Source organism: Prionailurus bengalensis, chromosome E3 (genome assembly GCF_016509475.1).
Source record: "Prionailurus bengalensis isolate Pbe53 chromosome E3, Fcat_Pben_1.1_paternal_pri, whole genome shotgun sequence".
In the NCBI taxonomy this organism is placed as follows: Eukaryota; Metazoa; Chordata; class Mammalia; order Carnivora; family Felidae; genus Prionailurus; species Prionailurus bengalensis.
The window spans coordinates 7,658,048-7,800,143 of record NC_057357.1 but is presented as its reverse complement, the minus strand read 5'-3'; the positions used below and the strand labels follow the sequence as shown (position 1 = coordinate 7,800,143).

The window sequence follows — 142,096 nt, the reverse complement described above, 5'->3', positions numbered from 1 at the left end:
CCACACTGGAGAGAAACCTCATCAATGCAACAACTGTGGGGAAACCTATCAGAAAACGAAGTCTGATCACACACAGGGGGCGCACGCTGGGCAGAAAGCTCATACGTGCCTTCGTTGTGGGGAAACTTACTGTCAGCAATCAAACCTTCTCATACAACACAGGATCCACACTGGAGAGAAACCTTATAAATGCAGTGGTTGTGGAGTTCAAACCTTATCACACACCAAACCATTCACAGCAGAGAGAGGCCCTATGTGTCTGACTGGTGTGAGAAAACCTTCTGTTTGAGTAGGGATCCCACCAAACATCAGGGTGCTCACACTGCAGAGAAGCCTTATAAAAGCAGCGAGACAAGCTTCTGTCAAAAGTCCAATCTTCCCACCCATCAGTGTGTCCACACAGGAGAGGGACCTTATAATTGTGCCAGGTGTGACAAAGCATTATGCCTTGACAGGGGGGTCTCAGCAGACCAGGGGGACCATGCTGCAGAGAAACCTCACATATGCCATACATGTGAGACAGCTTTCAGCCAGAGCTTGAGTCTTATCATCAGTATCCACACGAGAGAGAGGCCCTTTACACAGGGAGTCAGTGCCAGAGAAACTTCTGTCTTAAGAGGGACCTTACCAAGCACCTGAGAGCTCACCTAAAGGGAATGCCTGAGGTGGTCTTCACAAGCAGAGTTAGGATTTCATCTCACATACAGTAAATCTGTTGGACGAGGTTATGATCACGTAGGACCTCCACACTAGTGGGGGGCCCTGCAATTGTCATGAAATGCCCAAACTCATACTTCAGGAAAACCTTGTGAATTTGCCGTATTGAAAAGACTCTAACATCACGAATGTACTTAATGGCATTTAATTGTACACACAAAAATGGTAAAATTTATGTTAAATATATATATATATATTTATTTATTTATTTATTTATTTAGGTTTATTTATTTACTTTTGACAGAGGGAGCTAGCACAGTCAGGGGAGGGGCAGAGAGAGAGAGAAAGAGAATCCCAAGCAGGCTCCACACTGTCAGTGCAGGGCCTAATGAGGGGCTTGAACCCACAAACTATGAGATCATGACCTGAGCTGAAATCAAGAGTCAGAAAGAGTCAGAGGCTTAACCAACTGAACCACCCAGGTGCCCCTATGTTAAATATATTTTACCACAATTAAAAAAAAAATTTTTTTAATGTTTATTTTTGAGACAGAGAGAGACAGAGCATGAACGGGGGAGGGTCAGAGAGAGGGAGACACAGAATCTGAAACAGGCTCCAGGTTCTGAGCTGTCCGCACAGAGCCCAACACGGGGCTCGAACCCATGAAACGTGAGATCGTGACCTGAGCCTAAGTCGGAAGCTTAACCGACTGAGCCACCCACGCGCCCCTACCACAATTTTTTTTAATTGCCAAAAAAAGTGGGGCACTTGGGTGGCTCAGTCGGTTAAGTGTCTGACCTCAGCTCAGGTCACGATCTCACAGTTCGAGAGTTTGAGCCCCACATTGGGCTCTGTGCTGACAGCTCAGAGCCTGGACCCTGCTTTGGATTCTGTGTCTCCCTCTCTCTGTCCTTCCCCTGTTCTCACTCTCTGTCTCCCTCAAAAATAAATAAATATTTAAAAAATTTAACAAAAAAGAAAAAAATTGCCAAAGAAGTTTAGTGTGCTTGGTGTATGCAATATATCCCATTTTTTACAAAAAAAAAAAAAAAAAAAAAAAAAAAAAAGACTAATGGGGTGCCTGGCTGGCTCAGTCAGTAGAGTATGCAACTTTTGATCTCAGGATCGTGAGTTCAAGCCCTACATTGGACATGGAGACTACTTAAAAAAAAAAAAAAAAAAAAAGGCTACCAGACTTCTGACTCATATTCTACAACTGTGGAGTCTACCTTTTGAGGAAATTTAGAGTATGTTAGAGACAGTAGATGTTTTATGGTAGCTCAAAAGTATATCAAAACTCAAAATTCCTGGGGCACCTAGGTGGCTCAGTTGTTAAGCGTCTGACTTCGGCTCAGGTCATGATCTCACGGTTCCTGAGTTTGAGTCCCACATCGGGCCCTGTGCTGACAGCTCAGAGCCTGGAGCCTGCTTCAGATTCTGTGTCTCCTTCTCTTTCTGCCCCTCTATCTCTTGCGCTCGTCTCCCTCTCAAAAATAAACATTAAAAAATAAAAATAAAATTACTTAAAAAGAAACAAACTCAAAATTCGTCTCACAACAGATGAGATCAATCTGAGTTTGTAAATGCTTTTTAAAAGTTGTTTGAGGTATATCCGTTCTGTCTGGAAAGAGACACTGCAGGACTGTCTGACGTCTCCCTAAGCCATGAATTGCTCCTGGCAGATACTCCTCCTGATATGAATGATTAGTAATGGGTTCTGAGCACATACTCCAAGCAGCCTCTAGGCAAATGCTTCACCAGCATGCTGGCATTTAAGCCAGTTACTTATCAAGTACCTACTGTTCACAGAAGTGAACACTGAGGCTTAGAGAAGGTGCGTCATTTGCCAAAGGGTCACTCACAGCAAGTCAAGGGACAAAGCTAAGAACATCTGACTGTAGAACCCACTGTGTTGGCTCCATACAGATACGGACCGACTGAGCAAGTCTCAGGGGCAGTTAAGCAGACCATCACAACATCTGTTTAGGTTTGTGGCAAGATCACATACTGAAAACAGACTGAATTCAAAACAAGTACAAAATGGCTTGATAGGTGATGCCCGTGACCTCAAAGATCTGATGGGATTAAAGTCTGTCTCAGTTCCAGGGCACCTGGCTGGCTTAGTCAGTAGAGCATACAACTCTTGATCTCAAGGTTGTGGGTTTGAGCCCCAGGTTGGGTGTTGAGCTTACTTAAAGAAAAAGTTTGTCTCAGTTCCACCAGGACTTGACCACATTTTGAGTTCATTATGCTAGTCACGGATTCAAAATAAATAACTAAATAAATACAGTGAGTCCCCACTGCCTTTCCAATTACAGCTAAGTAACAAGGTAACACCCCATCGTTAGGACACATCAATTTCATTCCTAATCTGACTTTTCTTTGCTGCTCTCCAACAGGACTCCTTGGCCCAGAGTGAGCCCTTGTCAATGGGAGTCAGACCGTGGTCACTCTGCCGAAGCCCTCCTGTGGTTCCAGATGGCTCAGGAATCAGGCCAAACCCCCAATCACGGCTACCATTGCCATACATGACACGCCCCCTCCATCAGTCAGAGGAAAGATACAGACCGACTGAGAGCTTTCCTGCAATGGAGTGGCTTAGCTGATTGTGGGGGCTGGCTAGGCAGGTCTGAAATCCACAGGGCAGGCCATCGGAACGGCAGGCTGAACTCCAGCTCAAGCTGAAACTGCTGCCCACAGGCGAATTTTCTTCTGGGAAAGGAGCTCTGCTCTGGGCCTTTCAACTGAATCTATCCCACCCAGATTATTATGGATGATCACACCAATTACATGGACAGATCACATCATGGCTACACCTACATTACTGTTTGATTGAAAGTCTGGGGGCGCCTGGGTGGCGCAGTCGGTTAAGCGTCCGACTTCAGCCAGGTCACGATCTCGCGGTCTGTGAGTTCGAGCCCCGCGTCAGGCTCTGGGTTGATGGCTCAGAGCCTGGAGCCTGTTTCTGATTCTGTGTCTCCCTCTCTCTCTGCCCCTCCCCCGCTCATGCTCTGTCTCTCTCTGTCCCAAAAAAAATAAATAAACGTTGAAAAAAAAAATTAAAAAAAAAAAAAAAAAAGAAAGTCTGGGGACTGTCGCCTGGGCAGGTTGACACAGGAAAGCATCCCATCTCCTTGCCTCCCTGACCTTACTTTCTGCTACTTAACCCCCTGCCCTCCCTTTGCTTCCTATTATTTCTGTTGCCACTTGAACAGAGGCTCCAGGGACTGCCTTGTTCCCTCCTGCACCCGCAGGCTTGCCACAGTCCCTGGGAAGCTGCTTAATAAACATTAATTGAATAACGCGTGTGCGACCTTTCATGTGATGCTTGACCCTCTGCTGTAACACACCCAGCCCCTTTCCAAACATTCCTGCCCCCGTGACTGGCACCCTCCTCTCTGTTCATGCCTTTACCTCCATACACTGGACCAAACCTCTCTCTTGGCAGCTTCCCCTCCTGGCCCCAGACCCTGTCCAGCCTCCGTCTCCTCTCCCTGGCAGAGCCCTTCCCAACTTTCCACAAGCACCTGCACGCCTCTGCTGTCTCTCAGCCTCCATGTCCTCTGCATGGTGGCCAAAGCAAGTGTGTTCTCCCCACACATCCCTCAGGTAAAGAAAAGGGCTCTCACCTCCCACATTCTATCCACACAGACTCAGACCCCAGTGGCCTATTGTCAGGCCCATCGTATTGTGGGACTCAGTTACAGCTGAGCACCCTCATGTTTCTCCCAGAATCACCTTGCTTGTAAACCTCCATTCTCCTGGGGGAACCCCCTCCCAGGCCACCTGCCCTCCTTCTCCCTACACAGCTGGTCTGGAGAACTTCTCCAAACAGGGATCAGTGCACCCCTGGGCTTCTCCACAATGGAAGATTCCCCTCTCTCCACCCTGCAGGCTCATCTCCTCCGAGGGGACTCCAAGTTGGCCAGCAGAGCCATCCTTTCTGCTTTGGTGAATTCGGTGGTTAGAGGTCCCAGAAGTCCTGCTGTTCCGGACACTGCTCTTCTCAGCCTAGGCTGGCCTCTCTTCTCTGGGGCTACGACCCCTCACCTGGCCCAGTGCCAGCATTTAGACCAGCTTGTCTGGCCATGAGGTGACGGTTTAGAGAGGGAGCTCCCAGTTGCTGGCCACTGGGATTCAGGGGGTCTGGAAATGTCTGTAAAGGGGGTGCATGTTCTTACGTGCAAGTGTCAGGGAAAGGAGTGGATTTACAGACCAGGAAAGGGCACACTGTTTCTTTCCCACTTCCATCAGAGCACCCACCTTGTGGATTGCCTAGTGGCTGAAAGAGGATTTAAGTCAGGGTTCCCAAACTTGGTTTTGCATGGAGATCACCCTCCGGTGGGGGGTGGGGATGGGGTGTGTGTAAGGAACCCAAGCAGTGCAGGCCCCGCCCTTAATCGCATAATCCTTCCTGGGCAGTGTCGAGGGTGGGGTGTCCTCCGCCCAGAAACCGGGCTTCACACCACAGTCGGCAGCACCGCGCAGTTGAAAGTGGCAGGGGCGGAGTTGGGGGGGAAGGGGTCCAAGGGCAGACAGGGCCTGGGGTAGGTGAGGGTGTGGGGAGGGATGTTCCCTTCTGGGGGCTGTGGGACCTCCCAGACTGACCATCTCTGCGCAGGGCTCAGATGGCCCTCTCGGGGACAGGCGGGACGCGCTTGCCCTTGTGATCAGCCCCTCCCAGGGCTTCCCAAACCATCTTTCCTGTGGATTCTCTCGTGGTGTCCAGACTGCCTGCCGGGCCTTTCACATACAACGTGCTTCCTGTCTCACCGAATCAACCTGCCAGCGAACATCAGGTGCACATCAAGTGCCCGTTTCCCTGCACTGGACATAGATTATTTTGTTTACTCCACAATCCGTGAGGTAGTTATTTTTAATTTTCTAATGGTTTAAAATGAGAGTGCAAAGTGAGTTTTTCTCCTCTTTTCCAGTTCTGTGAATTTTAGCCCATATATAGATTCGTGGAACCCCTATGGAAAGGTTCCATCAAAGACTCCCTGGGGTGCCTGGGTGGCTCAGTCAGTTTTAGCATCTGACTGGCTCAGGTCATGATCTCATAGTTTGTGGGTTGGAGCCCTGCCTCAGCTCTGCACTGACAGTGGGGATCCTGCTTGGGATTCTCTTTCTCTTCCTCTCTCTCTGCCCCTCCCCACTCACACTCTTTGTCTCAAAATAAATAATGAAATCAACTTAAAAAAAAAAAAAAAAGACTCCCTCTTGCTAGCCCTTTAGGACCCAACCTCCCTACACTCCTAACCCCTGGCAACCACTGACCTGTTCTCTATCATTATAGTTTTCTCTTTTCAAAAATGTCATATAAATGGGGTAACGCAGTATGCAACTTTTTGAGATTGACTTCTTTCACTCAGCATAATGTTTTGTAGATTCATCCAAGACGTTGATGAGTGTCCATAGCTCATTCCAACTGACTATATTCCATTTTACAGTATTCCACTGTGCGATGTACTGCGACTTGGTAATAACTCAGTGATCCATTCTTTATTCCCACATTTGACTTGGGTCCAGTTTGGGAGTTGATGAATAAGGCTGTTATAACATCAGTGTACAAATTTTTGTGTGAATATAACTCATTTCTCTATGGTAGATCCCTAGGATTGGGACTGTGGGTCATATTGTATGTGTGTGTTTAACTTAAAAAAATTTTTCTAGGGGCGCCTGGGTGGCTCAGTTAGTTGAGCGTCCGACTTCGGCTCAGGTCATGATCTCACAGTCTGTGAGTTCGAGCCCCGCGTCGGGCTCTGTGCTGACAGCTCAGAGCCTGGAGCCTGCTTTGGATTCTGTGTCTCCCCCCCGCCCCCCACCTCCCCACTCATGCTCTGTCTCTGTCAAAAATAAATAAAACATTAAAAAAATTTAAAAAAATTTGTTTAACGTTTTATTTTTGAGACTGCAAAATATGCAGAGAATGGGTAAATTCTCACTCCCTCCCGCCCTTCCTCCCTCCTTCTCATCCATCCTCTGCCCTCCAACATTGGGGCTGTCTTTGCTTCTTAGGTCTTCAGACTCTGGGGATTACACCGGAGGCCAACCAGGGTTCTCAGCCCTTTGAGACTGAATTATGCCACCAGCTTTCCTGGTTCTCCAGCTTCTAGGGGAGAATATCATGGCACAGCTGGGCCTCCACGATCACATGAGCCAATCTCCATCATAAACATCCTCTTCTGTCTCTCTCTATATATCCTATTATTTCTGTCTTTCTGGAGAGCTCTGACTACTACAGACACCAAAAGCATAAGGAACCAAAAGAAAGATGGATAAATGAGGCATCACCAAAATTAAAAACGTTTGTGCTTCAAAGGCCACCATCAAGAAAGTGAAAGGAGGGGGTGCCTGGGTGGCTCAGTCGGTTAGGCGTCCGACTTCGGCTCAGGTCATGATCTCACGGTCCGTGAGTTCGAGCCCCATGTCGGGCTCTGTGCTGACAGCTCAGAGCCTGGAGCCTGTTTCAGATTCTGTGTCTCCCTCTCTCTCTGACCCTCCCCCATTCATGCTCTGTCTCTCTCTGTCTCAAAAATAAATAAATGTTAAAAAAAAAAATTTAAGGGGCGCCTGGGTGGCGCAGTCGGTTAAGCGTCCGACTTCAGCCAGGTCACGATCTCGCGGTCCGTGAGTTCAAGCCCCGCGTCGGGCTCTGGGCTGATGGCTCAGAGCCTGGAGCCTGTTTCCGATTCTGTGTCTCCCTCTCTCTCTGCCCCTCCCCCGTTCATGCTCTGTCTCTCTCTGTCCCCAAAATAAATAAAAAACATTGAAAAAAAATTAAAAAAAAAAAAAAAAAAAAATTTAAAAAAAAAAGTGAAAGGAGAGGGGAGCCTGGGTGGCTCAGTGGGTGAGCATCCAACTTCAGCTTAGGTCATGATCTCACGGTTGGTGGGTTCAGGCCCCACATCCAGCTCTGCATCAGGCTCTGTGCTGACAGCTTGGAGCCTGGAGCCTGGAGCCTACTTTGGATTCTGTGTCTCCCTCTCTTTCTCTTCCCCTCACCCACTTGTGCTCTCTCTCTCTTGCTCTTAAAAATAAATAAACATTAAAAATAAAGTGAAAGGAGAGCCTACATAATGGTAGAAAATTTTTATAAATCAGGCATAGATGATCAGTTTTACATCTAGAATATATCATACAACTCAATAATAAGAAGACAACAAATTAAAAGATGGACAAAGGGTCTGAACAAACATTTCTCCAAAAAAGATCTAAACATGGACCACAAGGACATGGAAAAATGCTTGCCATCACTGGCTGTCAGAGAAATGCAAATCACAACCACAGTGAGGCCGCTTCACACCCAGTAGAACAGCCATAATAAAAAGGATAGTAACAAGTGTGTTGAGGATAGAGAAATCAAAAGCCTATACACAGCTGGTGAGAATGCAAAGTGGGGCAACCACTTAGGAAGACAGTCTGGCACTCCCTCAAAAGATTAAATAAAGCATTTGACCCAGAAATTCCCATCCTAAGTATATACCCAAGAGAAACAAAAACATATGTCCACACAAAAATGTGCACACGATGTTCACAGCAATGTTATTCCTAATAGCCCCAAAGTGGAAACAACCCAAATGGCCACCAGTGGAGGAAAGAATAAACACACTGTGGTCCATGCGTACAGTGGAAGGCTGCTCAGCTATTAAAAAGGATGAAGTACAGATTCGCGCTGCAACATACGTGAATGAAACCTGACATCGCCATGCTCAGCGAAAGAAGCCAGACACAAAAGGCCATACATTGTGTGATGACAGTTCCATTTACGTGATGTGTCCAAAAGAGGCAAATCCAGAGAGACACACAGACTGGAAGTTGCCAGGGACTGAGGGACTGAGGGGTATGGGGGTGACTGCCAAAGGGTATGGGGTCTCTTTTTGGGATGATGAAAATGTTCTCAAATGGATTACGGTAATGCTGCACAGCTCTGAATACTAAAAGTCACTGAATTGTGTATTTCACATGGGTGAACTGTATGGTGTATGAATGATAATACAGTTGTTATTTTAAAAACACACACACAAAGAAACCCAAGCAAGCAAGCAGTTAACCTCGGGAACATAAGGCATGCAGAGCCTTTGCCAAAAGGCCAGAGTTGGTGGAGCAGGCGAGGACTCACGCTAAGGAACACCCTGGGTGTCTACACGAGCCGCTTCTTAGTAGAGGCTGCACGTGGGGGTCAGGTGTGGCTTGACGTGAAAAGATCCACACCAACAGTTATCCTTGTAACTATAATTAAGGGTAGCGAAATTTTCTATCAGAATTTCAACTGGACTAGGGATTAAGGATTCTGTACGAAAAAAAAACCCTTCACATCTGATGATCTGGCTTTTAGAATGCAACCCTTCCTAGACTGCAATGCCCTTGCTGTTCCTGGAATGGGACAAGAACATTCCTCTCCAAGGAGCCAGTGCAATAGCTGTTCCTCCCACTGAGAATGCTTTCGCTCCATATTAACATACTAGGATTTTAGCAGTCAGGGAAGGAAGGAAGGACATTGCAAACAGAGGGAACAGCACCAGCAAAGGCAGGATGCTGGAGAGTAAGTGGCACACTTGAGAGAGAAGATGCTGTGTGGGTCCTGGGAAGAATGGAAGGATGGGAAGGTCACTGGCTTTGAATGCCAGGTCATGGAGTAGGTGATGGAAATCCATGACGGGACACGAGGACAGTTCCTGAACAGGCGTGAGACATGAAGAATCACGTGCAGCTGCCGTGGTAAGGTCTTTCTGTGGTGTAATTAGAGCAGATAAGTATTATTAAGAAATTATATTTTCAGGGGCATGTGGGGGTAGCTTAATCGGTTAACAGTCCAACTTCGGCTCAGGTCGTGATCTCACAGTTGGTGAGTTTCAAGCCCTGCGTCAGGCTCTGTGCTGACACCTCGGAGCCTGGAGCCTGCTTTGAATTCTGGGTCTCCCTCTCTCTCTGCCCCTCCCCCCACCTCAAAAATAAATTTAAAAAACTTTTTTAAATTATATTTTCAAGACAGGTGATGTAACTAGCTTGAAAAGTGTTTTATTTTGGTTCGGTTTGGTTCGGCTTGGGTCATTTGTTACTATTTATCTGTTTTGATTCTGATGGTATCATCAGCTTCTTCCCACAGAAGAGACAACCTAAACTTTCTTTTCACTGGCACTTTTCATCCCGGCGTCTGCCCTGTGATGAAGCAGACAGGAGTGCAGGGAGGGGTGACGGTGGTATTTCCTGTTTCTGGCTAAATAGTTCTGTCCTAACGATTCCTACCTGCCCACAGTGTTAAGTCTTGCACCACGCAGAGGAACTCTAGAGGAATATGATGGAGTCTTGAGGGAAAGAGAAATGGTTCTCTGTTTCACCTATCCACGTTCCTAATTTAGCTTTAATGCCATTTCCTTGATGAAGCCTTTTGTGACGGCTCTGTGCCTCGCATCTCCCCAAGCAGAACACAAGCCATCGTTCTTTGAATGCCTCCATTTCATTTGTAGAGATAGTACAGCAGTGTAATTAAGAGCCCAAGCTCTGGAGCCAGACTGCTCCAAATCCCTGCTCCACTGTTTATTAGCTCCGTAGCATCGGGCAAATTACTTAACTGCTCTGGACCTTGGTTTTGTCATCTGCAAAATAGGGGTAGTAATAGCCTAGCAGCGTCTATGATTGCTGTGAAGACCACAAACACAGGCATGAAGGTCAGAGGTCAGTAAAGATGAGGTACACAGTCACTGTACCTCTCCTGGCGTCTGATTCTGTTTTGTTTTATCCATGCAGGCTTCCTGTCTCCCAGGCGACCCGAGCCCCGTTCAGTGTGGGAACCACGCTTCTTTCACCATCGTGTCCCCTTCAGTAATGACAGAACTGCTGCTGAAGAGCTCCAGGGACTGGTGGGAGGAGAGGGGCCTTGCAAGAGGGCTGGGGGTTCCCTCCGGCGGTCTGGGGGGAGTGATAAGGAGATGAAGCCCCGGCTGTGGGCTCCAGACGCCTTCGTACCTCGCTGTGCCTGAGGGGCTCCCCTCCCTTCCTCCTTCCTTCTTTCTTTCCTGAAGAAAGGGAACAGAAATGGGGGCAATAATAGTACCTACCTCATGGAACTGTGATGAGGGTTAGATTAGGCAACATAGAAAGTGTTTAGAACAATATGCCTGACGCAGCGTAAGTGCTCAGTGATGTTCCTTCTTACTACTTTCTTTTTCTTCATGCTTATTTTTTTCTGATTAAGAAAGCAATGCTTGGGGCGCCTGGGTGGCGCAGTCGGTTAAGCGTCCGACTTCAGCCAGGTCACGATCTCACGGTCCGTGGGTTCGAGCCCCGCGTCGGGCTCTGGGCTGATGGCTCGGAGCCTGGAGCCTGTTTCCGATTCTGTGTCTCCCTCTCTCTCTGCCCCTCCCCCGTTCATGCTCTGTCTCTCTCTGTCCCAAAAATAAATAAACGTTGAAAAAAAAAAAAAAAGCCCTTAAAAAAAAAAAAAGAAAGAAAGCAATGCTTATCTGTGGTAAAGTGTGAAAAGGTAGGGAAAAACTCACCACAGTGAGGGAGTCAGATATATGAGCAAATAATAAGAGACGAGGAATAAGTGCAATAAGGAAAGTGAGCGCGAGATGATGCAGAGGCAGCTCAGAGGGAATGAACTCGGTGGGGGCAGAAGGGGACAAGCATAATTTCTGGAAGAGCTCCACAGAAAAGGTAAGCTTACGAGGAGGCTTTCAAAGATGAACAAGAGTTTGTTAGGTGGACAAGGAGGGGAGGGCGTTCAGGAGGAAGGAACAGCATGTGCAAAGGCACGGAGGCATGAAACAGCATGTGTGCTCCTGTAACTGTGGTTTCGCATGGCTCCAGTGTACAGTATGTGGGGGGTGGGAGAGTAAGAGGTGTGCTACGAGGCAGGGTGGGGAAGTAGGCAGGGCTAGGAAATGAAAAGTCCTGCCCCTCAATAGAGTTTGGACGTCGACCTAAGGAATGAGAAGGGGCCGCTGAAAGGTTCAGAGGGGGCGTCATATACACACTTAGCATTTTAGAGAGCTCATGTAGAGGTGCCAAGAATGGATCGGAGAGCAAGGCTTTGGAAGCAAAGACACTTCTGTAATGCTAGGGCCAGAGTCCCAGAACGAGTTAAGGACAGCCCAGGCCAACACAGGAGTCAAGGGTGAGCAACACAGGATGGGCTAGATATTGCCTGACAACTGTAGGGGTGAGGAGTTGCAGAGAAACACTGCATCCAGAACAATTCCCAGGTTTCTGGCTTAGCTGACTAGGAAGTGGATGATGGCAGCAACCAAAGTAGGAAATACACAAAGAAAAATTTGCTTGTGGAGAGAAACCACTCTGGTGACCAGCTTTATCTTTGTATGTAAAAAAAATCGTCCATGTAGTTTTCTTAAGTAAGCGCTACACCCAAGGTGGGGTCGAACCTATGACCTGAGATCAAGAGTCACATGCTCTAACTACTGAGCTGGCTCTAACACTGCCCCTAGTCCGGATAATTTTTTATTCATTTGAAAATCTTCAGTTCTTCATTACTGGCATATTTAAAACAATGCAGCTGACTGGGCTCTATTTTTCTTTTTCTGAAGTACAAAACATTTTTCTTCTCCACCACTGCTTTGTGATTCATACTTCTGTCAGCCGGCATGTTCAGGTAAAACCAGGGTTTTCCCTTACTTGGAAACTTACCACATAATATGCTTTCTCGGAACTATTTGAGTTGGATCTCAAGAACGGATATGACTTGGGATGGGTGAGAGGCATTAGGAATGAAAATGCTTTTGCTATGGCAGATAACGTCCTTGGAAATCTTGCCCATCCCTCTCATTTCACAGATGAGAGGCAAAACCAGAAGCTAACCATGGAAGGCAGAAACGTACAAGGAGGCAGAATTCAGCTCAAATTAACTTCCAGCAAGTAGAATGTTCAACAGGAGAACTTGCCTGCTTTTGCTGGGTATTACAGTGAGTCCTCATCCTGAAGACAGTAGAGAATGGATGGTCGTCAGTCAGGCACTAAGGCAGGAGGTTGAAAATGGTTTCTTCTTTTTAAAGTTTATTTATTTTGAGAGGCAGACAGAGTGAGCAGGGAAAAGGCAGAGGGAAAGGGAGAGTCCCAAGCTCCGTACTGTCAGTGCAGAGCCCTGTGTGGGTCTCCATCCCACCAACCACGAGATCATGACCAGAGCCGGAATCAACAGTCGGACGCTTAACTGACTAAGCCACCCAGGCCCCCCTGAAGATGGTTTCTAAGGCCCCTTGGACTGATTTTTATTGATTGTGAGAAGCCAGAGCAGAACAGGGGGAACACTGTGTGAGCAAACCCATGGGCATAAATGTAAGGTGTGGAGGGGGCCCTGTTATATTACCACTATTTGATGTGACAATTCTTTGCTTCACCAAAGCAAACTCAGGGTCCTGAACCTTCTCCTGGGCCCATCTGCGCATTTCCTTGTAAAATCTAGTTCCAGCAAGAACCCTGTGAAGTCAGGATGAGTCCCTCATCCTCCACCGTCACCCCAGGGTGGGGGACCTACTCACCCGGACCCATCTTCAGCAAGAATCCAGTTAGGGGTCAGTTTATCCAAAACCCCTCTTGCTCCCCCTTATGTATATTTTTTTCTCTTAGGAATTTTCTATTCACTGACTACCCTCCTTCCCCACCATCCTTTGGTTGGTTATGAATTCCCACCTGACCAGTATTCAGACATTAGCCCAGTTCTATGGAGAGGCCTCTGTTTCCCTATTGCAAGAGTACTGAATAATTAAAAATATTTTTATTGCCCTACTGACCAGCACTTTTTCACAAATCTGGTTTTTAGATGTGTGAAGAGAAGACATGCAGAGACCAGCTCAAGGAAAGCCTGGGCTACGCGGCTAAGGATTTCACATTTTATTCTCTAAGAAGGGAGAAGATACTGAAACTTTTTGATAAAGGAGTGACAAGATAGGTGTAGTGTTTTAGGGAAACTGAGAGCAAATAAAGATAATAATCCCTTTAGGAGACCATATACTCCAAGGGAGGAGTAATAAGGACCTGAACCCTGAGCTTAGCAGCAATGGAAACAAAGACGACTATGAAAGAGATGAGGAACTGTACGGGACAAGACAAGGCCATCACTTGGGTGAGGGAGGCTTCCTCTTCACACGCCTCCCCACTCACCACACAGCCGTCCGGGACACGTGGTCCAGCTTCTCACTAAGTAGAGCAACCCAGGGTCTTCCATTCTTGGGTCTCCTTGTCCTACCTCACCCGGCAAGTTCACTGGTTTCCTCATCTGTACAATGGGGTTACTATGAACATCTGCTTCACACACAGGCTGTGACGATGACCTGGCTTAATCATCTGAAAACCACTGGAAAAGGGCCAGGCGGAGTATATGCCATATGCCAGCTACTATTACTACCATCACTTGGAAATCCCACCTCTCCCACGACCTCAGTTCTGAAGCCTTCCCCAGTCCATGCTTACTGAACCTGCCCAGGACTTGATACAATTCAGATGTAGGAAGATGAGAAGAACCAAAGAAACCTCTGATCTAACCCTGAGTTTACAGAAATCTTAAGAGGGGGCAGTTTATGGGAAAGATGTATCTGGTTGAAAACTCATAACATGAAACTTTTAGAGGTCCAAATATAAATGCCCTGCAGTCTACTGGAGACCCAAGACTGGAACTTGGGAGGGACTAGAATCACAGGTGCAAACTTAAAACTTATTCACATAGAGGGAATAGTTGAGACCACAAGAGTAAGTGGGTTCCAAGGGTAATGGTGTAGAAGAGACAAAATGGCACGATGACCAAACATTCCTTTGAGTACTCAGGGAGTGAGAAAAGAGGAATCATTATGGGAAATAGGGATAATCAGGAGAATCAGATGAATAAAATGTTATGGCAACTTCAAAGATATTTAAAAAGGGGCGTCCGGGTGGCTCAGTTGGTTTTAAGCATCCAACTTCAGCTCAGGTTATCGTCTCACAGTTCGTGAGTTCCAGCCCCACATCAGGCTCTGTGCTGACAGCTCAGAGCCTGGAGCCTGCTTCAGACTGTCTCCCTCTCTCCATGCCCCTTCCCTGCTCATGTTCTGTCTCTCTCTCTCAAAAATGAACATTAAAAAAAAAAAAAAGATACTTAAAAAATATGGACACCTGAGTGGCTCAGTCAGTTGAGCATCTGACTTTGATTCAGGTCATGATTTCACGGTTTGTGGGTTCAGGCCCCACTGGGCTTTGTGCTAACAGCATGGGGCATGCTTCAAATTGTCTCCCACTTTCCCTGCTCCTGCTCTCAAACATTAAGAAAAATAGTAATTTTTAAAAAGATATTTAAAAAATAAACCCAATTTCATGCAGTGGTCCAGATCAGTCCCAGGTCTGAGATGCCCTGAAGGAGGGAGTCATGAGGTCTTTGCGTGGCGGGGGAGTTCAGCGTGTGGGCAGAGCAGTGGTCGATCATGTGTAGGGACTATTCATCAGCTAGCAGCTCTGCCTGTTCAGGGGTCTTTTCCAGAGCTCCGCAACAGGAATCTCCACGTAAGTGAACATGCTCGGCCCACCCCAAACCGTCCAGCCTGGAACCTCTTCTCTAAAACATACAATGTTTTACAAGATCTTGCTCAACTTTATCTCTTCCCAGAAATTTTCTCTTTTCCATTACTGGTTCATCCTCTTCAGTGTATATGTTTAGGCTCCATCCTCAGAAATTATTTTATAGGTCTGACTTGGGGGGCTCGGAAACCTACATTACTAATAAGCAGCCTAATGATTCTAATATGGATAGTTCATGGTCTACACTTTGAGGAACAAAATCAACCTGCAAGTACGTGGTGACTGTCAAAGAAGAGCCAAAAGAATGAGTTTCATTATAGCTTTAAGAAATTAAAAATATATTAGGTGATCACAATATATGCTCCCAAGTTTTTTAGAGGCCAGTTCCAGACACTTCCTCATCTTTTGCATAAGACTTTCATTTCAACCTTCCTTCTCGTGACTGGAACACCCTCCCACCAAGCGCCCAAACAAGAAGTCTACATATGCCCATTGCTACCCAACAATGTACACACTTGTCAGAGGCCCCACACCCGGTAACACCTTTCCAGTTTTGGTTGCTGGTCTTAAGAGCACACGGCACACAAAATCCGACGTGTGGGTATGAGATGGGAGCAGCTGTGTAAATGGGAGTCTGTGGCAGTACCTGGAGTCTTGAGAGAAAGAGGTCATGTGTTTGTGACTGAAAGAAAAATAGTTGTCTGTAAAAAATTTTAAAGATTCATCTTTAAAGATTCCAGTTATAGTCACTGTTTCCTATTTTAACTGAAATAAATTTGTGCTCCTGCACAAAAACACACTCAATCTCTCCTTCTAAGAAACTATTCTGTTTAATAGTGCACTTCATTTATGCTACAGGATGAGCAGGATTGGGAAGACAGAACCAAAGATCATCCCTTCAGCTGGGAAACTCGGGAGCTCCATCCTAACCCAGCAACGCGGCCCAGTCAGGCCAGAGACTCCCTTCTCTGGGCTTTGCTTTTTCTTTGCATTCATACTTGGCTGCTGAAGTCAGAAGTGGGGTCAGGAGGGATCCGGCTGCTGGGGCCAGGTGTCATAGGTCACAGGGGACAGAGGGCAGGGCAAGCTGGCTGAGTGAGCTCCATAAAAGCATTCCTAGTAACTGGGGGTTTGGATTAAATCGCTTTCCAACACAGGAGTGGGGAGAGGAACAGGGAGAGAGCAGGAGGGAAACCAGGCCAATGCCAAACGCTTCTGCTCCTCTCCGTTAGACTTACTGGTATTCAGATGGATTTCGCAGCCATATCTATCACAGGAGGGAAGTACAAGGAGTTCTCCAACAAAACTGCCTGCCTTGCTGCTCTTGGAAACCTGGGCTTGCTGCTCCAAGAGCCCTGCAAAATAGTTACCACAGAAAACCTCTTGGGGTTCCCCCCCCCCAATAAAATAACACATCCCTCAGCACCAAGTTTTTCCATAATTAATATAGTCATGAGACAACAAAAAAATAGCACATTCCTTATCAAAACTTAAAGCTGGATTAGGAACAGTGGCTTTGAAATACAGCCTCCATTTCCCCTTCTTATCAAATAGGACTCCGAACATTCTTTCCACTGCCTTCTGTGCTGACTATACTGACTCCGACTACAGGAATCCTTGGAATTTTATTCCTACTGTGCTTCCATTCCCCACCTTGGAAAGAAAGGCTCCTCTGGTGTGAAAGAAATGGTCTAGTGCAAACTCCCTTCCAGAATGGAAGGTGATAAGTCCCAGAGCCTCCCTCTCATTCGCAGCACTTAACCTGCCGCTCGCCACCTGGTGTCATTCTTGGGGAAACAGACTAGGTAGCTTCATCACTGTGCCAGGAGGATTTGCCCAATTTGCCCCATTCTCTAAAGTGAAAGGGTTGAGTCGGAAGGGATACATTCTAAGTTATTCATACTCATATAGTAAGGCAGGAGCTCTTTAGACTCAGAGGAAGTGAGGAAAACAGGTGTGTGGCTGTCTTTCATGTAGACTCTCGGATATTTAATTCAGCAGTAACTCTGAGAGAACTTTTGCTCATTCCCATCACATTCAAAGGCTTCTCTCCAGTGTGAATTCTCTGATGGCGAACAAGGGCTGAGCTATACCTAAAGGCTTTCCCACACTCACTACATTCATAGGGATTCTCCCCTGTGTGGATTCTTTGATGCTGAATAAGGCCTGAACTATAGGTAAACTTTCCTCCACATTCCATACATTCATAGGGCTTCTCTCCAGTGTGGATTCTCTGGTGCTGATAGAGGTGTGAGCTCTGGCTGAAGGCCTTCCCACACTCGTTACATTCATAGGGCTTCTCTCCAGTGTGGATTCTCTGGTGATGGATGAGGGTGGAGCTCCTACTAAAAGCCTTCCCGCATTCATTGCAAGCATACGGTTTCTCTCCAGTGTGGATTCTCTGATGATGAGTGAGGGTAGAGCTCCAGCTAAAGGTTTTCCCACATTCGTTACATTCATAGGGCTTCTCCCCGGTATGGATCCTCCGATGCAGAATGAGGGCAGAGCTACAACTAAAGGTCTTCCCACAATCATTACATTCGTAAGGTTTCTCTCCGGTGTGGATTCTCTGATGCTGAATAAGGTGTGAGCTCTGGCTGAAGGCCTTCCCACACTCACTACATTCGTAGGGTTTCTCCCCCGTGTGGATTCTCTGATGTTGAATAAGGTCTGAAGTTCTATTAAAGCTCTTGCTACATTCATCACACTTATGGGGTCTGTCTCCCATAGGAAGTCTCTGATGCGAAATGAGGTTAGGACTCACAGTGAAGCTGTTCCCAAAATCATTATATTTCTCACTTCTCTCTCCTGCAGGGCTTAGCTTTTCCTCAACTGTCACTTGACCAAAATCTTCTATCTTCCTATTCAATCTTTCTCCAGAGGAGTTCCCCATTTGCCTCTTTAGACTGACTTTTTGTTCATAGGCTTCTTCAAACTTAAGACCCTGAGAAATATCCTTTTGGAATCTTCCCAACAGCACCCCACGTGATCCTGTATCTTCAGAAATTTCTTGATCGTGCTCAGTTCTGGTCTCACCATCTGGCACAATACAAAATACAAACATCACTTGTCCCTTGTGGAAGAAAGAATCAAAACCAGAGGGCAGGATAATTACGAGAAGAATGTTCATAGGGCTAAAAGCACATGCCTCTTACCTGCGTGCAGACCTGCCCAGGCTGGGGGCAGCCGAGGCATGCTAAGATAATTGCCTTGAGGAAACAGTGAAGGAGAAAGGCAGGAAGCAAAATCAAAGCAAAAAGAGTTAGAAGTAAGGAGAAGGCTGGAGATGGGAAGAGAGGGAGACAGACCAGGCAGAGGCAGGGAACCAAAAACAGAAGAGAAAGGACATGCTGTTCAATGAAGTGACAAAGTCCCCACAGAGGTCAGAGACTGCAAACACAAGTGGGGAGATGGTGGCTTTCAGAAGATAGGGGAGAACAAATACAAGCAAGCAAGCACAGAAGGCTGATGGGAAACAGCAGCAGAGCAGGAAGAAGCGACAAGGGGGAGGCCACACATGCCAAACCCATGGGAACAGGCAAGATAGAGTTCAGTCCATCTCTGGGCCCTAGGCCTAGGAGGCTGTGCTAGGATGTAAGGATTTGACTCATTTGACTTCTCAGTTTTCACTACTTTGGGGTTTTCAAAGGGAGTTTCAGGGACAGAGGATGAATGAGAAGGATTTAGATAGTCAGCATTTTTACTCTGTCAATGTTTTAAAAAGTAAAGACAGCACAATGAACGTCAGCGACAGAAACAGCTGTTTCTCCCTCATCTGAATAGGCACCTCTCAGGACCTCCTTGTTCTCAGCTCCCTTCAAACCCAGGACTCTCGACTCTTCCTCTCAATGCAGCCCAAAGATTGTGTCAAAATCCAGAAATGGAAATCCCGCCGTGGGGGAAAACATGGGATAAGGTCATGTCAAGCAGTCCCAGGGCTCAATTCCAGACCCAAGGCTTGCAGGGGCCTGAAAGGAAATGTACAGGGGTCTCCAGCGGGAGTCAGGGAGACCCCCTGGCACCGCCCAGAGAATGTTCTCACTGGAAGCGAATGACAGACAAGGAATTCAGTCCACAGACTAAAGGTTAAAGAAGCCAGCTGCTCCCCGAAACAAGCGGAGATCTCTACCAGAGCTGCTGCACTTGGCCCTGAACAAAGCAACAGATCCCCCAAGGTAGTACAACAGAGAAGAGAAGGAGAGTTCCAGATGTGCCCTTGGGCACAGAGCAGGGCCTCCACGTTTAGGGATCCCAACAGGCTAATCTTTTGGAAAAGGCTCTCAAATATACATTAAGAATCACAGGGAGAAAAGCACCAGATTTAGAGCCGAAAGACTAGGTTCAAGTCCTGCTACTTGCCAGCTACACATAAAGCACACGTAAAGCACTGAAGACCTCTGACTCCTCTTTCCTCGCCTGTAACATGAGGAGAGTACCAGCGGTCTCCATCACTGTGTTACTGAGAGGTAGAGAGAATGTATACAAAACCTCTTTACAAACTCCAACTTACTACACAAACAGGAGTTACTATCATGATTGTTGTTAGAACTTTCTAAGATTAAGTCAATCCTTAGCTGATCATTTTATGATTCGACTATTACTACCAAACAAGGAAACAGAAAAATGCCACAGGACTTTTACTGAGAAAGCAAACTCCTTACCCAGCGAGAACACATTTCCATAATTCTCCAGCATCACATCCCTATAGAGGTCCCTCTGAGCAGGCTCCAAACGCTTCCACTCCTTTCGGATGAAGTACACAGCTACATCCTCAAATGTCACCAGCTCCTGAAACAACACGGTCTTGCATGCAATTTCAGGGTGAGGGATGGGACTGGCAGCACCAAATAAATAAATAAGTAAGTAAGTAAGTAAGTAAGTAAGTAAGTAAGTAACGGGATGAGGCCGAATGATGTGTATCTACGAGGTGGGGGGGAGGAGGTTATGGTGCAGGAAGAGAGGACTCCGTTATTCAGCAGGAAAGGACCATGTCCCTGATACAGCGAATCACGGTTTAGGGCACCAAATGGATGTCACTGCACAAACGTTTCCACAAAATGGGAAGGAAAAAAAAGAAGGATAAAGGAAACCACAGCTCACCTGGGACTTGGCCTTTAGCAGTGCAGCTGCCAACATCTCATCCCCCAGGCTGTCCTTGTCAGAATACGCAGGAACTTTTGAGGAAGGAAGAGCTGAAAGACAATAAAAGGGTTCGTGAGTGAAGTCATCTGCTCTCTGGCCTCCGAACCCATAGTAAACTCATGGGGTCCTGGAACAATCTAGGGCCCACTCCCTCTTACACATCTAAGTTTCATTCCCCAGTGGCTGTGAAAGGTGCTTACACAGGCACATTCAGTGTGCGTCCCTCCTCCAGAGGAGGGATGTCCAAAGCCCTGTTGATGCTGCTCTCCATCTGCCCCAGGTCCCTTCGTTTCTGTCCAGTCGCTGCTTCTCAGGGAAGCAGGCCCAGTCCTCCCATTAGTGATCAGCACCTTCTTGTCCTTTCTCCCAAGCTTGGATAGAAACGTAGACATTCCTGCTCACGTCCCTTCCACCCCTCTCCGCATTTCTCAACTCAAACTCATGCATGAAGGTCTCTTAGACCAGAGGAAACCAGTAGCCTGACTGAACAGATAATGCCCATTATTCTTTCTCTTCATCCCCAAGATCAAATCTAAATATTACATGTTTCCTGTTTCTGCGCTTGATCACGTATCTTCTTCTGTAATTCTATTTTTTTTTTTTATAAGTAGGCTTCATGCTCAGTGCAGAGCCCAATACGGAGCTTGAACTCACGACCCTGAAATCAAGACCTGAGCTGAGATCAAGAGTCGGATGCTTAACTGACCGAGCTAGCCAGGTGCCTCTTCTTTAATCCTTAAGTTAACATATTTGCCCCTTAGAGACTCTAAACCTCTAGAGACACTGGATTGTGTACAATAACCTACAGAGTTCCTTACGTGCTTCTTCCTGATAAGCATACCCTTTAGGACTGTAATTGGCTCTAAGTCAGTGGCACAGTTGATGGAAGCAAAATACAAATACTTTAATGGCTTCTACTCATTTTATCCTTTTGCCTGTGACCTACAAAGCCAAGAGCCCCTCAAGTGCAAGCTCCTAAAGTACACAAACGAGGACTACGAAGTTGGCAGCTGCCAAGCACCTGGAAGTCTGTGATTATAACGGTTTTCTTAATTCCGCATGAGGTACCAACAGCACTTCAAAAATGCCTGAGCTATAAAACCTGATAAGCTGTACATCATTATCGTCTTTAGTCAGCTTTCCCTCCAGACTATTAGCTACTGACTATCAGCTACCGACTATCAGCTACCGACTATCAGCTACCGACTATCAGCTACCGAAAGGGAAGGACTGTGTCTCCGCCACATGTGGATTCCAGTAGCTGGCCCAGAGCCTGGTGAATAAGAGATTCAGCGTGACTGGGGAATGTCTGAATGCAAGAATAAATGAATCCCTGTTGCTTACCACTCTCAAGCAGGGGCTGAGGTTCCTGAGATACGCAATCAGCCTGAGTTTCCATCGGTAGGGCCAGAAGCTCTGGGTCTCTGGTCTACTATCTGCAGACTCAGCAGGAAGAAGGTTTTGAATGAGAATGCGGAAGCACTGCAGAAGCAAAGTTCAAGGTGCAATGGTTAAAAAAAAACAAAACAGATGAACAACAACAAAAAAAAAACCTCCTGGGAGCTAGTATTTCAGGTAGTCCCTAAGACTAGCAAGAGAAAAACACAGAAACTGGGACCAGCCTTCCAGATCCTGGTAAATACATACACCTGCTCCCTGTGATGAACCTGCACGGGCACCACAGAAAGGGCCCCATTCCTAGACAACATCCCACCTCTGTCTCCCACAATGTACTGAGTGATATTTGTAACGACAAAAGATGTGGAATACTGGTGTCAAATAATGACACTGACAGAATGAAACACTAAGCAACGACTGAAATAAAAAACAGAAGAAAATGAAAAAGTGTGCACACATATATTTACAAAATGTGTATGTATTGTATCAACTTTTAAGGATGTTTAGGATAGTGCATAAAGCTAAACATTTACAGATTCTTTTTCTTTCTTTCTATCTATCTATCAAGGGAGAGAGGGAGAGGGAGGGAGGGAGGGAGGAGGGGAGAGGGGGAGAGAGAGGGAGGGAGGGAGGGAAGGAGAGAGGGAGAGAGGGAGGGAGGGAGAGAGAGAGGGAGAGAGGGAGGAGGGGAGAGGGGAAGAGAGCGAAGGAGAGGGAGGGGGAGGGAGGGGGGAGAGAGAGAGGGAGGGAGGAAGAGAGGGAGAGGAAGGGAGGGAGAGAGAGAGAGAGAGAGAGGAGGGGACAGGGGGAGAGAGAGAGCAAGAGAGAGGGAGAGAGAGGGAGGGAGAGGGAGGGAGAGGGAGAGAGAGAGACAGGGAGGGAGGAGGAGAGAGGGAGAGGGGGAGAGAGAGAGAGGGAGGGAGAGGGAGAGAGAGGGAGGGGGGAGAGAGAGGGAGAGGGGGAGGGAGAGACAGGGAGAGGGAGAGGGGGAGGGACTGGGAGAGGGGGAGGGAGAGGGAGGGAGGGAGGGAGGGAGGGAGAGAGAGAGAGAGCACGAGCAGGGGAGGGGCAGAGAGAGGGAGACACAGAATCCAAAGCAGGTTCTGAGCTGTTAGCACAGAGCCTGATGCAGGGCTCGAACTTAGGAGCCGTGAGATCATGACCTGAGCAGAAATCAGATGCTTAACTGACTGAGCCACCCAGGCACCCCTTTGCAGATTAAAAAAAAAAAAAAAACCCTCACAGACAGTAGAACTAGGAAAAAAAATTTTTACTTTATTAGGCTTCTGGCTATTGTACCAAATTTTGAGGATAAGGGGCCACGAAACAGCACCTAAATAGCAGAGATTGGAAAAACTTTTCATGAGTTTTCTGGCTCCCATTTAAAAAACCCTGGGGAAATAACACCTGATGCCCAGAACTAGGGCAAACAGCTCAGATTAATTAAACAAGATAAATCCTTCCTCTCCTAAGATGGTTGTCTGCTTCCAGTCTCAGCCAAAGGCAGGATGCCACTGAGGGACAGGGGCTCCTTCTGTGGTCCTCGTGCAGTGTCATCACAGGGAGCAGGTGTATGTACACACCAGATCTGGAGGCCTGGTCCCCATCACCAAGAAGGCAGCAGCCAGCCTTCTTTCTATCTCCCCTTTCTCCTAATATATCTCCTTGAAGAATCTAAATCCCTGACGCAGGGACCAATACTTTGTTAAGAAACATAAGCTTACTTATTACTCCCTGCTGATGTCCCACTGCTTGCTATGACCAGCAAAAGAGATCTGTTCTTTGTGGCTCGAGTGAATAAAATGAAACATCAGTATCTAGACCGAGGTTTGGATCTCAAGTGGAAGTTTCTACTGCCCTCTTGAATGCTGTGACAAGAACCAACAGACCCAGGAAAGGCGCAGCAGCTACCAGAGCTTCCTTGCACTTAGGCAAGAGAAAAAAAAAAAAAAAACACCTGGATTTCATCTACCTCCCTCTTTACATATTTGTTTGTATAACAAACAACTGTTGAGTGTACTACGCTGCAAGGCACTACTGAAAGGAGTAAAAACACAGGAACGTAAGCGGTATCTGCTTCCTCATTATAGACTGCTGCATTCACAGAAGGCATAAAAAGGGGCGGGGCCCAGAGAGTCACTCAGAGCTCACAGAACTCTTGTCTTTGGGCACCAAGGAGGTACAGAATGCCCACCACCAAAGTCTTTACACAGAGAAAGGCACTGAATGAGGCACGGGCCAGGCCCAAGGGCAATCAAGGTGACACACCCTACTGCCACCAGAGCTCTCCTCGCTGGGTCCCTTCAACTCTGTCTCAGAGCCAGCCATCTTTTGTTCCTATCAACCAACTTTACAATTTCCAGGACTGTTTATAAGCAGACCCCTGCAACAAATCAGCTCTTAGTCCAAACTCTCTTTAAAGGAAAATCAGAGGCTCTGACTCCAGAGGAAAAAAAGTAAGCCTCCCTCCTCACAGCTGGGTTAACCAAAGCTGGAACTCAAAGGCATATTGTTGAGAACAAGTCCCCAGTGTCTGGATCAGTACACAGTGTTTCTCATGGGAAGAAAAATCTCCATTGTGCCCCCACAGCGTCAGGTCCAGGCCGGGCCCTTCCTTGCTCTGCTGCCAACACCTCTCCCTGAAGCTGCTCCTGGGGACCGAGAAAGATGACCTGGCAGTGAGAACGAGTCATGAAAAGCTTTACCTGCTGGAATCTTTCCTTCCTTCTTTGGAGTTAGTTGCTAGAGTGGCAATTACTGGGAATTTGGAAGCCTCTGTTCAAGTTCCTGGGAATTCTAACTTTAGTTGATGCCAATGCTGCTGTGTGACGAAGGAAAAAAAATTTTTTTAAATATTCATAAACTTCATTTCTACTCAAAGAAAAAAAAAAAAAGACAGAGAGAGAACATATACTAATCAATACAATTAAGACTACAACTGGTACTTGGGTTGCACCCCTAGAGAGGTGAAAGGCAACTGAAATTTCTCCAGGTCAACCTTCCACCCAGTGTAAGAAATGGCTGCCTGGCTGGTTCATTCAGTAAAGCATGCAACTCTTGATCTCAGGGTTGTGAGTTCAAACTCCATGAAAGAAAGGAAATAAAGAAAAGACCTTCTCAAGTTCCCAATATTCTGACAGCTAACATGCAAGAAACTCTCAAATTCAGCAGGGAGTCTGTTTCATGGCTGCACAGCTCAGCCATCAGAGGTCTTCGGCTAGAGCTGAAAATCTATCCCCTTGGACCTTCACCTCACAGAGGCCTAGTACCCTATGGAGCTTCAAGAATAGAATCTTTTCTTTCCAGGCAACTGTTGATCAAACACTTGTAAACCACACTGATGCCCACTCTCTACAAACTTCTCTTCTTGGGGATAAATACCTTTAGCTCCTCTCATTATTCCATAGATTTCAGGTTCATCACCCTGCTTATCCTCCCCTGGAGTCTACAAATGCCATTCAGAACGTAAACATCCTTCTGCGTTCAATCCCACTTCAAAAGCCGATCAAATCAGGGATCTAACACAACTGAAAATGGGAGCCAGACACAGCTGTACCATTCCCCGTAAGAGACTCGATTTATTGAACGCCCGTAGGATTATTCCCGGGATCTGAGTTTGCACACTCTCCGCTCCTTCGCCCCATTCCAGACCAAGTTCTAACTGCGAATACTTCGTTGAACTCCTCAGATCCTCAGACCCGTCTAAGTAAAAATAGACTTCCCCTGCCGCTGGCGCGAACAACCGCGTCAACAACAAATAAAAGCGTCTAGGAGAGTTACCAAGTTAGGGGCGCTGTCATCAGCTGTTCTAAAGAGAGGGACCCGTTTACAGCCATACTGGAACTTTTAAGTGCTCGAACTGGGCAAAGTCACAAAACCAGAACCGGAGCCCCTTTCCTCCCGTCCTGGCAGGGCCCCGTTTGGAGGAAGGAAGCCCCGGGGGAAGCGGAGTCCAGGACCGGCTGCGGGGGACGGAGCGGCGCGTCCCGGCGCCCTGCTCCGGGCGGGCCTGGGGGCCCCGCGGGCCGCAGCGGCGCGGACACCACCCCCTTCCCCGGCGACCACAGTCTCCGTCTCACCGCGAGCCCCGCGGGCGGCCGGACTCACCCTGGGGGCAAGGACGGGAGATCTGGGGAGCCGGACACGGACCAGGCCGTGTCGGACCCTGTCACAGACCCACACACCGGGACAGAACAAAGAACGGAAGTTCTCTCTGTTTCGCTTCCGGGTCGGCGCTTTTCACCGCCCACGCTATCCCCCGTGGCCCCTCCGCGCCCGCTTGTTCTCTCTAGGAACATGGGAGGTGTTCTCCTCTCGGTGGTTTGGCGCCCTCGCCCATACCGGCCCTGGCTTTCCGGCCCGCCGCCGCGCCCCCTGTTGGCTGGGCCAGGCGAAGAGCCGCGTACCTCGGCCTCTGAGCGCGTGCTCGGGTGCCGCTGACCCCGAGCAGGCGGCGGGGGCGGCGGGGGTCCCCCACGAGCTGCCGAAGGCAGGGGAGAGCGCACCTTGCCCCAGCGACCGGGGTCCCGAGCCGACCCGCTGCAAAAAGCAAGACTTTCGAAGGATTCATCAATAGGAAAAAAAAAAAAAAAATCACCTTTATTTGAAATTCCCAAATCAAGTTTATGCTTCAAAAACCAAGTTTTGTGTTTGTTTCATGTAAAAATGCCCCCTTTAAATTACTAAAATCTGAAGAAGCCATTGCAGCCTGTCAGAGAGTTACGTAAAGACAAAACCTGCCCAAGTTGATGGGAGAGAAAAGTCGGGGAAGTTACCGATGGATGCATCCGAAGGAAACAAAGCAGGCGAAGCCCCCCTGCAGGCACCAAATGTGTGAAATGCTTGAAGGAATGAGGGGGAGGCTTCCCGTTTCCCTCACTTTTATGCCCTCACTGGAGGATCCCTGTAAGTGTCCGGAATCAAATCCTTACAAAAACGAGACCTTGTGATATCCTGCTCAACGAGGGCCCTCCTGACTCCCCTTGTAGCCCTGCCTCCCATTTGATCCCAGCTTTCACTACATCCAGTATTTATGGTGCCCATGGTCAGCTCTGCGATTGCAACAGAACTTACTCTCCACTGACTTGCAGTCTAAGAGCCATAATTTAAATAACCAATTCCAGGAAAACATGATAAGTGCTAGGGAAAGGAGACTTTCCAGAAGTGTTGCAGGCTCTGGAGGGGAAGGGAGGTGCAACAGACAGCGGGAACAGCCAGGGCAAAAGGCCTGGAGGCAGGACAGAACAATGCACTAGTAACGCATATAACTTGTGCGTGGCCTGAGAAGGGTGGGGCCCATACCCAGTCCTTCTAGACCACAGTGAGATTTTGAGCAAATACTTGGCATATCCAAGCCACTCAGTAAACTCAATACCCACCCACACCCCCTACCAAAACAAAACAAACACACACAACCCCTGTTGTTGTTGTTGTTTTTTAATCTCTTCATTCTGTTTTCTTCCACTCCTAACCTCAGGGACAAGAAGTTCAAGAGCTATGGGAGGAGGCAGTGGCAAGCAGAACAGGGAAGGGTGGAAATAGAGGGAGTCTCTTCAAAATGGGATTGTTCTGTAAAAGGTCTCCTAATGCCAATCCAAGGGGAACAGCTCTTAGACTCCCAGCACCTTCAATGCAATCAACTCTATTACTCTGGGGCTCAGAAGTCAATTTGTAATTTACGTGGGCATTTGCCCCAGAGCCCAGCCACTTGGGTAATTCTCAGCTAGTTCTCAAATGCCACACTCTTTTTTTTTTTTTTAATTTTTTTTTTCTCAACGTTTTTTTATTTATTTTTGGGACAGAGAGAGACAGAGCATGAATGGGGGAGGGGCAGAGAGAGAGGGAGACACAGAATCGGAAACAGGCTCCAGGCTCCAAGCCATCAGCCCAGATCCTGACGCGGGGCTCGAACTCACGGACCGCGAGATCGTGACCTGGCTGAAGTAGGACGCTTAACCGACTGCGCCACCCAGGCGCCCCTCAAATGCCACACTCTTAATGATTATTCTTCTGAGTCCATGATCTCTATAGTGCCATGAATCACCTAAGGGACTCTCAAAGCAGTCCACCAAGGTGGGAAAGAAAGTAGTTGAATTTTGTAAAGCTTTTACCTAAAACAAAGAGAAAAAATGGAGTAAAAAGGCAAGCCTTCCCAAAAGTCAATAGGAGGGCATGCACTAGTGGCCTCACTGGGGGGTTTCGTGTCAGACTATACCAGTCTTCAGACAAGGATATGAGCAACCTGGCAGGTAGGGATGGGGGATGGAGAACACAAATATTCTCAGAGAGTGTGTGTAGACAGCTAGTTTTGAGAGATTCAATTTCCAGAGTCTGACATTTTTTTTTTAACGTTTATTTATTTATTTATTTTTTAAATTTTTTTTTCAACGTTTTTATTTTTGGGACAGAGAGAGACAGAGCATGAATGGGGGAGGGGCAGAGAGAGAGGGAGACACAGAATTGGAAACAGGCTCCAGGCTCCGAGCCATCAGCCCAGAGCCTGACGCGGGGCTCGAACTCACGGACCACAAGATCGTGACCTGGCTGAAGTCGGACGCTTAACCGACTGTGCCACCCAGGCGCCCCATAACGTTTATTTATTTTTGAGACAGAGAGAGACAGAGCATGAACGGGGGAGGGTCAGAGAGAGAGGGAGACACAGAATCTGAAACAGGCTCCTGGCTCCGAGCCATCAGCACAGAGCCTGACGCAGGGCTTGAACTCACGAACCGCAAGATCATGACCTGAGCCGAAGTCGGACGCTTAACTGACTGAGCCACCCAGGTGCCCCCAGAGTCTTACATTTTCTATCTGTACATCTTTAAAATTGCTCCCTTGGAAAACATCCCTACGGCCAGGGGCCCTCCTTCACAGTCATCTTCCCTCCTGGTAGAAGATAGCTAGGCTTCTTTACCCCCAAATCTTACAGTGATGTATTGATCTGGGGTGTCAAACCTTTTGGGGTGCCAAGCAAAAGGATTCACTTGAAATACTGCTGCCAGTAAGGATTAGGTGAACAAATCCTTTGTGATTCAAGTGGTTTCCTATTATTTCCTGTCTCAGACTATGAGTCTGGAGTTCTCTTGTCCAGCAAGAAAGCGGGCGCAGAATTAAAGAAGCTAATGTCTATGGGGAGACAAGAGCCCTGAGTAAGGGTCCTTTCTCCATATTTATTAGGATCTTGAAAGCTTAGATATGTGATGGACGTGCAGAAAGTAAAACAGTAATCATTAACTTGTGTGTGAGAGATAAAGGGTCTCAGGGACACACGTTGTTAAGAGGTTAGGGTCAAAACATAACCTCTCGGTGCTACACAGATGGCCATTTCCTGCAGGCCCTGCATCTGGTTATCTGTCTTTTCTAAGGACTAAGATAAATGGAGCATGCTATCCTGAGAACCCTAAGTTACTCAAGATTCCATTATGGCCTGTATATCATTAGCTGTTCTCAGATGTTTTGGTCCTGTTAAGGCAGCTTTCCACCCTATGCCTTTTTAACCCATTTGTGCAAGCATAGAGAATTTTTAAACCTATTTCCCATAACTTCCCTCCAGTAAAAGGAGAGGACAAAACCATTTCTGTTGTAAATCACAGTGTGATTTTGCCATGTAAAATCAACACTGCTATAACTATATTCCTTTTGCCACTCATCTCCTCTATGTGGGCAGGATTTCCCAATATTTACGTCTATAAAAGCAAAAGTAGGGGGTGGTGCCTGGCTGGCTCAGTGTCTAGAGTATGCAACTCTTGATCTCTGGTTGTGCGGTTGTGCGTTCAAGCCCCATGCTGGTCTTTAAAAAAAAAAAAAAAAGCTTTAAAAAGGAAGAAAATTTTAAAAAGCAAAAGCAAAAGTGGGAATAGATTTAATACTTTATTCTAGTAGTAGGTAATGCCCATCTATTGAGAAAAGCAAGACAGTTCCCTCAATCTCAGTGAGGTAAATTCTAATAAACATAACTTTTTGTTTATTAATCATAGATCAGATTTGTTATATGTTTATATTTTTCTCAATTGTGAAGTAATAGTTATAATGATAACCCAAACCAGGAGAAAATTTTAAAGCCTTGCATTCATACAAAATCCAGTATTAATTAAATTTGTTTATATTTAATTTTTTGCAGCAAATTATGTTAATCAGTTATCAATAAAATACTGACCTTATTTCATCTACAATCCCACACATGCTCCTCCTGATTATTTTGAAGCAACCCCCAGACATGTTTATCTGTAAATATTTCGTTATAATTGCCTTTATAAGGACTCTTGGAAAAATAACTGATACCATTACCACATCTAAAATATTTAATAACTTTTAAAATATTATATATGGAGCCAGTGATCAAGTTTCCCTCATTGCCTCAAAATTTTTAATTTGTTGGGGCGCCTGGGTGGCGGAGTCGGTTAAGCGTCCGACTTCAGCCAGGTCACGATCTCGCGGTCTGTGAGTTCGAGCCCCGCGTCGGGCTCTGGGCTGATGGCTCAGAGCCTGGAGCCTGTTTCCGATTCTGTGTCTCCCTCTCTCTCTGCCCCTCCCCGTTCATGCTCTGTCTCTCTCTGTCCCAAAAATAAATAAAAACGTTTAAAAATAAAAAAATAAAATATAAAAAAAAAATTTTTAATTTGTTATAATTCTGTTTGAATTGTGATCCAAATAAGGTCAATATTGAGATCAGATGATATGGATCTTAAGTTTCTTTTAATCTATGAATTCTCTTTTCATCTTATTTTTCTTCCTTGTGATTTAATAAAAAGGATGATTTATCCTGCAGTTTCCCACTGTCTGAAGTCACCTGTCTCCCTGCATTGTCCTATTACATGTTCTTCAGGCCCTTATATTTCCTATAAATTGGTGATTAGATCTATACCAGAGGCTAAGAGTTTAAATTTCTATACTTTAGTTTTATGGATTTTGAATACAATTTTAATTTTTTGTTTCAGTCAACTTTTGCATCTGCAATCAGAGGCATGAATATACATAAAAGACTTTATCTCACTATATATGGGGTGTATAGTTCAGGTTTGTGCACTTGCTATTTGTATACTTCAATCAACAATAACAAAATAACTGTCCCCCATAAAGCCTCTTAAATATGCACCCAGGAAACACTTGAAAATACAATTTCTAATCTATTTAAAAATATTCCACTATTAGTGGCTGGAATTATTTTGTGGATCTGTCTACTTCTCATTATCAGTATTCCCTCTCCTCCAGCCCTCACCAGAGTCTCTGAGAGCAGGGACACTGACCGTCTCATCTGGCACGGTAATCCTCCAAAATCTAGAACTGCCTGACACTTAGCAGGTGTTCAACAACAACTGTGCAATAACTAACAAATAAGGAAGTAAATATTTATGGAATTCTTTGTTTCCTTCCAATATGCCCTCAAATATATATAAACTATGCCCCAGATATTGCATGAGACATTATTATTATTATTATTATATTAAAAATTATTTGTTGCTCACCTGAAACTCAAATTTAACAGGTCACCCTGCATTTAATCTGGCAACCCTATCTCCACTGAAACTGTACTTGTTGAAATCAAGGGGAGTGATATTTAGCTCACTTCCCTGAATTCGTTATACATGTGTTCACATTCTTCTTTGAGTTAATAGAATTCTGCAGCTCCTGCGGGAATAAGTAGGTACACTTCTTCCCCCTAATTCTTTAATTTGACAGGATCCTAAGAAATGTAACTTTAGTGACTTTGGGACTTTATGGGATCTTCCATTCTTTCATGTTAGTAAAACCATGAAGTTCTTAAGGAGACTTAAATTTGTATTTGCCTATTTTGCATGGCTTTGCCTAACTCAAGATTGAAACTTACAGTCTTTTTGCTGTTTCCTTTGAGTCAGAAAATACTTCCTCATCGATTATTTTAAATTATTAATTTCTATCCTCATCAATATTGTAAAGTAGTCCATAATACCAATGTGTTTGAATAACAAGAATCAACAGAACTACTTCTCATTCTGGAAGAGATTCCAATGGCCACTCTTTTATTATTATTAGTTTTACTGTTTATTTTTGAGAGACACAGACAGACAGACAGACAGACAGACAGACAGACAGACAGAAGGTGAGTCAGGGAGGGGCAGAGAAGACGCACAGAATCCGAAGCAGGCTCCAGGCTGTCAGCACAGAGCCTGACGTGGGGCTTGAACTTATGACCTTGAGTTCATGACCTGAGGTGAAGTCAGACACATAACCAACTGACTGAGCCACCCAGGTGCCCCTCCAATGGCCATTCTTTTAGAATACTTGATACCAACTTTTTTATTTTTGTTAATCATTGTAGACTCTGGCTTTTTAGACTAAATATATGACAATCAACCTCAGCCAATATTCTCTTTGATGCTCAAATTGTCACTATTTTGGCCAATGTGAACTCATTTTAGGTTGATCCTTATGTCATTTCAATATAACCTCATTAAATATGAAAGCTTTTGGTACAACAAAATTGGCAGGCTCACCTTATTTTTCTCTTTGTAAAACTAGCTATTTCTCCAAGGAACACTGGTGCAGGGTTAAGGGAAAAGAAAAATATTCATCTCGGGGTTCCCGTTATTTCCGGGCAGTTGCTCATGGACAGAAATTTAAAAAGATAGGTATTAAATTTTTCTTATTGTGAAGAAATGAGTTAATATTCATACTGCCAATCCAGTTTTACTTAAATTCTTAATTCCACAACTATACTCCTTCCTTTACCTTTTACTGGAATACCATCTTCATTCTTTAAAAATGTTTGAGAGGGCAGGCATCTGTACACACACGCACGGTGAGCAGGGGAGGGGCAGAGAGAGAGGGACAAAGAGAGAAACTCAAGCAGGCTCCCCCCTATCAGCGCAGAGCCCCTGGGGCTCGATCCCGCTCATCTCGAGATCACGACCTGAGTGGAAATCAAGAGTTGGATGCTTAACCGACTGAGCCACTCAGGAGCCCCTAATTTGTTATTATTTAAGTAAATTCCATTAAAAATAAAGTACTGGGAAAATACTATGAAAAGTATATATAAGGGGCGCCTGGGTGGCGCAGTCGGTTAAGCGTCCGACTTCAGCCAGGTCACGATCTCGCGGTCCGTGAGTTCGAGCCCCGCGTCGGGCTCTGGGCTGATGGCTCAGAGCCTGGAGCCTGTTTCCGATTCTGTGTCTCCCTCTCTCTCTGCCCCTCCCCCGTTCATGCTCTGTCTCTCTCTGTCCCAAAAATAAACGTTGAAAAAAAAAAATTAAAAAAAAAAAATTTGAGGGGCACGTGGGTGGCTCAGTCGATTAAGCTTCTGACTCAGGTCATGATCTCATGGTCATGGGACCAAGCCCTGTGTCAGGCTCTGTGCTGGGTGTGGAGCCTGATTGAGATTCTCTCTCTCCCTTTCTCTCTGCCCCTCCCCTGCTCACACTTGCTATCAAAAAAAATTTTTAGAAATATTCTAACACATGACAGAAAAGGTCCTAAGGTTTTTAACATATAAAGAGCTTTCATAAATCAAGAAGACAAAGACGAACAACTCAACAGAAACAAGACAAAGAATACCAGGAGACATTTCACAAAAAGAAAAGCAACTGGCCAATAAAGATAAGAAAAACACATGTTCACTATCACACATTTTAAAAATTAATGAGATATTTTCTATTAGCTTGGTATAAATTTAAAGTTTATATATATATATATATGTATATATATATATATATACCTTTACTAAGTTATATATTTAAGGTATATAACATGGTAAATTTTGTGTATTTTCCAACTTTAAAAAGTTGGAAAAAATGATTGAAATGTGTGTATTGGCTGATATCACAAATGTAGTATTAGAGTCAAAATTGGCTTATTCATCTAAAATCATGTTTTTGTATCATACACTTTATTAATTTTTTTTAATGTTTATTTTTAAGAGAGCAATAGAGCATGAGTGGGGGAGGGGCAGACAGGGGGAGACACAGAATCTGAAGCAGGCTCCAGGCTCTGAGCTGTCAGCACAGAGACCGATGCAGGGCTTGAATTAATGAACCGTAAGATCATGACCTGACGTTTAACCAACTGCGCCAGCCACCCAGGTGCCCTTTGTATCATATACTTGAACTGTATTTTAAGCCACTATAGGTAGGGGCGCCTGGGTGGCTCAGTCTGTTGAGCGTCCAACTTCGGCTCAGGTCATGATCTCACGGTTCGTGAGTTCGAGCCCCGCATCAGGCTCTGTGCTGACAGCTCAGAACCTGGAGCCTGCTTCAGATCTGTGTCCCTCTCTCTTTCTCTCTGCTCCTCCCCTGCTCACGTTCTGTCTCTCTCTCTCTCAAAACTAAATAAATGTTTGGGGCGCCTGGGTGGCTCAGTCGGTTGGGTGTCCGACTTCAGCTCAGGTCATGATCTCACGGTCCGTGAGTTCGAGCCCCGCATCGGGCTCTGCGCTGACAGCTCAGAGCCTGGAGCCTGCTTGGGATTCTGTGTCTCCCTCTCTCTCTGCCCCTCCCCCATTCATGCTCTGTCTCTCTCTGTCTCAAAAATAAATAAATGTTAAGAAAAAATTAAAAAAAAAAAACTAAATAAATGTTTAAAAAAAAATTTTTTTTTAAGTCACTGTAGGTAGACTAGCTGGGGTGAAATTAAACCGTTACATAGAAATGTGGAGACCACTGTGTTACTTCCTATCTCAAGATAGGTATCACCCTTCTCTCTCCTAGTAGTGGACAGTCTCCACCAAAGAGGAGGGCTGCAAGACCTGCTGCCCTGATTCCAGGCTAGCCCTTAAGAGATTATTCTAGAAGAATGGATAAAGTCACAACGTGTTTCCTGGGATGCACAAAGCTGTCACCTCATCAGCATATATACATTCTATTGGTGTAACTGAGTCCCCTCGATTCATCAGATCACCGTGTTTGGGGAGACAAAGGGTTGGAAGGACTGCTGCCCACAAATGCCAGGGGCAAGACTGCCAGGTGAGATGCAGAATGCCCGGGGAGATTTGAATTTCAGATACACACTGAATAAATTTTTTAGTAGAAGTATGCCCCAAATGTTATTTATCTAGAATCCAAATGTAAGTCCTTTAAGTTTATCTGTGTGATATGGGGGGCAGCATGCTCACAAGCATCTTCAGACCAAGACAGTCTGAAAGCCCCCTGGGGGCAGTGTTCTTCCTGGCCCACCAGGATTCAACCACTCTCCTAGAGCCAAGCAGGCACTCCACCTAACCACAGGTGGGCACTGAGACTCGAGCAGAGCTCCCGTATTCCCAGTTTCTCCCATTTGTTAGCTTGTTCTGTTCAGTAGATTTGAGCTGTAGTTCCCTACAGAAGCCCATTATTAGCTTTTCTCCCCCCTTCCCTTCCTGCTCCCTCACACCTGGCTTTCTTGAATCACCTCCCTAAATAAACTCTAGGCCTTCAAGTCCTTGTATCAGACTGTTTTAGGGAAATCCAAACTGTTAACAGTCAGTGCTGGAAGTGGCCCTAGAAACCGAGCCATCAGGATGAGACTTTGGGACAGGTCACTCACTGGTCAGATGGTTAGTAAGAGGAGCCTGGTAACGAGTGCAGTAGTGATAACCCTGGCGTGCTATACCATGGAATTACCGAGATTCTCACTAGTTCTAGCAAGAGATGAGGTACAGGTAGAAGGGGAAGCATTAGCTTCTGGAATAGTCCCAGAACTTGAACATTACTGGGATAGTGGTAATTATTAGGACCGCGGAGTTTCTCAAGCTTTGAAGAAAGAAAATTATAGGCTTAGTTCAGCCAACTACCACTTCAGGGCATGTTGTGGAAGCCAAAGTCACCCATGGGAGGGATCAGTGATCCCATCTGCAGCGAGAGCAGACTGGCCTGAAAACCAGGCACACGGTTTATGGCGAGGGGGTCAGAACTGCAAAGAGGTCAGAACTGCAAAGAAAGCTAAATGCAAAACCATGCCAAGTCATTTATGCCAAAATTCTGGGCCCTGATTGGGAAAGATTCAGATCCTGATGCATGGGACATCTGGGTAGGTGTGTCTGAGGACCTCAAACCCCAAATTCCCCAGAACCCTCCAGCCTAACAGACACATCTCCCTTCCCCCCTGCTGTAAGAGAGTAGCTTCTTTGTGCTTGGAGACTGTGCAAAAATCTCACCTGACGACAGTCAGGGAACAGACAGTATGGGCTAGAAGGAATCCTGTTGTATATTATTGACTTGCAGAGTTTAGAAGGAAGTTTCAGAGTCAGATTTTGAGACTTCGGTAGAGGCAGAATATATATACACAATCAAAATGCACACGAGGCTGATGAATGTTTCCAGTGATGAAAAAATGTGTCCAGTGTGCAGAAAAAAAAATTAAGCGCGACACAGCCCAAGAGGCAGGTACTCTAGCTGCTCTACCCTGACTTCCCAATACGCACCTTCACAAGCACTGAAAGTTCTAATGACCTCAAATCCAAATTTTCCAAGAGCTACAACCAGGCAGGAACAGTTTCCTCTCTCTAGAATAGTGTTCAATAACCGACATACCATTTATTTGAACAGTCCTCAGGCATTACAAGATGTTACAAGTTTATTCCAAATCAGATTAAATTGTGCTCAGGTGGCTCAATTCTTTACAAATCATACTTCTTGAATATACGTTAAAACAGTTAAACAGTTTCAGTGTTTCTTCCTTAATTATATTGGATATACTCAGTTTAACTATACAAAAGGCAATGCCGGCCTGGTTCAGGAGACCCAAAGTGTGGTGGGGGACCCCGTCCCAGCGAGCTGGCCAGTGGGCAGTGAGTACCCTGATGCCCTCCAGGACCTCCTTCCCACTGTGCCAACACCCAAGCACTCATTCCTCAGGCACCCTTGACGTTGAGTGAAACAAAATCTACCACTAGAGTTTATAGCGCGATTACTAGGCTTCTCCCTAGGATCCGTATGCTAAAACTTGAAAAATCAAAAACCACTCAGAGAGCATGCTCAACACTTAAAGCACTTCTCCCTCTCCAGTGTGGACCCTCTGATGTTTGGAAAGATTGGACTTACTACAGAAGGTTTTTCCACAATGATTACACCAATAGGGCTTCTCCCCAGTATGGATTCTATGATGTTTATTAAAATTTGAGCTGTGGTTGAAGGCCTTCCCACACTCCTTACATTTATATGGCTTCTCTCCAGTGTGGAGTCTCTGGTGTGAACTAAGACCCGCGTGCTGACTAAAGCTCTTCCCGCACTCGTTACACTGGTAAGGTTTCTCCCCAGTGTGTATCCGGTAGTGTCGAATGAGGCTGCCTTTACCACTGAAAGCTTTCCCACAATCTTTACACTGATATGGTGCCTCTTCAGTGTGCATTCGCTGATGTTTAAGGAGGTCTGAGCTCTGACCAAAGGCTTTCCCACACTTACAGTCATAGGGCCGGTCCACCAAGTGTGTTCTGTAATGAAGGGTGAGGTTTGAACTGTGGCTGAAAGCTTTCCCACATTTGGTGCACACATATGGTTTCTCCCCAGTGTGTGTTCTCCGGTGTTTAGTAAGATTTGAGCTATTACTAAAGGCCTTTCCACACTCGGCACAAATGTAACGCCTCTCTCCTGGGGTAGGTTTAGCGGGAATCAATTCTCTGCCTTTCTTAGAACCTTTGTCTAGGAGAGGAGTTTTTGTTCCTCTTTCCTTTTCAAGGTTTACCCACTGCCTTTCTAACCTGGACTCACATTTACTGGTAATAATCACAGGAATAATATCCCTTTTGAATTCTTGAGATTCTTCAGAACTTTTCTGCTTCTCTGTTGATTCCTCATTCTGGGTGTTTGATTTATGATCTGAAACAATAAGCAGAAAAAGAACATGTCAGTTGTGTTGTGTTCTGAGAAGCAACTGTTAAAGGAGAAATTGAAATGTCAGATGATGTGGATGGGTTTTAAAGGGTGACCAAGTATCGCTCTGTGAGAGGTCACAGTATCACAGATACACAAAGTCACCATCAGATCTAGTATACAGTACCAGGCTTTCACACAAGGCCACGACTAGTAGTTGTTAGGATATAATGAGTACACAGCCTTCTCTGCCAGGAGAAGATCTTCACATAAAGAGGGCAGTAAGGCAAAACCAGGCTGCTGGGACAGCAACAAAGGAGACGGTGATGCCCAGGCAGAAAGAAACAAGTAAGAAGTATTACTGAATGGTTGAAGTTGACTAAGGAAAATAAAAAGGGTAATAAAGGAGACCAGGCTAGTGGCAAACTCACCTTCTCACAGAAGTGGAAAAGCAACAAAAGAGGACATTCGGTCCATATTCGATCATTCTAGTCCCAGATCATTATTCATTTAAATGAAAGTGCTAACCTCCCATTAGAGTTTGACTCTCATCATGTAACCTACAGTGGCTATGTCTTACAATTCTTTTAGTTCTAAAGTTAATACTCCTGAAATTATATTGAAGCAATATATCTTCTTTAGAGCACTGCACTAGGCAGCAACACTTACAAGTCCATCTAATCTGTCCACATACATGGAAAAGGGGACTAAGAGAAATCCACACTGAACCACGGGCTCCCTCTGAGAACTGTCAGCCCTCCGTGAGTACAAGAGCCTCAATCAACAAGGTACTTTCCTCTCAGCCCCTTCCCTGGTCCCTGGCTCTCTCTCTCCACTCAACCCACCTATTTCCTTCCACGTTCACCCCCTACTTCCTGTCTGCTGGGGACCCCAGCAGCAGTAGATAAAAGTCCCTTTCATTCTCTGTGATGAGCAGTCACACTTGGCTACATGTACAGATTTTCCCTAAAGTTGCCATGTACTATGTGTGGGAAATAAGTAACTAATACATAAGCTAAAAACAATTTTTTTAAGTTTATTTACTTATTTTGAGAGAGAGGCAGAGAGAGAGAGGGAAAGAATCCCAAGCAAGCTCCATGCTGTTAGCACAGAGCCTGATGCAGAGCTCGATCTCATGAAGTGTGAGACCATGACCTGAGCTGAAATCAAGAGTCAGATGCTTCACCAAATGAGGCACCCACGTGCCTCTAAGCTAAAAATTAAAAAAAAATTTTTTTTTTCAACGTTTATTTATTTTTGGGACAGAGAGAGACAGAGCATGAACGGGGGAGGGGCAGAGAGAGAGGGAGACACAGCATCGGAAACAGCTCCAGGCTCTGAGCCATCAGCCCAGAGCCCGATGTGGGGCTCGAACTCACGGACCGCGAGATCGTGACCTGGCTGAAGTTGGACGCCCAACCGACTGCGCCACCCAGGCGCCCCTAAGCTAAAAATTTTAAATAGCCTTATGAACTGGAAGCTGAAAAGAATTTACCAGGGACCATTTCTGCATAATACAATGTTCATGTTAACAGGTTCACCCAATTATTGACAATATTAACAAATAAACAAGCATCATCTCTTAACTGATCATTCAACCTGTCACACCTCTGTGAACAGTCTCCTTTTTTACATTTTTAAAATGTTTATTTATTTTGAAAGAGAGAAAGAGAGAGGGAGGGAGAGAGGGAGAGAAAGCACTACTGGGGAGAGGCAGAGAGAGAGAATCCCAAGCAGGCTCCTCACTGCCACCACAGAGTCCAACGTGGGGCCTGATCCCATGAATCATGAAATCATGACCTGAGCTAAAATCAAGAGTGGGGGACGGACTGAGCCACCCAGGGGCCCTGAACAGTCCCTTTTTTAAACTCACTTCAACACACCCTTTTAAGAGAAGAGGATGTCATGTTCCCTTGCTAGGACTCTGGCTGAGATGCACCTAGGGATGAAAGGCACTCAGGCACTCATTCTGCCTCCGCAGCCAGACCAGGCAAGTCAGTCTAGGGCACTGCCTTGCAACCGGGAATTAGAATTATTCTGTTTCTTTCACCACAAAGGCCCGGGGCACCAAGCAGGTGGCATGACAGACAGCCCCTACCTTGACTCTGTTTCAGCTCTGGAGTGAAATCCTGCTCTTCCCCAGTCTCCTGAATGTACAAGGGCTCCCAAGCTTCGCATCTGTGACTGTTCTCCACAGACTGGGGCTGCACACTGCTTGGAAACTTTGCCATTCCTGAAGAGGACCTCTTCTCCCACATCTGTTTCTGCTCATTTGGAGGCGGTGAGGCCTAGAGACAATGAGGAATGATGGAGTTTATGCACAGCTCACCTTGGAACTACAATGGGTCTGAACTACCCAGGTCCACTTAAACACGCATCTCTTTTTTGAGACATATGATATAGTAAATGTGTCTCTTATGATTTTAAGGCTTTCCTTTCTCTAGCTTACTTTATTACAAGAATGTAGTATAGAATACATATAACATACAAAGTAAGTGTTAACTGACTATTTATGTTATTGGTAAGGCTTCTGGTCAACAGTAGACTATTTAGAAGTTTCAGGGGAATCCAAAGTTATATTGGGATCCTCAAATGCACATGTCCTGGGGAGGCGGGGCTGACACCCCTAACCTCTGTGTGGTTCAAGGGTCAACTGCAGAATGAAAGAACACCAGGAGAGCTAACGTACAACCTCTAAGGGGAGAAAAAAAAAGGAAACCCATCCATCTCATTCAACTCCCATAGCTAAAGATCAATACTGGACGGTAGAAGAAATACAGGAGGAAACACAGTGAAGTCAGCAGAAACTTCCATTCAGCTACTCTCATTGGATGGACAAACCCAGCCTGCCCCGAATGCTATGCTCTCAATCTCATAGCAGAAAAGGTCTCCCCAGCCTACCTGCTGCCCCGGCTCATCCAGTTCTTGCTCCAGATCTTCTAGGAGAGTGACGGCCTCTTCAGCGCTCTCCGGGCAGTGCTCCTGCACCCAGGCCTGGAGCTCCTGGGGCAGGATGCTCAGGAACTGCTCCAGCACCAGCAGCTCCAGGATCTGCTCCTTGGTGTGGATCTCGGGCCTCAGCCACTCACAGCAGAGCACCCGGAGCTGGCTCAGGGCCTCCCGGGGGCCAGGTGTGTCATGGTACCCAAACTGCCGGAAGCGCTGGCGGAACACCTCCAGGCTAGGAAGGCACTTCCCTTCCTCTTCCTCATCTTTAACCACCACAGGCCCCCTCTCCCGTGGAGGCCGAGGAACCCGAACTGCAGCCATGCCTAAAACCTTGGTCATCACACAGATTCCAGAAACAGCCTCACTACGGATGGGACTATGTGGAGCAGGAATAGTGGTTCCTTTGGGTTTCTGGATCTTTAGGGCTACACGTTAAACCTGAGAAAATACGGTTACCATAAATTACAAAAAGAAAAAAAGGATGCTTTTTAGGTCTTTACAGCCACACTGTCAGCACAACAAATTGTGGAAATTATGGCCACCACAGAACTATTACATAAAAATAATTGTCCAAAATCATTCAAGAGTCAGCTCAGGATATCCTACTTCAATTTTACTGTCTCCACTCTGATAAAAAGTACACTACGGCATAATTTTAAAATTAAATTTATTATTTTTTAAAATTTTAATTTTTACATAATTTTTTTTTAATTTGAGAGAGAGAGAGAGAGAGAGAGACACTGAACACAGTGGGGAGAGGAACAGAGGGAGAGAGAATCTCAAGCAGGCTCCATGCTCAGTGGGGAGCCCAATGTGGGGCTGGATCCCACAACACTGGGATCATGTGTTAGCTCAGCTGAGATCAACAGTGGGATGCTCAACCAACTGAGCCACCCAGGGACCCCTAAAATTAAATTTAAATTAACTTTGCTCTAAAACCTGTTTCAGAATCTTACAACTCCTGAGATTTCAACAAGATACCTACAAGCCAACTGCAGCCTGTCTAAATCCAAGACTTTGAGATTCAACATTAAAAATTTGTTAGTCAAGGGCACCTAGCTGGCTCAGCCGGTGGAACATGTGACTCTTGGTCTCAGGGTCATGACTTCGGGCCCCATGTTGGGCGTAGAGCCTACTTAAAAAAGACAAGTGAATGACAAATTAAACTAAAAGTAACCTATATTCTTACAGAGGTATTTATTTTGATGAGATACGTATTGTTGAGAATAGGTAAAAATTAAGTCATAGCAAATGATACAAAAAAATGCTTAAAGTATTTTTCTTTTAAATACTAAATATTCTAATTATCTGTCAGTCGATACATCAGAACACCAAAAACATCTGTAGTAAATATAATTACTTCTTTTTCCCTCACTTGCCCAAAAAATGAAGTCCCTTCACTCAACATTGACTTGAATACCTGCCACAGGCTTTGAGCTGGGACTGCAGTGATGAGTAAGACAGATGTGCTCTCACCCCCACAGGGCTTTCAAGTCTGTGGGGGAGATGGAAAGTATAGGAGTAAACAGACAACAGAATCAGACTATACAATTAGTGGCATTCATGAAGTATACTCTGAAAGAAACCTGCATGAATTAACCTTACATGCTTGTGACTGGCTTTCCTAAGCATGTTTCCAAACTTTAGGCAGCATCTGTCAGGTCATGTAGACGTCCCATTCTGGGTTTGAACAACTGAGAGCAGGACAACTGCAGCAGTCTCAGTGAAGAGCCAAACGGATAAAAATCTACACAGGTTTTCGTTACATGAAATGATAATGGTAACAAGGATAGAGACCATAAAAAGGATGTACAAATAGCTTGCAGAAGATGAGAAAATAGAGGTGTCAAAGATAACCTAAATCTAAGGCATTTGAAAACTTCGGTATGAAAAAAATAAAAACGAAAATAACAACTTGAGTATGCTGATGGCTGACATGCACATCCACCTCTGGCCTGATGTCACTCTAAGTGGCAAGTCTCACATACATCCCCATAATCACAACAAAGGAAAAAGGATAAAACACAAACAGTGATATTGCTGGGTTATAGATGAATTCAATTTTTTAAATTCTTTTTTTCATTTTCTAAATTTTCTACAATGGGTATTATTACTTTTATATCAGAAAATCTTTAAGGACAAACCAAATTGGTTTTATTACTAATCCAACAACTTCATGGACTTCCAAACAAACAAACAAACAAACAAACAAACAAACAAACAAACAAAAAAGCAATCACAGACCATGCAGAACGCCCCCAACAAATGCACATCTATGTTAACAGCTTTTGTTTTTTTAAGTTTTTTATTTTACTAATCCCTACCCCCAACGTGGGGCTCGAACTCATAACCCTGAGATCAAGTTGCACGCTCCAGCTAAGTCAGCCAGGTGTCCCTAATATGTTACTTAAGTATTACTTTCACACATTTAATAAACACACATTAAAAACATACATTTTCTATGACTGCTCTCCACTGATTTTTGTGACCAATTCTGATAATTTTATTTTTTATTTATTTTTAATTCTAGTAATTCTAAAAAATATAAAATGGGATCCTACGACTAGAACCTCAATATATAACTTTTTATGAAAATTTCAATAATTATCAGCTACTAATTAGTTGAGACTTCTAGGGATGCCGGTACTTGGGATTCCTCTCCACTGTACCCCAAATCTGAAGCATCCTAGGAGATATCAACAGGTGTCTTGACAGGGTGGACCCAAATCAGCAGCACGTACTCCCTCACGCTGCTCTGCACATCCAATACACTTCTGGAGCTCCCAAGTTCAGAATAACTTGAAAACAGCCAGGAGAGAAGCACACCATCTAGTTTCCTAAATAAAGGCACTAGCACAAAAGGCTAAAATGACCTTAAAATAACAGATGGAATAGTGCTGGGAGCACTCATTTGAAATGCTTAAAAGTAGATCTCTGCAGTGCTGAAATACCTTCTCATAACTGGTTACAAAATTTCACACTCCACTCACAGAAATGCATACCTAGAATAGGAAAGACACTGGAATCTGTTTGGGTTGCTCAGCTTCTGGGATCAAGCCTGGGAAACTCAGCAAGGCACAAGGGAGGAATTACTTAGCACAGGTGGCATTCAACAGGAAGTGACCTGTATCAGATTCATGTGGATCTGTTCCCAGAATGGCATATCCAATCTCACAGATCACATAACTACCTCTGCAAAGCATGTACATAGTCACATTTAAAGAAAAAAAAGGTGGAGTGCCTAGTTGGCTCAGCCGGTAGAGCATGCGACTCTTGACCTCGGGGTTGTGAGCTCGAGACCCACATTGTATGTGGAGATTATGTTAAAAACAAAAAAAAATTCTTAAGAAGAAAAAGTTTCCCTTGGATGCTGCCCACAACTCAAATCCGTGTCTTTGCAAGACCTCAAATGAGTGGAGGGATAGGCGCTTGGACCACTTCATCCCTGCTGCATTCATTCTCCCCAGAGATTTCATCCAGTCACATGGCTCTAATTACCATCCACGTACTCCCAACCACCAATTAATCTCCAGCCCAGAGCTCTCTTTTGAACTCTAGACTCATGTGACCAACTACCTACTTGACGGTTAATGGCGACTCCATCATTCTGTTTTCTTGGAACAAAAAACCTGGTTATCCCAGACTCCTTCTCATTCTACATATAATTCATAAGCGAATCCTGTGAGCTCTACGTCCAAAAGATCCAATGTTCAACCAATTCGCACTACCTCCAGTACTGCATCCCAGCCCCTCCCCTACTTGCCTGGAGTATTGCAAGAGCCTCCTAAGTGCTTCCACCCCTGCCCCCGGGTCTAGTGCCAACAAGCAGCCAGAGCAACCCTGTTAACATACAAGTCAGGTCATACCATTCTTCTGCTCACGCCTTTCGAGGCAGTGTCTCCTAGAGTAAAGGGCAAGGTCATCACAATGGCCAGCAAGGCCTCATGAGGTCTCAGCTCTGTTGCCCGTCTGACTTCATCTTCTACTTCTCTCTTGTTCACTGACCCCAACCACACTGTCCCTTGAACACGTGAGGCAAGCTTCCCCTCTCAGAGCATGGCGTTCCCTCTGCTGAATGCTTCCTCCAGATTATATATGGCTGGCTCCTTCAGGTCTGTACTATGTTCTCGCCAAGGCATCCCTGACCCCATATTTTAAACTGCACACAACTCTTGCTCATCCCAGAACTCCTTATGCTAATTTACTCTCTTCCACATCACTTACCTCCATACGTATACTATATATTTTACCTTTTTTTTTTTTTTAAACCGCCTGTTTCCTTCTTGAATACCAATTCCTGAGGGCAGAGACTTTCATCCGTTTTCTTCACTGCTATATTCCAAACATCTACAATACACCTGGTATTTTGCAGGTACTCAAATATCTGTGGGAAGAATGAATGTGATATATGGATCTTTGGGTGTACTCATGGAATAAAAGCTGTAAAATCAGGCTTAAAAAAAATATCAGTACAGGGGTGCCTGGGTGGCTTAGTCAGTTAAGTGTCTCACTTCGGCTTAGGTCATAATCTCACCATTCATGAGTTCGAGCCCTGTGTCGGGCTCTGTGCTGACAGCTCAGAGCCTGGAGCCTGCTTCAGATTCTTTATCTCCCCCCCCTGCCCCCCTCCCCCGCCGTCCCTCCCCTGCTCGCACTGTCTCTCTCTCTCTCAAAAATAAATAAACAGGGGTGCCTGGGTGGCTCAGTCAGTTGAGTGACCAACTTCGGCTCAGATCATGATCTCACGGTACATGAGTTCAAGCCCCGCGTTGGGCTCTGTGCTGACAGCTCAGAGCCTGGAGCCTGCTCCTGATTCTGTGTCTCCCTCTCTCTCTGCCCCTCCCCCACTCATGGTCTGTTTCCCTCTGTCTGAGAAATAAACATTAAAAGTAAATTAAAAATAAATAAACATTAAAAAAAATTTTTTTAATTATCAGTACAAATTTAAGCTAAAAAAATATGGCAGCATCAACTCATACTTAGTTTACAGATACAGGTGAATACAGAATTAGTAAGTGTGTGTACACGAGTTAGTATGCAGACATTGATTTCCTAGTTCTGTCTGCTGTGAAGGTTTAGAAGCAATGACATCCTGCAATTAGCATACCCAGAGCCCAGATCTTGGTTTCTCCAATAAAAAGAACTAGAAAATGGAAAAATGGCTGATTCTAGGTTGGGGAGCATACAAAATGAACCTGGAGCATCCTATAGTGACACAAAGTTAAAAAACAAAACAATGGGGCATGTTAAAGGGACACAGGAGCCAACTTGGGGGGGGGGGAGCTCTCAATAGCTACAACTAAAACAATCTGAGCAACAAAATACAGTAGTGGATTATAACCTGAAATGTGAAATAAGTATCTGTGAATCCATACAATGTTAAAAAAAAAAAGGTGACTGAATAAACAGAGAAGAGACAAACCTCCCACCCAGAATTATGCCAATTTATGTATGTAGATACTCCTGTCAAGAAGGGAGACTTAACTCTTCACCCCCTGAGTGTGGGCTGCACTTAGGGACTTGCTTCCACGAGAAAAATACGGAAAGGGGCTGAAGGGAAGTACTACCATGCAGAAACCAGGCAAACACTAGCTCAGTCAGATCACCAAGGTTAACATCACCAGTGGTTAAGTGCACCTGAAAATGATGACAAGGGCACATCACCTCTGTGGCCTTCCTCCTCCAAATCTGGATTGAGGGATTTTCTATAAAACACCTGACCTGTACTTCTCAAAACTGTCAAGATCATTAAAAATGAGGAAAGCCTGAGAAATTGTCACTGACCAGAGGACATTAAGTAGACTTGAAGGCTAATATAATGCGGTACCCTAGATGGGATCCTGGAACAGAAAAAGGACATTAGGGAAAAACTAGTGACCTTCAAATAAAGTGTGGAGCTTAATTAATAGTAATATATCAGTGTTGGTTCCTTAGTTGTGACAAATGTACCCAGTAATGCAAGGGGTTAACAATAACTGGAGAAAAGGTATATGGGAATTCTGTACTATTTTTGAGCTTTTCTATAGATCTAAAACTATTCTAAAAACATTTAAGGGACACCTGGCTGGCTCAGTCATTGCAGCATGTGACTCTTGATCTTGGTGTTGTGAGTTCAAGCCCCTGATGGGTATAGAGATTACTTAAAAATAAAATAAAACATTTAAATTAAAAATATAGGGGGGGGGGGGAGAAGCACAGCTGTTAACTTTAATACTTATGATGTTGAAGCAGACCATTCTTACTTTCAAAAAGTTATGAAGCCTTTTTATGATTTCTTTTTAAAAGGTACCTGCTTTGTCTTTAGGAACAATAATTAATTTCTGACTCTCATTCAACAATTATTAGAATATTGGCTTAATGAAATAAAGTTTCTAGCAGATCTATTTTTTTTTAATTTTTTTTTCAACGTTTATTTATTTTTGGGACAGAGAGAGACAGAGCATGAATGGGGGAGGGGCAGAGAGAGAGGGAGACACAGAATCGTAAACAGGCTCCAGGCTCTGAGCCATCAGCCCAGAGCCTGACGCGGGGCTCGAACTCACGGACCGCGAGATCGTGACCTGGCTGAAGTCGGACGCTTAACCGACTGCGCCACCCAGGCGCCCCCAGATCTATTTTAAACATATCACAAAGCTTACTTTTACTTTTATCAAACTGTTACAGACTTTTGAGTCTGGAGCTCTCTCTTGTCCAGCAAGAGAGCAGACACCGAAATGAATATGAGAGGCTAATGTCAGGGAGGAGACAAGAGCCCAGAACAGGGGCTTCACCTCTGTATTTATTGAGCTCTCAAGATTTTACATATGTGGTAAACGCGCGGAAGGAAATGATCAGATAGTGACCATTAACTTGTGTAAGAAGCAAAGGGTTTGGGGGGCAAGCTGCGTTTTGAAGTTGAGATCAAAGCACAATGATATACTGGCGCCAGATGGAAAATGTTTTTCTGTAGGTGATTTAGCCAATTAGCTGTTATCTCCAAAGTTTAAGATTGCTTGAGCTTGCAACCTCAGGGTTAACAAGGCACTCTTCAGCCCAGCTAACTTTAGACTCTTTCACCCAGGGCTTTCTGCCTCTATGCTTTGTCTTACTTAATGACTGGCTTTGGGCACTTTCCCCCTCTGGTGGCTTTCCACCCTAAGCCTTGCTAACCCATTGGTGCAAGCATAGAGAATTCTTAAACTTATTCCCCACATCAAACACTTTTGACTAGTTGATGTTACAACAGTCTTTTCCTCCTTTGAAATTGCACAGGCCATTTTCCAGTTTGGCAACTCCAATTCCACAGGCTCAAAGGCTACCAGCAGAGGCGTGTTTGTGTGTTTGTTTAAAGAAAAATCGAGGGGCACTTGTCTGGCTCAGTAGGAAGAGGGTCTCGGGGATGTGAGTTTGAGCCCCATGATGGGTGTAGAGCTTACCTTAAAAAAATTTTTTTTAACAGGAGAACATCAAATTTAGTGGTTTTTTTTTTTTTTTTTTTTTTAACATTTATTTATTTTTGAGACAGAGAGAGAGAGACAGAGCATGAACGGGGGAGGGTCAGAGAGAGGGAGACACAGAATCTAAAACAGGCTCCAGGCTCTGAGCTGTCGGCACAGAGCCCAATGCGGGGCTCGAACTCACGGACCGTGAGATCATGACCTGAGCCGAAGTTGGCCGCTTAACTGACTGAGCCACCCAGGTGCCCCCATCAAATTTAGTTTTGTGTGTACAGGGAATCCACATAGATATGAAATCCCAAAGGCAGTGAGGCAACATGGAGCCTTAAATAACAACCTGAGCTAAGGAAAGGGGTCTGAGGATACAAAGATGAGGAAGACCAAAAGAGAGGTGAGAGGAGATGTTAGGAAAACAAACGGTGCCCTATTATGCAGGTTTCTTAGGTAAAAAGCAATCTCATTAATAGCTCTCTTCCTGGTGTAGGCAGGCACTTGAGGGGAAAGGTAAAGAGCTTTTCCTGAATCTGCTGGGTTTCAATTGCTTTTAACTCAAAATAATGTTTGTGCTAAAGTTAAAGTGCCCCATCTTGCAGCAGCCTGCCCTTGACCCCTGACGATGCCTCCTCTAAAAATCAAGTTTCACACATTAAAAGTCTAGTACCAGCAGAGGTTTAGAATACAGATCTGCACATATGACCCTGCTCTTAACAACCATTTTATTAACTTCTCTGTATGGCAGACAAAAGTCACAACCTGGCCTCTGCCTCTTCATTCTGTCTCATTGCTTCCCTGCTCATTCCCAATGCACTGATAATGCCCAATTCTCAGACAAACTTCTTTTTGTCTTTCAAATCTCAGCTTAGTAATAAATCCATGAAAAGATGCTTAACCTTATTTACAACAGAATAAATGGAAATTAAAGCTGCAATGAAATGCTTCCATCTATTGGACTGGCAAAGACTTTTTAAAAACCTGGTAATGCTCTGTTGTAATTTTTTTTTTTTTTCCCTTGAGCAAAGCCAGTTATTTCACATTTGGTCATGCTGAGTTTGCCTAAAGTTTCATCTCGGGATGCCCTCCAGGTCATGGCTTCTGAATTTTTCTTTTTAATTAATTAATTTATTTATTATAAACTCTATGCCTGAGTATCTATCTATCTATCTATCTATCTATCTATCTATCTATGTATCATAAGCTCTATGCCCAACGTGGGGATTGAACTCACAACCCTGAGATCAAGAGTCCTGTGCTACAGTGGCTGAGCCAGCCAGGTGCCCTGGCTTCTGAGTTTTTCTTAATACAGTATTTATAAAATAAAAAAAGCATGTGGGTAGAAAAGAGGAGGTTTCATTACTAATTCAGATTGTCTTCAACCACAGTGAACTACTTTCTTTAGACTATCTAGAATGTGTAGCCAAGAGGCTCATCAAGCAAAAGTTTATGGTCTACTATAACCAGAAGGGAACTGTTCTTGTTCCCAGGTGGTTTTTTCCCCCTCTTTTATGCCAATTTCCCAAAACTTCTACTCTCTTATAGAAGTGCCCCAAACCCATTCCGGAACAAGATGAGGCATAAATAAACCAAATTAAAATAGACGATAACAATTTAATGGTACTTACCAACTATTGCTAGAATGCTTTTAACACACACATTGTGTACCTGAAAACTCGCAGGCAGGCAAATATGGTTAATTCTTGAGGCATGGAATTCTACTGTACAGTACTTAACTTTCTGCATAGCAGCTCCCCAATCCCTGAAAACAATTGCTTTGCCTCTTGACTCTTTCCTTCACAGTTCTTTCAACTCTTCCTTTATATAACATAGGTTTCCAAGGACCTCACCCACCAGATCGCCTTCCTCTCGAGAAACTATTTATAAATGGTAACCTAGAAATGTGTTTCCAAACTCGAGCAGATCCTTATTGTGTATGTGCTTTCTAATCTGAACAAAGCCCAACGGAACTATTCCCTCTCTTGGATCAATAGCTACCCGGGACTTCTAATGAGGCTCGGTTTCCCACCGCAGGTCCCCAAACCCCTCAGACATGTTCTCATCAATTAGCCCCGAGTTCGGACTTCCTGTTAAGAGCAAGGAAAAAAGAGAAGGCAGCCCGGGTCCGACGGACTAAGGGCCCGTCTCAGGGAGAGCACAGAAAATCTGCTCTGGAACGCGAAAGAAGCAGTTTATCTGAGAAACCGCCGGGGAGGGCAGGAAAAGGCGAGGACGAGCCTCCACCAGCTTAGCTGGGTAGGAGCACGGAGCTCCTCCCCACAGCCCTCCCAGGACCGGTCTGGGGGGGTTCTCCAGAGGCCACAGCTGCTCAACCCCTCTTCCCTCTCCGAACCCTTTCACCCAAGGTTTCCTCTCCCGCAGCTACGCGAACCAGGGATCCAAAGACTCACCGGATTTGGGGCCGCTCGAAGCGCTGGTGCCTCGACGCACCCCGCGGCCGGCGCAGCCGGAAGTTCGTCAGAACCCCGCCCCCCGCGGGAGTTGTCCGGGGCCGTAGCGGTCCCTCTAGGACCGGGGGAGGTCGTCTCTGCCTCTCTGTGTCTTGGTTAGTCGGGGTTTTGGCGTCTTGGGGAGGGGCGAGGTCGCTCCACTACGTGAACTAGCAGGAACCTCGTTCCCCAGCCGCCACTACCCCCCCCCCCCACCTTTTAAACCAAGGAAGTGCCTGCCAGGTGAAGGCTTCGCGGGTTCTCGCACCCAATCTCCGTAGTCCCGGTCCAGGGAGAGGCGCGGGCTCGGCGCAGCGACCTCGGTCCCTTCGTGGACTTCAAAACCCGTTCGCCCGAGACCTGAGCCCGTCGTCTCGTGAGAACGCGGCCCACGTTTATGGACACAGAGCCGCACGCTTGGCCCACGAAGTCAGAGATTCAGTGATCAATCTCGGACCTGGGTCACGGTGGCATCAATCCAAGTCGCCGTGCCTTTGGGGCTTTTGCGGATTCTAAGTTTCCTGGGCAGAAATCTCGGAGGTTGCCCTCTAAGTGCTCCTGATGCTGCAGGACTGTTTAAAGAAGTTTCTGCCTACCTTTTTCTCCCGCTGCTCCTGCAGATTTCAGGCTTGATTCTCAATGTTTCTTTCGGCACCCCCTTCCCAGCCCCCATTGATTTTGCTTTTGCCCGATTCCTCAAAAGGTACACATACTGAAGGACAGCAACATCCCTGAACACGAAATCCCTGGTTAAATGCACCATAACTTCACAGAAACATGACAGCGTTTCCCCCTATTTTTCTAGGATCATTAAAAAGTTTTAATTTTCAAAGATAAAAGTAGAGAGGATGACAGTGGGCCTTCATGTACCAACTGGCCAGTGTCAACAGTTATCCCATGGTCAGTCTTGTTTCATTTATTCCTTCCCACATGCATTGGTCAGACATCTAAGATGGGTGGGTTCTCGACACTACCTGTTACAGGCACCAAAAGCCAATGGTCATCCAGAAATGAACAAATCGGAGGGTGTGAGGTCTGAAGACCATACCTAATTTGACCAGAGAGAATCTGAAGAATTTTTCCTTCCTTTACTTTAGGTAGGAGAAGAGGAGGGGAGAATGAGGGACAAAGTAGTCGTAGTTTTCAAATACAAAGAGTTGTCATTTCCGAAAGAAATTTGTCTTAGGGGACCCCGGAATTCAGAACTAAGATCAATGAATGGAAATGATAGAAAAGTTCAATGTAAAGATGGCCACTTCCTGTATCATCTTGTGCTGTTTTGAAGAGGTGGGGGAGCCCCTAGGAATGTGGAGAACACCTTTAATATCTTCATACAGCTTGCTCCATACTCCTGTTAGTTTTTCCCTTAATGTCAAACCCTTTCACAACATTTACCATTACCATCCCCTCCATACACCTCCTTAGAGTACTTACTATGGGCAAGGTACTGTTAAGCACTTGGTTTCACTTCTTTATTGCTGCATTAAAAACTACTTCAAAACTTAGTGACTTAACACAACAGTTATCATTTCTCATTTGATCTCACAAATCTGTGAATTGGCTGGGTTCTTCTGCTTCCTGTGGTGTCCTAAGGGACTGGGATGGCTGGTGGTTGGGGCTGGCCCACAGACTGGAAGCTCAGCTGGGATGTTGGCCTGGGGGTTCCGTGCTCCTCCATGTGAGTGTCTCCGCATGGCTGCTCGGGCTTCCTCATGACATGACTGCTGGCTTCCCCAAGAGGAGCATTTTAAGAAGTCAGGGCGGAACTTGCAGGTGTTTAGAGCCCAGCCTTGGAAGTTACACAGCATCATTTCTACCATATTAGATTGTTTAAACAGGCCACTGTGTGCAGGGGCACCTGGGTGGCTCAGTCGGTTGTGTCTGACTTTGGCTCAGGCCATAATCTTGCAGTTTGTGAGTTCAAGCCCCACATCAGTCTCTGTGATGACAGCTCAGAGCTTGGAGCCTGCTTCAGATTTTGTGTCTCCCTCTCTCTCTGCCCCTCCTCTGTTTTCTCTCTCTCTCTCTCTCAAAAATAAATAAGTCATTTAAAAAAATTAAACAGGCCACTGGGCCAGATTCAAGGGGAAGAAGACAGACTTTATTCCTTGGTGAAAGAAATTTCTCTATTTCATTGTGAAAGAGTATGTGGGATTGGATATAATGTGACTATTTTGGGGAACAATCTACTATACACATTTATCTTCATTATATCAATCCTATGAAATATTATAGACCTGAGAATACTTATCCCTGTGAAATATTGAAATCTCTGTTTTACAGATCAGGAAACTGGGGCTCAGAAAAGTAAGTACCTTGACCAGTGTCATACAAGTGATCTGCTGGAAAGTCAAGATTCACACTTGGCTCTTTTCTCCAAAGCCTGTGCTTTTAAACACTCTACTGCCTCTGAATTAGACTGGAGGAATAAGAGATGGTTGAAGGGAACAGAATCACTAGAGGAAAACCAGGAAACCTGCGCAATTCCATGAGCCACATGCATGTTGATGTCTTGGTCGTGCTCAATCCAGTCTCTTAGTCAAAAGGATCTTTGCCTAGCCATGCAACCAGTGAGCTGTGATGTTGGGGCCTGAAGGAAATCCTTCCAATTCCAAGCCTGTTGCTCTGTCTAAAGCAAAGGGGCCCAGAGTTGGAAAATATTAATGCCAAAATAGACCTTAAGGATAATCTGGTTATGCTCTTGTGACTCAGTCAGCTAAGTGTCTGACTTTGGCTCAGGTCATGATCTCACAGTTTATGACTTTGAGCCCCGCATCAGGCTCTGCACTGACAGCTTGGAGCCTGGAGCCTGCTTTGGATTCTTTATCTCCCTCTATAAATGTTTAAAAACACACACACACACACACCAAAAATAAAACAAAACACCAATGCCTGGAGAAATCATATCCAAGCCACACTAGTGAGCTAGTTGGTAGTGGAGCTGAGAGTAGAATACAGATTCTCTAATTCAATCCTGTGTCCTTACTATATCTCAAAAGTTTTTTTTTAATGTTTATTATTAATCTCTCTCTCTCCTTTTTGAGAGAGAGGGTGAGTGGGGGAGTGGCAGAGAGAGAGATCCAAAGCAGGCTCTGGGCTGACAGAGGTGCGCCCAATGCAGGGCTCGAACTCATGAACGATGAGATCATGACCCAAGCAGAAGTCGGATGCTCAACCAACTGAGCCACCCAGGTGCCTCTATCTCAACAGGTTTTAAAAAACAGCATTAGGATGATAGAGCTGCCTGGGTGGCTCAGTAGGTTAAGTGTCTGACTCTTGATCTTGGCTCAGGTCATGATCTCATGGTTCATGAGAGTAAGCCCGAGTTGGGCTTTGGACTGACTTAAGCCTGCTTGGGATTCTCTCTCTTTCCTTCTTTATGTCCCTCTCTGACACACACGTACTCTATCTCTCTCAAACTAAATAAACTTAAAAAAAAATTTTTTTAAAAAGCATTAGGAAGATCAACAGGCTATCCATGCAAATCATACTTTATTAAAGCAAATTAACTTAGGGTGAGTCATTATTTTCTTCCATTAAAATAACTATAGCACAACCACAAGAGAGCAAAGGAAAAGTTAGCCAACTTGACTGGTGGCTCACTGTGGTGTGTCACCTGCATTTCCTCTTCAGAACAGTTTTGATTTCCAAGAACCTCATACTTTTCCAGTGAATTCATTTGACAAATACCAAGAATGTGTCAGCCATTGTATTAAAGCACAAGGAAAAAATGAAAAATACAGTTCTTGGCAGATATGTAAGCAAATAATTGCAGATGTGGTCAATGAAAATAGAGATGAGACCAATAAACGGTGCCTGAATAAGGCATCGTAGGCAACCACAGACTAGCCTCTTGTTAACGTGCAAACACTCTTTCTGTGAACAGCCCTCTGCTTCTAACCCTTTACATGGCAGGGAGCTTACTCATTTAGAGAACAGTTCCCTCCTTTTGGGACGTTCTAATTGCTGAAATTTCTTTACATTAAAGCAAAAATCTGTTTTCCTACAATTTCAACCCTGGTTTTGATTGGTCCTTTTATCTCACAAAATGTAGTTGTTCTTCTTGCCAGCCCTTCAAAATATTTAAAATCTATCATGTCCCAGCGATCACTTACAACAGTTCCATGATCTGAAAGTTGCTTCTGAATCTTGGAATGTAAAATGTCTGAACTGGCCGAGGGCCCTCTGAAGGTCCATGGTTCCTAAATGACCTCCATACTCTCCCATTTTCTCTACATTATCCAGTTCTTTTTTGCTTGAAAGATTATTTGGCCTGAAAAAGAAAAAGCATTCCCTCTCCTTGTAGCAGAAATCCAGAAGGGGAAAAGCTACCACTGGTTACTGTAGGCTCTAGCTTCCTCCCTTCCCTACCAGCAGCATGGTGGTCAAGTTTGTCCCTAAAATGGTGACTCTCTGGATCTTCCTTGCTCATTCTCACCACGGCTTCTTTTTGCTGCCATCACTATGCTTAGCCAGTAGAGGGTGATCAAATCTTGATTTCTCCTAAAACAGGGCTCGGCGAACTTCTGTCCCATTCCAACTGTGAAAACTTCTTTTTTTCCTTCCTGGAAGGGGTCCACACGTACAGCATGTTGGGGAGCTGCAAAAACATTCATTCAGCTAAAGAAAATGGAAGGATGGGCGCCTGGGTAGCTCAGTCAGTAGAGCTTGTGACTTGATCTTGGGGTCCTGAGTTTGAGCTCCACATTGGGTGTAGAGATAACTTTAAATATGTATATTTTAAAAAAGAAAGAAAAAACAAAATGAAAGGAAAAGAGAATAAAAGCAGAGTGATGTAGTTAGACAACCTCACAGCTTGAAGCTGGAGCCCCGTTGCCAATGAGCCTTGGGAGATTTAGATCTGCAATTTGATTATCAGGAAAATGGGCATAATAGTACCTTCTCTGGCAACTTTAAGTAGTCTCTACACCCAGTGTGGGGCTCAAACTCACAACCCTGAGATCAAGAGTCCTACACTCTACTGACTGAGCCAGCCAGGTGCCCCGCCTTCTCTGACAACTTCAAGTGTTTGGATCACACAAAAAAGTGCACTGGCTTTGTAACTGACTATACCAACAGTGAGACTTCTAGTCTTCATCACTTTTGGCTACAATATATTTTTTTATTCATTTAAAATGTTTATTTGGGCGGTGCCTGGGTGGCTCAGTAGGTTTAGCATCTGACTCTTGATTCGGCTCAGGTCAAGATCTCATGGTTCATGAGATCAAGTCCTGTGCTGGGTTTTGTGGTGACAGCACAGAGCCTGCTTGGGATTCTCTCTCTCCTCTTTCTGCCTCTCCCTGATGCTCATTGGAGCTCTTGTTCTCTCTCAAAAAAAATAAACTTTAAGAAAATATTTTAAAAAGTAAAATGTTTATTTGGTAACAGTATTATTTTTTTTAACCTGATCATTTTATTTATTTTTAAAATTTTAGTTAGTTAACAGACAGTGCTATATTGGTGCCAGGAGTAGAATTCAGTGATTCTGAATTCACTTACATACAACACCCAGTGATCATCATAACAAGTGGCCTCCTTAGTACCCATCACCCATCCAGCCCATCTCCCACCCACCTCCTCCATCAACCTATAGTTTGTTCTCTATCACTAAGTGTTCTTGGCTACAATATTATTTCTGATCCCCTCTCTGGTTTAATGTTAGCCTCCATGCCCCCTTCCCCAGGGACAGATGTGGTTCTACCCATCACAGGCACTTTTTTCAACTCTGCCCTCTCTGGAAGGAGCCACCTGCCTTCTCCCTAATAAGAGAAGGTGAAGTTTCCTGCCAAGACTTTTACAAGAGTAGGTTGCAAGTTGTTCCCCTAGTTTCTGGAAGAACCCAGAAAAAAATGTGCATCATGTCAGAATAGAAGGAGATCACAAAGGGCATCTGGCCCAGCCTTCCCCAATGCAAAATCCCTTTCTGCCTGCCCCCTGCCTCTGAGAGTCCCCCAGCCATACCTGAGTGCCTGAATTCTTACAGCTCTGGCTGGCCCTGCAACAAGGTTCTTTCTTCTCCCAGTGGCTTCCACAAGGGCTATTCCAGTTATGCAACTTGTACCCCACAAGGCAGAAGGCAGTCAACTAAGTGTCTTGAGGAAGGGGTGCCTTTTTCTCATTTGTCCTGGGAGCAGCCAGGCACAGCCCCTTCACTCATCTGCCTTACTCACTGCTGTCGCTCTTTCCTTTTCTTATTCCTAGCACATGGCCTGTCAGTGTTTGTCGCAAAGGCTTTTGGGTTCTATGCCTTGAGAGTCACGCAGAACAAATTAAATCCCTCTTTTATCATGACAGGCCTTTAGGTATTTGAGGGAAGAGACCAAGTTCCCCATGAGTTTTCTCTTCACCAAGAAAAAAAAAACACAAAAACCCTTTATTGTACACACGAGGTGGTGTTGCTTTTATTATCCAGCACTTGGACTGTTTCTCTTTTAAAATGTGCAATCCAGGGGCGCCTGGGTGGCGCAGTCGGTTAAGCGTCCGACTTCAGCCAGGTCACGATCTCGCGGTCCGTGAGTTCGAGCCCCGCATCGGGCTCTGGGCTGATGGCTCAGAGCCTGGAGCCTGTTTCCGATTCTGTGTCTCCCTCTCTCTCTCTGCCCCTCCCCCGTTCATGCTCTGTCTCTCTCTATCCCAAAAATAAAATAAACGTTGAAAAAAAAATTTAAAAAAAAATAATAAAATGTGCAATCCAGGGGCGCCTGGGTGGCGCAGTCGGTTAAGCGTCCGACTTCAGCCAGGTCACGATCTCGCGGTCCGTGAGTTCGAGCCCCGCGTCAGGCTCTGGGCTGATGGCTCAGAGCCTGGAGCCTGTTTCCGATTCTGTGTTTCCCTTTCTCTCTGCCCCTCCCCCGTTCATGCTCTGTCTCTCTCTGTCCCAAAAATAAATAAACGTTGAATAATATGTGCAATCCAGAACTAAATGTAGGGCACGCGACAAACTTAACCCAGGTAGGGTAGAGTCAGACTACCACCTCCTGTGTTCAAGCATCTGGAGTAGAGGCCACGCTGAAGACTTGGAGGCAGTAAGTCCACTGGCAAAGGGACATGGGTAGTTTGGGACAAGCAAGGAAGGGCTCCTTTAAGCCTGGGCAGCAATTTTCACTCCTCCAGGGGAAATTCTGGTTCATTGGAGGATTTGGGATTGCAAAGGGACTTGCATCAGCTGAAGGAGTGAGGCAACTTTAATCACAGAGGCCTTGTGAAATTTTTGCACATAACATTTGGGACTGAAATGGGCCCAGAGCCAGGGTCCCCAGTTTCACAAGGAGCTGATTTCAGGGTTATGTGTTTTAGGGACTCATGGAATGGAGGACATGCCAGGATGTTTCACTTAAAAAAAAGTGACTTTTGTGAGGGCTAAATAAATATTCAGGAGAGATCGAGAGGCCCATGGAGGAAATAACAGGTGACGTATTTTTGGAACACTTATGTCAGGCACTGTTGCACATGACTTACATGTAATGGCTCATTTAATGCTTATAGGAACTCTCTGCCCATTTTGCACATGAGGTAACTAAGACACAGCAAGTAAGTGGTGGATGAAGGCTTTGATCCTAGGCAAACTGGCTCCCTCCAAGGCCTGTGTACGTTTAACCATTGTGCGAGGCTGTTCCATAAACATAGTTGTGGGATCATGTAAGTGATTTATGAAGGAGGGAGAATTGAGCTCATAACAGAACGGTTGCTAGAGTCACACACCTGGTTTTGAAATCTAGTTCTGGGGACACCTGGCTGGCTCAATCAGAAGAGCATGCGACTCGGAGTTGAGTGCAAGCCCCATGTTGGGTGGAGAGGTTACTTAAAAATAAGGAAGTAAATAGGGGCGCCTGGGTGGCTCAGTCACTTGAGTGTCCAACTTCAACTCAGGTCATGATCTCACAGTTCGTGAGTTCGAGCCCTGCATCAGGTTCTGTGCTGACAGCTCAAAGCCTGCTTTGAATTCTGTTTCCCTCTCTCTGCTCCTCCCCTGCTCACACGCTCTCTCTCAAAAATAAATAAAAATTAAAAAAAAAAGGAAGTAAATAAATTAAAAAAAAATAATAAAGTGGGGGCACCTGGGTGGCTCAGTCAGTTAAGCTTAGGGCTCTTGATTGCAGCCCAGGTCATGATCTTGCTGTTCATGAGATTGAGCCCCAAGTCGGGCTCTGCATTGACAGTGCAGAGCTTGCTTGGGATTCTCTCTCTCCCTCCCCTGCTCATGCTGTCTCTCAAAATAAAAATTTAGAAATAAAATCCTGCTCTCCCATTTACTGGGTAAGTCACTTCATTTTCTAGGCCTGTTTCTGCACTTTTGAGTCAACTGTTTTTTTTTTTTTTTTGGAAAATTGATGTGTGGATTAGAAAAAATTGATGTTTATTATTCATGAGTGAAGAGAGAGCCGCCAAAGGATAGCATAATACAAGCCACTGACGGAGTTTCAAGGAAATGGCCAAGTGCTCTAGATAAGGGAGAATGAAGACAAGGGAAAATGCTCTGTCAAGAACACCTGTGATCTTCCATTTAAACGGCTGGGAAAGAGCTGAGGTACAGGAGGGAGATCAGCACCTAAGAGATGAGAAGAGTGGTCATGGTCCACTTGAGAGAGGAATTTGGTAGCCCAAAAGGAAAGGACAAAGCCCAAAGATTTTCAGAATTTGCTTTTGCTCCTTATAACTATAGGTGTGTTTATTTAAACATAGAACAGGTGTTGACGGGTGAGGGGCATGGAAGCACCAGAGAGCAAGGCCAGGGGCTCCAGGGGGCAGGAAGGACCAGGCAGTGAGGCATGTCCTGGTGGACTTGGGCCCTTGGGAAAGAATACTGAGGGACATCTGCTGAGAAAGGGTGAAGTGAAGCTGTGACTAGCACAGGGGACTGGAGAGCAGAAGACACCTGCACTGGGAACCCAAGACTCTGGCAACGAATAGGGTTGTCCACCAAGGTAAGGGTGGAAGGAAGGTGGCCTCACCCACCTTTCCCTCCTGCAGCTGTGAAGAGAGGAAGGCAAGGCAGCCACCAGGGTTTGAACTGGACTGCAGAGTAAAAAGTTGAGAAGCTTCCGGAAGAAACCCTGACCCTTGGCTCTTGGAGCTCCAGTTTGCCCTGGGGGTGGGGGGGTGCGGTAAGGTTCCCGTCCTCTGCTTACCCAAGGCCGATTTTATTAGCTCAGGGCCAGAATTTGCCACAGGGTTCATCCTCCACGGCAGTGACCAAGTTCAATAACGGATTGGATTTCTTCCCATTTCGGCCTACCCCGTCCCTCACTTCAGTTCTTTGGAATCACTTCCCCAAATAAATCATCACATAAGCCCTCAGCTCAGGTTCTGCTCTCTGGGCAGTGGGGGGAGCGGGGTGCTAAGACCCTTGAACAGGGCAAAATTCCCCTGAATGGGGGGATTTTATTGTGAAGATCAATGCATAAAAAACTTTTTTTTTTTTTTCACATGTGCCACCTTTTCCTTCTTTTATTTACTTTAAAAAGAGTTTGCATGTTCCACTAGAGCAGGCAGGGCAGGAGTTAGTAGTCTTTAAGAACCCTGAAACGGAAGCAGATAGAATGTTTCACGCCTCGATTCTGGTTTCCAAATAGGGTGTATAAAGCATTTAAATGAGACAAAGTAAGAAAAAAAATCAAATGGAGTCTGTTTCACTACATTGCACAGTAACAGAACCAGGTTATCAGGGGAGAAGTCACAGTGTGAAGATCTGAACAGATCACCTGCTGCACCAACCGTTAGGATGTTCAGTTTTTTTTTGAGTGTCATAAATTGGTCAAAGGTTGTTTTAATAGTTCCGTCTTCTGAGAAAATCGTGTTTTGGAGTATCGGGAAGAGCTATTTCACACCACAGGTTTTCATTGGTTGCCTTCGAAAGGCCGCCTGGAACGTGCTCCTGTGATGTTACTTACAGCATGTTCATGGCTGCGAAGATGGTCTGCAGGGGTGCAGTTGTTTTTAACTTTGAAATTATACTTTTTCCTTCACCCAAAATGTGTATTTATGCAACGAAGGAGGACAAAAAGCAAACGCCACCAACACTGCCACCTAGAGGTGAGAATTTATTGTTTTACCATGACCCAGAAGAGAAACAACATAGAGATATTTATTACAATTCCCCACAATCTCCTTCCCCAACCTCACTGCTCTAACATTCATCAGACACCACCGGCCGCCTACAATGGACCATTGACTATAAATGCATGTAAGTGTCATTTTGTTGCCATTTCTCATAATGGAAACTTTAGTCCTCAATCAAGTTTTCAAATGATTTTCAATAGAGGAGTTCCCTAGCTTTTAAAAAAACAAACCACTTTTCCTCTAAGATCCCATTATTTATTCAAAGAAGCCTTCCTAGAAAGGTTAATGAGGATTTTAAAGGAACAAATGCAATTTAAAAATCACTTCTTGAACATCTACCAAGCGTCTGGACTCTCCTAAGACTAGTGAAATGAGAAGCCAGGTTTCAACAGCAAGAACTTAATTCTGCGGGTATTACAAAGACACATTTTCTTCTTTCGATCTAACTTATTCTAAACTAAGAAACTAGGGACTGACAGAACAGGAAAGGTTTGTCTTATCCAGTCTACAGATAAACAAGACAATGCCTGAGTTAGCTCTCTATATAGATTTAGGCTTATCATGTTGACCTGGTTGTAATAACCTATATTTAACTACAAGTTAATAAAAATACAATATGTTCATTTTAAAATAATCGCTGATTTTGCTTGTAACCCTCCCCACCCTTACCCTCACACTCGTATTGTTTTAGAACAAGATTTTTCTGCACAATCACCATCCACCATCTCCCCCCCCCCCCCTCCCCGCAATTATTCGTTTTCATGTAACCCCTGCTACTGGCAGAAGCTGGTCTGAGCCTAACATGCTTTGTCCTTGCTAGGGCAGAAAGAAACCTTACTTACACTGGTCAGTGGTTGAGGTGAGGAGGAAGGCGAGCAAGCAGTAACACACACACCTGAGTCGGGGCGACTGCGCTTGCCTAGTCCCTTCCCTGGACTCAAGAAACTTAAAACCCAAATCTGAAACTGGAATGAAATCTGAGTTTTATTACCACCTTTCAATCACTTGCAGGTCTCATTTTTTTTATGTCTTAAGACACTCACTCGGCCTCACTGCTTCATGAGTGCTTGCTGAAGGGAGAAAGTTGAACTTGAAGACCAATTAGCTTTGCTAATTACCATGTAATTCTAAGTGGGCCATAATTCTTTAAGTAAACGGAGGGGAGAAATCTCAAAACATTAAAAAAAAAAAAAAAAGCTGTTAAAATAACAGTGTTTAGAAGCCAAACCTCATGCCTCTCCTTATCTTCCACTGTTTCAGGATAAGAGGAAAACATGAGGTTTGTGCCATCCACCGTCAAACAGAACAATATGAAACTAAGTTCTCACATTGACACATTCTGTTGTATGATATGTCCAAAGTTATTTCTCCAACTTTTATTTGACCTGCAGAATTGGAGATGGCTTAGCCTCCCTATAACTTCAAGTTTGTTTTACAAAGCTTTGAAAAGTAAAACAGATAATTTCATCTTCAGATATAATAAAAAATTAATTTGAATAGCAAAATAAGTAACTGCTTTTAAATGTACAGTAGTGTGTCCATTCTAAAAACAAAATCTAAACCTAGGTTAGGAAAACTCTGCAAATAATGCTTTTTATTAAACTCTCCAGTAGTAGTTGAAATAAAAATCTACTCTAACTTCTATGAAAAGATCTATTTATACCACTTAGTTTCTTCTTCTGACTCTACATTTCATTTCACAACCTGCAGACCTTCATTTGGTTTCCCAGATGGGGAACCCAGCCCCCTCATAAATATTTCTGAGAAGTTGCTCAGAGTTGGACACACAAAAATATGGCTCCTCTGGCAAGTATTGCTGTCACCGTTTGACTACATTTTAATACTGTTACTCCAATTCACATAACGAATCTTCCATGAGGATGGTAGGATGAACCTGGTTAGCTAGCTTCAGATGAGGACATCAGGGTGACCAGACCCTGGAATAAAAGGTGATCAACTCTAGGATAAAAAGGAAGAAAAAAATTCCTTCACAGCTATGAATCTTCACAAGCCTTCTAATAATCACGGGAAGTAAGTGGGAGCAGGGAAGCTACACAGGAGCACAGCCAAAGCAAATACTGCAAAACGCTTCTCAAGCCTTATCAGAAAAACTTCCTGCCATGCCAGGAACTGGATGCCGGTTTTCCAGGAAAGGGCCCATCCTGGCGTTCTGCTAACCCAAATTGCCTAAGCATAAAGAACAGAGTTAGTGGGGGAAGCAGGGCCATAGTTTATATGACCTGGTCAGGTTAATGGGTCCCAATGGGCCTTTCCAGTGCACTCCCTACTCTTGATTCCTGGAGAAGCCCCTCTTCCCCCACCTCGCAAGCTCAGAGAACCCATTTTCTTTGCCTGAAATGGTGAGCTGGCAGCTAAGAGGTCCACTTCCTGGCTTTGAAGAGAAAATGCGCAGGAAGCTGCAGATGTTTATAGGAACTGTTCTATTTTAGAGGCCTATTGACCTGTCTCTCCTAAGGAATCTACTAATCTCTTCTGATTTGGTGAGCACCAAACTCTAAAGGTTTTCTCTCCTCTTCCCCCTCCTCTGTTCTGTAAACCGACTTTTTGTCTATACCCACATCAACTCCTTCACTACTCACTCCAGAAGTTTTGCTCTTTTGGAGTGATGTGTTCTGTCAAATAGATTAAAATAAAATACATTATCTGTTTATAGGGAATACACAGAATCACAACTGGGGTTGAAGGTACAAAACACAGACATTGACATTGTGGGTCATACAAAATATATAGAAGTACCCAACATGAACAATTTTTTAACAATTTTTGCCTTCTTTTTAGCATTTCCCCACATTTTTTTTCTTCTGTGGATCCTCTGGAGTGGATCAAGCTTCCTCTGCAGTGTTTCTGAAATTCATTACATGATTGGAACATACTGACGGAATTCATTTTCTGTCCAAAGCAACGAGTGGTATACGTGAAAGTTTTCCTCACATACAATATTAATAAAGTTTATTTACAGTGTAAGCTTTTGGATGCCAAGGGCTGAGATGTGATGAAAGGCTTTGCCATATTTATCGCATTCTCGAGGTTCTTTCCTGGAATGAGTTTTCTGATGTATGTAAGATGTCAATGGTCTCACGTATCAAATGCAGCGAGCTGTCTGTACACATTTAGCACAGTTTCACTTGTATGCCTTTGATCAAACACGAAGTGTCTTACATATCAAGATGCCTCAGAGATCTGTCTTTTCAGGCTGGAGCCTTGCCTGCCAGGCTGGAATACAGACAAATCCCCCCCCCCACAATCTGAAGAATTTTACTTATCTTCCTGGCAGGTGTATTTAAGGTATATCCTTTAAAACCCCTTCAAAAACTTCCATCAGGTCAACTAGCATGCTAATGGTTAACTATGGAGTACTTAAACTGTTTCTTAATAGACTTCGGCCAGTCAAGAACTTCTGAGTGTCCTGACACACTAATGAGATGTGGTGAGCCTTTCTGACCGTGACCCAATTACACTCTACACTGAGCAGCTGATAAATGGACCAATGTGAAAGGTTTTCGTGAACAGCCATAGCCTGTCCCCCCCGGCCCCCAGAAAACGCATTTTCAAATGGCTGCTTTCAGAAGTGCATCTGCTGAAGATCTGAGGCAACCGCTGTGGCTCCCCCGTGGTCGGCAAGGAAGAGAAATAGGAGGGCACAGGCTGGACTGAACTTTCCTTTTCAAAACAAAAAAACAAAAACAAAACAAAACAAAAAACCCCAAAACGATGGCTGAATTAATGTCAGCATGGAGTTATGGCTAAAAACAACAACAACAACAAAAAAGGACCAATGTGGAACCAACCCAAGTTCGTTCCCTCTCCAGAACAGTCAGTGCTTTGATCAGTGCCTGGGGTTAAGCGGCCTGCTGCTCCTGGTGCTCCCCAGTGGCAAGTCTTTGCTGACGAGCACCAGCCGTGAAGCCTCCACCGTGGCGTCCTCTCTGAAAAAAACCTTAAAAGCACTTCTTCCACCTCCACGGACTATAAAAAGCTATGTAGGCATATTCTTCTGGACTATCTCTTCTGTTGGTCTGAAACTGGACGGACAGAAATAGTCTGGTCACCTGCAGACTTCCTTGAAGTTTCCTCAGCCAACACTGACAGGACCGTTTAGAAGCTACAGGGGAGCTGTGGTCGTCCCAGCTCTAAAGAGAGGCCAAAGAATTACTGCTGTGAATTTCTAGTTTGGTCTGAAACTGAGGCCACAGTTGTCCCCACCTTACTGGTTCCCCATACAGCCATGCTGTCTCCCAGGCTTGAGCTGCTGGGTCACTGAACAACTGGTCAATGATAGTTTTGTTTCTTGACGGAAAACCTCAAACTCTATGTGGGGTTCCCCCAGGAAGGGGAGTCTTCGGGTCTGCTCTTAGTCTGTTTCTAAGTTCATGCAGGGCTGTCCACCATCATTTGCACACTCTCAGGAGCAGAGTCATCTCTACCCAAGTCCCTGAGGACTGCCTATGTAGCCCATGCTACCTGAGTCTCCCGTATGTGTATCTGAAAAACGTCTGCCATTAGTTTCTAGGCAGCCAATTGCTTCCTCCTGCACAGACGATGGAAAAGATGAGTTTCAGAACCTCCCCTCAGTCTTCAGGGGTGAGAAACAGAAGAGATGCTGTGCAGTTCAACTATGATACACCCAACCACGTCTCAGCTTGTTGGTGAACTCCTCAGAGCAACAAACTTGTTTGGTTAATTGCCAGCTAACGATATCAAATGCTTTTGCAAAGCTTCTGGAAAAGTGTGTGTGTGTGGGGGGGGGGGGGGATGCACTCTACAGGTTTCCTTTTTCTGAAAAGCAACACAAATTATAGCTTCTGAACTATATTTAGTTACAAATGACTCAGAAAGTGCCTAAATGATCACGTTCAACAGCTGACTGAAGAGAATTCCAAGATCTTTTGGAACAGAAAGATGTTAAAAACTGGCCTTAGTAAATGTTCCTATTTTTCTTAAGATGATGACAATAAAGTCACTTCTGACATTCCATGGTACTTACTCACAGATCTGTGTTTAGGAAGAGTCTATGCAGGCAGCTGGCCAGCACCTTTCTTTTATATTCAGGATAAAAACAGCATCAGACCCCAGAGCTTTAGCATGCCTCGGATTCCGAAGGTCCTCTTCAAAAGTTGGGCCAGGCTACCATACTTCAGGTACTCATGATTCACACAGGACTTTATCATAAGCATAGAAAGTCCTGTTAGAAGTCAGGTATAATGAGTGCGTCTTAGGTGTTCAGCACTGTGTCCAGTGCTGACGGGGATGTAAATATATCCCCTGACGATCAAAGCATCTCTTTGCTGGGGTGTGGCAGGGGGCAGGACGAAAACTTTCATACACGAAACAATGGTGGATTAAAAGACAGTATACAATCAAGTGCTAGCTTGTGGAGAAATGCATTTAGGAGTGCCATAGTGCTTTAGGGATTTCGAGAAGGGAGAGAAGGGTTTTGAATCATTGTTGCCATTTCAGTAGGATTTATCTCAGTGATGAGGATAGAGCCATCTACATTTGTTGCAGTCCTTTGGAACTGTAGACTGGTGCACGTACCCTCGTTCAGGAAGAGCCAGAAATCTTTGGTTTGATACTGATCAGCACAGTCCTAGATTTCTATAGCTTTGGCAGGCTACCAGTGATCACATATATAACTTATCATCTCTAGAACTAGTTTGAGCAGCATGTCCCAATGCAGTTTTTGTTTCAACTGTTCCTCTTTTTGAGAAATACGGGATAGCAAGATGCTGGCCAAGTGGGGTTTGTTTGCAGCAAGCAGCTTTAAACCTCAGTATCGTTTTCACGGGGCCAATCTTAATCTTTCAATTTTGTACTGTGGTTTTTTGGGCCAAGAGCACCTTAAAAGGTATCCTCATTACTGAAAAGCTTGACGTTTTGCCGTGATGTGTGCTTTCGTCTTGTACGGAAGTATCGTGAGGATTCTCCATGTGACTAGCTTTCCCCTGCAGGGGCTGTGTGGAGGGATTACATGCCCACAGACTATGCAAAGGCAGAACACTGCTGATGTAGCTACAAGGATCCTTAAGTGTGACTTTTATAATCTGTTGAGGCTGCCTTTTTTCCCCTCCGTGGGCACACGTCTCTAAGGTAATTTTGGAAACAGAAGGGGGAAATGGCTTGTGGACAACTCCTTGCCTTACACACAGCTTTTCAGGAAGGCTCCAAAGGCATCAAGGGAGGCGGGGCTGTACTCGGGGGCTCGCTCTCTCGTGTGGATTCTGTGGTGCAGAGTGAGGGTCGAGCTCCGGGTGAAGGCCTTGCCGCACTTGGTGCATTTGTACGGCTTTTCTCGTGTGTGAATTCTCCGGTGCAAGATAAGGTATGAGTTTCGGTTGAAAGCTTTTCCGCACTCACTACATTCATAGGGTTTCTCCCCCGTGTGGATCCGCTGATGTTTAGTAAGGTCTGAGCTCTGGCTGAAGGCCTTCCCACACTCATTACATTCATAAGGTTTCTCTCCAGAGTGGATCCGCTGATGGAGAATGAGATTTGAACTGTGACTGAAGGCTTTGCCACACTCGTTACATTCATGAGGCTTCTCTCCGGTGTGGATTCTCTGATGCAGGACAAGGTTTGAGTTAAGACTGAAGGCTTTCCCACACTCACTACATTCATAGGGCTTTTCTCCAGTGTGGATTATTTTATGGCGAATAAGGCTTGAACTCCTCGTGAAGCATTTTCCACATTCATCACATCTGTGGGACTTTGTTCCCGTCGGCACCTCTTCGGGGGTGTTAAAGTTTGAACTCAGACTAAAGCTTCTTCCCAATCCTTTACCCTTCTCCCTTGGACCTCTCTCTCCCGTGGTGGGTTTTTTTTCCTTGACTGTAGCTGGCCCCGAATCTCTTTTTTCTCTTCCGGTTTTTTCCTCAGGGTTTCTTTGCTGCCTTTCTACTATTCTGCCCTGCTGTTCACGTTTCTCTGCAAAATCTTTCTGGAATCTTCCTGTTGTCTCCCCACGGGATGCTGAGTCTTCTGCGTTTTCAGCCTTTGAGGCTGACTCCTCATTCTCATTCCTGTTTTCACAACCTGACACAACAGAAAGTACAGATAGCAACATTTTCTTTTCAACCTGTGGGGTAATTAATCAAGTGACACTGTTCTCCAGGAAGCTTCTACATGCCTGTAAAGTGGCATCACAGTATCCACAGGGATGAAATATGAGAAAAACAGGGGAAGAGAATGGGGATAACAGGGAGCAGAGTTTGGGGAGGAGAGTTTGGGGAGGAGAGGGCAGACAGAGTAGGAGGACAGCAGGGGCAGTGTGCTGACAGCACGGGAGCATGCACCTGGGAAGAGCGGAGGGAGCAGGACGAGTTAGGGAAGGAAGGAAGGAATGAGGAATGCAGGAGGTCATCATTCACAGTTGTATGACTGGTCACCCCCTAATTAATTTGAAGGAATATATGTTTAAAAAAATCACGTTCCAGGGGTGCCTGGGTGGCTCAGTCAGTTGAGCGTCCGACTTCGGCTCAGGTCATGATCTCACGGTTTGTGAGTTTGAGCCCAGCGTCAGGCTCTGTGCTGACAGCTCAGAGCCTGGACGGAGCCTGCTTTGGATTCTGTGTCTCCCTGTCTCTCTTGTCCCTCCCCAGCTCACACTCTGTCTCTCTCTCAAAAATAAATAAACATAAAAAAAAAATCACTTTCCATTTCTAATAAAGTATGAGTTTGAAACAAGAATGAACAGGTCTCTCCTAGAAAACAGTAAGTGGTATTAGCACAAAGAAAGGCATATACATAGTTAATAAAGGAAAAGTGAATACTCCTCCAATTCTGTGAGCTTTTTACAAGTCCACGGTTAATGGACAAAACAAGGAGCTCTGGACTTGGCAGGTTACATAGGCCTTTGGGACACAGGAGATTATCTCCTCCAGTGAGAGCACCTCAGAGCTGACAGTGCTCAGGTATCAGAGACAAGGGGGAAGCAGCTGGTTGGGGCATTAATAAACGTAACTAGAACCTTCACTGACAGACCACTGAGAATAACGGAGAACAGAAAAGAAACTGAAAACAATTCTGTATATAGCCCATGACAGAGAGAATGTAAAAATCCCAAATTTTACAAACACAAAGCTGACACTCTCATGTAGCAACCAGCGCACTGGTGAAACACTGGAATACACCTTTATTGTAGACTGCTAAATTCTGCATGTCGTTATTTTTAAATAGAGATTGAAAATTGTTCAAAAACCATGCAGTATTATTTATATCTACATATATATATCTATATCTATAATGTGTGTATGCAGAGATTATCTATCTATCTATCTATCTATCTATCTATCTATCTATCTCTACAATCATCTAGGGAGAGACCCAAGATATCTCAACCCTATTCTTTATTTACTTGGGCTTTAAGAACCCTTTCCAAGTGGGTCTGCACTATCCCAAACAGACCTCCGAAAGAAATTAGAGAGTTGAACGGTATCTAACCTCTGATTTTAGTGATGAAATCACCATAAATACTGAGGACATCAGTCCACTTCTTTTGAATTCCAAGCCAAAGTCCTTGGTTATCTGGATAGTTCCCAGACTGTACTGTTTTTGTTTGTTTGCTTTTTGAAGTTATCATGGGATAGGTAATACCCAGCTCATAAACACAGATCAGTTCCTTGGCTTAACCAGGAAACTATCACCCGGTTATATCTATGGTTCGAGACAAAACCTGAGGTTCCTTCTTCGGTCGCCATCAGTGACCCTCCTCCCTACCCCACCCCACCCCCCCGGCAGAAGTCTCATGGTGAACCCCCCATGATACTATTTATTTGGGAGCTGCTGTCCAGTATTGTCTTCCAAGGCTTGAGGTCTTGCAGGGACAAATGGGAATGTTTGTCAATTGTGTCACCTTGTCTTATCTGGATGATGTCTCTTAAAACTTTTTGTTCCTACTACTCATTCAGGAACAGACCTCTCCACAGAAGACCAGCACTGGGTTTGGAAACTGGGAATCCTAATCACAAGGGAGGTAACAGGCGCAAGTTCATGAATTAAATAAAGCCGTTGTGGAGCTGTGCTCTCAGGATGGAAAAAGACAGAAAGCCCAGGGGAGGATGCTTGGTAACTCCAGGAATGTGGTCCTAGGTTAGGACTAGACCAATGATCAGGTCTCACACGGACCTAATAGGAAATACAGATTCTACCCCCTCGACAGAGGCACCTCCACTGCAACCCAAGGGGACCAGAGAAGAATCCTAGGATCAGACTGGTTGAAGAGGTGAGGACTCAGAACACAAGAGTATTTCTGATTTCTAACAGCAAAACTACTGAAAGGTAAAAAATCCACTTGGAATCAGGGAATCACAGTATCAGGCTTTGGGGGCTAAGTAAATGTAATTGTGCTCCTTCTCTAATTGGTCTGAAAAAAAAAAGGGGGGGGGGCTCAGTCGTCTCTCAATCCTTGTCAACTCTCAGCTGACCACATCAGAAATTCCACAACTAACAAAAAAAGATGCAAAACAATCTCAGACAACAATCCTGCATTAGTCTTACCCTGGGAAAACACGTTCCCATAATTCTCCTGCCTGTTGTCCCTATTGAGATTCCTCCGAGCCAGGTTCTGACATCCCCATTCCTCCAGGATGAGGGACACGGCCATGTCCTCGATCTTCACCATTGCCTGAAATAATATGAGAGCCCCACACTCAGTTCTCCCAAAGCTCAGGGACAACCCCATCACCCAAACCTGGAGTCAGGGACAGAATTGACTGCAAACCTACAGGATGCCGGGAAAGAAAAGGTGACCATAAGGCTCTGGTGAATGGGATCAGGAGGAGTGGGGCTACTCTGTGGGTTGGGGCATCAAGATTGTGTCCTGGGTGGAGAGAGCTAAAAGAGCTCCAGGAAGAGAGGCAGACACGAGGGTCTCAGGAGGGCAGAGGGGCCCACAGCTCACCTGGGAATCTGCTGTGAATAGTGCAGATGCCATCGCCTGGTCTCTGGGACTCCCCTCGTGATGAGGGGCAGGAACGTGGGTGGCAGGGAGAGCTGAGGGAGGAGAAAGGAGCTGTGAGTGAAACCAGCTCTGTGCTGGGCCTCCCCTCCAAGAAGGGCCTGGGGCACTCTCTTTCCTGCACCAGCATGTTCGATGTTCAGTGCTTAACTACAGAATAGTTAACTGCGGAGAATTTAACAAAGACAAGACTTTTAGGTGGGAGTCACAAGGTGTCATAAAAGGGTCCTTAAAATCACCTGGTCTAATCCTTTTAGTTTAATGAGGGGAATCCAAGCCCTGAGAGGGTAAATGACTTGTCTAATGTCACACAGTTAAGAATGGCAGAGCCAGCTTCCTATTCTCAGCTACAGATATGGGTTAATTCAGTCCATGATTCAAGTTTGGCTCACAATTTAATTTTCCGCAATCCAAAGAGCCAGAGCATCAGAATTTCATTGAGTTATGAACAATAAAACATGAGTGCTAACAATCTTCCGTAGTAATGTCTCAGAACAGAGACATTACTCAGAGTAACAAGGGAATCTATTCTGGCCATTTTTTGTGCTTCTACTTTTCTTCCTCACTTAGCCACAGTTTTCTGATAAAATGCATACATGCTTCAAATGTCGACAAGACATTCACAAGTATATAAAAGCATGGGTTGACACGGATCTAATACAAGACATCGATCAGATGATCACACTAACTGCAATGTGTAAGAACAACTGCACAAATTTCCAAACCGCAAAATTAAAATCTTCCCTTGCCAAGTAATGTGAGATTTGGAAGTATTACTGGATAAACAGATGATGTTACTGAGCTGCAAAGACAGAAGAGAAACGAACTTGAGACTGAATTACTAAACCCTGTAACTATTTCAGACCAGGTGGTTAAAAGAGAAGCTAAAGCAAAATGTGCAAAAAAGACCCAAGTATCTAGCATTTTAACCTTCTGAGAATTAGGAAAGACTCTGGAAGAGGGGTAGTGCCAAGAGGGAATTGAGGAGAAACGCAAATGGCTGAATTCCCTGGAGATCTATTTAGTAAGCATCAAGGGTAGGTGTCAGGGTCTCTAAAACTGCTAACTCTGGGGACAAAAAGCTCTTAATCTGGCACTTAAAACTAAAAATACCCTCTTCAATTTTCTGGCTTCCCCCACGTGAAGGGTAGAGAGACCTCGCAAGTCCTAGATAGGACATGGCTGGGACTGCATGGACAGTGGTGAATCAAACATCACAATGCACTGATTTACATGGATTTCTCCAACACGCAGAGAACGTTTCCTGCAGCTCTAATATTCACGCCTTAAATACCATCACAAATAAACACATTGGATAAGGAACATTCCTTTATCAACTCCTCTCGAACAACTAGACTTTTAGTATGTTATTGTTTTTAGAGATGTCTACATACCTACTTTGATTTTTAAATTGGATAAAGACATTAATATTTCCCTCAAAGGAAAAAAAACTTAAACTGATTTTCATTTACATGACCCTGAAATGATTTTTTTCCTCACGTTCCTCACAAAAAACCAAAATATTTTTCCCATCCTTTCCACACTGTTTGAAATTTTTGGAAGCTAGAAAAAGACGTTCTACAACATTCTGACACATCTGAAATAAAATGCATTTTAAAAACTGATCCTTTTCAAGGCAACTTAGGACATTAACAAGAGTGTCTTAAAACCCAGACCGGAAATATATTACCACTTCCTAGCACTTTCCTGTAAAAAAAAATCTGGACATCCAAAATGCTAATCATTCCAAGAATAATGTAATGTCCACCCCAGTTCATGATGCACATTTTATTTACCATCTCAGTAACGTTAACTCCTGAGGTTGAGCTGTAAGTGTCATTTCCCCCAATATTTATTTATTAATAATGACAATAAAGTGTAATGATTAAAAAAAAAAAGCATGCTTAAAAATTTTTTTATTACAGGCCCTCAGCAACACAGAGAGGGCACTCCCACCCCGGACAGTTTGCTTTCCCCCACGTGAAATCTTGCCTCTTTCTTACCCCGTGACTGCAAGAGGCGAGGCTTCCGAGATGAATGCTTGAAATGGGACTGGGTGGCCTCATGATGAAGGTCAAAGCTTGAGGACTCCTGCATTGGATCCAGAGGCACCATCCCCCTGGCAAGCATCTCAGGCCCATGAACTTGACCTGGGACCTGAGGACAAATGGTGGGTTTATGGGTAAATCATTTTTTACACCGGAGTTTAAATGAACAGAAAGAGGGTACGTATAAAGAGTGGATGCAGGCGAAGGAGGCCAGAGCACCTCTCAGCATCTGAGCGGAGAAGAATAACCGCCACAAAGACTACCAGTGCCAGCTTCAAACTGCAACTCTCTCTTTGCTCCAGGCTTACAGCCCAAGTGCTGCTTATACAGAATAGGTTTCACCTTCTTCTTACCTGCTGTCCTGACAAATCAAGCTCTAAATCTTCCAGAAGGGTCACGGCCTCCTCCCCACTATCAGGACGGTATTCCTGCAGCCAGACTTGGAGCTCCTTGGGCAGGATGGAGAGGAACTGCTCCAGTACCAGCAGCTCCAGGATCTGCTCCTTAGTGTTTATCTCTGGTCGGAGCCACTGGTGACAAAGTTCCTTCAGTCGACTCAGAGCCTCTCGAGGCCCAAAAGTGTTCTGGTAACAGAAGTGCCTGAAACGTTGGCGGAAAATCTCTGGGTCGGGAGGCGGCGTCTCCTGCAGGCTGGAATCCTGCCCCCACATGTGGTCTTCTTCATCTTCCTCTTCTACCTTCACTATTACGATACCATCCTTCTCCTGGGCAGCCTGGGGGGACAGACCTGTGGCTTCCCTGGATTCTGCAGTCATCATTCAGGCTCAGGGAGCTGACTTGATCCAAACAGGGTCTGTGCTCTCCTTTCTGTTCTAGATGTTTTCTGATATGTTTCGGTATTGTTCCTGACATAGTAAACATAACTATTAGTACCTTTATGAAAAGTGACCTGTGTCAACACTTCACACAAGGCTGCACATCAAGGCACTGAAAATGCCTCTGAAAAGCAAAAGAAAAAACAAAACCTCCAGAGTCACACTGTTTTCACCGTCATTTTATATGTTAAGGCTTACAGAGAGGGGGTGCCTGGCTGGCTCAGTTGGTAGAGCATGTGGCACACTCTCGATCTCGGGGTTGTGAGTTTGAGCCCCATGTTGAGTGTAGAGATTACTTAAAAATAAATTCTTTTTAAGGTTTTTTGTTTGTTTGTTTATTGAGAGAGAGAGAGAGAGAGAGAGAGAGAGAGGAGAGAGAAGAGAGAGAATCCCAAGCAGGCTCCACATTGTCAATGCAGAACCCAAGGTGAGGCTTGAACAAATGAACTGAGAGATCAGACCTGCACGAGTTAGGCACTTAACCAACTGAGTTAAGAGTTAACTCTGAAATCAAGAGTTAGGCACTTAACCGACTGAGCCACCCAGGTGCCCCTTAAAAAAAAAAAAAAAGTGTGCAGAGAGAAACATCCAACAGGCCAATAACACCCTTAGGGTGTGTGCCTGAGTCTGAACACCTAACCTCCAGGACAGCAGGTTACGACGCCATGCTTCTAAGTGCTCGTCCCAGAGAGAGCTGAGTGTCAGCAGGGCGCCAGGTACCAGGCTTCAAGCAGTACACATGTCATCTTATTTCCGGACACGACAGCACTAGCAGGGAGGCACGACCGCCAGTGCCATTCTACAGACGGCATGTTACAAACTGACATTAACACCTGCCCTTGGTTAAATGTCGAACCGGCACATGTCACAGGGTACGTCCCAAGGAAAAAGCGAGAACCTCCCTCCCCCACACAGAGGGCTGCCAAAATTTCCTCATTTCACTTGTTCACTTTTAGGTACTGTGATATCTCCCAGTTTACCTGAGACCAGTTATGTGGAATAATGGATTATTTTATCCAGCTTGAACTAATCTTGTCTTCATAAAAGAGACAAGTACAGGGGCAGGCAAACTGGGTGACAGGGCTCAAATGATAGACTTCCAGGTCTTAAAGAAGTCATAGGAACATAATGTACAACAAGGGGACTACAGTGAATAACACTGTATTGCATACTTGAAAGTTGCTAAGTGCCCTTAAAAACCCTTATCACAAGAAAAAAAAATTGTAATTGTGGTGACAGATGTTAACTAGATTTATTGCGATCGTTTTGCCCAAATATCAAACCATTACGTTGTACACCTGGAATATGATGTTATATGTCAATTACATCTGGAAAAAAGAAAAGAAGAAAAAAGACCAGCAGCTTAAAGACTCCAACAGAAAAAGCACAATTCGAAGAAATGCAAACAGTGGAAACACACGTTAAGAAAGTGGCACAGATGGGGGCGCCTGGGTGGCGCAGTCGGTTAAGCGTCCGACTTCAGCCAGGTCCCGATCTTGCAGTCCGTGAGTTCGAGCCCCGCGTCGGGCTCTGGGCTGATGGCTCGGCGCCTGGAGCCTGTTTCCGATTCTGTGTCTCCCTCTCTCTCTGCCCCTCCCCCGTTCATGCTCTCTCTCTCTGTCCCAAAAATAAATAAAAAACGTTGAAAAAAAAAATTAAAAAAAAAAAAAAAAAGAAAGTGGCACAGATGAAGCTTCTACCTACAGCGAGGTTTCACTCACGCAGATTAGTGGGTAAGAACGAATGTCAAACTAATTCAACAAGAAATCAACCAGTAAGTGACACGGCAGCTGCTTAAAAAAAAAAAAGTGGCTTAAAAAAAAAAAAGTGTATGGGGGGGCGGACATTGTTATGTAATTGTAACTTCCAGAGATGATACTAAGTATCCTGGACAAACCTAATCATCTGTTAATATTTATACTTTCTACACTGTATAAAATCTTCCAAATGAAGAATTTTAAGATCTTAAAAGTCTGTTTTTGTGTTTTAAAGAAGATTTTTCTTTTTTTAATGTTCATTTACTTTGAGGAGAGCAAACAAGTGAGTGCACAAGAGGGAGAGGAGCAGAGAGACAGGGAGAGAATCTGAAGCAGGCTCCATGCTGTGAGTGCGGGGCTCAATCCCATCATGATATCATGACCTGAGCCGAAATCAAGAGTCCGATGCTTAATGGACTGAGCCACCCCGGTGCCCCCAAAAGTCTGTTTTTTAAAAACTTAAAACAGGGGTGCCTGCGTGGCTCAGTCCGTTAAGCATCGGACTCTTGATTTCGGCTCAGGTCATGATCTTACGGTTCGTGGGATGGAGCCTCAAGTCGATGCCTACAACACCGTCAGCGTGGAGCCTGCTTGGGATAATCCACCCCCCCACCCCCCGCCATTGTCTCCCTGCTTGCATACGTGCATGCGCTTGCTCTCAAAATAAATTAAAAAAAAAAAAACTTAAAAAAAAAAAACCACTTAAAACACCTTTGATTCTTTTTAAAAATTTATTTATTTTGAGAAAGACAGAGGCAGTGTGGGAGAGACAGAATCCCAAGGAGCCTCCACGCTAACAGTGGCACCAAGCCCGACATGGGCTCAATCCCATCAACTGTGAGATCATGACCTAAGCCGAAATTGAGTCCAATGCTTAACCGAATGAGGTACCCAGGCACCCCTTGATTTTTTTTAAAAGTAGATTCTATGCACAACATGGGGCTTGAACTCACAACCCCCGAGATCATGCTCTGCTGACTGAACCAGCTAGGCATGCCACCTTTTGATTAGTTTTTAAGAACAGATGATTTAAGGGTCTGAAAAACGGAAATGTACTAGCTGAATTTCAACAACAAAAATTTTGCGTGGTGGATAGGACCAACAGTTACTAAGCAGAGCTGACAATGTGTTTCTTCCATCTGAACTGGCAAATCTTTGTGAGGTATCTTTTTCGTCTCAACAGCATCAACTTCAAGTTTTAGAGACAGAGCATTCAACTGCTCTATCATCCAAAGCCAAGAACTTTAAGCTAGAAAGCATTTTTAATTACATGGCTCTCATTAAAAATTTTTTTGGTAATTTTGGTAGAAAAGGGATCATGTACAATTAAAACACAAAAGTATTTTCTGAATAGCACAATTAAATGTATCCTTGTTTTGTTATATAAAATACTGGTATAATACTACATGTATACAATTTTTATAAATAATTTTTACAGATAGGAATGTGTCCAAAAAAAAAAGCTGGGAGGTGATTTTTTTTTTAATCGAACGTTTCAGCATCTTGCGTTGTCCCTGTGCAGGGGCCATGCTGATCTCTGCATCGTGCCAATTTGACCACACGTGCTGCCAAAGCGAGCACTGGCGATGGCTGTTTTAATCTGAGATTTCTCACAGGGTTGGTTTTTCTATCTTAACTTTTTTTGTCCTTAGTAAAATCAAAATCCTTATTAAAGTAGCGGACTCTAGGAACAACAAAGAACGTTATATTCAAAAAGGCTTTCTACATAGAAATAAACAGAAATGTGGGAATTCAGTCATTTTTTTCTGCGATTTTAAGCTGGTCAAGTCCAGTGCAAACCACCCCCCAGCCCTTCCCGCTGATCTCCTTCAGAACGGTTTTGCACCCCACCCTCCCTGCTGCAGTAAATACGTTTTACAACTTCAGAGCAGCCTTGGTAAAGTCCTTACGACTAAATTCTTAAACATCTCCCTCTCCAAGGCTACAATATGCCAAGTGCCTTCCTAGACGGAGGGGGATACAAAGATGTGAAGCAGGATTCCCATTTTCACACAAATAATTTCAGTACAAAGCAGAAGGTGCCAACTGTTCTAAGGAAGTTTCAACATCAGCGCTAGAGGAGCCAGGGAAGTAACTGGTGTGTCAACAAGGCCGTGTCTGGGAAGAGACAGCCCTGAAGTCTGGGCATCAGAACAGCCAAGACCTCGTTAGGAAAAGCTGCCCCGACAGGAAGAGGCAGTGGGACAGGCAGTCCAACAGATCGCTCCTTTGGCTAAATAATTCCTAAAAGCCTTAGTTTTTTTCAATTTCATTCTGAAAAGCCAGAAGAAAGACTACCTTGTCCTGCCGTGCCCCCCACAATTATTTCCCACCACCCTGAGGCCGGCTCCCCATCTGTGCCACAGTGCCACAGTCTCTCTACCTTCCATCTCTCCCAGGTCCAGTAGGAACCAAGCGAGGTCACTGCCGTATTGCCAAAGTACGCTTCCGGGCATCTCTTTCTCCTCAATTAGCGCCCGTGAATTTTTGCGATCTGCCAATTTAGTGTTCAAAGAACACACCCTACTTTACTTTTCCAGTCTTCTCCACCCCCCCCACCCCCCCACCCCCCCCCGCTCTTCTTCGTCGTGATGCCCTGTGTTTCAGCCGCTCTGGCCATTCATGTTCCCCAAGCACAGGGTGTGATATCCCATCGTCACACTTTCGCCGTGAACAGTTTCGACCACGTCAACCTCGGTGGTCAAATTTTTACGTACTCTTCCAGATGTAAAACGTCTGCCGTTCCAGATTGGCTGAGATACCTTCCTCTTCTGAACACCCTCCATACCTTCTCTGTTCCCGTTTATGCCACATATATTCTCCTCGCATTATCGTTATTTCGGTTGCAGCTCCCATCACCTCCCAACTAAAATTTAAGCCCCTGAAAGACAAAGACTCTTGGCTTCTTTGTACTTATCTGCTAGAGAACCTGGCAGTTCATTTCTGCTAAACTGAGGAGAAAGAGGAGCTACTCAAAATATTGCCGTTTCCCCTGCCACTTCTTGCTTCCCTTTAGTGGCAATTAGCGATCAGATATTCTACTGATACCTCATTCACTAAAGCTCAGAGTCTCCCCTTTCTGGATTCCTCTCCTCACACGCATTCAGTCTGCAAGCACCAGGAAGAAGTAATTACCTAGTTCTGTCAGGTCTGGCTTCCGCTCTTTGGTTTCCTGCCTTTATTCCCCTTCCCCCTACTTCATAGACCTCTGTAGCTTTCTTTCTTTCTTCTCTCTTTAAAAAATGTTTGTTTGTTTTTGAGAGAGAGACAGTGAGAGTGTGAGAGGAGGAGGCAGAGAGAGAGGGAGACAGAAGTTCCAAAGTGGGCTCTCCACTGTCAGCACAGAGCCCAATGAGGGGCAAGCGGGGGAGGGGCAGAGAGAGAGAGAGACAGAGGAAGACACAGAATCCCAAGCGGGCTCCAGGCTCCGAGTTATCAGCACAGAGCCCAACATGGGGCTCGAACCCACAGACTGTGAGATCATGACCTGAGCTGAAGTCGGACGCTTAGCCACTGAGCCACCGAAGGAACCCCTAAACCTCTATAGCTTTCCAGTCACCAGTCCCCAGTACCTGGTCCCAGTTTCCTCTCAAGTTCACCATCGGCATCAATTTCTTTCCCTCTCCGGCATGAACCTTTTCCATCCACAAAAGGAGTAGCTCCTAAATATGCCTTGGATTCTGATCACCATCCTATTCTCACATCACAGTCGATGTCTGGGATTTCCTCTCCCAGTCTTCTGGCCTTTTCAAATCCTACCTATCCTTTAGAGCTTAGCTAAAATGCCACTTGCCCCTCATCATTGTTCAAGAACATTCATTCAGGGGCATAAGAACTCATATTCGTTGAGTGCTTTCCATGGACCAGATATTAAGTATTTCACAGAACAATCTCAGCAGGGAGCTATGATGATCGTATCACTTTACAATGACAAAACTAAGGCTTACTGACGTTAAATAACACACCCAAGGTCATACAGCAATTAAAGGGCAGAGGTAGGATTTGGTATCAGGAACCCTCAGTTGAAGCTCTAGCCATCATGCCAAACTCCTTCTGTCCCAACACGTGGGGTTAGGAAGAGCTTCTGTGTGTGCACAGGTTCTTTCCCAGAGGAAAGGCTTCTGAAGGTGCCTGTGAAGGATCACCACCCAGGAATGGGCCTCATTTGCCATCTGTTTTCACCAGGGAGCTGTGTGGCTAAGGAGACACAGCAGGAGACACAAGTAGGAATCACCTCAAACCTAACCAGGGGCAACTGAGCAGGACTGGTGTAGAAATTAGTCTAGCATCAGAAAAATGTTCATATTTTCATGAAAATTTTATCCTGTCTCAGCTATACGAAGGAGACTAAAGGAAAGGAATCTTGATTTGTGCCCACACCTAGGCCAGAGTTTTAAAGACTGGGATACTTCCTGGGGTGCCTGACTGGCTCAGTTGGTGGAGCATGTGACTCCTGACGTCGGCGTTGTTGAGTTTAAAGGCCCACGTTGGGCACAGAGCTTGCTTGGGGGGTGGGGGGAAGGTGGGATATTTATTGGGTCAGTGGGACTCAAGAGGAAGAGACTCTGAGGAGGAAGTGAGACCCAAAGGGGCAGAGATGAGGGCCTAGGCACATTCCCTCTTCCCCCAGTTATGAGGCCCTCTCCCCCATCCCTCAACATTTCTGCTCCTACTTAGGCAAAGAGAAAAGTCACAACAGCAGTGGGAAGGGCTGGGTTTATTTTGGGTTTCTCGAATGATCTGAGCAAACAACCTCTTCTCCTCTCTCTAAACTTCTGGCCCAAATGCTCTCTGCCAAGCATCTGCCATGGAAGTTGTACTTCTTTCTCTGTAATGTAATTGTTCACGCCTTCCTCCTCAACTGGACTAATTGCTAAAGTAGGTTTCTTCATTTTTTTTTAATTGTTATTTTTTAAAGTAAGCTCTATGCCCAACGTGGAGCTCGAACCCACCACCTAGAGATCAAGAGTTGCAGACTCCACCAACTGAGCCAGCCAGCCACCCAAGGGAATGTTTCTTTGTACCTCTTAGACCACTTGGTATGATTCCTTGCAAACACCTAGTTTTAAAGAAATACTTGCTGAATTTACAGTGTGGTATTTTTCTGCCCACTCATACAGCACTCAGTACTGCCCTCAAATTAGCCCCAGGGGCTATTTGGAGAAGCTTCAATAAGCTACCCGACCACTTACCAGCTGATCATTTTCAGTAAGTTAATATCTCTCTGCATTTGTGCAATGGGAATAAAAAAAATTTTCCTCACAGAGTTGTCGTGATGATTACGTGAGTTAACACATATGAAGCTCTTTAAACAGCGTCTGGCATTCAGTAAGCGGTAGAGGAGTACCTTGTTTTCCACAAACTTAAGAGCTGTGACTGTACTTTCCAACTTTCAGCCTGCTTAAAACATTAAGCAACAGAATTCCTGTAACAGTGAAAGCAGCACAGGTTGGAATACCTAAACTCTAGTCTCCCACAAATAAGTTACACATCCCTGAGTGAATTATTCAACCTCTCTGGCACTCGGTATCCTTATCTGTCAAATGGGGGAGGGGAGTAGAAAACTACCTCTGGGGTCCCTCTGAGCTGAAAAACATTCTGACACCCTATCCGATTTAGATAAGATTACCCCCAGCCACCGGTTGTCACCAAGGACAAATACCAACGATTTTCTTACAAAAAGGGCTTGGAGTTACAAGCTCGGTTTATTCCAAAGGCTATTTTCTAAGCAGGTCAGTATCTTTGTTCCAGAGCATAGTCTTGAAAGTTTAAACAAATGGCACCCTCTCTTCCCTTTTTTGAACAGAGCTTTAAATTTTTTTTAAGTTTTGTTAAGCTTTTTAAAAAACTATTTTACTTTATTATTATTTTAATTTTTTTTAATGTTTATTTTTGAGAGAGAGAGCACACACGCAGAGGAGGGACAGATAGAGAGGGAGACAGAGGATCTGAAGTGGGCTCTGTGCTGACATCAAAGAGCCCAATGCGGGGCTTGAACTCAGGAAGCTCAAGATCATGACCTGAGCCGAAATCAGATGCTTAACCGACCGAGCCACACAGGCACTCCATATATTTTTTTTATTTTTTAGAGACACAGGGTAAGAAAATGCGCCTGCACGGTGGGGGGGGGGGGGGGGGGGGGGGGCGGAATCTTAAGCAGGCTCCACGCTCAGCCTGGAGCCTGATATGGGGCACGATGAAGGGCTCGATCGCGCGACCCTGGGGTCATGACCTGAGCTAAAATCAAGAGTCAGCTGTTCAACCGAGCCACCCAGGCGCCCTAAATTTTTTAATTGTTTTTTTTAACATTTATTTATTTTTGAGAGACAGAGCACGAGCAGGAGAGGGGCAGAAAGAGAGACACAGAATCCAAAGCGGGCTCCAGGCTCTGAGCTGTCAGCACAGAGCCCGACATGGGACTCGAACTCACAAATGCAAGATCATGACCTGAGCCGAAGTCAGATGCTTAACCGACTGAGCTACCCAGGTGCCCCTAACTTTTTTTTAACATGAAAAAGCTCCCTTTAAAAGACAGCCAGCTACCCAAAGAATACCAATACTACTCCAGAATGAAAAGGTAAAATTTAACATAGCACTCACCTGTATTTAGATGCAATATAAAGTTAGAAAAAAAATTAATGTTTAGATCAAGTAGAGAACCAGCAAAAGACTATGTGTATTAAGTAGCTAGCTTCCTTGTTGGTACTTTAAGACTGGGGAAAACTGCCTGAAATAATGAATGGGTATCTTGCACAGTGATTCAGAGACAATATAAACTTGGAAATATGTTCTGGGGCAAATTGTCCTTATGGTTCCCTTTGTAATAAAGCTATTTCTCCACATATGGCCAGCATATATACTAACAGTACTTTGTTGATCTGGTTACAATGAATTCTCCACAATTCAATTCAACAAGTATTTACTGACCACCTCCAATCCGCCTAGCACTGGCCTGTACAATAAATGCTTTCTTTGGTCCCAGGCCATGTAACAGCCACTCTCTAAAATGAAAGTATCTTATTGTGTCCTGGAGGCACAGCAGGAAAGAGAAGGGAGGGGCACAGCTTCAGGCTAAACTGTAGCTCAATTTTTTTCGATTGCACTGGCCAAATCAAGTAATTTCAAAGTGGGAAGGCCTTTCGAGAAAATCGAGTTAATTTTACTGATGACAAAACTGAGAGCTGGAGAAGAGTCCTGTATTAGGTCACTAATACAAGGTCACTCGGGCAACCAGTCTCCCCGATGGCCTGGTGCAATTTCCACAAATTCCCTTCACTCTTCACCCACTCGAAGACAAGCAAGAGTTAACTACCCAGAACCGAGGGGGTTGGGGGAACCACGTAATCTTCCGGACAGATCATTTTTAAAAGTCTTCAAAATATTCCATAAGGCAGAAAGAGAAAGTGGGATGTACAAAATCTCTACTAGATCCGAACCACGTCTTTATCCACTCTAAGCTTCCAATATCCTTCAATCACCGCTAGCGGGTGGAGGTGGGATGAGAAGCAGGTGATCTGGAAACACGTAAGCGGCACCTCAAAACGTGTCCATTACTCGGCCTTCCTCATTTTTCACCTCGAGGTCCTGAAGGACCCCGAAAAAAAAGTCTCTCACGGGAATCAAAGCAAATGGCGACGAAGGACGGGCAGTAAAATCAGACAGGGGTCGGCTCACTCGCGACCCGGTTCTCAGAAACGTCAAAGGACGATGACGACACTGCGGACTAGGGGCCCGGAAGGGGCCCGCAGACGGCTTCTCCCCAGGGCTCCGGGTACCCCCGGCCACTAGACCCTCACCCCCTCCCCGCCTGGACCCGGGGGCGGGGCGGGACGTCTCCCGAGGGACGGCGCTTCCAACCGTCGGGCCAGGGGCTTGGACTTTCTCCACACTCCCCCGGGCCGCCTGGAGGGACCCCGGGGCCGCAGCTGCAGAGCCCACCCTCACGCACACACCCTGCGGCGCCGCCCGCCCTCCCCAGAGGCCGGCCCCAAGTCTCACCGTGAGCCCCGGGAGCAGCCTGGGGGCGCTGGGCGAGAAAGGGGAGCTGACTCTGGGGCTCAGGCCGGCAGAACGGCGCTGCACACGGACCTAGGCCCTCCCGACGCCTCGACACAGACACAATGAGTCACAAAGACAGGAAGTGTGTCAGCATCTCGCCTTCCGGGACTGCGCTGTGCTTCCGGGTCCTCTCTAGGAGCGCAGGAGGAATTTGCATCTCGATTCCCGAATCGCTGGATTCCGCTCCTGCCTTCGATGCTCAAGCCTCCAGTCTTAAGGTTACCGCGCTCGGCGGGTGCGCCGGGAGTTAATTCGGGGAATGGACCGGAGGCGGGGTTCAGGCTTACGAGACACAAACGGCCCAGCTCAGACACCAGTCCATATGATAATTCGATTTCTCTCCTGCCCTTTCCATTTCGGGCAGTCATTGTAGTAATTATAGTTCTTATCAAGCAATAATAATTCTTAGTAATTGTATGTCTGTGGCCAAGGAACTGAAACAGGGGTATGTAAACAGAGGAAGATCAAAGTGAAGCCAGGGGTGGCTGGTTTCATAAAACTGCCATGGTAGCTTCTCTGGAGCTGGAGATGACAGTCAATGAAGTGCGTGGGGTTTTCCAATATTTGGCCTGTGCACAAAGGACGTATTTCCATAACTGAAGTAGTTACAAGATTCTGTGTTCTGCTCATGTGGCATATGGTATTACAGCAGTTTAAGAGGAGTTTTCAGAGTAATAACAGACACTTTTGCCTTCAGGGTACTTTCACAACCTACAATAATTCTCACTTCAGCTTTAGCTGGGAAAGTCAACCTTGCTCTGCCTTCTGTGTAAGGGTGACCACAGGCTTTAATGGTTGTGACTTTGCTCTATATTCCAAGTCAGGTTCATGAGAGAGACTGGACTTAGTAGTGGTTGCACGGCTCCTATTGCTTGGGAGAGATTACTTAAAAGAAAAACAAACAAAAAACAAAAACAAAAAAACTTGATCAGGCGCCTGGGTGGCTGAGTGGATTAAGCATCTAATTCTTGATTTTGGCTCAGGTCGTGATTTCATGGTGGTGAGGTGAGATCCAGCCCAGTCTCCAGCTCCCACCTCAGCATGGAGCCTGCTTAGGATTCTCTCTCTCTCCTCTCTCTGCCCCTCCTCCACTCATTCTCTCTCTGTCTCAACAAAACAAAACAAAACAAAACAAAACCCGTGAAAACTAAGAGGCAATTACAGTATCATTAAATGAAAATTGCAAAGTGGAGGAAAAAAAAATCACTTGTAATCCCTCTACCCTAACAAGAATGTGATGGCTTTAATTTATCCCTTTCCTCTCTGCTTTCATACATATCATATCTTTTTTATTTATTATTATTTTTAAAGTTTATTGATTTATTTTGAGAGAGAGAGAGAGTGAGCTCGTGCATGGGGAAGTGACAGAGAGAGAGAGAGAGAGAGAGAGAGAGCTCGTGCATGGGGGAGTGTCAGGGAGAGAGAGAGAGAGAGAGAGAGAGAGAGAGAGAATCCTAAGCAGGCCTTGTGCTGTCAGCACAGATCCTGACTTGGGACTCCATCTCATGACTCTGGGATCATGACCTGAACCGAAATCAAGAGCTGGATGTTTAATCGACTAAACCACCCAGGTACACCTTTTTCATTTATTATTTTAAACATGGTTCAAAACTACAGTTGTATTGGATAGGTGGCTGGGAAGCCTGAAGTACCTGCCACATTAATGCTGTGTAACCACTTTTTGCACCGGAGTTGAATGGATCAGGTCTGGGCATGTGATGGAAGCTGAGCTTGGATATACTCTGACCACTGGAACTATGGAGGCAGCCCGGCCTCAGAGTTCTAATGGAACAGTAGGGAAGTAAAGCATTGGATTCCCTTTCTCGGGGGAGTTTAAATGGGAGATACATATTGAAACAATCAGAAAGCAGGGCAAGGGGTACCTGACTGGCTCAGTCGAAACAGCATGTGACTCTTGATCTCAGGGTCATATGTTCGAGTCCTATGTTGGATGTAGAGATTACTAAAGAAAATAAACTTAAAAAAATGCTGTGAGTGTAGCACAGTGTTCACTTAAAAAAAAAAAAAAGTCAGCACAAGAAGAAATCAGTAAGCCGAAGCCATTAGGTGATAGAAGCATAGAAGACATGAGTAAACAGAGGTTTGAATAGAGAGAAAAACTGAGTCATGGAAACAAAGACAATGAGGGGCTGGTTCACCACATGGCAGAGCTCACAGAGGAGGGCCATCTGGTGCTGAGGGCCCACAGCAGAATGAGGTGACAATCTGAGTAACTTTCAGGCCCCAAACAACATTTTGTCTTTGAGATTGCTCGACTTTGCTGCAGAGGTCAGTGCACCCGGTGGCCCTATGTCTCCATGTGTCCTTACAATAAATTCTTTGCCAACAAAAGAACCCAACTTTGTTTCTTGCCACCTGGAATAGCCCAGTCTGATTGATGTGAAATCATGTGTACCATTTACTTTTTTAAAATCTTTTTTATTAAGTAATCTCTATGCCCAACATGGGGCTCAAACTCACAACCCCGAGATCAAGAGTTGCCATGTTCTACCAACTGAGCCAGCTAGGCGCCCCTCATGTGTACTATTTAAAAACACTTAATATCATATCATTAACATTTCACATTTTGCCTCACAGAATGGATAATTATCATTTAATAGCTATATAGTATTCCATTGAGCAACTGTACCATTAATTATTTAGAATTCCTCTATTTCTAGGGGCATCTGACTGGCTTAGTCAGTAGAACCTATAACTCTTGATCTTGGGTGTAGGGCTTACTTTAAAAAAAAAATGGGACACCTGGGTGGCTCGGTCTGTTAAGTGTCCAACTCTTGAGTTCGGCTCAGGTCATGCTCTCATGGTTTGCGAGTTTGAGCCCTGTGTCGTGCTCTGCGCTGAGGGTGTGAAGCCTGCTTGGGATTCTGTCTCCCTCTCTCTCTGCCCCTCCCTGGCTTGCTCTCTATCTCTCTCTCTCTCAAAATAAACTTTAAAGAAATAATAAAAAATTAAAAAAATTTTTTCTCTATTTCTAGACACATAGAATACTTCTAATGTCTTGCTAGTCGAAGAAACATTTGAATGAAGATTTTTATGCAAATGTATTTTGAATTATTTAATTACGACGGGCTCTTACAAGTGGGTTTACTGAGTTAATAGGTATGAACTTTAAAAATATATCTATTACCATATTTTTTCCCCAAAGAGATTTAATTCTTATCTTCGTTCTGCAGCTAAGTTACTTACACTGGAAGGATGACGAATGCCCTTCTATGGACCATACTTAATTTATTGGGCCGCACCACAGACTTATGGCAGACTTTTTTATAGCCATTTATCACCTATTATGTATCAAGTATTATGCTTGATTTTGGAGGATATAAAAGTGACATTGAGCTGGTCTTCAAGAATTTTTCAAGAAGTCCGGTAGGAGACACTAGACTAAGGTGTGGGTCACCAAAATACAAAGTGAAAAGGTGCATAAATCCAGAGGCACATAAACACATTTTTCTGGCCTGATTGCAGGTTTCTCAGGGAAGCAGGAAGGGTTGTGTGGGGTCCCTCTTCTGCAGAGAGGTCCCTCTCTGCTAGTAGAAGAGGGAGTTGTCTCAAACCTGCTCTGAGGTCAGCTCTGTTGCCACCCCCCCCCCCCACCTCTTCCTGCCCCTAAGTGCCACTGCCTGCTGGGTCCTCTGGCCTGGAACAGCCTCTTCTTCAGTTTCCAGACCTACGAAAGGTCCATGACACATAAAATCGTTGTGCACAATAGATTTAACCTTCAGTTTCTGAATAAATGAAGGAGATTATAACAGTGCAGACTGGAATCAACTCAAGGTGAATATTTAACATTTTCAGTCATCTCAGCCATTAGGGATTATTCCCCAGCCAGCTCTCTAATGCTTATCCCCACTTGAAGTTCTCTGCTTTGTCCAGAATCTTCTTTTCATCCCCTTTCTTCTAGGATCCTAACAATCTCTCAGAGTTTTTATTCCGTTGAGCATCAACTTCTCTTTATGTATGTCAATCCTCCCCACCTCAACCCCACCCCTAGTGCCCACAAGTACTCCTGATAAATATTTGCTATTCAAATAATGGATTGCACTGTGAGAATGCAGGTTTCACTGAGAGAAACCTTCCAGAAGAACCTGTCAGATGTGTGTGATTATGGGAGTGATGCAAACAGGTTTGTGGATGAGAGAAAAACCTTTCTCCTTCCCAAAGATATGGAAAACATTTCCCAGAAGCCACACAGAATTGAGATGTCAGAGATGCAAAAGAGACTGGGCTGCCTTCTCTCTTGTGTTATAAAATCTCATAATTCTGCCCCCACCCCCATTCCTAGCAGACTTTCACATCTCTTCAGCTAGAAAGAGAATCACATAGCCACGCCAAGAACCATCAGAGCTTAGAGGATGGAACTAGCCAACCATGATTGGCTAAGATGTATGAAGATTCACTACCTGGGGCATGGTATCTGTGAGCTGTATGGAAGGTAAGAACCTGAGCAAAAGTAGCCAACAGGGAGAAAAATAGGACAGCTGAGCTCCTTAGGGCAGAACGGGCAGAAATTTGAGTACTGACCAACAGGTTCTGCCCCACTGGACATGAAGCTTAAATATCTAGGACACTCTTCTCTGAGACATTGTTTAATCCATGGGATGACTGAAGAATCTGGTGAACTCCAGGGCACCTGGGTGGCTCAGTGGGTTAAGTGTCTGACTTCGGCTCAGGTCATGATCTCGTGGTTCGTGGGTTTGAGTCCCACGTCGGGCTCTGTGCTGACAGCTCAGAGCCTGGAGCCTGGTTTGGATTCTGTCTCTCTCTCTGTCTGCCTCTCCCCTGTTCATTCTCTCTCTCTCGCTCTCTCTCAGAAATAAACATTAAAAAAAAAAAGAATCTGCTGAATTCCTCTTAAGCTTCACCAGATACCAGGCATAGTGTACTTATTCCAAGTGTACAAATTAGAGTCAAATGGAGCTGAGTTCAAGTCTCAACTCCACCATTAACTAGTTATGTGTTTGGGGCTGCTTAATAACCTATCTTTAAGCTTTCAGTTTCTTCATCTGTAAAATGATGATAGTTAATAACTGATAATTATTGATTGATAATAACTGGTAGCTGATAATGGTGATACTGACCTCACAACGTCTCTGTGGGAGGTAAGTGTCTGATAGCAAAGCATTTGGCACACAGTGAACACTCAATGCATGTTGCTTATCCTGGTTACTGTTATTTTTATCTTTTTTTATTTTTATTTTTGAGAGAGAGACAGACAGAGCATGAGTGGGGGAAGGCAGAGGGAGAGAGAGAGACACAGAATCTGAAGCAGGCTCCAGGCTCTGAGCTATCAGAGCCCAATGCGGGGTTCAAACCCACAAACCATGAGATCATGACCTGAGCCAAGGTCGGACCCTTAACCGACTAAGCCACCCAAGCACCCCATATTGTTCTTTTAATCATAATCTTAACTGGAAGAGGGAATAATGGCACTCACATCAGTATGGGGGAAAAGAGACAAGTAAATAATCCAAGAAGACCCTTTCCCAGTGGCACTATGGGAAAGGCAAAACATCTTTGTTCATGATCATTGAAGACCTCTCTGATTATTTCCTAAAGACAGATTCCAAGAAATGAGGATTGCCGGGCCCACAAATAGTCAGAGGGTCTACATGAAATAGTGCTGGTGACCCTAAGTTTGCTGTTGGCAAGTGAGCTCAGCTCATGAGATCAGATGACATCCGTACAAGGGTTTTGAAAGAACTCCAAGTACCACTAAATGTAATGATTTACTATTACAAAGCAATACCGTACCTAAGGCCTGGCAGGCTGCCCTGAACAAATAAAAGTTTCTGAAGAGCATTCCAGAAACTGTGGGCTCCCAAGGTTGACTTCTGTGATGTGAAAGCTGGTGGGGTTAAGACTAATGGGGGGCATCCCTAACAGGCCGCTGACACTAGGCACTAGGGCCCTTGGGGGTGTTTCCTCAAATGAAAGTCTAGTGACATCCTGTCGTGAGCTCCTCAGGGTTGTCCCTGTGGGGGCCAGGTGTGCCCTGGGTTTATAGTGAGAATCTGTTTGATTCAGTTTTATACCCAGGAATATTAATACATTGGGGTCACTATAAACTAGATTTAGCTAGTGGGATGCCTGGCTGGCTCAGTTGGTGGAGCACCCAACTCTTGATCTTGGGGTTGTAAGTTTGAGCCCCACACTGGGTGTGGAGATTACTTAAAAATAAAATCTTAAAAAAAAAAAGATTAAAACATTTTTAGCTAGAGATCTTTTGGGTCACCCAGATAGTGTGATTTCAGGTACCAAATCTTTGTGAGGGTGGCATTGTGCTGAGGAATTTTCCAAGGCCCAAATAGCCACATATCCCCATGGTTTTCTTCCTTGGTGTGGATTTTACTCTTTTTTTTTTTTAACATTTTATTTTACTTTTTGAGAGACAGAAAGAGACAGAGCATGAGCAGGGAAGGGGCAGAGAGAGAGGGAGACACAGAATCCAAAGCAGGCTCCAGGCTCCGAGCTGTCAGTACAGAGCCTGACGTGGGGCTGGAACCCACGAACCAGGAGATCATGACCTGAGCTGAAGTCAGATGCTCAACCGACTGAGCCACCCAGGTGCCTCGATTCACCTTTCAGGGTGTTGTCCTTAGAGGTTCCTAGCTTTAGGCAGAAGGCTCAGGTCCCTGGTTTTGTCTCCTATCCCCCTGGTGTGTCACCTGTTAAAACCCATATTCTGGGCACCAGAGATGAGCAGACACTCTAGGGAAAAGTCACTCTACAGTGTGCTTATCCCTCTGGATTGCTGCTTTCTGTCATTTTTTTCTGGCCTCCAAGGGATTCCCTTACTTTCCCACCAGCCCATTCACACGTTAGTAGAAGATGCTTTTTTGCATGGAACCCATCATTTGTCGGTGTGCTATATGGGGAGGGTTTCTCTGCTCATCTTGGCTGCCATATGGCCAGAAGGGGAAGTCCAGGAGGATGTATATTTAAGACTTGCAAGTCTGAAAAATTATAGATGGCGTGCCTGGAGTAAAACAGGCTTGATGATTACATCTCGGAACACTAAAATGAAGAGGCTCAAGCAGGGTACAAAGCAAAAATACCTGGAGATTCTGCTTTTATAGAGAAGATAGTGTGTTTATGGATATTATTCCAAGGGGACAAGCCCTCCGTGAGTGCTTGCAAAATGAACGGGAGGCAGGTAAGGGCAGAATCGGATGGGGTTTTTAGTTGGTTGAATAACCAGACCCAAGTTATATTGGCAAATCCACAGCAACTTAAAAAGAAATTAATATTTTATTTATTTTCGAGAGAGAGAGACAGAGCACTAGTGGGGGAGGGGAAGAAGGCGAGGGGGGCCCAGAATCTGAAGCAGGCTGCAGACTCTGAGCCAGCAGCACAGAGCCTGACACGGGGCTCAAACTCGTGAACCATGAGATCAGGACCCGAACTGAAGCTGGATGCTTAACCGACTGAGCCACCCAGGCGCCCCTTACAAATTCACAGCAACTTTGAATGCACCCTCCAGAGCAGCTACTAATGGGTTCCGCCCTGTTTCCTATTCAACGGGATCCTCTTATATATGCTTTATACGAACTGTTTCCTGTTTTACCAATGTTATATATAGGAATGTTGGTGACAGAAAGTTAGATTTGTGTATGACCGAGGCTAACAGTGTTAACTTGCGTGTTGAAGGTGGAAAAGCAAGCCCTACACCCACACCCCAAACAGGGAATGGGTGAGTTAAAATCTAACAGAGCCAAACGTTCTGCATCCAGATGGAAAAGTCTACAACACACCCCTGTGGCCACCATCCGAGATGGAACATCAGCCTGGAAAAAATAAGTCAGAAAGGACTGGATGTGGAAGATGTGGCTTTTTGACAGCAATAGTGGTGAACAAGCCTCGGGGCTCTCCATGGACTGTAAACTCCAAATGAGCCAAGAATGTGGTTCAGTAACAGTTGAGCAGCTCTTGGGCTCCGTGGACAGCAGCACAGAGTCCGAACATGAAGTGAGAGGTCCACATGAAGTGGACCATGAAGTGACCTACCTCCACAATGGCCAGGCTACCTGGGTGCAGGGCCTTGCCTTCTGGGCACCAGAACAAGCCAGAGTGCAGGGCAGGAGGGTTAGCAACACGGGAAAGGGGCAATGGAAGCTTCTCCCCTAGGGTTCTGCCAGAAGTTCAAGTTCGGCTTAGGCTGAATGGGGAGCCTCTGAGAGAGACTGTGTTAGTCTGCTGGGGTGCCATGACAAAGTACCATGGGTAGGTGTGGGGGTGTCTGGGTCTCAGTCGGTTAAGCATCCAACTTTGGCTCAGGTCATGATCTCACGGTTCTATGGGTTCGAGCCCCACATCAGGCTCTGTGCTGACAGCTCGGAGTCTGGAACCTGCTTCGGATTCTGTGTCTCCCTCTCTCTCTCTGCCCCTCCCCCACTTGTGCTCTGTCTCTCTCTTTCTCAAAAATAAATAAACAGTAAACAAAACAAGACAAAACAAAACACCACAAAGTACCATGAACTGGGCAGCTTCAACAACAGACATGCATCATATAAAGTCTGGAGACTAGAAATCCAAGATCAAGATGTCAACAGGATTCATTCCTTGGCTTATAGATGCCTGTCTTCTGTCTTTCCTGTCCATCTGTCTTCACATGGCCTTCCTTGTGTGTCTGTGTCCCAATGTCCTCTTCTTTCTTTCTTTCTTTTTTAATTTTTTAATGTTTATTTATTTCTGAGAGGGAGAGAGCGGGAGAGGGGCAGAGAGAGAGGGAGACACAGAATCCGAAGCAGGCTCCAGGCTCTGAGGAAGCGTTCAGCACAGAGCCTGAAGCAGGGCTCGAACCCACGAACCATGAGATCACGACCTGAGCTGAAGTCAGATGCTCAAATGACTGAGCCACCCAGGCACCCCCTAATGTCCTCTTCTTTTAAGGAGCCCAGTCCTATTGGATTAGGGCTCACCCAGTGACTTTTTTTTTTTTTTTTTTAGATTTTATTTTTGACTGATCTCTACACCCAGGGGCACCTGGGTGGCCCAGTCAGTTAAGTGTCCAACTTCAGCTCAGGTCATGATCTCATGGCTTGTGAATCAAGCCCCGCATCAGGCTCACCGCTTTCAGCACAGAGCCTGCTTCATGCTTCAGATTGTCTGTCCCTTCTTTCTCTGCCCCTCCCCTGCTGGTTCTCTCTCTCTCTCTCTCTCTCTCTCTCTCAAAATAAATAAATAAACTTAAAAAAAAGTAATCTCAAACTTACAACCCCAACACCAAGAGTCACACACTCCACCAACTGAGCCAGCCCCTGTCCTTAAGTAATCTTTGAGATATAATTGACATAGGACATTATATTAGTTTCAGGTGTGCAACATAATGATTTGATATAGGTATATATTGCAATGTGATCACACTAATAAGCCTGTCTAACATCTGTCACCATAGTTACAATTTTTTTTCTTGTGATGAGAACTTTTAAGATCTACTCTCTCAGCAACTTTGAAATAGTCAGTATAGTGCAATTATAGTTGCCATGCTGTCCATCATGTCCCCATGACTTATTTATAACTCAAAGCCTGTACCATTGATCCCCTTCACCCATTTTGCTCAACCCCTGCTTTGCCCCTCTCTGGCAACCACCAATCTGTTCTCTGTACTTATGAACTTCCCACCCCCTAGATTCCACACAGAAGTGAGATCATTCATATGCTATTTGTCTTTCTCTGTCTGATTTATTTCACTTAGCATAACGCCCCCGAGGTTCATCCATGTTGTCCCAAATGGCAAGATTTCATCCTTTTTAATGCCTGAATAGTATTCCACTGTGTCTATCTGACTGTCTGTCTGTCTCTCTCTCATCACATTTTCTTTATCCATTCATCCACCTGTGGACACTTAAGTTATTTCCATGTCTTGGTTATTGTAAATAATGTTGAAATGAATATGGGGGTGTAGATATCTTTTAGAGTTAGTTTTAAATTTTAAACATAGGGATTCTTGTCTTTATGCTTAAAAGAGTGGTTGAATTGTAGCAAGGTGACCAGAGGGAGGAGGAAGTCAAGTCCAGCTTGGTTCTGCTCAGCTGGGACCATTGATGATCCTCCTACAAGTGAACTCCCCCCCCCTGTTTACAGGCCTATTCATATCAGGGAAGGATATGATCACTGGATCTCAGCAGAGATCACTCTGGAAGGTCACTATAGGATTCAGATGGCCTTGGTTCTAACCTTGTGTGTACTATGCACTCTCAGTCTAGTTATGTAACCTCTTGGGGCTTCAGTTTCTCTGTAAAACTGGGATTATAACAGCGTCTACTCCATCAGGTGGTCATGAGGCTCTAGTTGAGTTGACTGGTATAAAGCCACTGGTGAGGTGCCTGGCATGCCGTGAACTATTGTGGTTAACTAGTAATGCCATTGTTATGGTGATTATATATTTGGACTCACTCACATGGGACACAAGATGAGTTTAGGGCTCTGGGCTGTTGAATGATCCTTGAACTTAGGCTGCACGTGTAGGCCCATCTGCCAGCTCTTTCCTGCCTGTATGTCAGTGCCCAGGCATCTCTGTCTACATACAGCACACAAAGGTGCCAGGGATATATAGGAGAGCTCGGTACAACTCCAGTGGCTCTGACAGGCATCCAGCCAGGACAGGGTGGCCTTCCTCACCCTTTAAGAACCAAAGTCAAGAAGACAGTGATACCACTGGGCTGTGTTCCCAGGTCTTGCTTTCATTCGCCCAATTCATATGCAAATTTTGCATGACCTTCTTTGAAATTCTGGGACTCAACCTTACAACATGTTACTAAGACTTTTCTGATCATTGGAGTGTCAATCACTGGCAAATTGAGAGTCATTTATAGCAGTGCCTCCCCCAGATTGCCTTTGGTAAAGGCCAAATGGCAGAGGAGAGAGATATATGGCACAAGATGGATCTCAGAGCTGGGCCAGAACCTGGGGAGCAGCTGAACTAACCCCAGAGCTTCCTCTAAACATCTGAGTAGCGTGTAAAGGAGGAGGATCCTCATCGCTGCAAGAGAATTGCAGCGTAAAGAAACACGTTGTGGGGGCGCCTGGGTGGCGCAGTCGGTTAAGCGTCCGACTTCAGCTCAGGTCACGATCTCGCGGTCCGTGAGTTCGAGCCCCGCGTCAGGCTCTGGGCTGATGGCTCAGAGCCTGGAGCCTGTTTCCGATTCTGTGTCTCCCTCTCTCTTTGCCCCTCCCCTGTTCATGCTCTGTCTCTCTCTGTCCCCCCAAAAATAAATAAACGTTGAAAAAAAAACTTAAAAAAGAAACACGTTGTGGATGTACAGACATGTCCAGGCAGCACGGGTGGCTGGCCATGGAGTGAACTGTCATTCATGACCACGTGGTCCTTAAAGCTTCCAGTTCCAGGAGTCACAGTCTGATTTCAACAATCGATGACAGGCACTGAATGTCAAGAGAGAATAAGGAAGGACACAGTAGAGGGCTAATTGGAATTTCTAGAGGATTTTGCAATAGGAAGAACACTTGAAAACTTACAAATAGCATTTTATCAGGAAAGTAAGGAAAGGCAGGTTGGTTGAAAGAATGATGGCAGGCAGACTTCAGATGCTTTGGACACGAAGACCAAAAGAAAACCAAACATTTTATGCAGTTTAGGCAGGAGATGAACAGAGATCTGGTGGGGAGGGGGAGCTAACTTCAGAATGGGGCTCTGTGTGAAAGTATGTCAGCGTGTACGTATGCAAGAGTACTTTGCTACAAAACACAGCAACACATTGGTCATTATAGAAGGGTGGTCACTGAAGGATAGATCGGCAAGAAGAGGGAAGAGCCAGGATTTGACCGTGGCAGGAAAAGAAAAGACCAGGAGTTGAACGTGGTGGCCCGGTCAGTTGCAGGGGCTGGGCTAAGGGTGGTGGAAACAGAGCTGAGAAGTTTTAATCAGTCACACAGGTCACAGCAATTTGCATTAGGCAGGACTTAAGGGACAGAGGTAAAGAGAGAAAGGGGGAAGCTGAGCATGACGCCCACTTGGGTGGTTGGTGTTTGGGGTTATCAAAGGGAGGCTAATGAGCTAGGAAGAAGCATCGAGGATGGTAGGTGGAACCCAGGCAGTGGCTTCAGGGAGACACATTGCCCGTTTGGATGCAGCAAGCCACAGCCCAAGAGGAGACGGCGGTGAAGGAGCTTGGAGGAAAGTTTCAGTGATTCTGTAACTCTCTCCCTTGCCTCCATGACTTCACTGGTGGCAGTACAGTGTGTATGTTACACATGACTTCACGCAGTTGGTCCCCAGCCTCTCTATTCACTGGAGCCCAGCGAATGCCCCATCAGGGATACCCAGGGACCGGTCCATGGTCCCTGCATAGTACCCTTGAGGCTCAGCGCCTCATCCCCTGTGGTTTCCGCCACGTCACCGAGGTGCAAGGCTGTCTCCCAGAAGCCACTGTGGTGAGGTGGTTACATGTTGGAATAAGCTCTCTGTGTATCTCTCTTTACAGCCAGATGGGGAGGTAAGGGGACTCCATGAAAAAAGAACATGCAAACTGGAGTCACTTGGCTTCTGCCTCTTACTGGGTGTGTGGTTTTGTGCAAGCAACTTGACCTTTCAAACCGTCTACTCCTTATCTGTGAAATAGGGATGATTCTGGCTATGGCTACCCACTCCGCTGTCTTGAGGATCATGCAGACTGGTAGATAGATATGACAAGCTTTATCAATTATTATTATTTTTAAAAATTTTTTTTAACGTTTATTTATTTTTGAGACAGAGAGAGACAGAGCATGAATGGGGGAGGGGCAGAGAGAGAGGGAGACACAGAATCCGAAACAGGCTCCAGGCTCTGATCTGTCAGCACAGAGCCCGACGCAGGACTCGAACTCACGGACCGCGAGATCATGACCTGAGCTGAGGTTGGATGCTTAACCGACTGAGCCACCCAGGCGCCCCTCAATTATTTTTTTTAATTTATTTTTTAAGTGATCTCTACACCCAACGTAGGGCTCAAACTCACAACCCCAAGATTAAGAGTTGCATGCTGTACCAACTGAGGCACCCCTGGCAATGCTTTTTAAACCACAATGTACCTAATAAGTGGCAAACCTCACCATTATTTAAATGCTGAAAACTGCATTTCTCCCTACCTTGCAAACTATGGCTGGGGGAAAGATCCTGGACAATTTATTTGGTGTGGGTCTGGATTAAAGGAAAAAAAAATAAGAATATTTTTTTTTAAACAGTTTTTTCCAAATTGTCCACATTCACTCTGAAAGAAGAGACACTCATCCCAGCAAGCCCACTGTCAGGGGCTGCCTCCCCAGAGGCCCTGAAACACAGACAGTGCCTGACCTGCAAATGCTCTCCTGCTCAGCCAGAGAACAGCCAGATGGCTATTGCCACCTCCCTTCCTGTGCAAACACCTCTCACCCAGCCGAGTAAACAGGCCTCCCTGGGTAAAGAGGTGCCTCCATGCTGCTTCTGTGTGGTGTAGCCCAGAAACAGGGAGGCTGATCCACAGGCTTGGGCTGTGTTTTCAGTCAGGGCCCCCAAGCCACAGGGTCATCTGTCTTGGCTCCTTCTCTGTGTAAACAGGGCTGGAAGCCCATGTGGTTTGAGTATAGCCAGGGCCCTCCTCTCACTCCTCCCGGTGCAAACAAATTACAAAGAATCTTTGTAACTGTCCAGTGGAGTGGCTCAGCCCAGAGGAAGGGAGCCTGCGCTGGGGAGGGGGCCAGGGTGGAGCCGGGGGTGCTGGGGGCGGCCAAGGGGCAGTGCCCACAACATCCCCTGTGCCATTTGATGGCGCAGCTTTGCTGTGTCTAACCCCCAGAGGAGAGGGTCTGTCACCTGCAGCACAAACCCGGGGGCTGAAATTAAGGGAGGCAACAGAGCTAATATCCCCCAGCCCCAACACCTTCCCTACTGTAGCATTTCAGGTGTGGTTAAAAAAAAAAAAAAAAGGACTGAGCCTGGGCGGTTCAGTCTTGATTTCAATTCAGGTCATGATCTCACAGTTGGTGAGTTCAAGCCCCTCACTGGGCACCACACTGACAGTGCAGGGCCTGCTTGGGATTTTCTTTCTCTTTCTCTCTCTGCCCCTCTTGTACTCGCTCTTGCTCTCTCAAAAATAAATAAATAAATAACTTAAAAAAAAAAAAAAGGACTAAGCCCCCCTCTTAAAGCAGTGCAGGATGGGGGTGGCTCAGTGGATTGAGCCTTTGACTCTTGATTTCAGCTCAGAGGTTCTCATGATCTCATGGTTCATGAGTTCGAACTCTGCACTGGGATTCTCTCCCCGGATCTCCCTGCACCCCCCTCCAAAATAAGTAAACTTTAAAGAAAAAAGCAGCACAGGACAGAAGAAAGAATATTAGTTTGGGAGTTGAAAAACAAACTACTCCTGTCTCCACCCCTAATGAATGAGCTGTGTGCCCTCTGGATGGTGATACCTTAACCTCTCTTGAGTTTCCTGCCTGGATAAATTAGAATTATACTAATTGCCATATGTGGAGCCCCTCGATGTGACAGAGACTTTGGTAATGTTAATTTATCAGTCCACCCAACTACCCAGTGAGGTGGGAACGACTCGCCACTTTAGAGATGAAGAAAGCGAGACCGGCTGGCAGAGCTGACGCGCCAAGACGCATGTGACGTGGGGGAAGTAGGTCTTCTCTTTGCCAACCCCCCATTCAGCCCCTGCAACTAAGAAAGGCAGGACTTCTTTCCTTGATGTGAAAGCGGAGACTAGGCAGGTCCCGGACCACTTAGAACAGCCTTTATTGCTGGAAACAGAGGTTCTGACGCAGATGAGCGCAAGGCCTGGGGGTCAGGGCTCTGGCTCCGAGCACCCACCTTTCCCCGAGATCTCTTCCTCTGGGACTCATTTATCACCTTGGTTAAAATCCAGGGAAAGAGAACAATCAACAACTTGTTCCACCCGCGGGGCGGGGGGGGGGGGGGGTAGAAACTGGCAGCAAATCCTAGAGTCGCTGTTACCACCAGTTCTGTTCCAAGGCAATTCCTAAGTGTCTGAATTTCTATGGCACATTTTGGAGGCTGCATGAGGGAGGGAGAGGACCTGCAGCCCTTATACCTACAGGCAAAAATGAGCACTGGGAGGCTTTGCTAAGGGGAAGGGGACGGCAGCTTCAGAGGATTTTGACAGGCATCTCTAGACCATCATATTCCAGGAAGGGGATTCATACGCTTCTGCCGCTGGGTCAAACACAGCTTGCCACTTGCTTTTGTACAGCCAGAGATCTAAGAATTGTATGTGTTTACACTGTTGGGAAAAAAAATAAAAAGAAGAATTGTTTGTGACATGTGAAAATTACGTTAAATTCAAAGTTGAGTGTCCATAAATAAAGTGATTTTGGAATGCAGCCACATGGCTTCATTTACATAGAGTCTGTGGTTGCTTCTGTGCTATGGTGGCAGAGTTGAGTAGTTGTGACATCAACCATGTGTCCCGAAAAGCCTAAAATATTTACCATCTGGCCCTTTCCAAAAAAGAAAAAAAAAAAAAAAAAAAAAAAGAGAGAGAAGTTTGCTATCTCCTGTTCTAGGAAAGAGCATGTGCTTGGGGGGAGGGCATCACCATTCTGGAGGTACATACTTATTGACTCCCTCATCTCAGTTGTGCCTGGGGTCCCCAGGGCCAGTTAGGTCTGGTTGGTAGCCTGAGGGGTGTGGGCTCTCAGACCGGAGGAGGTAGGCTGTGGTCAGTGAAGGAGTAGTCAGACCTGGCCTCCTCTGCCGAACCCTTCAAAAGTCAAGTCCTTTCCTCCCCCTCCAGAGTGCTGGTAGTCAGGCTTGGGCTCCTCAGGAGGGAGGCTGGAGGGTTTTCCCCTGGAGACACTAACCAAGAGACAAGATCTAGACGCTGACAGTCAAGTCTAGTTCCCACCAGGCCCTCTAAGGGAAGCTCATTGTGGACACATCCTGCCCACGTGCAGAGCCTTCCACGGAGCTTCCCAGAGTCCCGCACTGACGTGTGAATGGAGAGCCAAGATGTTTGAGGGAAGCCCTTATCATCTTTTTTTAAAGATTTAATTTTTAAGTAAACTCCACACCCAACGTGGGGCTCAACTCACAGCCCTGAGATCAAGAGTCGCATGCTCTTCCAACTGAGCCAGCCAGGTACCCCAGGAAAGCCCTATCTTAAGGCTAGGTGTGGTGAGGTCCAGGTTTTGGGACCCATCAAGGAACACAGGACAGAGACATGGCAATGTTGCACCACATGTTTTACTGGGTGGAGCTTGCACAGGATTGCATGAAAGGGGCCTTACAGAGACAGTGACAGCCCCCGGAGGGGGAGTAAGGCAAAGGACCACTCAGGAGAGAGGGGTCTAGGACAGAGGACTTGCATGTCTAGGTGACATTGCTCAGCAGCACGGTGGGGAGATTCTGGGTCAGAATCCCCTAAGAGCAGCATTGACCTGGTGGCTTTTTATAGCCCCTGGGTTTGTCTTATCCATGGCTAGCTGATGTTGGGTGCAGTTTTACAAAGCAGGCAGGCCCTACATGGCTAAAAATATGCTTGTGCGGGTTATATTTAAAGCAATAGGATGTGTAAGATTTTGAGTTTAGCACCGGTGGGCTTTGAGCCTGTTGTGAAGTAAACAACACAGGGGCCATCTTTAGCTTATTGATGTAACAGCTGGCACAGCAAGAGAAAGACCAGGAAACCGTGATAATAAGGGAGCAGAAGGAAACATTGAATCAAACAACCTCTGCGGTTAATGTCTGCAGAGATAGGAGAAGAAATTGCAGGATGCTCTAAAAAAGGAACAGTCAGAAAACAGAAAGAGTATCTTGGAAATAACGTTAATGCAAAAATGGAAAGTTCATTAGAAGAGAAGGTTAAGGGGACGCCTGGCTAGCTCAGTCAGTGGAGTGTGCGGCTCTTGATCTCAGGGTTGTGAGTTTGAGCCCTAGGTTGTATGTAGAGATTACTTACAAGTAAAATCTTAAGGGGTACCTGGGTGGCTCAGTCGGTTAAGCCTCCGACTTCGGCTCAGGTCACGATCTCTCACGGTCCATGAGTTTGAGCCCCATGTTGGCCTCTGTGCTGACAGCTTGGAGCCTGGAGCCTGCTTCGGATTCTGCGTCTCCCTCTCTCTGCCCCTCCCCTGCTCACACTCTGTGTCTTTGTCTCTCTCAAAAATAAATAAACATTAAACATTTAAAAAAAAAATTTTTTTTAATGTTTATTTATTTTTGAGACAGAGAGAGACAGAGCATGAACGGGGGAGGGGCAGAGAGAGAGGGAGACACAGAATCGGAAACAGGCTCCAGGCTCTGAGCCATCAGCCCAGAGCCTGATGCGGGGCTCGAACTCACGAACCGTGAGATCGTGACCTGAGCCGAAGTCGGACGCTCAACCGACTGAGCCACCCAGGCGCCCCTAAACATTTTTAATAAAAAAATAAAATCTTGGGGCGCCTGGGTGGCTCAGTCGGTTGAGCGTCCGACTTCGGCTCAGGTCACGATCTCACGGTCTGAGTTCGAGCCCCGTGTCAGGCTCTGGGCTGACGGCTCTGAGCCTGGAGCCTGCTTCGGATTCTGTATCTCTCTCTCTCTGACCCTCCCGTGTTCATGCTCTGTCTCTCTCTGTCTCAAAAATAAATAAACACTTAAAAAAATTAAAAAAAGAAAAAAAAAGAAAAAGAAAATCTTAAAAAAAGAGAGAGGAAGAAGGTTAAGGAAATATGCCAGCAAATAGAACAAAAAGACAAAGAGATTGAAAACCTGAGTGAGCACTCTCTTCAGCACATATACTGAGCATGTGAGTGAAAAACATGTGGAAATTAGAAAGTCAACCCAGGAGGTTCCACAGCTGAATTTCAGGAATTTTGGAGAGAGAATAAAGTGAAGTGGGGGGAAATCATCAACAAAAGAGTGTAGGGAAATGTCACAGAAATACAGAACACGTACAGCCTGCTGAATGCTTAGCAAGAAGGAATTTGGGAAAGAAAGAAACAAAACCTCATCGATGTGAAATTTACTACCCCAAAGAATCCAGAAACAAACAAAAGAGGTCTCATCTAAAGGACTAAGACTCAGAATCCCAAGTAGGCACCCAGCACAGAGCCCCACGCAGAGTTTGATCTTACGACCTGAGCCAAAATCAAGAGTCTGATTAACCGAGTGAGCCACCCAGGTGCCCCTGCTCCTGATTTCTTAACGGCAACACTGAAAATTAGAAGACAAAATTCCAAGGAAGAATAATATCAAAACTAGAATTTTACACCCAAACTAAAGAAAGAGTAACAAGGACAGCAAAAGGGAAGTTTCAGTTATGCAAAGTCTCAAAATATTTACTCTATGGGCACACTGTCTCAGGAAGTTTATGGAAGGATGTGTGTCAGCCAAAGAAGATGTACTCAAGAGAGAAATTGCCAGGGTGGGGGAGGGGGGCGCCTGGGTGTCTCAGTCAGTTAAATGTCTGACTTCGGCTTGAGCCATGATCTTGCTGGTCCAGAGTTCGAGCCCCACATCGGGCTCTGTGCTGACAGCTCAGAACCTGGAGCCTGCCTTGGATTCTGTGTCTCCCCCTCTCTCTGCTCCTCCCCTGCTTGTGCTCTGTCTCTACCTCTCAAAATTAAACAAACATTAAAAGAGAGAGAGAAAGAGGGAGAGAAATGGGATCTGGCAGCAGTAGGAGACCCAGCATGGGGTGGGGCTGGGTCTGGGTCCAGGGCTCCCTGGGGTGCTGCTGATGGGAGACAGGTGTCCTGAGGTGACAGGTGTGTGGCAGCTGGGACAGCAGCCAGGCCATTGTGGAGCAAGAAGAAAGAGCTCCAGGATTTATCTTTTTCCTATTTTTAAAAAAATATTTTATGGGGCATCCAGGTGGCTCAATCAGTTGAGCGTCTGACTTTTGATTTCAGCTCAGGTCGTGACCTCATAGTTCATGGGTTCGAGCCCTGCATGGGGCTCTGTGCTGACAGTGCAGAGCCTGATTGGGATTCTCTCTCTCTCTCTCTCTGTTCCTCCCCCACTTGTGCTCCCTCTCCTTCAAAATAAATACAGAAACTTAAAAAAAAAACTTAAAAATATTTTATTTTTGGGGTGCCTGGGTGGCTCAATCGGTTAACTGTCTGACTTAGTTTCAGGTCATGATCTCATGGTCTGTGAATTTGAGCCCCGTGTTGGGCTCTCTGCTTTCAGCACAGAGCCCACTTCAGATCCTTTGTCTCCCTCTCTCTCTGCCCCCCCCCCAAATAAATAAACATTTAAAAAAAAAAAGATTTTATTTTTAGATAATCTCTACACCCAGCATGCTTGAACTTACAACCCCCAGATCAAGAGTCACATGCTCTGCTGACTGAGCCAGCCAGGTGCCCCAAAAGGGCTCCAGGATTTTTCTAAAGAGGAACATACATGGCTGTACTCAGGTTATAGATCAAACTGTTCTCAAAACCTAAAAAAGACATTTTAGCCCCTATGGAAAAGGACTCTTTTGCATTTCTTTGTTTTGTTGTTGTTTGGCGGTTTTATTTATTTTTTTTTAAACAAGACAAAATCAAATTTAATAGGTATACTTATGGGGAATCCACACAGATAGGAAATTCTGAAGACAGGGAGGCCACATGAAGCTTATATGAGCTCAGGAAAGAGGTAGGGGTCTGAGGACACAAAGGGGAGAAAAGTCAACAGCAAGAAGGTGAAAGGAGATGTTTGGAAAAACTTTTGGGCACATGAGCTCCATTGGTAAAGGTTGGGAGGGTGGCTGTTAATACCCTGCCCAGTGCAGGTTTTCCTTTCCAATGTGAATTTACACGGTTATGGGGGAGGCAGAGTGCTTTTTCTGCATCTGCTGGGTTTTTATTAATTTTAACTTGGAATAATCTTTATGCCAAAGTGGCACATTTTGGGGTGTCTCATCCTGCACCCCTTCAACTCCTCCATCTGGAACTTTCCTGAAACTTCCACATGTTACAAGTTGAGCTGGCAAATAGTTGGTCTCCTTGAGCAAGTCTTGGTCCTGACAATAGGCCAGTTTAGTTCATTTGAAGAGGAGGTGATTGAAGAGGCTGTTTTGGAAAAGCAATCAAGTCCTGATGGTTTCCCATGTCATTTGTCATCCGTGCACCTATTTGGTAATAGGAAGAAGACAGAACTTCCTGTAAAGAATATTCTGTCATCTCTGGCTATCCCTGAATGCAAGATCACACTACTTTGTCTTAAACACTCTATTTTCCCTTTTTTACACTATGTAGTGAAACTCCCCCAAATGCACAGAGCTCCTGGGCTTTCCAGTCGGCCTGGGGCCTGTTATAAAATGCAAAGCGCAGGCCTGGGAGAGCTGGGGTGCTTCTAGCCAGCCATGCTGAAGCCCAATTAGTCCTGTCGTCCCATCCATTGGCGGTTAAGAACTTGAAACACAGCTGTTGTCTTCATTCCAGAGAGGAGAAGCAGAGTCTCTATCTGGAAAAGGACTTTAGTGAAAAGAGCCTGAGCTTTGAACCTGAGTGGACTTGACTCTGCCATTCTGTAGCTGCTGAACGTTGGCAACTATCTCTACCTCTGTTTCCTCCTTAAGGTTTCAGGCATGGTAATTCCAAGCTTGGGGAGCTGATATGAGTTTAAAAATTGGTGGCATCATGGATACAAAATATCTAGTAGCATTCCTGGTTGCCAGCAGGTGCTTGACACTTTGTGGCTGTTATACGTGTTACTGTTCCATAGTTTCCCAGGGCTTTCCTCTGTCTTGGCTCATTGATCCTTCAAGTATTATGTCCTACTTAAGGACAGACAGGGGTGCCTGGGTGGCTCAGTTGGTTAAGCATCTGACTTTGGCTCAGGTCATGATCTCATGGTTCATGAGTTCGAGCCCCTTGTTACTCTCTGCGCTCCGTGGATCCTCTGTCCCTCTCTCTCTGCACCTTCCCTGCCCGTGTTCTCTACCTCTCAAAAATAAATAAACATTAAAAAAATAATTGGGGCGCCTGGGTGGCTCAGTCGGTTGGGCGGCCGACTTCAGCTCAGGTCATGATCTCGCGGTCCGGGAGTTCGAGACCCGCGTCGGGCTCTGTGCTGACTGCTCAGAGCCTGGAGCCTGTTTCAGATTCTGTGTCTCCCTCTCTCTGACCCTCCCCAGTTCATGCTCTGTCTGTTTCTGTCTCAAAAATAAACATTAAATTTTTTTTTTTTATTTAAAAAAAAAAATTTTTTTTTTCAACGTTTATTTATTTTTGGGACAGAGAGAGACAGAGCATGAACGGGGGAGGGGCAGAGAGAGAGGGAGACACAGAATCGGAAACAGGCTCCAGGCTCTGAGCCGTCAGCCCAGAGCCCGACGCGGGGCTCGAACTCACAGACCGTGAGACCGTGACCTGGCTGAAGTCGGACGCTTAACCGACTGCGCCACCCAGGCGCCCCAAATTTTTCTTTTTTAAATAATAAAAACAGACAAACCAAAGCTCAGCAACAGGCTAGTATTATGGGGTGGCTCCTTTGGGGCATAGCATTATTGCGCAATGCTCTAACACAGAAAGAGCCCTTAGGAAGTGAACTTCCTTGAAAGAGCAATCATCTGCCAGTGGCTTTACCTCCAGTTCCACCTTTACAGCAGCAAACCATGTGGTTGAAAACAGACTGTGATTATGGACCTGGTCCCAGAAAGAGGGCATTTTAATGTTCCAGGTGGGACCAGAGGGATAAGTGATGACAGGAGACAGAGTGGATCCATGAAATAATGTTTGTATAACTATCGCCCAAAAAGAAATTGGAAAACGAGTGTGTATGAATCACTTCAGTCTTGTAAATCACTACATAAATGGGGTAAGAAATGTCAGGGTAGTAGTCTGCAATAAGGTTTGAGAAATAAGGACTTAGTCCAAGCAAAGGACAGATTTTGTTTGTTTTTATTTTTAAAGAGGCTTAGAGTTCCTCTTTAAACATTACAAAGTAAATATTTGTGTCAAACCGTGTTTTTAAAATGGCCTATGGAATGGGTTGTGCCAAGGATGGAATTTTAAACAAATTCAGACTTGAGTCACTTAGAAATCATGTTAAAAACCTCAGAGACTGTTATAATAACTGACATGAAAGCAAGATTCATGTCATTAATTGAGCAAATTATCGGTGTATATGAGGCTTCTGTTTACTTTTTCTTTGAAAAAGAAATGTACAGAAAACCTAAGAGAGGTTTCTTAGGTAGGATCATTTCATTGTGTAAAGGATGTTCGTTATGTTGGCCAAGTCAGGAAAAATGAGTTAAATCATGTCCCCATAGGAAAGTGTCATACATTTTATTTTTTAAAACGTTTTTTAGTGTATTTATTTTTAGAGAGAGTGAGAGAGACAATCCCAAGCAGGCTCTGAGCTGTTAGTGCAGAGCCTGGGGTGGGGCTTGAGCCTATGAACTGTGAGATCATTACCTCAGCAGAGATAACGAGTCAGATGCTCAACCAACTGAGCCACCCAGGCGCCCCAAGTGTCATACATTTTAGAAAGATTTCCATGCAGAGTGATTAGAAGTGTTATTTCTCGGGGGCACCTGGGTGGCTGGGTTGGCTAAGAGTCTGACTCTTGATCTCAGCTCAGGTCTTGGTCTCACAGTTTGTGAGTTCCAGCCCCGTGTTGGGCTCTGTGCTTATGGCATGGAGCCTGCTTGGGATTCTGTCTCTCCTTCTCTCTGCCTCTCTCCTGTTTGTGCGTGCTCTCTCTCTCTCAAAATAAATAAATAAACATTAAAAAAAAAAGAAGTATTATTTCTCAAAACATTAGCAAGAAGCCAATAAATGAGGGTTGGAAGCAGAAAAATGATTTACAACTGTAAAATATTACAAGAGTAAAATACTAACATATAAATGGTTATCTCTAATAAACAACACAAATACATTCCAATAGTCCATTTATAGATTGGCTCTTGGGAATTTGGAGCTTATTTTTCCAATGAAACAGTGCTGTAAGCATCAGTTATGTTCTCACAAAAGCTTAGCCAAAACAGAATGTAGCCAAAATGCCATATACCTGCGGTGGAAAATAGCAGAAGATGTTATTGCAGTTCTGGCATCTAAGTACAAAGGGAAAACAATACAGCTGGGTTAGAAACAGTATTCATTTTGGGTCTAGTATTGGAGGAGTCGAACAAGACAACTGGAGAGGTTCTGAGTGAGCACCCGTGTCATTTCACTTGGGAGTTATATGGTCTCTCTTTTTTCTTCTTCTTTTTTTTTTTTCAACGTTTATTTATTTTTGGGACAGAGAGAGACAGAGCATGAACGGGGGAGGGGCAGAGAGAGAGGGAGACACAGAATCGGAAACAGGCTCCAGGCTCTGAGCATCAGCCCAGAGCCTGACGCGGGGCTCGAACTCACGGACCGCGAGATCGTGACCTGGCTGAAGTCGGACGCTTAACCGACTGCGCCAGCCAGGCGCCCCTGTTTTTTCTTTTTTTAATTTTTTAGTGTTTATTTATTTTTGAGAGAGAGACACACACACACAGAGCATGAGTGGGGGAGGGGCAGAGAGAGAGGGAGACACAGAACCCGAAGCAGGCTCCAGGCTCCGAGCTGTCAGCACACAGCCTGACATGGGGCTTGAACTCATGGACTCCAAGATCACGACCTGAGCTGAAGTCGGACACTTAACCGCTGAGCCACCCAGGTGTGCCTTGTCTCTTCTTCTTCTTTTTAAAATTTTTAATGTTTATTTAATTTTGAGAGACAGAGCGTGAGTGGGGGAATGGCAGAGAGAGAGAGAGGGAGACACAGAATCCAAAGCAGGCTCCAGGCTCTGAGCTGTCAGCACAGAGCTGGACATGGGGCTTGAACTCATGAACCGTGAGATCACAACCTGAGCCGAAGTCGGATTCTAAACTGACTGAGCCACCCAGGCACCCCATTGTCTCTTCTTTTCTTAATATGCTTGTATCTCTGATTAACTGTTACTCAAATCAGCCATGATTAGTGTTGTTCTTAGGCTCATAAGTGGAATGAAAAGGGTGAGGTGGAAAAGGACAGTAACTTTCCTAAGGTAAAGCCAGGTGATGAAAAATGTCCCTATTGCAGGGACACAGAGAGGGAACCGCCTGACGTGGCACCCCTGAATGGTGGGCAGTGACGGGTAGAAAAGGGTGGTGCTGAGTGCATGGTTTCCCTTGGGTGGTGAGGAAGACGTGCCAGCTCAGACATGTCCGGCCCAACTCCTGCTTCCTGGTCAAAGCTTTCAGGGGTTGTGGATGGGAAGGGGTAGGGGTGTGTGAAGGGGGGTTGGGGGTCAGATGGGAAAGGAGGCGGCAGGTGCATCTGGCTACTGTCCTTATACAACATTTGTCAAGTAGGTCCTAGTAATTTAAGGATTACCCTGTAGTGTATACACTTCAATCTCCTCCACTCACCCCGCTTTCCCCCACGTTTCCCCAGTTTCTGACAACCGTGCACCTCTGCTTTAGAAGTGGAAATTATTATCCATCATACCCGCTCCTGAGAAGTTAAGAAAAAAATGTAGCTTGAGAGGTTATAAAAGGTCCAGAAGAAAGTGGTGACCAGATAGTCTGCTTCAGCTAGAATACGTTCCTGGGGTGTGATCGGTGCATAGACACTTGGTAGACGGGGGGGGGGGGGGGGGGGGGGGGGGGGGGACACGGTATTAGTGGAATGTGAAGTCACGTTGTTTTGTATCCAAGTTTTCTCAGCACGTTAATGTTTTGCGCTGCTAGGCGACAGCCCCCCCAAAGCAAAGCACACTAACAAAGCTGAATTCAGCGAGCTGTGAGGCATTGGAGTACAGCAAACACTCTTCTTTCTTTCTGGTAGCTCAGGTGGTTACAGGCTTTATTTTGGAAAGGCTATTGCGCGGTGGGCTTGAATCTTTGTGCTTTGCCCATATTTCCCTAATTCAAAGGCCTCCCTCTTTCATCTCAGCTACCTGCTCCTTTTATTTTACACCTAAAGAAAAAAATTTTTTTTAAGTAGGCTCCGTGCCCATCGTGGGCTTGAACTCACGACCCCAAGCTCAAGAGTCACATGGTCTATCGATTCAGCCATCCAGGAATCCCGTACCTGCCCCTTTTACTTTAAATGGTCTTCCCAGTTTTACTGGTATATAATTGACATATTGTATTAGTTTAAGGTGTACACCATAATGCTTTGATATATGTATATATTGCAAAATAGTCACCACAATAGGTTAACATCCATCACCATACATAGTAACAAGTTTTTTTCTTTTCTTTAAAAAAATGTTTAAATTTATTTTGAAAGCGAGAGAGCAAGAGCGAATGCAAGAGAGAGAATAAGCCAGGGAGGGACAGAGAAAGAGGGAGAGGGAACCCCAAGCAGTCTTTGCACTGTTAGCACAGAGATCTGAACCCATGAATAGTGAGATCACGACCTGAGCCAAAGGCAAGAGTCAGACGCTTAACCGACTGAGCCACCCAGGTGCCCCCCAAGTTTTTTTACTGTGATAAGAACTTTTAAGATTGACTCTGTCAGCAACTTTCAAATATACAATACTATAGGCACCATACTGTATATATACATCACATTCCCAGAAATTAACCTTATACCTGAAAGTTTGTACCTTTGACCCATTTTCCCTAATCCCAAGTCTCTGGCAACCACCAATCTGTTCTCTGTTTCTATGAGATTTTGGGGGGTTTTACATATAAGTGAGATCATATGGTATTTGCCTTTCTGTGTATGATTTATTTAGCATAATGCCTCTATCTAGGTCCATCTATGTTATTGCCAATGGCAGGATTTCCTTTTTTTTTTAATGGCTGATTGATATTCCATTTTAAATATATTATCTATATATCTCACATTTTCTTCATCCATTCATCTACAGATGGACACTGGGTTGTTTCCACGTCTTGGCTATTGTAAATAATGTTGTGATGGACATATGGGTGTAGGTATCTTTTGGTGATAGTGATTTCATTGCCTTCAGATAAATATCCACAAGTGGAATTGCTGAATCATATAGTAAAAAATATCATATAGTAAAAAAAAAATCATATAGTAAAAGTAGGTAGCTATTTTAAGTCTTTTGAGAAAACTGTCATACTTCTCTGTCCTTCACAGTGGCTGCACTGATTTACACTCCCACTAACATTGCACAAGGGCTCCCTTTTCTCCGCATCCTCACCAGCATCTGTTATTGCTTACGTTTCTGAGGACAGCCGTTCTAACAGGTGTGAGGTGACATCCCATTGTCGTTTTGATTTGCATTTCCTGATGATTAGTGCTGTTGAACATCGTTTCACGTACCTGTTGGTCATTTGTATGTCTATCCTTTTATTTACTTATTTATGGTTTTTTTTTTTTTTTTTTTTTTAAGTAATCTTTTTGCCCAATGTGGGGCTTGAACTCATGACCCTCATAGCACGAGTCACACGCTCCACCAACTGAGCCAGCCAGGGGCTCCCTATTATTTTGTTTTATTTTATTTTGTAAAGATTTTATTTTTAAGTAATCTCTACACCAAACGTGGGGCTGAACTTACAACCCCACGATTTAGAGTCGCATGTTCCACCAACTGAGCCAGTCAGGTGCCCCAGGAACAAACAAAAATCTTAAAAAGCAGAATAGAGGGGCACCTGGGTGGCTCAGTCGGTTAAGCGTCCGACTTCAGCTCAGGTCATGATCTCACGGTCCATGGGTTCGAGCCCCGCGTCGGGCTCTGTGCTGACAGCTCAGAGCCTGGAGCCTGTTTCAGATTCTGTGTCTCCCACTTTCTCTGACCCTCCCCTGTTCATGCTCTCTCTCTCTGTCTCAAAAAAAAAAAAAAATAAATGTTAAAAAAAAAAAAGCAGAATAGAAACAAATCTAAACTGAGGAAACTGAGGACAAGTGAAGACACCAAGAAAAGTGCCAGATGTCTGAGCCGGTACAAAAGAAAAAAAAAAAGCAATGAGTGACACCACTTCAAATCAAGCGCAGAAAGATACAGGGGGACTATACTATCCTACACTTCGCTATCCTGTACCTGCACATCCTAACCTATCCTATAACCTATTCCACCCCATCCTCAGAGGACTAACTCAGTGGTACCTGCCACACACATTGAGGTGGGTGCTTTTACCTCATTCACGTGTCCCTTTTAAATCTTACTATTATCCCTCCTTTAGAAACAAAGAATCTGAGGGTCAGAAAGGTTAAGAAAATTGCCCAAGGTCACACAGCTGGTAAGTGGCATTCAGATATCATTTTGCTATATTATCTCTAGAAAACAAACCCAGGGTTTTTTGTACCTTTTTTTCCTTTTTTTTTTTTTTTTTTAAGGGGCTTGGCTATTTCTTGCAGAAGGGGTTAAACAATCTCCAGGGCAGGGATCTGTGGTCACACACAATTCTTTAATCTCCACAACCCCGGCACAGAATAAACATTTATCAGGATGGTGTTGAAATATTTACCGCGCTCCCGGCAGCTCTCCCCACCTTTTCACCTTTGTGCTTTTGCTCCAGCTCTATCTGGAACGTTCCAGGCTGGTAGGCATTTCCCCAGACCCAGCTCCTACCCCTCCTTGCAGTAGCAGCCCCCTTGCAAAGTCTTCCCTGCTCGGATCCCTGCCAAGTGGCGGGGCCCGGCGGGGAGGGGGGAGGGGTGGGGGGTGGGGGGTAGGGGTCTTCACCTGTGCTTCGGGTATCTCACGTTGTGTCAGGAGCACACCGGTCAGCTCCCTTGCTCGAGTGTCCCCGTGTGGGGCAGGCGGGAATCTGGCCTGAATCCCCCCTCCCCCTACTGCTAGCCCAGCGCTCGGGTTCCTGTGTGCGCTGAAGAAGAAAACGCAAAGCTGACGGATCCAGGGCGCATTTCGCAGTTCAACAACCACTTCATTTTCAAAAGGACTTTCCCTGTGGAGCAGCACGGATTTGGGAGGCAGCGGGGTCGGCCTGAATTCTGCAGCCAGGCGGAACGGGTGTGTGTGCGTGGGTAACCGTGGACACCGCCCCCCCCCCCCCCCCCCCGCGCAAGTCTTTGTTAAGTTCCTCGCCTGCCCGGGGCACAAAGGGAAGGCGAGACCCGAATGCGCGCACAGGTGGAGACGCGGTACCCGCAGGGGACTGCCGGGCCTTCTCCGGACCCCACAGGCCGCGCTGCGATCTGGGCGACCCCTGCCTCTGCCCTGGGGTGGGGGTGGGGAACACCGAGTCACGTAAAGAGCGCACTGACGCTCCGGCCGGCCGGCCCCGGGCCGCAGTCTCACGTCTCCGCAGCCACACAAAGGCCGGAAGTGCGCCCGCGCTGGCCTGTGGAGGCGACCTCTCTAGGACTCAGGAGGCCCCAGTTCTCGGTGGTTCTCTAGGCCAGCGGGACGCGTACCGGTAGCGCCATACCCTACCATACCCTAGACCCGGACTCCCAGGGCGTGTACCCCACTCCGGGGGCAGCAAAATGAGTTAAAAGAAAAACAAAACAAAACAACGACGACAAAAACCAAAACCTGGAGACCGAATCCAGCAACTCGTGGGAGAGAATGTCGCCTTAAAATGTATCCAGGCCTGAGTTTCAGCTGAGGGGTCGGAGCACAGTGTATTCTTTATCATGGTGGCTGCCCCAGGAGGAGGGGGAGGGGAAGGGGGAGGAGGATGGGGAGGAAATGAGGCCTAGAGAAGGTTCTCTCCTGCTCAGGGTCTCCCGGTGACAGATTTAAGGCAGAACCCAGGACTTGTGCCACCGTGGCCTGTGCACTTGCCATTGCCCGGGGCTCCCTCTCATCTGAAATGAACACTGAAAATTAAAACCTACGAGTTCAAAATGGCAGGAAACCTCAAACAGTGTCAAAAACCGATCAAGTGGAGTGTGCAAGAGTTCAGAGAAGACCGTCTCATACCCATTAAAATGGCTACAAACAAAACAAAAAACAAAACAAACAGCAAGTGGTGGAAAGGATGTGGAGAAATTGGAACCTTTGTCCACCAGCATGGCTGGTGGGGATGTAAAATCTGTGCAGCCACTGTGGAAAACAGTATGGCAGCTCCTCAAAAAATTTAAAGGAAAATTACCATGTTATCCAAGCTATTTCACTCCTGGGTATAGACCCCAGAGAATTTAAAGCAGGAACCTGAAGAGATATTGTATGGGTTTGTTCATAGCAACATTGTTCAGGATAGCCCCAAAGTAGAAGCAAGCCAAGTGTCTGTTGATGAATGGATGAACAAAACACAGTACATACATACTATGGAATATTATTCAACCTTAAAAAGGAAGGGAAAGTTTGACACTGATCCTACTATGGTAATCTTTTACAATATGTAATTGTATCAAATGGTCACACTGTACACCTTAAACTTACATTGTATTATATGTTAATTATACCTCAATGAAAGAGGGGAATCTATTCTATTAAAAAAAATCACACAAAAGGGATGCCTGTCAGGCTCAGTTGGTAGAGCCTGGGACACTTGATCTCAGAGTCATGAGTTCAAGCCCTATGTTGGGTATGGAGCCTATAAAAAATAATCACATTAGAAAAAAAAAATCACATTAGAGGAAAACCCTAAGACAGGAATTAATTTGGGAAAAATTTTAGGCAATGCCCAAATCTTGTTTAGTCTCACAAGAGGCACTCAAATCAGGACCTTCTGGAAAGTAGTAAGTGTGGCCAAACTCCAAGGCATTTATTAGGATTTCTTATACATCTGAGAATTTACGTTGGTCAGAAACCCTAGCAAAGGTGGAAATGCTTCCAGTTTAACTCAAGCTAAAAGAAATATTAGAAAGGCTGCTCTGGAGGGGTGCCTGGGTGGCTCAGTAAGTTAAGCATCTGACTCTTGATTTCAAGAGATCTCATGGTTTGTGGGTTTGAGCCCCGTGTCAGGCTCTGTGCTGACAGCTTGGGGCCTGCTTGGGATTCTCTCTCCCTTGCTCTCTGCCCCTCCCCCACTCCTCTCTCTCTCTCTCAAAATAAACTTAAAAAAAAAAAAAAAGGAAATTAGAGACTGAAGAAATAGCTGATTTAAAGGTTTACTTCATATGTTAGAAGTAGATCCCTCTGTCATACCATTTGCCACGTGTTGGGATTTTGTCTCAAAAGCCAGGCCTATTGATACAAGTATCTGGATCCAACAGTCAGTTCTGGATGAATCCAAGCCCTCCTGTCCCTTAGCATAATAACCTCAAGCTTCATCTGTGTTGTAGCATGTGTTGTAGCATTCCTTTCTGGGGTGCCTGGCTGGCTTAGTCAGTAAAGCATGTGACTCTTGATTTCAAGGTTGTGAGTTCAAGCCCCACATCGGGCATAGAGCCTACCTACAAAAAAAAAAAAAAAAAAAAAAAAAAAAGAATTTCCTATTTTTTAAGGTTGAATAATATTGCATTGTGTGGATAGACCACACTTTATCTATTCACGCTTGGATGAACACTTGGGTTGACTTCACTTTTCTTGACCTTTAAAGAAGGAAATGGCATAATCTCACCTGTGTTGTCAGAGCATCAGGGATGACTGGAAAGACAGGTGACCTGGGAGGACTGTGCACTACTGGATGCAGACACATTTAGACAGGAGCAATCTGGGTGGAGAAAAGGACCAGAGTGAGAGCATAATTTAGCTTTGGATGGTTGGGAGGATAAAGAAAAATCTGAAGGAAGGAGAGGAGGTGGAGGGAAGAGAGGTTGTTTTGGTTTTCTTTGGGGATGGGGTTGGGAGGGGGGGATCAAGCTGGAATCTGAACTCTTGATTCTAAGGGGTCTTCAGGACATTCAGGTGGAAATGCTGGGGGACAGGTGTGAAAGCGGTGTGAGATGACACAATAATTATAAGAGGGATCAGCAAACACAGTTGAAAGGAAATGCCACCCAGGGTTCCTGGCAGCCCTACAGTTTTTTATTTTGAGAGAGAGAGTGCACGCACACTTGCGGGAAAGGGGCAGAGAAAGAATTCCAAGCTGGCTTTCGAACTCATGAACTCACGAACTGTGAGATCATGACCTGAGCATAAGCCAAGGGGGGGGAGGCTTAACTGACTAAGCCACTCAGGCTACCCCAGCCCCTACAACTTCCTAAAGCTGCTGGGAGAACCTCTCCAAATCCGTTAGCATGGTACATAGTGCCCTCTCGTGACAATAAGGTGCAACTGCAGCTGAGCCTACAAGCTAGGGAGGAAATGTTTTTCTGAATCCTGAAGGCGGCAGTTCTGTCCCTTAGCTGAAGGAAATCTGACACTGATTCACACACTGTGTTTTAAGATCCTCATGTAAACACTGGGTGCTCAAGGGTCCAGGGAAGCTGACTGCTCGCTCAGTAAGTGCTGTGAGCCTAGGAGGCACCTGTGAGCACAGTAGGAATGGTTTGTGGACAGATGGAGGAGAAAGGCAAGGTCAAAGGGGTGTAGTTAAATGAGAACAGTGTGTATATTGAAATTATTTTGGGGTCACCCTCATGGTTCCACATTTCCTTTCAACTATTTTACGAAAAAATTTTTAATGTTTATTTTTGAGGGAGAGAGACAGAACGTGAGCAGGAGAGGGGCAGAGAAAGAGGGAGACACAGAATCGGAAGCAGGTTCCAGGCTCTCAGCTGTCAGCAGAGAGGCCCATGCCGATGCCAGGCTTGAACTCAACAAGCTGTGAGATCATGACCTGAGTCTAAGTCAGACGCAACTAACTGAGCCACCCAGGTGCCCCTACTTTCAACTATTAACATTAATAGTTAACAATCAATATTTAATTTTCCAGCCAGGCAGCTTTAGTTTGAATAAATTATCTGCCTGGGTGGTCCCTAAGAAACAGAACTACCTGGAAAACATTTTGCTTTGGGGTTCTTTCTTTTTTTAATCTTTCTTTCTTGTTTTTTTTTTTTTTTTAATTAATTTATTTTGTTTTTAGTACACTCCACACCCAACATGAGGCTAGAACTCACAACCCTGAGATCAAAAGCTGTGTGCTCCACTGACTGAGGCAGCCTGGAACCTCTTGCTTTGTGCTTCTTATCTCCTTCTAACTGGCCCTGTCACAGTTAGGGAAAGGTCATTTCAGAAGTCTGCACATTTCTTTTTTTTTTTTTTTTAATTTTTTAACATTTATTTATTTTTGGGACAGAGAGAGAACATGAACAGGGGACGGTCAGAGAAAGAGGGAGACACAGAATCTGAAACAGGCTCCCGGCTCTGAGCTGTCAGCACAGAGCCCGACACGGGGTTCGAACTCATGGACCACGAGATCACGACCTGAGCCGAAGTCGGCCGCTTAACTGACGGAGCCACCCAGGCGCCCCTGCACATTTATTTCATACTACACCCAGAATGTCCCAAATGGCAGAGACTTCCTGGTGGTAGGCTGTATCAGGATGAGGTTTGACTATAGTGAATGAGATTTCAAATGAGAGCGGCTTAAGCAAGACAGAGGATTATTTTTGTCACGTTTGTAAGGTCTGGGTTTAGGCAGTTCAGGGCTGGATTGGTGGTTCCACTGGCACCTGGTACCCTGATCCCTTCCAGCTTTCTGCTCTCCTATCACCAGGGTGTGGTTCTCAATGTCACAGTCCAAGATTGAACTCCAGGTATCACATCCATTCCCAAGGAGCAGGAAGAGGAAGACCAAAGGGGGGAGGACGGCTCACCCCTTCCCTGTAAGGGCCTGACCTGGGAAGTGCATGGAACACTTCTGTTGTCTTGAGGAGTGAATAAATTAATAGAGTTTTGAACAGCACTTGGCTTAAGAATGCCTTTCTTTCAATAACAACCATGATAGTAATACTTAACATAGCTAATAATGTTTGAATGCTTCCTATGTACCTGCTACTAAAGAGCGTTACCTGTGTTAGCCCACTTGACCCTCTTCAAGTGGGATATTTTCCACACTGGTGCTATTTCACAGACAAGCAAACAGAGAGATCATACAGTTATAAATGGCAGTTATAAATTCCAGTCAAAACCATTCAATTGTATTCCAGAATCTGCTTGCTTAACCAGTAAGCCATACTAACTCAGTGTACTCTGTTTTGTCTATATATATTTTTGGAGGGGTATTTAGTATTATATTAGTAACTTATTCCCATATCTAAAGACAAATTGTTCTCAGGCCACTGCAGCCTGGCCCGTGTTTGGTTCTCCAGACCCCTTACACAGCCTGGGTAGAGAGGAAGTGTGGATGGGATGTGGGATATGCCTGAAAGCTGGAGACAGAAGGGCTGGGAGAGTTCCTAAAGAGGAGTGGCAAATACCAGATTCAAGGTCAAAGATGGGAAACTCTGCTGCAAACAATAAGCTATATAAATTGGGACATCCTGCTCAACCCCCAGGAAAACATGTATTCATTCCTGGCTATTTTGTTTTTATTCTGTTTAAAGCTAATGTGGCTGGGTTTCTTTTTTATTTCCCACTATTTGTTGTTGGTGTGTAGGAAATCTATTGATCTCCTGTATTTGCTTGTCACCCACATTTTTGAACTCTATTTTAGTGAAGTGGCCATTGATTTTCTTGAGTTTTCTAGGTAGGAAGACGTAGCATCTGCTAATAAGTGTCATTCGTTTCATGACTGTCAATATTTGAACTTCTCACTTCCTCTTGTCTTAAGGAATTAACTTAGAAGTTCTAGAAAAATATTGAATAATTGTGGAAATAGGCATTCGTGATATTCCTGACATGAATGGGAATGTGCTAATGTTTCATAGAAGTATGGGAGCTGGTTTTTTTTTTTTTTTTTTAACATTGTATATATTTTTCCAGGGTAACAGAAACTGTTGGCGCTTACCTCCAAATAATCTTCCTCCTTCTTCTGTGCTAAAAAATGCCCTCTGATTTTGACAAGAATTGACAGAAAACTCTTAATCTCAGGGGCTCAGCCTGTGGCATGAAACTGACTTTGGTCGGTGAGATGTAAAGGGAGGTCGGCTGGGGGTGGGTGGGTCTGTCTTCCTAGGAAGGTTTTCCTCGGTGATAAAAGGCAGGAATTGTGGGAGGAAGAATTTAGGCCATTATCTCAAGGCGTGAGTCCTGACTTTGAGCTGAAGAAGGCTTCTGTCTCCTAACACCTAACACCTGCTGCAGTTATTATTGTGACCAGTAGGGGGCGACCCCAAACCCATAGAGGAGGGGGCTTGTTGTGCCCTGAGAAAAATCCCTCGTTTGAGCCATCTGCAGTCAAGCACGATATTCCTTGCAGCTGAGGGGCATTCCTAAATGACACATTTGTGCAGGAAGCCTCCTTCTGTCACTAGTTTATTCTGAGGTTTTGCCTAAAGTAGGCACTGGGAGTTGCAGTTCAAAGCCAAATGCAAGCCCTTGAGCCAGAGCAGGTGAGAGCTAGGAGTATCAGGTCAGCAATGAAGAAATTCTGGGGCAGCCACGGGGGAGAAGCAGATCCAGCGGGGCTTAGGAGAAGCATTCAGTCGGGTCTTTTCAGTTTGGGCCACCCGGGGTTCCTTCTTCTCTCTGCCAGCTCTTAGTTTAGGAATGGTCTATAGCAATTATTCACCTCTCAGGTAGAAAGCATTTCCACTTCCTGGAGCTCTCCTGCTGTCGGGGATCTACATCCAACCACCTTGGCTTCCTAGGTTCCAAGGGAGCTAACGCATTTCCTGGTACTTAGGCAGGAGGAGACCCGGCCCAGGTGCGCGCGGCCAGCCTGCACCTTTGCCTTTAGACCACGAGGGGGCGCGCGAGCAACGCTGAAGATGCGTCTGGAGAGCTTGAGAGGAAGGTCTGGGAGGAGGCTCTTCACCCAGGGTACGCAGGCAGGGTGGGGCCGTGTAAGGAGGCTAGAGGGAGAGACGAATGAGGTCTGAGCTGTAAGAGCGAGGAAAGACGCAGAAAGGAACAGCACGGATCGGTTTGGAGGCTGGTCTTGGGAGCAGCTACCCTGGGAGTGCAGGCAATACTATTGGAGGTGGATCATCTTGAAAATTCTTCCTTGGATGAGAAGCAGGAAGCTTCCAGATGCTCCAGCAGCAGGGATCAGGTGGAGTGAGCAATCAAGGGGACTGAGGCAGGAGGCCTGTGTGGGACATGACAGCCTAGGGAGGAGCGTGCTGCCAGAAGTGACTCAGATCAGACTCTACCCCACAGCTCATAGCCAACCTCTCAGCAAATTCAGTGCTCATCGGGTCCATCCGCAAGTCCCCGTAGGCTTGATCCCCAGAATATATCCTGACTCTGGCTGCCTATCTTGACAGCTACTACGACTGTGATCCAAGTCCTTCCCCCAGCCTTGTATCTAGTCTCCCTGTTTCCACTCTTGCGTCGCTGTGGTCTGTTCTTCACATAACAGCCAAAGGGATATTTTATTTTTAAAGTTTATTTATTTATTTTGAGAGGGGGGTAGGGAAAGAGAGAATTCCAAGCAGGCTCCGCACCGTCAGCGTGGAACCAGATGCGGGGCTCCAACCCATGAATTGCGAGATCATGACCTGAGTTGAAATCAAGGGTCAGAGGTTCAACCCACTGAGCCACCCAAGCACCCCAAAGGGATATTTTAAAAACCTAAATCAAATCATATCACCATCTTTGTTAAAACCTACCAGGCAGTGCCATTTGCAGTAGAACTCCTTCCCAAGGCTGACAAAGCTCTTATACAATCTGGCTGCTATCTGCCTTTTCAACATCTTCTCTTATGACTCTGCTCTTGTTCATGATGCTGGAGTCCACTGGTCTTTATTCTGCCTTTCAAGCACCATGATTGTTCCTGCCCTGGGGACTTGACCTTTGCTGTGCCCTCTGCCCCAAATGCTCTTCCCCCTGGTTATTCCCATCTTTGATTCCTTTCCTTTCACTTGGAAAGGGACAAAAAAGAGATGAGGTGATGGGGTGGTGTGGGATGCTTAGATAGTGTGGAAATTAGCTTCCCTCAGTGGCTTTCTGGAAATCTTCCCTGATTTTTCTATCTGAGGGATAGCATAGAAGGAGTATGTGTTGGAATTAGTGATCATGGTAGCGGTCATGGGAAGAGGTAAGCTTTGGGTTGAACCTTGATAGAGGGTATTGTTTCAGTAAACAGAATTGGGGCAAGCTCCAGGCAGGAAAGGGTGGTACCTACTTGTCCTGCTTGGTCTCCAATGCTTATTAGAGTACCAAGCAGAAAATCGATACTCAGTATAGAATACTTGAGTGAATGCACCAATAAATAAACAAAAGAAACAGGAGAAAACACTAAACATATCTGACAATCAGGTCTACTTGGCTGGCACAGCAAGACCTAGTAGCACGCTAGGCTGAAAAGGCAGCATTCAGCCAAACTGAAGAGGACCTTAACAGAGACTAGGGTTAAGTCTTGTAGCCCTTTGGCATCTCCTGCCCATCCCTGCAGTCTAGCTTGTGAACTGTTCCCAGAGGAATCTTCCAGAGAGACGAGGTAGTACTAAGGGACTGAGGAACTGCCAAGGAGATAGTTTGTGGCAGTGAGGCCCTCCTGGGGTGGGGCATCTTTAAAGTGCCCTTGAACTTAGGATCTGTTGCTGGTTCTCTGTTAGGCAGGTGGGAGGTGCTCAGGGAAGGACACACATTTGGTCCTCTGAGCCCTTTATCCTCCCTGGTGGGCCTGGGCATGCCCACGGCCTAGCCCCACTCTCAGTCACATCCCTTGTCAGGTCCCTGTGGCCCTCCATTCAACCATCTCATGCCCGACTGGTCAGGAACGATCTTTTTACCTCTTCTTGGCCAGCTGTCTTGGCCTTCACACCTCCTCTGAAATCTGAATCCCTCCAGGAAGTTTCTCTGGGTGTCTGAGTGGCTCTGTGTCCCTCTCCCCTTCCCCCACAGCTGGCCAGGACTGGGGTCTTCTGAGGTTCCCTTTCCTGACCCACTCCCAAGCCATGTCCCCTGTCCTAGGTGGGGTGGGGTCTCACATTTCAGTCTGCCTTAGCCCTGGCCTGTTCCTGTGGACTTTGGGTTTCCTTATTGATCTGAAATTCTCCCATCACGTGGTTTTCTTTATTTGTTCAGTGTCATGTGGTTTGAAATGTCAATGGCTATATTTTTCCCTCTTGACTATTGGGATATCCCCACCTGTAGCCCTATACTGTTTATTTGTTTGTGTTTTTGTCTCGGAGGAGAGGAATATGGATTTCACATAGACTGAAGAAGCTATTTCTCAGCTTTGATTTCCAAAATTGGTCAAAGTATCAAAAATAAAAAGTATAATCTTAAAATTTAGAGTTTCCAGAAAAATAAAAGAGTCAGCTTAGAATTCTGAATGCTTAATGAGCTCAGCTCAGCTCATTTCACTTGGAGAAATCCAGTGTAGAGGCTGAGGCTGGGAAGGAAAGGAAGGTCTCGTCATAGAGATTAGCTTAATGAAAAGGTCAAGTGTGAGCTCTGCTCTGTCTTTTGGGGTTTAAACCTGTGGATGGTGGTGGGTAACTTGGTTAAACACACACACACACACACACACACACACACACACGCATACAAGTGAACATCAGATTCCTGCTTTCCTGGGAGTATGTCCCGGAGAGAGGAAGCCTCTCGAATGAGCTATGGTGTGTGGCTCCAAGGCAAAATGGTGTGGGAATGATGGAGCGCTGGAATGGAGGGCAGTGTTTCACAGGGAGGAGGGAGGTCTGGGGCAACTGAGGCACAGAGGAGGCTTGGGTTTGTATTAAAGAGGTTCTCTAACCTCACAACAGATGGGACATCCACAGTGGGCTCCTGAACAAGGCCCAACGGACCAGGTGGTCCATGCCACGCTACAGTTGACACCCCAGGTCGTGATGCCCAGAAACGCTGCTTTGAGTCGATGCCGAGAATTTCAGATGAATCAGAGGCTTAGGAGCACAGGACGAATGGTAACACGTACTCATTATTTTTACTCCATTGCAGTTGAAAAATCTTCCTACACTGTGTGCTAGGCAAGGTGATTACTGTTGATTTGATTCTATAGATTAGATAATGGGGTTTTGCAAGAGAATTTAGCAGTGAGTCAGCTCAGTGGCCGGCATTCAAATCTTCTGTCCCCTGACTTCTCGCACTGTACCTGGGCCCCACTGGTCATGCCGACGGTGATTTCTAGAGCTCATCTTCTGGCGTTCCGCAGGAGGGGTGACTGCTGCACCTGAGTCCCCTTGCGGCTGTCAGCCCTGGTTCCCTGCTTCTTGTCCTACAGCCCAGTGAGGGGCTGGTCCAGGCTGCTGTGCACTATGCGACAGAAGACTGTGTTCTTAGTTCTCCAAGGGGAAACTGTCAAAGACACCCAGGACAGGTAAGTGCCGTTTCCACTGGGGAGAAGGTCTCCCCTCACCTCGGTCTCTACTGTATTGCCCCCCTGAATCCAGTGCAGATCAATATCTTGTGGGTAGAAGTCACTGGCCCAGCACTTGATTGTATCTTCTCCTGGGGTCCTGGTGATGGACATAGATGGGGGATCTGCGGGGGGACAGAGCATGGACATGGAGGGTGTGCCCTAGATGACTCCCTGCTCGTGTCCCTTCCCTCCACTCTCTGGGTGTTGGTGATGAGCAGAACTCCAAGTTTTGTGTCTGCCTCCCCAGGGAAGCTTTACAAAGATCAGGGAAGGCTGAGGGTTCCCATGTTGGATCATGGAATGACTGTGGCCACCCTCTTGCTCCCCTGTCCCTCCACCATGTACTGACATCTGATGGCAAGAAATTGTGAATGCCTCCATACAGTTTTTATTTTTTCCCAAACTTCTGAGTGGGCTTTGGGGCTCTCTCCTCTCCCAGGCTCAGCTCTAGGACTCAGTTCTGCCTGCAGCTCTGTCCATCAGATCCTTCCCTGCTGTATCCTGTAGGACCCTCGTTCTCATCGCCTCCCAAACCAACGTGTTAGCTTGTGCCGACCAGTCCTGTCGCAGGCAGGCATTTTACATGCCTGCCTCCATCCAGTGCCAAGCCAGGAGGCATCAGCATAGAGACACCACCATGGGATGTGCCTGAGATATTCCCTGGGTTCCCAGCCTGAGATCACCTTGGTCCTTCTCAGTTCAGCTCGGGAGGAGCGGGGCACAGGAAGTGGGGGGTACCTTGTCGGTCCAGGAAGGCCTTGCCATATTGCAGGTACCTCCGCAGCATCGCCGGGCACTCCTCTTCCAGATAGGCCTTGGCCCGCTGCACGTAGACCTCTTCTGCCTCCCACTTCCGCTTGGTGTTCAGAGCTGCTGGGTCCTGGGGGACCCAGCCTGGGATTTCTCTGTTGAACTCGATGAAGTTCTGTCCATCGTAGGCATACTTCCAGAACGCTCCACTGCTTTCGTTATTCAGGAGCTCACAGCCAAACCTTCCCTGAAAGGTGTGAGACCCTGTACCCTCCCCGGGCCCCCAGGAAGTGAGTCAGCCTGGCATCAACTCCATCTTAATAACTGCTATTCCTACACAGTTTGCAAAAACAGCAGGAAGAGTGGTTTTGGAAACCTAAGCACACGGTCCCTTAATCTTGACAAATGGGTTATGAGCCAGACATACAGCAGACAGAGACAGGGAAAGTTGCTTTGCTTTGGGTTTTAGGCCCGTCTGAGCAGAGAAACATTCTTCCCAGCTGGGGAGTATCAGGGAGCTAGAGACTAGGCACAGGATGTCTAGTCCCTGTGCATCATCTCATTTAGTGAACTGTGAATGCGCTGGGAGCTCTTTTTATATTTTATAAATTCTTTTTTTTTTAAAGTTTATTTATTTTTGAGACAGAGAGAGACAGAGCATGAATGGGGGAGGGGCAGAGAGAGAGGGAGACACAGAATCGGAAGCAGGCTCCAGGCTCTGAGCCATCAGCCCAGAGCCCGACGCGGGGCTTGAACCCACGGACCGCGAGATCGTGACCTGAGCCGAAGTCGGACGCTCAACCAACTGAGCCACCCAGGCGCCCCTATAAATTCTTTTATTAAACATTTTTTAATGTTTTATTTATTTAATTTTTTAAAATGTTTATTTTTGAGAGAGAAAGAGACAGAGACAGAGACAGAGAGTGGGGGAGGGGCAGAGAGAGAGGGAGACACAAAATCTGAAGCAGGCTCCAGGCACTGAGCTGTCAGCGCAAAGCCAGATGTGAGGCTCAAACTCATGAACCATGAGATTGTGATCTAAGCTGAAGTCAGACACTTAACCGACTGAGCCACCCAGGCGCTCCTATGTTTTACTTATTTTTGAGAGAGAGAGAGAGAGAGACAGAGACAGAGAGACAGAGAGAGAGAGACAGAGTTGGAGTGGGGAGGGGGCAGAGAGAGAGAGGGAGACACAGAATCCAAAGCATGCTCCAGGCTCTGAGCTGTCAGCACAGAGCCTGACACAGGCTCAACCTGAGTTGAAGTTGGACGCTTAACCCACTAAGCCACCCAGGTGCCCCATCGGAAGCTCTTAGAAACCTGACACAACCACACTGAAGTGCTGTCTCTGAGTGAAATAGAATTTCATGTTTAGAGTTTTATGCAGATTATGAAATGTCCCCCATTTCCCCCTCTCATTTCTAAGTGGAGCTGATGTCACCACTGGAGTAAATGTGATGTGATCTCTGCTTCCCTCTTCTCCAGAGTTTGATATCTACATTACAAATCTCGGAGGCCCCCTCTCTTCCCAGCGAGCCACAAGCCTTGGAAATCAGCCTCCTTAGGGAAGGGGACACATGTCTTCATTTTGGTGATAAAGGGAGGTGTTTACCCAATACTGATTAGCGCCGAGGGCACAGGTTCTCCTCTCAAGCTCCCTGGCCTCAACTGGCAGCTCTTTCCCCACCCCCAGCTGGCTTGTGCACCACCTTGGGCCTTTAACCTCTCTGGGCCTCTGTCTTCTCATCTTGGAGACAGCGATGGTGACAGTACTACTTTAGAGGGTGAGCGCGAGCATGACAAGTGTTAACACCCGTGCCTGGTGCCTAGCAAGTGCTCACTAAGTGTTTGCTCCCATCCTTTTTCTGCCACCCTGTGTTCATCTCTTTACCCTCTTTCCTCATAATTACTCGTGTCAACATTTTTATTCCAGCTGGCGAAATGTCTGCTGGTGTCTCTGGGCACTGTGCATCAATCACCCTGTCTTACTTCCGACACACTCACTGGGCTGTTTTCCTTACCCGGGCTTCCCATTCCTTATCCTTCAGATTTCTGCAAAACTCTGGCCTCCTTTAGGAAACTTTCAGGTTCCGTGTGGCTTCTTAGGCATTTTTGTACTCAGAAACCCATCTTTCGACGCCCGCCCTACGAAGACTTAGCATCAACAGTTTGCCAGCCTGTGACTGGCTGACTTGGGGAGCGGGCAGTGTGCAGGACTGCGTGCTGGGCTGGACACATGGGAGCCAGTCCTGGTGCCCTGCACTTTCCTGGCTCCTCAAATGCCTCCTACCACAAGTCCAGATGAGCCCTCATGGAGAGGAGGGCCTTTAGGATTCCCTGTACCTCTAACAGCATGTGGCTTTGAACTCAGTCCCCACTAGCTCCCGGTATGGGCCATGGTTGGTGCCAGGCACTTTCTCTCAATCATGCAACACATTTCATTTGAGCAGGTGTTACTGGCTGTCCTAGGGGATGGGACTAGAGGGGCGATCAAGACAGATGAAGTTCTAGCCTTCGTGGAATTCACATAGGTAAGTTTGATGGAATCTCTTGGAGATTCCAGTTTTGCCGATTCAGACCAGGCATTAAGATGCGTTCACTGTGAAATGGCTAGTGACTGGCTGGGCTGCGATGTGAACCTACGTCTGACCGACCCCAGGGTGAGCTCACTCTCTGCTCGACATCCCTGGGCAGGGGAGTCTGATGCCTTCTAAAGTGCCAGCCAGCAGCCCCAGACGGATTAGGGGTGTGGAGCTGAGAGGTCACATGTGCCTGGGTGAGAGCTGACTCTGACATCACTTCCTGTGAGAGCTGAGGTCTGGGAGTGAGGATGGGGACATGACAGGGCAGGCGGAGAGCAGCTGCGTTGTGGGGTGGGGGTGGGGAGATGCAGAATGTCCACATATTTCTACTCTGCTTTCTGTTCCTTGTTAGGGATGGGGATTAGTTCCATCCTGCTGATCCCTTTCCACTCACACCTGCAGGGCTAAGACCCTCCACCCCACCCTCCTTGGTCCACTGACCTTCTCTGTCCTTGTAATAGTCCATGATGTCCTGCAGAGTCTCCATGAAGATGCTCTCCCTGGCCTGCTGAAGTTCACTCTCCTTCTCCCAGTCCTCTATTCCTTCCATCTGGCTCCATGGGTCCAGGGGTATGGCCTTTCTGCTTTTACTGTCATAGTGAAAGAAGACCTGGTCATTGAGGTAAGCAGTGGCCTGGAAGCTAGGGAGGCTGTCAGTGGGCCTGGACACCCCGGTGTAGAGGAAGCTCAGACGGTAAGACCCTGAAAAAGAGGAAGAGACTTTGAAGTGTGGGGTCCATGCAGGCCCAACGTGGGGCAGCAGAGGGCCAGGAAGGGGGATGTGGTCGCTGCGCCTTGGCCTCTGCAGCCCACAGCCTCACCCCACTGGAGGCTCGCTCGAGTGAAAGGGCCCTCCCAATTCTAGGGATGGTATTTCAGAGACCATTCTGTAGCTTCACTACACTGTCTTGTCTTGGCACGAGACAACACAATACTTCTCAGCCCCCTTGTAGGTATATTGGGATCATGAGAGTGAGTTCTGCCAAAAGGGGATGTGAATTGTAGTGATGTCTTTCTTCTGGTCTCAGGCCCTATTAGTTGGTTTGTTGTCTCTGTCTCTTATTTAGGTGATGACTGTGGAGGCCTCAGGATAAAACAGAATCCCTGCATTCCCGAGTCACCCCACGGAAGACAGGAAAGTTGCCTTATCTGTATTCACTTTACATGAGTAAGAAATAAACAATGTGTTGGGTTAAGCCACTAACAACTTTGTTACTGGAGCACAACCTAGTCTAACCTAATCTAATACATATAGTTCGAATGTGTAGGAAGAATTTACCAGCAAACTCAGGAAATGACCTAGAATGGATCTAGGGCTCAGAATTCCCAGGGCTGTGCCTTATGTTTTGGTATAAGGCAGGGACTTGGAGAGGAGGACATCGCCATAATTAATTCATGATACAACTCACAGGGGTGTTAAATGTTAATCACATTTAGAAACTAATTAGCAAGAATAATTTCAGTACTTGAACTAGGAATCTGCCACATGACTACCAACATTATTAATTCAGTAGACCTCAAGTAAAGCATCTTACCCTTCATAATGTGGGTGGGCCTCACCCAATCAGTTGAAGGCCACAAGAAAAAAGCCTGGTCCCCCAAAGAAGAAGTAATTCTGCCTCCAGACTTCCTTTGGTCTCAGGACAGCAACACTGACTCTTCTCTGGGTCTCTACCTGCTGAACTAACCTGTGGATTTCAATTGTACAAGCCAATTCCTTAAAATCAATCTCTGTCTGGATATGCATCCTATTAGTTCTGTTTCTCTGGAGAACCCTGGCTAATACAAATTTTGGAGTAGGGTGTGATTAACATTCTCAAATAAAACCTATGTTCTCATAGTTTGTAAATGTAGCAAACTTAAAACATGCACACTTTGGCTTATATTTCTTCCCCCTGAGATTTTTGGCTGAGAAACAGCCTCATTTTCCTGTTCTAGAGTTGACTTTGGTTCTTTCAAGGTTCCAGCTGGCCTCTCTCCCAGTAACTTGCCTTCAGGGTTAACAGTGGCACTGTGGGGGGAGGGGACAGATTTCTTTCTAGAACCCTCCAGTTAACCTGCCTTCATATCTGCCCCTTGGGGTTGCTCTCTCTTCCCTGAGAGTCAGACAGATTCCTCCAGCCCTTGGAAGAAAGAAAAGAACAAGAAGTTCTACCTGTGTGGCTCCTGCCCCGTCCTGGCTGTATGACTCTGGCCAGGTCACTTCACCTCTCTGGTCTTAGTTTTGTTCATTTGTAAACTAAGGGGTTTCAGATCTTTACGGCCTCATTTAGCATGGGTCCAGAGGCTCCCTCAGTGCTTCTAGAAGTTTCTGAGCTGAGTTAGCTGACAGCCTTGGCCTCCCATTCACACAGTCTACTTGTGGATCACAGCTGTAGGAGGGGCCCTTCTCCAGCCCACCTGTTCCATTTATTACTTCCCCTCCGTTCTTCTCCAGAGCCACCCTTACTTCCTCACTCACCAGCTTGGGTCTCCTGAGGGACTGCAGGACCCAGAAGGAGCAGCAGGGACAGCAGGACAGACACCATCGTGCCCATTGTGCCTGACTGGAAGGTTCTGGACTGCCTTGGGTCCTGGAGCTCGGAGCAGACTACTTGGAGATAAAGCCAGGTGTAGTTATGGGAATGGTTGGGCTTTGAGCCCGGCCCAGGGAAGGCGACTTTGCAGGCCAATGAGAGTGCAGGACAGGCTCCTCCCCTGACAGTGAGAGAGAAGGATGCACAAGCCACCCTGGGCAGAGGCTGCACTCAGTGAGCTCAGAGACGGTGTGCAGATCGAGAGCTGAGACGGCTGATCTGCAGGCTGAAAGTCTGTGTATCCCCCAGGTGAAAGAACGCCAATGGCCGGGGGTTTCAGGTAGCAAATGCCTCTGCAGTCTATCATGACCCACCCTAGGCTCACTGTGGGGGCGGGGAGGGGACTTGGGTGTTGTCAGACCACCTCTGGAAAAGCTCTGCACCTGGCCAGAGCCTGGGCCCCTGGCAGAGCCCATCTAGGGTATGACTCTCTCTCTCTCACACCCAGCATCCCAGAGTTCTGTCTGGAGGACATTCACATCCCTGACTCCCTCCCTATCTCTCTGTCCCCAGGGGAATCTGCCAAAGAGACAAGGGAGTACTAAGGGACTGAGGAACTGCCAAGAAGGAGACAGCGTGTGGCAGTGAGGCCCTCCCGGGGTGGGGCATCTTTAAAGTGCGCTTGAACTTGGTTCTGCCTGCAGGAGGATCTGTTGCTGGTTCTCTGTTGGGCAGGTGGGAGGTGCTCAGGGAAGGACACACATTTGGTCCTCTGGGCCCTTTATCCTCCCTGGTGAGCCTGGGGGTGCCCATGGCCCAGCTCCACTCTCAGTCGTGTCCCTTGTCAGGTCCCTGTGACCCTCCACTCAGCCGTTTCATGCCTGACTGGTCAGGAACAATCTTTTTACCTCTTCTTGGCCAGCTATCTTGGCTTTCACACCTCCTCTGAAACCTGAACCCCTCCAGGAAGTTTCTCTGGGTCTCTGAGTCGCTCTGTGTCCCTCTCCCCTTCCCCCACAGCTGGCCAGGACTGGGGTCTTCCAAGGTTCCCTTTCCTGGCCGACCCCCAGCCTATGTCTGCTGTCCTGGGTGGGGCGGGGTCTCACATTTCAGTCTGCCTTAGCCCTGGCCTGTTCTGTGGACTTTGGGTTTCCTTATTGATCTGAAATTTTTCTTTGTCATGTGTTCTTTCAATTTGTTCAAAGAGCCCAAAGTTGCTTTGACATATCACTGGCTGAGTTATTTCCTTCTGAGTTATTTGGGTTTTCTTCCATGACTAAATATCAGAGACAGTATTTTTGCATATGGCTCACCCAATTCGGTGTAAGAGAAAGTACTATTGAGCAAGAGATCTGAAGGAGCTGGCTTATCCAGGCCAGTTTCTCCCTAGGGAGCTCAGGATAAGGACAGAATCTGAACTTAGGCACCTTCCTTGAGTCTCACGAGTGTGCTGGCTGGCAATGTCTCTCCCTGTCCCCATTCTCGTCCTGAACCCAGAGCTTTTGAGAATATGTATAGTGGCTAAAGTAGGATTCTGAGGAACACCATTGCATACTTCTAAGCCCTCTTTCTATTCTGCAGGGTCTTCTGCCTGCTGTGTCCTCTCTTCTCGAGGTTCCTTGGTCCTTCTCATGCTCATTGCTGACGAGTAGAACATAAGAAGCAGTGAATGCTTAGTCCAGGTAGTAGGCGCTCACTCTGAATAGGTCAGAGTACTCCGCCTCTAGGTAGACCTCAGCCACTTCACTGGGATGTTCTCTGATTCCCATTTTTGACTGCTGTCCAGGGCTACAGGGTCCAAGGGTGCTCAGGCTGGGATTTCTTTGTTGAATTTGATGTCTTTTTTTCTTTGTTTTTACTCTAGAGCTTTCAAACCAACATTCCCTGGAAGGTGTGAGGCCCTGAAGGTAGGGCCTCCATACACAGCCAGCTAGTCTGGCTTCATATTTTTTTATTTTATTTTATATTCTATTATATTTTATTTATTTTATTTTATTAGTTTAGTTTAGTTTAGTTTTTATTATTGATTTTATCCTATAAAGCTATAAAAGCAGTTGAGGATTGAGTCAAGTTTTTTGTTCAAAATAAATTTCCAGGGGTGCCTGGTTGCCTTAGTTTGTGGAGTGCTCAACTCTTGAGCTTGGGGTTAAGTTCAAGCCCCACATTGGGTACAGAGATTACTTAGAAATGAAATTTCCACATTGTTAGTTCCAATGCATGATCTTTCTGCAATTCTTCTCTTTTCTGTCAACCATTCCCAGTGAAAATTCTTTACTTAAGGACAATAAGTATTTTTTCAATGTCTGGTTTATGCAAAGTAAAATGACTTCCAAAATATTTTTTCTTTATTTTTCATTCAATGATTTTCATATCTTTTTAGTTGGTTATTTTGGAGATGTATACCTCCATGTTTTTGAATAAAATGCTTCCTTGATATTTCAGGTCAGGCATTATATAGATGTATATAGATATCCTAGATATTCTGGAAGAGATGATTTACCTTCTTTCCTTTGCCAGCCTCCACCACACACACCCACTTCCCATCATCCATCCCCCTAATATAAATATTATATATGAGAACTTAGGTTAGATCTATATTCATTGTTTTCATTATTATGACTATGTAATACCTTTACAGCTCTGTTATACAATCAACTATAATTATTTTACTTTTCCACACAAACTTTTGTTTTCAATGGAGCTGCTAAGTCATTACTTTTCTATGTTCTTATTCAACTGCAAACTCCTCACCAATCATTGCAACACATGCAGAGAGTTACCAAAGATCAATGTGTCAGTACCTTTGGGATACAATCCTGCCTTGCCAGCAGAGCAATCATTTTGTGAGTTGCAGAGCTCATGGGGACAACTGGTCAACTCAGTGCAGAGGTAGGGGGGGTCAGGGGTGTCTGCTGGGCAGGGCAATCTGCCATGGGTCTTGAGCTTGAGCTTCTTGCATGTTCTTACTGGGCATGTCAAGAATGCCAAGCCCTGTGTGGTCACCACCTGGGCCATTTCTCAGGGTAGTGTTTGCAGTGAGCAACCTCAAGAGATGCCCTTTGGAAAAAGATCAGGCTCAAGACAGTTCACGAGAAAAGCATGCCTTTCCCAAGTTCAGTGTTCCTTGACTGTAACGTACACAAGCCTACTGCTTATATAGCATCCATTTGGGTCATTCAGAGATACTGCCTGGGATTTAGGGGCACAGGGTAACCCTGGCCAACGTGATGTTCATACTGCCTGATGTGCGATGACCAACAGTCCTTTCTTTGTGTCCGAAGGTTCTCCTGTCTTCTGCCAGCATCCACGAAATAGTAACAGTTAATTTATGGGCTTGCAAGTAGGGCTAAATTCCAGACTCTGACAAGCACCTGCCTCGGGGATGGTCCCACACCCCTCCTGTCTGCATGTGGATTCCCACTGGCAGAGGGGATTTTGTGTGCCAAGGTGATCAACCCGCCTGTGTGCTCCAGTCTTGGCGGAGGGGGGTTGAGCAGGGAAGGCTCCCTTTGCGTAGATATGCTGGTGCAATTTTGGGAAAGCTGGTATACCACTGCAGGGCAAACAGGATGATCAAGTCCTCACTGCTGGCCTTCTGGAACTGCAGTAGACCTATAAACCTAATATCCCCACATCATTAAGGTCCAAGTCAGACATTTCCACTTGGGTTGGTGTTTCTTGAGTCTTAAAGGTAATCTCCCATTTGCCACAAGAGAGAGCTTATTGGTGGGCTGGGAGAGGAAAATCAGATCTGAGGATGCTCTTGAGTCAGTTGAACAGAATTTATTTCTTTGGATATCTTGTGACTGCTGAGAGCACCAGACACAACAACATTTGTAGGTATTCCAGAACCAAATAAAAATTATTTTTAGTCTTTATATTATTTGCAATTTTTCTTTCCGTTCAACGTAAGATTTCAACTGTTCAGTTTTATGGTTGTGCAGTGATTATGTCTGCTCCTTTATTTTTTTACTGGCCCTATCCCAAATTCCGAATGTCCCCATCTCCCCCACCCATTTTCAACAATGCCCCTTTGTTTTATCCTCTCTGAGTAGCCAGTCTCTGGGATCAATATAATCCCTACCTAGGGCTTCCTCCTCCCTCCTTCTGATTACTCAAAACAGTAACTCCTAATATGGTGACAGTTTTGGTTAATGATCCAGGTTTTACAGAAATTATGTCTGGGTTTGATCCCCAGTGCCACCATCACCTGCTACATTTGTGACTTTGAGGAAATTACTTAATTCTTCTCTGCTTCAATTTCCTTATTGCTAAAATGGATATTAATAGTAATAGTTTTATCTCTGATGTGTTTTTTGGTGAGGATTAAATAAGATCACAGGTACTTGGTACATAGCACTTGCTCAATAAATGCCATCTATTATAATTACCTTGGGGCCCCCTCTTCCTCTCTTTACTTATCATCCATTACTCATGACTTCTGACCACAAGTTTTCTGTTCCAGGTAATGTCTTTCCAGTCCTCTATGCCCTAATCACTCCTACTTATGACCCAGGCTCTTTTTCTGGTTCATCCTCCTGGAGATTCCAGATTCCCTGCAGCTTTTGGGGCATTTTGTTCTCTACTCCCACTCTTAGTCTCTAATTCTGTGCTCGGTATCAATAGTTTACTGGGTCTGAGGAACTGGCCTCTTGCTTTGCATCTTGCAATCTGTATGACCCACAGAAATGACTTATTCTGGGTCTGCTTCCTCTTATGTAATATGGCCTGGAGGATCCTTAGGGTTCCACGTGGCTGTAACAGTCAACGGCAAGGAAAACATTCAGTAAAAACCCCAAATGGACTATGAACTATGGACCATATTTAATGAGTAAGTTCTAAATGCCGAGTAATGTCCTTGGCAACAGGGGAACAGGGCAGATCAAGAGACACTATCCCTTGTCCCCATGCAGCTTACATAGGCTAGTTTTTAAAAATGGAATTCTCACAATAACCATGAGAGGAGTTGTTGATACAAAGCAGCCCAGATGATTAAGTCACCTGATGAAGCCACTATGAAATATCTAGTGACTAGCAGAGCCACCATGTGAACCTTGGTCAGAATGACCCCAAAGTCAGCTCATTTTCCAGTCAACAACCCTGGGCAGGGGTGAGTCTGATGCTTTCTAAAGTGGAATCAGCCTCAGATGGGTAGGGGTGTAGTCAGATGTGCGTGGATGAAAGTTGGCTCTGACACCACTTCTTGTGTGAGAGCTAAGGCCTGGGGGTGAGGGTGGGGAGGAGGAAAGTAGATGAGTTGTGTCTGCGTATTTCTACTGTGTCTTTTGTTGGTTTTCGGGGCTCTGATATTGCCTTCTTGCTAACTTCCCTCTTCATGCCTACGAGGGATTATCCCTTGAGCTGTGAAAACAGCATAGCATTCATTCCACTGGCCTTCTCTGGCCTTGGAATAGTCCATGATGTCTTTCAAAGATGTCTTTTCTAGTCTTCTGAACTTGGCCTTCCTCTTGTTCTCCATCCCTACCACTTGGCACTAGAGTCCCAGGGGATTTCTGCTTTTATAATCATGGAGAAAGAAGGCCTGATTGTTGGATCAGGCAGTGACCTGAAACCTGGGAAAGACTTCACTAGGCCTGGAAAATCTGGCATAGAGAAAGTCACAGACTAAGGCGCTACCAAGGTGGAGAGGATTTTGAGGTATGGGTCAACTGTGAGTCCCTTTGTGAGGTAGCAGAAGATCAAGGAGGAAAAAACTTGGGTCATCGGGATCAACAGCTGACCATGGCCTCTGGTCTCCAGGCTTTCCTTCCTGTCCATCTCTCAGCGTTGCATTCTTGCATGGGCAAGAGCTTGACTTTACATAGTACAAAGTGCAGGAAGGAGGATTTTCTAGAAATTCTAGAAATGAGCCAGATGGGATCAGCATGGAATAAAACCAGGATGCTGCCTCTCTATCATCAGTTCTTGAGTTAAACTTGTTGCTAAGTTGAGTTCTTTCCATAATGGTGAGAAATACATTTGTTGACTATTTGTAAATGTTACAGATTTTAAACCTTCACAATCTTAAGAAATTGTTGGTTTATATTCTTGTTTCCTCCAGATTTTCATTGTGATGATGGGCCCAGGACTAGCTTAGCTCTCTTCTTTCCAGGTCTCTTAGGTCCAGTGCTGCCGTATTCAATTCTCTGGGGGAGATGTTTTCCTTCTTGTTCTGATACTTTACTTCTGCTGACCCCTTCTCAACCCTTGTTCCTGGTGACCTCTCATACTCTTCCAAACCAGATAGATATATCCAACTGTGAAAACGAAGGAGGGAGGGAGAGAAGAAAGGTTTCTCCTCCCATAGAGGTAGGTTACAGAGATGCCAGGCCTCCAAACTTCTTTTTACTCCCTACCCTTGGGTGATCCCTGCACCCTGCTGCTCCAGGTCATGGCACATGTCATCAACATATGGCTGTGGGAGGAGGCTGGTCTCTTTTGGTGGGAAGAGGAGAGACAAAGAGGGCATTGTTTGGTGGAATAAAGAAGTGGGAGGAGAGCTCTCTCGACCCTCAGGGGCTTCTTTCTTGGCACCAACCCTCAGAAACTTATTGTGAAAGAGAAGTTTGTCTTGGTGCTTTAGGGTCTTGTCAGAAGTTTAGAAATAACTAGGAAAAAACCCCCTTCCCCTACTACTCCCCCCCGCCCCGCACCAAACTTAGCCTCCTCCCTTGATACCCACACTGACCCGGGCACTGGGGACATTTATAAATGGAGCCATTGAAGAATCTGGAGAAATTCATGCAACTTTGAAAAGTGTCCCTATTCCCCAGGCTCTGTGCACCTCCCCACTTTCCACCCCCGCTTCAGACATTTAAACAAGGACTTTGGTCACTCTGGCGGACCATCTGCATAACCCTGAATGTGGGGTCACGGCTCTCGGTTTCCAAGGAGATGATTACAAGCCGTATGCAAAGATGTGCAAAAGGCACCTGACTCAGTAGCTCCTCCTCCTTGAGAAGTGGTTTGGCAGAGGACTAAGAGTCTGACCCTAGAGCCACCCTTAGTTCCCATCCTGCCTCTTCCAGAGTAGAAATAAATGAAACAGGGACCAGAAACACAATAGAAAAGATGAATGAAAACTAAGAGCTTTTTTTTTAAAAAAAAGGATAAACAAAATTAACAAACCTTTAGCTAGTCTTACCAAGAAAAAAAGAGACAGAACTCAAATAAAATTACAAATGAAAGTGGGGATACTACAACTGATACCACAAAAATACAAAGGAGTATATGAGACTAGAATGAACAATTATACATCAACAAATTGGATAACCTAGAAGAAATGGATAAATTCCTAGAAACAGCCTACCAAGTCTGAATCATGAATAGAAAATCTGAACAGACTAATAAGTAAGATACATAAGGAGATAAGTAAGGAGATTAATTCAGTGATCAGAAACCCCACCCCCAACAATAAAAAGCCCAGGATAGGGCACCTGGGTGACTCAGTCTGATGAGCATCTGACTTTGGCTCAGGTCATAATCTCATGGTTTGTGAGTTCGAGCCCTGCATCAAGCTCTGTGCTGACAGCTTAGAGCCTGGAGTCTGCTTTGGATTCTGTGTTTCTCTCTCTGTTTCTCCTCTGCTCATGTTCTCTGTCTCTCTCTCAAAATAAATAAACATTAAAAAAAAAGAAAAAGCCCAGGACCAGATGGCCTCATGGGTGAATTCTACCAAAAATTAAAAAAAAAAATTAATGTCAGTTCTTCTCAAACTCTTCCAAAAAATAGAAAAGGAGGAAGTGCTTCCAAACTCATTTTAGAAGGTCAGCATTACCTGGATACCAAAACCAGGTAAGGGTATTACAAGAAAAAACTATAGACCAATATCTCTGATGAAAACAGATACAAACATTCTCAACAAAATACTAGCAAACCAAATTCAACAGCAAATTAAAAGGATTACACACCAAGACCAAGTGGGATTTATCCCTGGGATGCAAGGCTCATGCACCATATGCAACTCAATAAACGTGATAAAACCACACTAATAGAATGAAAGACAAAAATCATATGATCATCTCAAAAGATAAAGAAAAAAACATTTGGCAAAATTCAATGTCCTTTCATGATAAAAATTCTCAACAAATTGGGCATAGAAGGAACACATCTCAACATAATAAAGGCCATATATGATAAACTCATAGCTAACATCATACTCAACAGTGATAGGGTTGAGCGCTTTCCCCCTAACACCAGGAAAAAGAAAAAGATGTCATCTCACTACTCCTATTCAACACAGTAGTGGAAATCCTAGTTAGAGCAATTAGGCAAGAAAAACAAATAAAAGGCATCCAAATTGGAAAGGTAGAAGTAAAACTGTTTCTGTTTGCTGCTAACATGATCTTGTGTATAGAAAATCCTAAAGACTCCACCAAAAAACTGTTAGAATTAATCAATGAGTTCAGTAAAGTTGCAGGATACAAAATCAACATACAAAAATCAGTGTGTTTCCAGATTCTAACAACAAGCTAGATGAGAAAGAAATAAAGAAACAATTCCATTTACAATAACATAAAAAACAATAAGATACTTATGAACAAATTTAACTAAGGAAGTGAAAGGTCTATATATCAAAAACTGTAAGACTGATAAATAAAACTGAAGACACAAATAATTGGAAATATACCCCACGTTCATGGATTGGAAGAGTTAATATTGTTAAAATGTCCATACTACCCAAATCTGTCTATACAGTCAATGCAATCCCTATCAAACGTCTAATGGCATTTTTCAAAGAAATAGAAAAAAACAAAGCTACAATTTGTATGGAACCACAATAGACCTCAAATAGCTAAAGCAATCTTGAGAAAGAACAAAGCTTGAGGCCTCCCACTTCCTGATTTCAAGCTATATCACAAGGCTATAGTAATCAAAAGATATAGTACTGACATTAAAAACAGACACATTGACCAATGGAACAGAATCAAGAGCCCAGACATAAACCCATGCATCTATGGCCACCTAATATTTGACAAGAGAGCCAAGCATACTCAATGAGGAAAGGATAGTCTCTTTAATAAATGGTGTTGGGAAAACTGAATATTCACTTGCAAAAGAATGAGACTGGACCTTTCCTTACCTTACTACATCACTCACAAAAATTAACTGAAAATGAATTAAGGACTTAAACATAAGACCTGAAATTATAGAACTCCCAGGAGAAAGCATAGAGCACCATCTTCTTGATGTTTATCTTGGCAATGATTTTTCGGATGTGACACCAAAAGCACCAGTAACAAAAGTAAAATAAATAAGTGGGACTACATCAAACTTAAAGGTTTCTGTGCAGCAAAAGAAACAATCAACAAAATGAAAAGGTAGCCTATGGAATGGGAAGAAATATTTGCAAACCCAATCTATCTGATAATGGGTTAATATTCAAAATATACAAGGAAGTCATGTAACTTAGAACAAGGCCCCCACTGCCCCCAAACAATCCAATTTAAAAATGTGCAGGGGTGGGGTGCCTGGCCGACTCAGTTGAAAGAGCATGCGACTCTTGATCTTGGAGTTGTAAGTTCAAGCCTCACGTTGGGTATAGAGGTTACTACACAAAACAAAACAAAACAAAACAAAACAAAACAAATAAACTTAAAAAAGTTCAGAGGACTTGAATAGACTTTTTTCTTCCCAGAGAAGATATACAATGGCCAACAAATATATCAAAAGGTGCTCAGGGTGCCTGAGTGGCTCGGTTGGTTCAACGTCTGACTCTTGGTTTCAGCTCAGGTCAGTATCTCACAGTTCGTGAGTTCAAGCCCCGCGACACGCTCTGCACTGATAGTGTGGAGCCTGCTTGAGATTCTCTCTCTTCTTTCTCTGCCCCTCCCCTGCTTGTGATCTCTCTCTCTCAAAAATAAATAAGTAAACATTTTTTTAAAAAGGTGCTCAACATTACTAATCATCAGGGAACTGCAAATAAAAACTACAGTGAGATATCACTTCACACCTGTCAGAATGGCTATTACGAAAAAGACAAGAGATAATAAATGTTGGTTTGGATGTGGAGAAAAGAGAACCCTGGTGCACTGTTGGTGGGGATTTAAATTGGTACAGCCACTATGGAAAAAAGTATGGCAGTTTCTCAAAAAAATTAAAAATAGAAGTACATTATTATCTTGCAATTCCACATCTGGGTATATGTCCAAAGAAAATGAAATCAGGATCTCAGTGTAATATCTGCACTCCCATGGTCACTGCAGCGTTATTTACGATAGCCATGGTGTGGGAACAACTTAAATGTCCATCTTGGTGAATGAATAAAGAAGATGTGATACACACACACACACACACACACACACACACACTGGAATATTTTTCAGCTATAAAAAGGAAGGAAACCCCTGAAACCCATGTTGTTTGGGTTTGAACTGTGTGAGTCCACTTCTATGTGGCTTTTCTTCAATAAATATACTGGAAAAATTTTTTGGAGATTTGCAACAATTTGAAAAAAGCCACAGAAAAACCATGTAGCCTAGAAACATTGAAAAAATTAAATAAAAAGGGATGCATAAAATATGTGTAGATACAAATATACTTTATCATTTATCACCATAAAAATACATGAATCTATTTTATCTTTTATTTCATTATTATTATTTTTTAAATTTTATTTTAAAGATAAATCTCCATGCCCATTGTGGGGCTTGAACTCAAGTCCCTGAGGATTGAGAGTCCCGTGCTGTACGGACTGAGACAGCCAGGTGCCCCTATTTTATTATTTTTTTAAAAGATTTTATTTTTAAGTAATCTTTACACCCAATGTGGGGCTCGAACTCACAACCCCAAGATCAAGAGTCACATGCTTTACTGATGGAGCCAGCAAGGTGCCCCCACAAATCTTATTTTAAAAAGTTAAAATTTATCAAAACATATGCACACACTTACAGACTGTAAATGGTACTATTTGCCGTTGAAAGAAATGTAAATAAATGTAAAGGTCTAGTATTAAATCCTAACTGCATAAAATTAACTGTAGTACATGTTGTTCTGTAGTGATTTCACAGCCACTTCCTGTTGCTACTGCAGTGAGCTCAAGTGTGAGCATCTGCTTAAAATGTGGGGTGCTAAGCATCTCCCAGGGAGCAGTTTGTCTCTCCAGAACATTGTATATTGCAATAAAAAGCGACCTCTTGCAGCTCTAATAGTAGTTAAGTTTTTGGAAAGTCATACATGGATATTTTGACTGCGCAGGGGTCAGTGTCCCTAACCATTGTGTTGTTCAAGGGTCAAATGTATGTAGCATAGGCCAAATGGACCCTCCTCCCGACAAACACACACTAGGCCAAGACAGTAAGTAGAAAACAATATTGGGGCACTTGGGTGGCTCAGAAGATTAAGTGTCTGACTCTTGATTTAGGCTCAGGTCATGATCTCACAGTTTGTGAAATTGAACTCCACAGCAGTCTCTGTGTGGACAGTGGGGAGCCTGCTTGGGATTCTCTGTCTCCCTCTGTCTCTGCCCCCTCCCTGCCTATGCTCTCTCTTTCTTTTTCTCTCTCATAAAAATAGATAACCATTAAAAAAAGAAAAGAAAACAATATTGTATCCTAGGAGAAATGGAAATCAGTAGCATCTCCAATTCGTTAAGGAATGCATGGGGGTGGTCTCCATAAAATTCCCATTGAATTCACTAGTTTGGGCCCTAGATAATGGATGACAGAATGGATAATGGCAGATGATGGTAGACCACTGGAGAATTAACTAAGTAGGAGTCCCAGATTTTAGCCACTGGGCCAGATGTAGTATATTTAGTAGAGCTAAATAACACAGCTTCTCTTATGTGGTAAATAGCTATTGATCTGATTAGTGTCCATACTGATTCAATGTTAGAAAAATGTGTAAAATACTTATCACAATGAGCACTGAGTAATGTATAGAATTGTTGAATCCCTGTATTGTACACTTGAAACTAATATTAGCACTGTATGTTAACTGTCCTGGAATTAAAATTATATATATATATATATATATATATATATATATATACACACACACACACACATATATACACATATATATACATATATATGTATATATATGATGTGTAAAATCATTATTATTGATTTGTATTTCAAAAAGTTTAAACTGACATAAATTCTCATATCTCTGGCTATTTCACAAATATGTTTTTCTTTTATTTGGAGCTTCAAAATTAGTTTGTTCATCTGTGGTATGATATCAGTGGGGAAGCATGAATCACATTGCCATTATTTTGGTCTTTGATTATTGAATCTTTGGCAAGCATTTCTTTTGTTTCAAGAAAACCTTACATTAGCATTATCAATATGGTAAATCTCTGGAAAACTCTTCCACGGCTCAACCAATAAGCATTAGTAGAGTACAAGATCATTGAATTCATTTCCTCTATTTATTACAGCCGTTCGACAAACCAGTGATGACTTACAGTATTTGCACATTATATTCAGTGGATTTATCAACCGTATTCATGGTGATTTTCTTAGAGTCTGCTTCGGAAAACTGAACACAAATATTTTCAATATGTTATCACACGGTGAAACAAAACACAAGGGAAACATCTAGAGAACTGTCCATTGTGATAGTAAACATATATATTTTTAATTTCTAGCTGAAATTTTTCTTTGATAGTTGTAAAAGACTATAAAATATCTATGCCGAAAGTTTGATTTTTTTTTAGGCCATGACTTGATAATATTTTTTCATGAATTTGGAAGTATACTGAGATGAAATGTACCCAAAATATTAATTGGGTAGTGTCTCTTTTTATCACATGATTCATCTGATTTATTTTGAGAGAGAGAGAGAGAGCGCACAGGTGTGTTTGCAGGGGAGGGGCAGAGAGACAGAGAGGGAGAGAGAATCCCAAGCAGGCTCCACACTGTTAACACAGAACCCAATGGAGGGCTTGATTTCACAAACCATGAGATCATGACCCAAACCAAATCAAGAGTCAGACATCATCAGATTATTCTCTACAATTAAGTAAAATGCTAAGTTCTTTATCTCCACTTGATTCTATATCAGTAGTGTGCCTTCATTTTAAATTTAAAAAGTGATCCCTATTTTTATTGATTGACTTTATTTTTATTTTTTGAATGTCTATTTATTTTTGAGAGAGAGAGAGAGAGAGTGAGAGTGAGTGGGGTAGGGGCAGAGAGAGGGAAACAGAAAATCCTGAGCAGGCTCCATGCCGCCAGCACAGAGCCTGATGTGGGGCTCGAACTCAAGAACCTGTGAGATCATGGCCTGAGGAAAGTCAAGAGTCAGATGCTCAACCAACTGAGCCACCCAGGCGGCCCTTGATTGATTTTTAAATAATCTCTACACCCAGTGTGTGGCTTGAACTCACAACCCGGAGATCAAGAGTCACATGCATGCTGTCCCATTTATTTTTTTTAAAACTAGTAAAATAATTTAATTATATTATAATTAAATACTATATATATATATATATAAAATAAAGTACTTCAATTTAACTACCACTATAATTTACATAAGTATAACTGTAACTCATGCTGTCTGCATAAAATATTTAATAAATACATTGTGTGTTACATTGGTAAGCAGAAAATTGAATTGAATCATTGAACTGAATTAATCTATTGGCATATCAGTGATATGTTTATGTGAATTACCAGAAACAATGCACATTCCTGATATTTGCACAACAATGTAACAATGTACAATACAACAATGTAACAATAATATCTTATGCAATGCATGGTTAAAGGCAATGTTGTCCTACTAAAACAACAAAGCGGTATTTAACAGAAAAGTATTTTATGGGGTTTCAGTTTTTAAATTTAAATAAATTAATTATACTTAGATGAACTTAAAAATACATTTCCAGGGGTGCTTGGGTGACTCAGTCAGTTAAGCATCTGATTCTTGATTTCAGCTCTGGTCATGATCTCGTGGTTCATGGGTTCAAGCCCTCCATCAGGCTCTGAGCTGATGGCATGGAGCCTGCTTGGGATTCTCTCTCGTTCTCTCTCTGCCCCTCCCCTGCTTTCTCTCTCTCTCAAAATAAATAAACATTTTAAAAAGGTAATTTAAAAAATAAAATGAAAATCCATTTCTTCAGGGGCCCTAAGTTGGTAGAGCATCTGACTCTTGATCTTGGGGTCATGAGTTCAAGCCCCACTTTGGGTGCAGAGATCACTTAAATAAGCAAAACTTAAAAATTCCATTCCTTCAGTTGTCCCAGCTATATTTCAGATGCTCAACAGCCCCATGTGGCTTATGGTTACCATATTGGGTAGTATAGACACAGAACAAAATACAACACTAATCTAGTGATCTTATAGGGGACACTGTACTCAGTAATCAGAGGAAAACAATATTTTTAAGCATATATATAGAGTATTAAAGAAAACTGAGCACATGTTAAGTCACAGAGTAAGTCTCAAGAAAATTAAAGGGCTGGTACTACAGAAATTATGTTCTTTCAGACCACGATGCAATTAACATCAAGAAGATTAGCAGAGAATTCCCATACATTTAGAAATTTAAAAACATACTTCTAAACATTCCATCCATGCAGTTGAGAAGAAATAATGATGGAAAATTAAAAAATACTTTAAGCTGGATAACAAAAATTCTACAAATCAAAAGTATCATATCTGGATAGGGAAGAATATCTTAAGACAAAAAGTACACACTATTGATAAAAAGAATGGGAAGATTTGACTGTGTGAAGAAATCTGTTATCAAAAGCCTCCGTGACAAGAGTGAAAAAGGAAATCACTAACTGGGAGAAGATATTTGCAAAATATATAACTGACCAAAAAATAACACATTCAAAATACAAAAGCCTCCTACAAATCCCTAAGGAAAACAACCCAATAAAAATTTGGGCAGAAGTCAAGAACAGGCATTGTACTTTTTTCCAATTGCTGCTGTAACAAGTTGCCATAGAATTAGCGGCTTAAAACAACACATATAGGAGTGCCTGGGTGGCTCAGGTGGTTGAGCGTTCGACTCTAGCTCAGGTCACGATCTTGTGGTTCATGAGTTGGAGCCCCTCTGTGCTGACCACTCAGAGCCTGGAGCCTGCTTCGGATTCTGTGTCTCCCTCTTGCTCTGCCCCTCCCCAGCTCATGCTCTGTCTCTCTCCGTCAAAAATAAATAAACATTAAAAAAAATTAAAAAAACCCAACA

At 45.1% G+C, this 142,096-nt stretch overlaps 4 protein-coding genes and 1 non-coding gene across 17 annotated transcripts; all 5 read right to left on the bottom strand.

Moving 5' to 3' along the window:
• Positions 1–15,467: 15,467 nt before the first annotated feature.
• On the bottom strand, positions 15,468–25,934 carry ZNF3 (zinc finger protein 3). 6 transcript variants are annotated; one of them, XM_043561254.1, is made up of 6 exons: positions 25,810–25,934; positions 24,408–24,520; positions 21,649–21,786; positions 20,263–20,354; positions 19,824–19,950; positions 15,468–18,201 (listed from the first exon to the last, which is right to left on the bottom strand). In XM_043561254.1, the coding sequence occupies exons 3-6, from the start codon at positions 21,701–21,703 to the stop codon at positions 17,132–17,134; spliced, it is 1,344 nt and encodes a 447-aa protein (XP_043417189.1). In that variant the 5' UTR covers positions 21,704–21,786; positions 24,408–24,520; positions 25,810–25,934; the 3' UTR covers positions 15,468–17,131. The 6 variants fall into 6 exon arrangements, with proteins under 6 accessions (XP_043417189.1, XP_043417187.1, XP_043417192.1 ...); XM_043561252.1 differs by having other exon boundaries at positions 24,408–24,523; positions 25,810–25,931; XM_043561257.1 differs by having other exon boundaries at positions 21,649–21,747; positions 24,408–24,523; positions 25,810–25,931.
• A 10,223-nt stretch (positions 25,935–36,157) lies between these two features.
• ZSCAN21 (zinc finger and SCAN domain containing 21) lies at positions 36,158–50,375 on the bottom strand. Of its 6 annotated transcripts, none has more exons than XM_043561248.1 (6): positions 50,245–50,375; positions 42,012–44,790; positions 41,782–41,901; positions 40,359–40,844; positions 39,556–39,745; positions 36,158–37,463 (listed from the first exon to the last, which is right to left on the bottom strand). In XM_043561248.1, the coding sequence occupies exons 4-6, from the start codon at positions 40,743–40,745 to the stop codon at positions 36,631–36,633; spliced, it is 1,410 nt and encodes a 469-aa protein (XP_043417183.1). In that variant the 5' UTR covers positions 40,746–40,844; positions 41,782–41,901; positions 42,012–44,790; positions 50,245–50,375; the 3' UTR covers positions 36,158–36,630. The 6 variants fall into 6 exon arrangements, with proteins under 6 accessions (XP_043417183.1, XP_043417182.1, XP_043417181.1 ...); XM_043561247.1 differs by having other exon boundaries at positions 41,827–41,901; XM_043561246.1 differs by lacking the exon at positions 41,782–41,901 and having other exon boundaries at positions 44,657–44,790.
• A 9,928-nt stretch (positions 50,376–60,303) lies between these two features.
• ZKSCAN1 (zinc finger with KRAB and SCAN domains 1) lies at positions 60,304–124,991 on the bottom strand. 3 transcript variants are annotated; one of them, XM_043561231.1, is made up of 7 exons: positions 124,878–124,991; positions 113,350–113,442; positions 72,717–73,229; positions 72,319–72,472; positions 70,259–70,350; positions 69,856–69,982; positions 60,304–67,392 (listed from the first exon to the last, which is right to left on the bottom strand). In XM_043561231.1, the coding sequence occupies exons 3-7, from the start codon at positions 73,140–73,142 to the stop codon at positions 66,500–66,502; spliced, it is 1,692 nt and encodes a 563-aa protein (XP_043417166.1). In that variant the 5' UTR covers positions 73,143–73,229; positions 113,350–113,442; positions 124,878–124,991; the 3' UTR covers positions 60,304–66,499. The 3 variants fall into 3 exon arrangements, with proteins under 3 accessions (XP_043417166.1, XP_043417167.1, XP_043417168.1); XM_043561232.1 differs by lacking the exons at positions 113,350–113,442; positions 124,878–124,991 and adding an exon at positions 82,955–83,447; XM_043561233.1 differs by lacking the exons at positions 69,856–69,982; positions 70,259–70,350; positions 113,350–113,442; positions 124,878–124,991 and adding an exon at positions 82,955–83,091.
• LOC122472109 lies at positions 76,434–76,537 on the bottom strand. Its single transcript, XR_006294357.1, has one exon. It is a non-coding gene; the product is annotated as a U6 spliceosomal RNA (small nuclear RNA).
• AZGP1 (alpha-2-glycoprotein 1, zinc-binding) lies at positions 120,646–127,050 on the bottom strand. Its single transcript, XM_043561264.1, has 4 exons — positions 126,898–127,050; positions 124,878–125,138; positions 121,843–122,118; positions 120,646–121,226 (listed from the first exon to the last, which is right to left on the bottom strand). Exons 1-4 carry the CDS (start codon positions 126,971–126,973, stop codon positions 120,961–120,963), a joined length of 879 nt encoding a protein of 292 aa, XP_043417199.1. The 5' UTR covers positions 126,974–127,050; the 3' UTR covers positions 120,646–120,960.
• Positions 127,051–142,096: the final 15,046 nt, after the last annotated feature.

What these genes read in the sequence shown, in the direction of transcription:
- ZNF3 (XM_043561254.1), bottom strand. Translation starts at nt 21,703, where the DNA reads ATGGAAACTCAGGCTGATTGCGTATCTCAGGAACCTCAGCCCCTGCTT. An exon ending in TGCTAAAGGCCAAGTCCCAG is followed by an intron (nt 19,951 to 20,262) that starts GTGAGCTGTGGT and finishes GTGTTGTTTCAG; the next exon opens with GAGCTGGTGACATTTGAGGA. An exon ending in TGGAAATGTGTTCTCGCTGG is followed by an intron (nt 18,202 to 19,823) that starts GTAAGGAGTTTG and finishes GTATTGTGCCAG; the next exon opens with ATGGTGAGACCAGAACTGAG.
- ZSCAN21 (XM_043561248.1), bottom strand. Translation starts at nt 40,745, where the DNA reads ATGACCAAGGTTTTAGGCATGGCTGCAGTTCGGGTTCCTCGGCCTCCA. An exon ending in TGGATGAGCCGGGGCAGCAG is followed by an intron (nt 39,746 to 40,358) that starts GTAGGCTGGGGA and finishes CATTGTCTCTAG; the next exon opens with GCCTCACCGCCTCCAAATGA. An exon ending in AGAGCTGAAACAGAGTCAAG is followed by an intron (nt 37,464 to 39,555) that starts GTAGGGGCTGTC and finishes TTATTGTTTCAG; the next exon opens with ATCATAAATCAAACACCCAG.
- ZKSCAN1 (XM_043561231.1), bottom strand. Translation starts at nt 73,142, where the DNA reads ATGATGACTGCAGAATCCAGGGAAGCCACAGGTCTGTCCCCCCAGGCT. An exon ending in TCGCCTCTTGCAGTCACGGG is followed by an intron (nt 70,351 to 72,318) that starts GTAAGAAAGAGG and finishes CTCCTCCCTCAG; the next exon opens with CTCTCCCTGCCACCCACGTT. An exon ending in TATTCACAGCAGATTCCCAG is followed by an intron (nt 69,983 to 70,258) that starts GTGAGCTGTGGG and finishes ATATTATTTCAG; the next exon opens with GCAATGGTGAAGATCGAGGA.
- AZGP1 (XM_043561264.1), bottom strand. Translation starts at nt 126,973, where the DNA reads ATGGGCACGATGGTGTCTGTCCTGCTGTCCCTGCTGCTCCTTCTGGGT. An exon ending in CTATTACAAGGACAGAGAAG is followed by an intron (nt 122,119 to 124,877) that starts GTCAGTGGACCA and finishes GGGAGGGTACAG; the next exon opens with GGTCTCACACCTTTCAGGGA. An exon ending in GGCCTTCCTGGACCGACAAG is followed by an intron (nt 121,227 to 121,842) that starts GTACCCCCCACT and finishes GTCCCCCCGCAG; the next exon opens with ATCCCCCATCTATGTCCATC.